Source organism: Maylandia zebra, linkage group LG23 (genome assembly GCF_041146795.1).
Source record: "Maylandia zebra isolate NMK-2024a linkage group LG23, Mzebra_GT3a, whole genome shotgun sequence".
NCBI lineage: Eukaryota > Metazoa > Chordata > Actinopteri > Cichliformes > Cichlidae > Maylandia > Maylandia zebra.
In genome coordinates, this window is record NC_135188.1 from 18041962 (window position 1) to 18186140 (window position 144179).

The window sequence follows — 144179 nt, forward strand, 5'->3', positions numbered from 1 at the left end:
CACGGCTCATCCCACTTGCCGTGACAAAATGTGTTTGTCAGACTTTTACTCCAATCAGTATGTCAGTGTACACATTGGTACACCTGGTGCAAGGCCAGGTGCACAGTAAAAACAGTAAAAACAATTAATCCTCCTGACAGCTTTCAGAATCAGAATCAGATTACTTTATTGATCCCTGGGGGAAATTATCTTTTGTTACAGTGCTCCATTATAAACCAACATTAAGACAAGACAGACAATACGCTAACTAAGAATAGTACAATATATACATATATATACATACTTACATAAGTCACTCATAAATAAATAGCTGGAAAAGAAACATGTGTAGTTGTAGCAGTAACCAGTGTGTTAAGTGGATGCGTTGTACGGGGAGATGGCCACAGGCAGGAATGATTTCCTGTGTCATTCAGTGGTGCTTTTCGGTAATCTCAGTCTCTCACTGAACGAGCTCCTGTGACTCACCAGCATGTCATGGAGTGGGTGGGAGGTGTTATCCAACATTGTCTTTATCTTGGACAGCATCCGCCTCTCCGACACCACCTTGAGGGAGTCCAGCTCCATCCCCACAACATTGCTGGCCTTACGGATTAGTTTATTGAGTCTGTTGGCATCTGCTACCCTCAGCCTGCTCCCCCAGCATGCAACAGCATAGAGGATCGCACTGGCCACAACAGATTCATAGAAAATCCTCAGCATTTTCTGGCATATGTTGAAGGACCTCAGTCGCATCAAAAAATAGAGACAACTATGGCCCTTCCTGTAAAGTGCTGTGGTGTTTTTAGTCCAGTCCAGTTTATTGTCAATGTGAACTCCAAGGTATTTATAGTCCTCCACAATGTCAACACTCACCCCCTGGATTGAAACAGGGGTCAAGTGTTTCCTGGTCTTCCTGAAGTCCACGATCAGTTCCTTGGTCTTTGCCACATTGAGCTGCAGATGATTCTGCTCACACCACGTGACAAAGGAGTCGACCACAGACCGGTACTCTGTCTCATCATCCCTGCTGATGCATCCAACCACCGCAGAGTCATCAGAAAACTTCTGAAGATGGCAGGTCTCCGTGCAGTGGCTGAAGTCTGTGGTGTAGAGGGTGAAGAGGAAGGGGGAGAGGACAGTCCCCTGTGGTGCCCCTGTGTTGCTGACCACCTTGTCAGACACACACTGGGAGACGTACATATTGTGGTCTTCCTGTCAGGTAATCAACAATCCAGGACACCAGAGAAGCATCCACCTGCATCGCTGCTAACTTATCACCCAGGAGGGTCGGCCTGATGGTATTGAAAGCACTAGAAAAGTCAAAAAACATGACCCTCACAGTGCTCGCCGGCTGGTCCAGATGGGTGTAGACATGATTGAGCAGGTAGATGATGGCGTCCTCTGTTCCGAGACGAGGCTGATAAGCGAACTGAAGGGGATCCAGATGTGGTCCCCTTCAGTCCCCTTCAGTCCCCTCTGTCATGTTTGCTGCCAAAAATAGGCTATAAAATTTGTTAATGAGGGTTTTTTGGAACATTTTGGATAGTAGGCTGTCAGAGAGAGAGAGTCACGGGTGCAACAACACCTTCACCCATTGACCGTAGGTACTCAGGTGATATGTCAACAATTCTCAGAACCACCTCAGCTAGCTTTATGGGTGGCTTTTTAAAAAATTGTTGGGATTGAGGGAATGCAGTTAAATCAGCCCTTAAAGAGTTCATGATACTAACAGCTCACCTCTCTGCAGCAGACACCTGCTGGGCTTTTTTTTTTTTTTTTTTTTTTGTGTCCCGTTTGGATCTTCAGCCATCAGAATTGTTGTCTTAAGGCCAAGAAAGATACCAAGCGGATTTATTTTACCAAGTGGATCATCATGGCCTTGCCATTTGGTCCATTTGATTGACCTTTATTATAATTATGAATTTATTTTATTTTCGGTTGCTACAAACGGGACAGACATGACTGGGGGATAGGACAGGGAGAAAGAATGAAAGAAAAAGAGGGAGAGAAAGAAAACCAAAGGGGAGAAGAGACGGTGAGAAAGGGGGGAAGAAAGAAAGAAAAACAAACAAAACACCTGGATCACCTGTATGGAGAAAAAAAAAACAGAAGAGAAAGCAAACAAAAAAAAGAGCAACATAATACAAAAACAGCACCATCACAATAAACTAGCTAGCAGTAGATAACAGTAGATACTAAATATTAAATGATATTGTGCAGCACGCAAGATAGACAGCGCACAATGTGCTTCGAGGCAGCAGCCAAGAAAGGTGTAGTCCGCGTCTGTGAACACCCGTGTGTACACCTGTGTGCATACCTGTGTGGATCAGCATGCTTGTATTCCAAAGGTTTCTCAGTGTAACGATCTGCTAGGGAGTGTGGGGAGCCATAGCCCCGTCCACCAGGGTATGAAGCAGGCATGGAGGAGATCCAGGCCCCAGATATCCAGAGGCCCCAGAGTACAAGGACCCGAGGAGGACCACCAAAAGGGGGGGAACCGTGCCAACCTCCTGGGAAGAGCTGAGTAGAGCCCCAAATGAGAGGTCACCCAGCAGCTACTGAGCAGAGGCGAGAGGGGGTTGCAGTGGCATGCCCGCGGGCTCTGCCGACAGCCAGCTGTGCCAGAGAGGACCGAGCTTCAGGCCCCGAGGCCAGAGGCCTGAGGGCATCCCACCCCCCGGAGGAGGCCTGACCGAGCCACAGGCGCTAGGCCCTGCCAATTGGCCACCAGGAGTGAGCCGGTACATACATGAGCACCCAGACGCCAAGGACCACCAACACACCAATGTCTGAGGGCATCAGCCACCGGCAGGGAGTGTGGTGAGGGGAGATAGGCCTCCGTACTTTGGAGGGCCTGAGATGTACCCAGAGAGGTTGAGTCTAAGACCCAACCTGACATATAGACACAGACGAACAGGCACACGCGGACACAAACGTGCATTCCCACCCCCTTATACACAACCAAATACTCGGCACTCACCCAATGTGTAGACAGACACAAATAGACACTGCACAGACAGTCGCACTCCCCAAACATACTCTATATCCCAGGTCCAGGTACCCCCGCCCTCAGAGGGGCAAGCCGCACCTAGAACCAGGAGATGTAACCCTTCTCTCTGGGGTGGAGGCAAGCGGACCACCTCCTTATCTGCAGTAGCAGGGAGGCCCCGCATCCCAGACCTCAATCTGACGGCCAGAACCTCCTCCCAGCCCCTCAGCCCTGACAGCTAACAGAACCGGGGTGAGTGAAGACCTCAAACCTCCCTACACCCGCTCATATGTAGTGTTGCTGTGTGCTGTTCTAAAGTGCATTTAAAACTCAGGAGAGCAGGGTACTTACTTCCTCTCAGAGAGCAGCACAGCTCCTCCCAAAAACCCTTAGTGTCTAAATGCATTTAAAATTGAGGGTAGGGCACCAGCGCCAGAGGTGGGTTGGAATACACCGATCATCCTCTGGATGCTGTAAAACGTGTCCACCCCCAAGGCCCTATATGTATGTGTTATGTGAGAGTGTGAGTAATGTGGATGTCTAGGTTGCAGAATAAAATTGAGGCACAGGCGGCCAGAAGGGGACAGAGGGGGGAGTGCCTCCCCTGCACCCTGGTGACATACCTGCACCTAGGGTTGCCAACTCCCTGAAAAATAAATAAGGGACACCTTGTGGCCAGGGCCGGGCAACCCAGTTGTCTTCACCCTTCCCAGTGTGGTAGCTCTTTTTTTTGTGTGTGTGAAATTATTTTTTAACCATTTGACTTGAATTTGATTTAAGCAGATGCATATTCTTTGTGATATGACCATATGGGAAACAAATGATCATTTAGCCATTTATTTTTAGCTCAAAATGACAACATTAACACAGTAAAACAGGTCTCTTTCTTAAACAGAAGCCTGTCATGCTTAACTTTTGAGAATACAAGTAAATCTTTCTTTAAAAGAACTCTGTCCTGCTTAACTTAAAATTATATAAATTAATAGAAAGCAATAGAACGAAAAATATTCTTGTAACTGTGCACATATAGTGCATTTAGTACAATTGGCTTCAGCTGAGGTATTATTTCAGCTTTTCTAATGCTAATCAGCTGCTCCTGTTTGTAAACCCGCTTGTTCCCATGATTACGCATCTTAACTCATCATCATTATTCATCTATATATTACTTTTATGTATTAGTGATCTATTTGTTGTAATCATCTATCCTTGCAGTTGTTTATTACACAAAATAAATTTCATTATCACACTTCTGGCCACATAGCGCTGATATTCACTGCACATGCCCATATTAACCTTAACCAGAGGGTTTAAAAAAAACAAACCAGTGTTTACATACCATAACTGCTTCTGCCGTGGCCTGGTGGACAAAAAATTGGTTAAGGGTTCCCCGAGCTTTCACGCCCCTCATGTTCTTCATGTGCCCACCACTAGAAGCATGCCTATGGAAAAAGTGCGCCGGCACACAGTGCAGTGCGCTTTATAGGTGTTATCATGCACTTTTCCAGCCAGGTGTTTTCCTTTTCCCATTCCTCCCTGTACTTTTGCAGCCTTTTTTTTCTTTCTCTGAACGAACAAACATTGCTGCTCTAATGTTGGGCTAATGCTGGGCAGACACTGTGCGATTTTTTCAGTCGCGCGATTCAGCTCCTGCTCAAACTGTACGATTGACTCGCAGAGGTTAGAAGTTCATAGGTCACGATGATCTCACACTATACGGCCCAATGCTCTGATGCGACCTCAGTGCTCACACTGTGCGTACATAAAATGAAGGTTATAACAGAAATTCTGTCGCTCGCTCTCCCTCTCTGTCTTTCACTCACACAGACCACCACCATCAACTTTGCTAAATTGCTAATGAAAAACATTGATCAGGCAGTTGTGATTGAGCATCAGTGTAGATCCAACTATTTTCAAGGTTGTTGTGGTCGTGATAATTTTGTGAGGCCACATCGAAAAGGCTCGGATGAGCTTTCCAAAGTTCTACAAGTTGTGCCTCCATCGCTTGTGTGCAGATCACACGCTGCACTGCCGTGCTGCGCCGTCTTTTTCGCTGACATTTGTGTTTGCGCGTGCGCAGTGTGACAAACTGCGGTGACACCCTCACGGCGGTCGCGAGGATTTCAAACAGGTTTGAAATCCTCACGACCAAGCGATTGATGATCGGGAGCTGGTCGTGAGGTGTTAATCACGTCTCGTTACCCCACGTATACTACACGATGCACGACGCACGATGAAGGCCAAAATCGGGCCGATCGCCAAAACGGTCGCACGACTCAAAAATCGGCTCAAAATGGGCCAAAAATCGCACAGTGTAATGCTGGGCTTACACTGTGCGATTTTACATAAACCTATAACAGCCGATGTTCTGACACAGTAAATAAATCACATCAACACAACACAGAACAAAGAAAACAAAAGTAGAATAACTGAAAGTAATGGTCAAATTAACAAAGTAGGACTGTTTTTTTAACAGAATGAGATTTTGGAGCACTGAAGCCCCGATTTTTGAGTCGTGCGACCGATTTGGTGATTGGCCCGATTTTGGCCTTCATCATGCATCGTGTAGTATACGTGGGGTAAGGAGAAGCGATTAACACCTCACGACCAGCTCCCGATCATCAATCGCTCGTGAGGGTGTCACCACAGGTGCTCACACTGCTCACGCGCAAACACGTAAACGTCGGTGAAAAAGATGGCGCAGCACGGCTGTGCAGCCTGTGATCTGGACACAAGCAATGGAGGCACAACTTGTAGAACTTTGGAAAGCTCATCCGAGCCTTTTCCATGTGGCCTCACAAAATTATCACGACCACAACAACCTTGAAAATAGTTGGATCTACACTGCTGCTCAATCACAGCTGCCTGATCAATGTTTTTCATTAGCAATTTAGCAAAGTTGATGGTGGTGGTGTGCGTGTCTGTGTGAGTGAAAGACAGAGAGGGAGAGCGACAGATTTTCTGTTATAACCTTCATTTTATGTACGCACAGTGTGAGCACTCAGGTCGCATCAGAGCATCGGGCCGTATAGTTTGAGACCCTGCACTCTAAAAAATATTCGTTGTGTTTGTCGGTAGAACTTAACAAAAAAGCATTTTTCTGTTAAAAAAAGTAAGTTGCCTACATGTACACGTTTCAGTGAGTTGAATAATCAATGTTAGAAGTCAGTGCAACACAAAAATTAAAAAACAGCTCCTTAACTTAAATGTTTGAGTATATTGAATAAAATACTTTTGTCATCAATCAACAACAGAAAATATTAAGTTTGTGTAACATGTAAAAATGAGTTTCAACATCCTTCCTGTTTGAATTGAGACCATTCAGACAGACGAGGGCAACCCCATAGCATATGTTCGTATCGTGCGCAACAGTTTCTGGATTCTTGTGGCTTCGTGGGAGAAGAGGTGTGTTTGCCCTCGACTGTGTTCGGTGAGTTAAGTAAGTACTGAATTCTAAATAGATGAATTACAAGTTATATTTGTACACTCTAAAATGTCATATTAAAAAAAACTGAAATTTGATGGTTTTAATCGTAATTTAGCAGAGTAGAGTTGTTGTTGTTTTTTTAAGTTTAGCTAGCCGTTTCTTTTAGCTAGCAAACGTTCCTCACAAATAAAAGAGTACAGATACAATTAAAACATGTCACTTGTCAGGGTACATTTGGTTAGCTGATAGACTATGCCGACAGCAGAGCATGTTCAATTTGAACCCGTATATGTTCAAATTAACCGGTCAGTAGCTGCCTGCATTTTTATCATGGTGTCAGAGTAAATTCGTGTTTCCACAAGATGGTCTCGGGTGAGGTAACTAATTACTGACAGAGTCAAATGTGGTGAATTTATCCCTGACTAAAAGTATTTCTATCAATTATGTTGATGTTCTAAGCTCGACTGGGAATTCTGCCTGAGATTAAAGTTGGTTGACCTAGCAAAAAAAAAACCCAAAAAACAATATTGTGTGTGTGTGTGTGTGTGTGTGTGTGTGTGTGTGTGTGTGTGTGTGTGTGTGTGTGTGTGTGTGCGCGCGTGCATACGACTTGCATTTGCTTTCTGTAATTGTAAGCATAATGTAAAGTGTGGGATTGTGGCATGTCCACAGTGGTATTTAAATAGTTTAAAAGAAATTTCTCTTGCACATTTGGATTTGACACCTTATTACAAGTTTAAACTGCAGTCTGTAGATGTCAATTTTAAAATTCAATTTTGTTCAGTCTTTATGATTAATCTTTTTCAGTGTTGCATTGTAGTGTTTTAGAGAAGGTTTTATACTTAAAATAGCTTGTTAACTCAAAAGCTTCAATAATTCTTTGCATTACAAAAGGTCGCAGTAAATTTCAAAATGCATTGGACTTGCAAAATTTGCAAGTTTGAAACATCAAGAAGGAATGAGCTCTTAAAGCATTACAGGCTTAAACATAGCCATGGTGGACTGTTTATACCTTGCCTGTACTGGGATTGTTACTGCTCATTTGAACATGTGCTTCTCATAGGAACCGAAAACACACTCCTCACTCATTGGATGACTTCAAGCCTGAGCTGATACAGAGGTGTGTCAGTCGTTTGAATGCAGGAGATGATCCTCTTGAGGAACATAATGAAAATCCATTGTGTGAAGATGTAGCAAATGAAGAGGATGAAGAAATTGGGGAATTGCCTAATTTAATTGAGAAACATTTAGCCCACCTACTACTAAAACTGGAAAGTATATATAATGTACCTCGCAGGTGTATTGATGAATTAGTTACAGTTACAGTTATAGTTCATGTCATTCTCTGATTCAGGTCCTATTGATCAAAAGCACAATTGTGCTGTTGATGAAATTTAGGTTACATTTACTTTTAGTCACTTTATCCTATTGCTAGCAAAGTGGGCATTTAAAGCAGGCCAGTGTGTAACAGTTTAAATTGAAGTTACAAAGATTAAATCTTTATTTCTTTTAAAAACATATTTAAAATCAATATTTGGCACAATGCAAGTCACATAAATGTAATAGTTTTGACTTTTCACCTAATAAACTGTAAGTTTAAGTTTTGTTTTGCTTTTTTTATTCTCCAGAGTTCGGTGGAAATGAAGAGAGAGGTCGCAATCCGTTGCCTGAAGGTGTATCTGAAAGAGAAGGAAGAGGATCTCTTCAGAGAACAGCTGGTAGGTGAATCTCGCATTCTTTTGTGTTTTATTTTTAAATGGCACATAAAATGCTGACATGTTTCCATTTAAACTACCTACTTGCCAGGATGGTGAACAACAGTTCCCAGAAGAAGTGGTAAAGATTGTAGACACCAGACGAGCAGCAGTGTCTCTCCCAGCTGTCGCTAAAATTGTGATTGAAGGAACAGCAGTCCTGGAAGACCTTGATGTGCCCAGAGTGTGTGCCTTAATGATGGGGCTTATATACACTCTCAATCTGAGCTACCCAAAACAAGTAAAGAACACTCTAGAGGTATTTCTGGAACTTGATGGGCTTAAACCAGTCCACGGGTAATGTCTGTTAAGTGCAAACTTCTGTCATGAAACGAATGTGAATTGGACTGTAGTATTCCGATGTGCCTGTTACGTTTTTGTATGCAGTCCTAGATGAGTGTAGTTTTGAGAAAAGTTTGTAATACATATAATCTTAGCTTTGGATTGTTCTGTTGTTGAACATTAAAATCTTTTGTCATTTCCTTGATTCTGCGACAAGTTGAACAAGTTGATACCAATTTAAGTTAATGTTAATGTACATGAAGTACTTTTTTTTTTTTAGTCATTTATAATTAAAGGGCTGCTGTAATGTCTCATTTATGTTGTATTGACACAGAAGTGTATTACTTTGAAAATGTTTTGTAATAAAATAATCAATTGGAATAAGTGAAATGGCTTTGTGTGATTTTTAGAAAAGCTACTATAGAAACCTAAACTAATTGGCATGGATAATTGTGAGTAGGATACATGTAAAAAAGTTCGTTGGTGTAACTCAACTAATGTAATTTCTCAACTTAATTTTACCAGAAATTTTAAATTAATATTAGGTTGCATAAACTGAATTGTCATACTCGAATTGTCATAAGTGTGCTGTCAGCTCATTGGTCACAAAGCAGGAGAGGGGCTGGGAATTATGTTTTCAAACAAAGCGTTAATTCCATAAACATTTATAGACTACTTTTGATTCTCACTGTATTACGGGACAAAGTGCGTCCCTTATTAGCTCAATACGGGACGTGTACTTGTGTTTCGAAATACGGGACAATTCCGTTTTTTAAGGGACGGTTGGCAACCCTACCTGCACCCCAAGCCCTGCGTGTGTGGGTGGGTGTGGTAGAGTGGGAATAGGGAGGCAGCTGAGGATGGAGAGGGAAGAAAGGGAGGGGCAAGCGGCCCCTCTCTGGAGCCAGCTCCCCCGCTGACCCCAGTAGGCACCCCACACTCTGGAACCCAATAGGGCAAGGGGGCCCAGGCCCATCCGGACCGAGGGCCCGCAGCAGCAGCAACGCCCAGCCCCACAGAGTCTGAGGCAGCCCACCTGACTCCACCCCAGAGAAGACTGCACCCACCCCATCATCCAATCATCTCCCAAACTACACAAGACAATAGACACCCAGGTTGAGTTCATTCTCCACCTCTCCTAAATCTCTCCCCCCACCTCCAGAGTAAGCTCTTGTAGTGAGGAGACCACCTGCAAAGACATAACAACCTCCCCACCAGTTAGAGAGCCCCCTAGTTGGGCCGATGAACCAGAGGTCCCCTGCACTGGGGCTGAGCCCCCCTGCACCCACCCACCCACTGCTCCGGCGACACAACAGCCAGGACCCAAGCCCCCAAGGCCCGGCCAGCACCCCAGACCGGGGGGCGGAGCACCTCCAGACCCCCAAGCCTCCACGCCCGTCCCGGATCCTCCCAGGCTACCAGGCCAGTAACCAATGTCCACCAGCACAGACCCTCCCCCATCTCCGCTGTATGCCTGCTGGGCTTTAAAATTACTGAGATCCTTTAAGACCGGTTACCCTTTAGGACTCACAGTAGGGTTCACTTTCAGGTTGGTTTCTGTCAAAAAAGGAGGAGCACAGTTTTAATTGAAATCAGTTAAAGGTCCATCTGAGTTGATTAATAAGTTGAAGATGATGATTAGGAAATAAACAGTTTTTTTAGTTTTAGTACATCACCACTGTAGATTAAAAACCACATAATCAATGTATGATTCAAGCACAGACTTTGTCTTTAATGGGAAGGGATTTATTAAAAAAGTTACCTTACCTTTCACTAATAGTCCTTGGATAAACTGAAATCATCTTATATGCAAAGAATATCTGTGGTGCTTTTCCATGTATCTGCTGACTTAATGAAGGCCCAGTTTAGATAACCACATATTTTAAGTGCTGTCTTATGCCAGTGGGTGGTGGGGGTCAAAGAGTAGCTACTGGTCTGTGTGTGTTGTTTTCTTTAACATTTGGTCTTCAATCCTCCAGAATGAGCACACCACAGTACAGGAATAATAACCTGTCGTCTTTGGTGTCCTCCCCTGCTGAGCTTGATGTTTCCATCCAGTGTGTTGATGTGTTTGGTTAAAGCCTCTGCTTCTTCAGTTTTGATTTTAAATCATCTACATGTCTAAACCAGTGGCTATATGCTGTGTCTTTGAAAGAGCCTACAGCTTTAATTTCCTCTCCCTCCTGCAGGTTGGCTGCAGTAGGGGACACCTCGTTACTTTTGCCTGTGGAAATGTTTGTTGTGTTTGTGGTGGTAAGGAAGAGGTCTAACAGGGTGCAAAGCTAAACAGGGGTGAAGCTGAGTCTTCCGTGTAAGGAGCTGTCTCTCTGTAGACACTTTCTGATGGTGGCTACTGCCTCAGTTGTGAAATGTGAGCTGATAGTTTAAAATGTGGACCTTGCTGATGAAGTCCGTGGAGAGTGATGAGTAGTGTTTCCCATAAGTAGAATTTGTGGTTTATAAGGTCAGATTATTTTATCATTATACTGAACTTATAACTGAAAAAAGTCTAAACATAAACTGTTATTACCTTATTATCATGTCATTGATGTTTTATTCCAAACAGATCAGTGTTGGATGTATGTGGCCGAGACACTAAACCTTAACATAAAGAAATGAATGTGATGTGATACATAACTGTGTTCACAGTTTCTTCTGGTAAAATCATCTTCTTCTTGTTTTATAGAAAGATCATGGGAGAACCTGTAGAACAACCACCAACCAAAGCATCAGCAGGTAGGAAATCTGTGGTTTGTCTGATGAGATGTATGGATGTACATGAGGTAGATTCCCTTTTTGTAACATTTTTTTTTTTAGAAAAAAAAGATATTCTGGCATTTGTTAGAAAAAAAATGTCAGAACATTTAGACTTCATTATATATATGCTTGCCTTTAAAACAAACAGTCTCTATCATTATAAGTACATCAAAATCAAATGTTTCGAAACATGTCTTAATCTTTTTTGGCACATTTTTATAACATGAGAACTGCCAATGTTGAATATGAGATGATGAAGTTTTAATTCAACAGATTTAGAGTATTTTTCACATGATTGAGATTGAGATGCATGTTTATGTGTCTTTATTCTTCCTGTAGAGGAGCTTGCCAGCGTGCGGTCAGCCTTTGTTTGTAGGGTGTCACCAGAAATCCTCACACAGCTCCTTGAAGCTGTTGTAAGTGACGGTGTTTTAAATGAATTGGAGAAAGAATCAATACTGGAAGGGAACCCAGTCAGAGCAGACAAGGCACGCTGCTCCATCGACTCAGTGAGGAAGAAAGGGGACCAAGCATGCAGGATAATGATCAGACATCTTCAGAGTATAGATCTCTCTCTTTTTTCTCAGCTGCGTTTATACTCTGATCCATCTGCTCAGCAAGATGAGGTCATGTATCTCTATAAGAATGGTCACCACCAGTTTGTTGCGATGTGAAAGTGTGAAACTTCAGAATTCATTGTAAGAAAAGGGGGAGGAAAAGAAAGAAAAGCCATAGTTGTTTGACTTGAATGCTTCAGGAAAAAAAATGAAAACAAAATGCCATATTTATATAGAATAATGTAAAGCATTTATTTTTGTGTCCAGAAATGGTTTACATTATCTGTCTCCTTTCTAATTTACAGCAGGAATTATATTTGAATACTGAATGTCTGTCAGGTGCTTCTTTTAAATGGTGAACATAGCAGTAGGGATACATTATAACACTTGAACATTGTACTATTTGGAAACAAAGTTATTTCTTTTGGTTTTTTTCTGTTATTTCTTTCTTTTCTTTTTTAAATTCAGATGTTCTTCAGGATTGTCAGCCTAAATTCAAGTCTAACCTGAATAGGAAGTTCCAGTGTGTGTTTGAGGGGATTGCTAAAGCAGGAAACCCAACCCTTCTGAATCAGATCTACACAGAGCTCTACATCATAGAGGGAGGGACTGCAGAGATCAATAATGAACATGAGGTCAGACAAATTGAAACAGTATCCAGGAAACCAGACAGGCCAGAAACAACAATAAGAAAAGAAGACATCTTTAACGACTCACCTGGAAGAGATAAACCAATCAGAACCGTGCTGACAAAGGGAGTGGCTGGCATTGGGAAAACACTCTTAACACAAAAGTTCAGTCTTGGCTGGGCTGAAGACAAAGCCAACCAGGACATCCAGTTCATATTTCCATTTACTTTCAGAGAGCTGAATGTGCTGAAGGAGGAAAAGTTCAGCTTGGTGGAACTTGTTCATCACTTCTTTACTGAAACCAAAGAAGCAGGAATTTGCAGCTTTGAAGACTTCCAGGTTGTGTTTATCTTTGATGGTCTGGATGAGTGTCGACTTCCTCTGGACTTCCACAAAACTACAATCCTAACTGACCCTTGCAAGTCCACCTCAGTGGAAGTACTGCTGATAAACCTCATCAGGGGGAAACTGCTTCCCTCTGCTCGCATCTGGATAACCACACGTCCTGCAGCAAGCAGCCAGTCAGATCCCTCCACACTGTGTTGGCATGGCGACAGAGATCAGAGGATTTACTGACCCACAGAAGGAGGAATACTTCAGGAAGAGATTCAAAGATGAGGAACAGGCCAACAGAATCATCTCCCACATCAAGACATCACGAAGCCTCCACATCATGTGCCACATCCCAGTCTTCTGCTGGATCACTGCTACAGTTCTGGAGGATGTGCTGAAAACCAGAAGGGGAGGACAGATGCCCAAGACCCTGACTGAGATGTACATCCACTTTCTGGTGCTTCAAGCCAAAGTGAAGAAGGTCAAGTATGATGAAGGAGCTGAGACAGATCCACACTGGACTCCAGAGAGCAGGAAGATGATTGATTCTCTGGGAAAACTGGCTTTTGATCAGCTGCAGAAAGGAAACTTGATCTTCTATGAATCAGACCTGACAGAGTGTGGCATCGATATCAGAGCAGCCTCAGTGTACTCAAGAGTGTTCACACAGATCTTTAAAGAAGAGAGAGGACTGTACCAGGACAAGGTGTTCTGCTTCATCCATCTGAGTGTTCAGGAGTTTCTGGCTGCTCTTCATGTCCATCTGACCTTCATCAACTGCAGTCAATCTGCTGGAAGAACAACCTACATCGTCCTGGTGGTCAAAATTTTTTAATGCACCAAAACTACAGCATGTCCACCAGAGTGCTGTGGACAAGGCCTTACAGAGTCCAAATGGACACCTGGACTTGTTCCTCCGCTTCCTCCTGGGTCTTTCACTTCAGACCAATCAGACTCTCCTAAGAGGTCTTCTAACACAGACAGGAAAGAGCTCACAGACCAATCAGGAAACATTCCAGTACATAAAAGAGAATCTCAGTGAGAATTTGTCTGCAGAGAAAAGCATCAATCTGTTCCACTGTCTGAATGAACTGAACGATCTTTCTGTAGTGGAGGAGATCCAACAGTACCTGACTTCAGGAAGTCTCTCCACTGGTAAACTGTCTCCTGCTCAGTGGTCAGCTCTGGTCTTCATCTTACTGTCATCAGAAAAAGATCTGGATGTGTTTGACCTGAATAAATACTCTGCTTCAGAGGAGGCGCTTCTGAGGCTGCTGCCAGTGGTCAAAGCCTCCAACAAAGCTCTGTAAGTACAATTGTACTCATCCATTTAACATCCAGTTGTGTCAGTAACTTATTTCTGACATATTTATTTGGCAAACAATAGCTTTTACTTGGGTGGCGTGTCGTGCATTAAACAAAGCATTTCCATTGTGACTTAGTTATAATCAAATTATTTGAATTACTCAGTGAATCATTGCAGCCATAGAATCATCCTTAGTTACACTTTATTAAACTTAGAATTCTGAGTGCTTCTTTGGATGTACTTAGAATTGCTTCTTCACTCACCTCTTTCCACTTTCTGTGTGTTCATGCACCACTGTTGAATGTAATTTACTAATAAAATCCCTACAAAATCTGTCTACTGCACTGTGCCTTGGTGTTCCACATTGTGATTTTTGTTTGTATTTTGTTTGTTTTTTTGGCCTGTGCTTTCCCCTCACTTCAAACTGGTTGAAGCAGATAGTCCAGCACCTCAGTTTATCCTCAATCTGAAACTAGCTGTTTTAGCAATTTAACCTTTAAACACACCTCCCCTTGTCATCCCTCCTATTGTTGCCATAAAATTTAATCTTGATTTTAAAAATAAACCACCAAATAAAACAACAACAACAACAACAACAAACAATCCAAGTCAGACTTCATGGCACCAAATTCTTAAGGTTTTGTCAGCCTTTGATGACAAACTGCACCACAATCTAAAACAGGCTTTCTCATCATTATTATTTTTTTCTTTTTTGAGCTTAATTAGGAGTTAAGCATTGATCTCAGTCTGTAGTTCAGCACCACTGAAAGAATAATAATTTCCTAACAGCTTATAAAACAAATGATCGGCATAGTTTTCCTCAGTGTGTTGCATACCTATTTTGTAGATTTATGCATCTATATTGTCTTCCTGTTCATCTTAGCCACACACAGAACAGCTCTTTTTGTTGCAATTGGATCTAGAACACAATTCAAATCAGGCAACATCTCCTAACCTGGATGATTTTTAAAGTGGATTCTAGGAAGTTAAAAATTGTCTTGAACTGCTTGTACGATGATAGCTGTCCTTTATGATAGCCTTGGTTGCCCCACATAGCCATGCAAGGTGGCTCTCTCCTTGGGCAAGAAGACCATCCAGTCTCACAGTTTTCTTTCCCCTTGTTGGCTGATGATGTTCATTTTGTTTGTTTTTTAGCTGACTTATAGTCATTCTCATCATTGTCTTCAAATTACAGACTCCTGACTGCTGCTATAGATTACCCAGCTTAACAGGTGACCCATTGTTTTGAAAGTTGAGTTGTGATTCCAGTGCCTGGGACTGAGTCTGCTCAAGACCATTTCCTCTGTGTCATTCTCCTCATTTCCCCCTCCCTCCCTTTCTTCTCTATCCTATACAGTGAAGACAAAAGTGAATACCTCAAGTTCTGAAAACTCTTCCCTTTCATCATCTTCCACATGATCTCTCTCATCTTTTTTTCTTTTTTGCCTGTCCCATTTGGTTCTTTAGCCATCAGAATTGTTGTCTGAAGACCAACAAGGATACCCAATGGATTTACTTTGCCAAATGGATCATCGTGGCATTGCCGTATTGGTCCATTTGATCGACCTTTGTTTTTATTATTTATTATATTTTATTTTCAGATGTTACAGACGGGACAGACATGAGTGAGGGATAGGAAAGGGAGAGAGAAAGAGGAAGGAAAAAAACAGAAGGGGAGAGGGACAGTGAGAAAGGGGGGGAGAAAAAAAATCTCCTGGATCACCTGTTGAGAGAAGAAGAATAGAAAACAAGCAAAAAAACAAAAAAAACAAAGCAACATACTAAACACAACACCATCGCATTAATCTAGCTAAGTGTAAACAGCAGTAAATACTAAATATTCAATGTTGTTGTGCAGCACGCAGGACAGACAGCGCACAATGTGTTTTGAAGTAGCAGCCAAGAAAGGTGTAATTTAAGTCTACGAGCAGTGAACATCCGTGTGCATACCTGTGTGGATCAGCACGCTAGTATTCAAATGGTTTCCACATGTAATGGTCTGCAAGAGGATGTAGCGAGCCATAGCCCCGTCCCCCAGGGCATGAAACAGGCATGGAGGAGATCCAGGCCCCAGACATCCAGACGCCTCAGAGTGCGAGAGCCCAAGGAGGACCACCGGAGGGGCATCCGTGCCACCCTCATGGGAAGGGCTGAGGATCCCCAGACGAGGCGTCACCCAGTAGCCACCGAGCAGAAGCTAGAGGCGGCTGCACCGGCGTGCCCGCCGGCTCTGCCGGTAGCCAGCTGTGCCAGAGTGAACTGAGCCGCAGGCCCAGAGGCCCCCCGCACCCCGGAGGAGGCCTGACCGACCAAAACAGGCGCCAGGCCCCGCCAGGTAGCCACCGGGAGTGAGCCGGTACATACCTGAGTGCCCAGCCCCGGACACCAAGAACCACCAATGCACCGACCCCTGAGGGCATCAGTCACCGGCAGGGAGTGTGGTGAGGGGAGACAGGCCTTGGAGGGCCTGGGAGTTCCCAGAGAGGTGGAGTCTAAGACCCGACCTGACATATAGACACAGACAAACAGGCACACACAGACACAAACATGCATTCCCACCCTCATGCACAAATATACAAACACTCAGCACTCACCCAACGTAAGGATTGACATAAATGGACATGTACACACAATCACACTCCCCAAACATACTCTATACCCCGGGTCCAGGTGCCCTCGCCCCCAGAGGGGGAAACAGAACCCAGACCCAAGAGATGTTACCCTTCCCCCCGGGGTGGAGGCAAGCAGACCGTCCCAGGGTCCGCAGCAGCAGGGAGGCCAATCGGACAGCTAACATCTCCTCCCAGCCCCCCCGCCCCAATGGCTAGCAGAGAACGGGGGTGTGCGAAGACCCCATACCTCCCTCCTCCCGCTCATGTATAGTGTTGCTGCGTGTTGTTCTAAAGTGCATTTAAAACAAGGGAGAGCATGGTGCTGCTGCCAGAGAGCAGTAGGTGTTAGCACGGCCCCTCCCGAGAACCCTCAATGTCTACATGGATTTAAAATTGAGAGGTGGGCACCAGCGCCAGAGGTAGGTTTGAGTACACAGACCGTCCACTGGACGCCGTTAACGTGCCCACCCTCAAGGCCCTATATATATGTGTGTGTTATGAGAGTGTAAGTAATGTGGATGTCTAAGTTGTGAGATAAAATTGAGGCACAGGTGGCCAGAAGGGGACAGGGGGGGGGGGGGGGGTGTCTCCCCTGCACCCTTGTGACACACCAGCACCCCAAGGCCCTACCTGTGTGGGTGAGTGTGGTGGAGCGGGAAGAGGGAGGTAGTCGGGGATGGGGAGGAAAAGGAGGGAGGGGAGGATGCCCCTCCCTAGGGCCAGCTCCCCCCGCTGACCCCAGTAGGCACTCCCGTCCTCTGGTACCCACCAAGGCAAGGGAGCCCAGGTCCATCCAGACCGGGGCCTGCGGTAGCACTGCCAAGCCCCACAGGACCAGGGGCAGCCCACCCTACCCCACCGTAGAGGAAACTGTACCCACCCCAACATTCAATCGTCTCCCAGACTACATGAGACAACAGACAACCAGGTTAAGTTTATTCTCCACCTCTCCTATGTCTCTCCCCCACCTGCAGAGTGGACTCCTGCAAGGATGGAACAACCTCCCCGCCAGTTGAAGAGCCCCCCAGTTAGGCCGATGCACAAGAGGCCCCCTGCGCCAGGGCTGAGCCCCCGTGCACCCACCCGCTCACAACCTCGGTGACACACCGATGAGGACCGAAGCCCCCAAGGCCCAGCCAGAGCCCCAGCACGGAGGCGAAGCACCCCCGAACCACAAACCCCCACGCCTGCCCCGGATCCACTCAGGGGCAGCCAGGCCACCAGGCCAGTAACCTACGTCCACCAGTACAGACCATCCTCCAGCCCCGCTGCACGCAGCCACGAGGAGAACAACCTCTAAGAGCGACCAGAGCCCCTAACCAAGTTATGAACACAGCCCCCGGGTTAAGCCCTCCAGGGATAACGTCTCTAGGGGTCCTCCAGGCGCCCTAAGCCCGTCCCAACTCCATATCAACCACAGTAGCTAAGGCGGCACCAAACCACGATCCCCTACCCCCGCTAGGTGATGGAGCCGATCAAAGGAGCCCAGAGGGATTGATCTAATGTGGTGGCAGAGGCTATATCGAGACTAATGTGATCTATTAGAAGGTTTCTATATTGGCTAGAATTAAGATTATTTTTTATTTTTCCAGTTCATGAGGACCGTTTTCTTGGCGATGCATAGGGCAGTAAAAACCATGTGGACTGTATTAGTTTCTGTAGTGACCTCATCCAGTTTTCCCAACAAGCATACTAAAGGGGAGGTTGGAATTTTACATTTCAGACACTTTGTTAAGTCTTCACATATCTCGTGCCAAAACTTCTGCACTGGTGAACAGAACCAAAGAGCATGAATGTAATTGTCTGGTGTATTGCCTTGACAGTGTGAGCAGTTGTTGGAAGATGTAAAGCCCATCTTGAACATCCGATGACCTGTATAGTGCACTCTATGTAGTATTTTGTATTGTATTAATTGCAGACTGGGATTTTTAATCAATTTAAAGGTTTTTAAGCATACCTGAGACCAGAAGTTTTGGTCTAAGCTGACTGATAAATCTACTTCCCACTTTGCAATAGGAAGGGATATTGATTCATCTAATTTAGAAAGTGTTCTGTATATTTTAGATAATAATTTGGGGGATTTAAGAGTAAGAAAATGTGCCGCACTTAGTGGTGTTTGTAATTCAACTTGACTGAGGTTAAATTTCTTTTTTACTATGGATTTAATTTGTTGATATTCTAAAAAATCTTTTCTTGTTGATCCCATATTGTGCAACTAGTCTGTCAAATGGAATAAATTCTGTTCCCTCTAATATATGTTCTAAGTATTTAATTCCTTTACAACTCCATTCTGGGAAATTAATCATATTGTTGTTTTGTAATATGTCAGGGTTATTCCAGATAGGTGTACGTTTGCATGGGATTAATGAGGACTCCGTTATTTTTAGAAACTCCCACCATGCTGTCAGAGAAAAGCTGATGTTGATACTTTTAAAACATTCATGTCTTTTGATGTTTGAGCTAATAAATGGTAGGTCTGAAATCTCTAGATCCTTGCATAGTGCCTGTTCAACATCTAGCCAGGGCTCATCTAAGAAGGTATGTTTTAACCATTCTGAGATGAACTGAAGCCTGTTGGCTAAGAAGTATTTGTGAAAATTAGGCAGATCTAATCCTCCTCTATCCTTGGTTCTTTGTAGCGTTTTTAAGCTGATACGTGGGGGTTTATCTTTCCAAAGGAATTTGGAAATATATGTATCCAGAGATCTGAACCAATCTTGTGATGGTTTGTTAGGGATCATCAAAAATAAGTAATTTATTTTTGGCAAGATCATCATTTTTATAGTGGCGACCCTTCCCATGAGTGATATGGGTAAAGATTTCCATCTAGTCAGATCGCCTTCTACTTTCTTTAGAAGTGGGATGTGGTTTAATTTAGTTAAGTCTGAAAGCTTAGGAGAAACATTAATACCTAAATATTTATTATTTCCAGATTGTAGTCATAAAACTGACACCGCTCCACGAATAGCGTGGAGTAGAAGGGCGTGTCAGTAATCACTCCTATTAGTCTCATACCAGAGAAGGCTCTGCAGTTCTGTCCTAATGACTCTGTGTTTCTTGCCTCCTAAGAGTTTTCTCCTCACAAAGGTGTTGTGGATAAATACAATGAAATAAAATTATATGACCAAGAAAAAAACTGTGGTAGTTTGTAAATATAAAAATAAACGCGAATTCACTGTGTAACTTTATTAGCAGTGTCCTCCTGAAATGTGACAACAACGTTCAGAGTAACATCCTCCTCTCTGCCCCTTAATGCTCTCTGGTCACTATGGTAATGCGTAAATATTTCTTTCAAAAAAAGACACACAACTACAACACGGGAAAAGACCCAAGGAAACCGACTTAATGATAAAAACCCTGAAAAACCTCAATTTCACACCTGGGCCTCAACTCTCGCAGCCCGATACCAAACGACTCATGGACCAGCACCAGTCCATGGCCCGGCGTTTGGAGACCGCTGGATGGACATGTAGGTGAAGGGAACAGAGGAGATGACAAGGTATTGAATAGGTACAGTGTTAAGGAGAGAAATGTAGAAGGACAGATGGTGGTGGGTTTTATGAAAAGGATGCAAAAAGCTGTGAGAAACATTGACTTTAAGAAGAGGAAGGAACACAGGGCCATGTATAAGAGTGGAGGACTGTGCACACAGGTGGACTACATTATCTGAAGGAGATAGGTGGCATGAATTAGCTGCGTGAAGCAGGTAGGATTGCACCCAAACGCAGACTCAAAGGCAGAACTTTAACTCAAAAAAGCTTTGCTTGTATCTAGTAATACAAAACAAACTGGAAAAACACACAAACTGTCACGGTCTGCAGAGGCAGACCGTGCGGAAATGTGTGTGGTGGACCCAGGAGCGAACACAAGCAAGGATGCAGGAGTGGAGTTAAACAAAAGCGAGCCTTTTATTCTGGCTGATGAAAGGAACAAAACAGAGTGAGGGCAGCATAAGAGTAATAGTTCAAACAGAAACCTAAACTGGACATAAACTAAGGAAAAGCTATGGCTGGAGATCCGGAACACAGGGGGTGGTAACACAGACGACGCGACACAGACTACATGAAACACAGAGACTAAATACACAAGAGGGATGATCAGGGGAAGTGGCCACACATGGGTACACAGCTGACACAGATAAACATAACAAGACATGGCAGGAGTAAACAACACTGACGGGAGACTGTCAAAGTAAAACAGGAAGTACACAGGTGCAAACAGGAGGAGAGAGAGAGCACGGGCATAGTGGGCTGGGGAAACATGGAATGAAACAAGGAGGGGAGATGAGGGCTCACAGATACATAGAGGGGCACACAGGGGATAAAAGTCACAAGGGGAAGTCAAATAAGGAACACCACAACAGGACAACTTAGGAAACATGGCCTAAATAAGGAACGAAATACAAAAATACAAGAAACTAAGAATACTGGGCCCACATGGCCCAGGACCATGACACAAACTAACAGGGCAAGCAGAACAAACAGCACGGAAATGAGCGAGATCATGATGCAGGACAGAGGGAGATGAAGACATAAATACACAAAAGGGCAAAAAAGGGAACGAACTGCAGGAGGGAACACAGCTGAACATGATATAACTAATAAACAGTACCTTTGCACATTGACTGAAACTAGATGGCTGAATGAACAATGGGCTCTGAGTCAGTTCCTTGATCATTAATATGCAAATTGTCATAACCATTTAACAACCACTGATCAACAAACACTAATCAATGACCCAAAGTGGGTTGGGGAATGGCTGCAATCTCAGCATTATAAGATAGTGAAAGAGGTACCCTTAAGCCCCCTCCTCGATTCAGAGATGGTCATTCCCTTTTCACGTAAATGGCCTCCTTGACTGCCCGCTCAAACCAGCGTTCCTCCCTGTCCATGTTGTGTATGTCCTCATCACTGAAAGAGTGTCTGTCACGGCTGAGGTAGCAGTCGTGTGGTGTGTGGGAGAAAAGAACCCAAAATGCAGGTACTGCCTGGGGTGTGAGTGAGCGTTTTTTAAAGTGATGGCAAAGTACACAAACAGGGGATAAGGAACAGGGAGCAAATAAAACCTAGACCGGGAAAACTAATAAACAAACCTGAAAACATAAGGACAGGCCAGGACTCCACAGTAAATAGGCTGTGGAGACAAGGAGTAAACAGCTGCTATGAAAACACATCAAACTTTATGATGATAGTTTTTCACGTTACTTTACGAGAAACATAACCTCGGCTTTAATTTTCAAAGCCACAGAGTCGGACACACTGTAAAGTGAATTGTACAGTTCACACCTGTACTCAGGTTTAACAAACTGTCAGTTTCTGTTGGGTTGGGTTATTGCCATTACCAGGCAAATACAGCGTGCACACACAAACACTCACATGTACATTTCTGTCATCTACAGGTTTTCTCAGGGCAAAATCAGTGTCCTATAGCTGCAGCTCTTAAGTCTGTGTTATATAGTTTCTTCTGTATAATAAAAATGTATCTCTGTTCATCATCTCTGTTATAGCTTGAAGTTTAGTTTTTCAGATTGGAACTCTGACTGATCCCAGGTAACAGCTCACATTTTTCTAATTACCAAGTGCAGCAAGTTTGGACTTGTAATGAATGTCTTCACTCATCACTGTCACTGTAAACATGGGACTTCATCATTTGAATCCAGAGTGATCAAAACAACAGAACAACATGGTAAAGATCAGCACATCACTATATTGAGCTAAGCATTCATAAACACACTTCAGACATTTCAATAACACACAAATGCCACCACTGCTCTCATTTCTAACATCACGGCCCTGTTTCAGAAAGCCGGTTTAGTGCAAACTCTGAGTAAGTATACGCTGAGTTAACGAAAACTCTGGGTTTTCTGTTTCACAAAGCGAGTTTAGATTAATTCTGAGTGAGTTACTATGACGACACACTCCGTGAAGCTAACCTGCCCCCTAGCAGGTTTACTTCAACTAACCCTGACATTCTCCGCCTCTTTGTCAGAAACCTGACTGTAGGAAGTGTCAGACATGACCTGCCCCTTCCTTGAAGAGCCAGTAGATGTTGAAGCCCAAATTCTCCGCAGAGCTCTCCGCCGGGAGAGAGTGATTAGAGCGCGTTTGGACATTTTATCATTTCCTGATGATTTTCTGTGTGAATGTTACCGTTTTTCAGCACAATCTATAATTTATTTGAATAACATCCTCAGGTCTAATATTGCTCATGTGACACATCGCGGACATCCTCTCAGTTCTGTACATATTATTTGTATTGCACTTCGGTTTTTTGCAAACGGGAGCTTTCTGTATAATATTGGTGACGCTGAGCACGTTTCCAAGGCTACCGTCTGTCGGGCAGTCAGGAATGTTACAGTTGCACTGAAACGTCTCCTGTACTCGTTTGTGGTGTTCCCCGGTCACAGACCCACAAGATTCATCAAAGAGGGATGCCACAAAATTGCAGGTAGCAGGATGAACAAAACTTAATTCATGATGTGGTGATACTTGAACTACTACTTAAATTTTACATTTATTTTCAGGGTTCCCAGGCGTGATTGGCTGTATAGATGGCACTCACATTCCAATCATTGCTCCTTCAGTAAATGAAGGAGACTATGTGAACAGGAAGTCTTTCCACAGCATTAATGTACAGGTACATAGTTCCCTGTAGCATTTCAAACTAACAAATTATTTCATTATAGTAATGGATGCTAATTTGTGTTCTCTGCACTGTGAAGATCATATGTGATGCTGCCAACATTATCACAAATGTGGAAGCCAACTGCTCAGCCTCTGTGAGTGGTGGTGGTGGAGGACCTACACCTGTTTTTCGGGCCTCCGCTTTTTTTCTAGTGGCCATAACGGGTCACATTTGAGCATACAGAGTAAGCAAATATGTACTTGTAATGTGCTCAGATAATTTCAATAAGTGCTTACAGAAAGAAAATTAATGTAGCCTCTAACTGCAATTGATTTACATCGGACAAACAGACCAAGCACTATGGCTCATAATACAATTACACCTTACCTGTTTGGACTATATTTTTATATTTCATTTTTACTTGCTGCCAGGAACGTTTGGGGCCTGTTGGGTTGCACCTGCGCTCACATCACATCACAAAATAAAATGTATGAAATAAAAAATAAAATAAAATAACGTGTTAAATGGGTGGAAATCCCTAGATCAATGTTTAAATTAACACTCACGCATTGACTCTGTCGGCTATGTTTTGCCATGCATGCTCCCTTTCTTTTGCAGCTGAGGCTGTGTTACTTTTTTTCCGCAAAATTTGCATGTTATCGGCATATACTGCAATCAGAATTTCGGCCTCAAGCGCTGTAAAATACATTGACCGCGCCTTCTTTCCCTCCGTCTCCATGGTGACTCGCTTAATCTGTGCTCCACTAATCAGGGCTTTATGTATCCTCGTGCGCGCGCTTAATTTGGGGTTAAAGCAACTCCGCGTTGATTGAACTAATTGTTATCAGCCTTTCTGAAACCGAATATTCCGAGATGGACAGTTCGGGGTTACTCAACCCTGAGTATCGTTTTTCACTCTGAGTTTTCTAAACCGGCTTCCTGAAATAGGGCCCAGGAGACCTTTATGATCTTTGTCATGGTGTCTGTTTAACAACAACAGTCACTACATGAGTGAGACACAAACTCCATCTGCTTTTTCATAAATACGGTATACATATTTACAGAAGTCAGAGCTCATCAAACACAGAGAAACAGAAACCTTTTCAGTATCAGCGAGATGAACAAACAGATCAGAGTTCAAAAAATATTTTATTATAGCAGACAGTTTGTGTTTACATGGACAGGTTTCTGTGTGTTTTCTTTTCATGAAATCACTCAGGACCCACTTTGGTCACTTTTCTTAACTATTTATTTAGAGTAACATTTATAGAATAATTATGAATTTAATCTAAAGAAGTTCAGAAATTAAAACCTGAAAACTGCATCAACAAGAATATTTTAATGTAACTTTTATAATGAGGTAATCTGTGAAATATTCTTCTCGTGTGCACTCAGGGAGACATTCAATCCAAACTACTGAACACACACTGCTGGAAATAGAGATTGACAGACCACGTGACTTTCGCGCATTGCATGCCAGGTACTAGTGGCAAAACAATCAAAGCAATGCATCAAACGCAAGCATTTGCAGCACCGCAAAATGTTCATTCTCCGGTTCCAATACCTTCTTGCTTTTTCTTTGCCCCTCAAAAAAGGTATGTACAAAATAAAGGAGAACAATGCCGGTCCGTACAAAGACAGACTTGATGAAAAGTCAAAGAAAAGATACGAGGAAAAAATCAAAGGAATGAAAGGGTTAGTCCCTTACGAGCACACAGAGTGGACAAAAGACGTTAGCGTGCTGCCCAACTTTCACCACGCTCATATTTATAATTATACGGTTCTTGGAGTGAGTGCATACACTCATGAAGTTTTTAGTAACTTCAGGTCACTGCAACAAGCCCAGGTACAGTTTACCGACGGATGGGTACTGGACCTTGAAATGCACCGTGTACGACAGACCATTGAACGAACAAAGGTAAGTTTACCAGTCTTACAAATCGTCTTCATAAATACACATTCGTTAACCGTTTATTAATAGGACCTTTGAGTCCACGGTAATTAATTAGTAGTGGAAATAATTTCTGGTAGGCATTACAGAAATGTAGCAGTGACAATAATATTGTATGCTGTAATCGTACTGGGCAATTAGTGATACAAAAAAACTGTTTTATCCTGTGGATAAAAGTATATGTTTTTGTCAATGTATCATGGTAATAACAGAAGCGAAACGCAATATTCTGTCAGGACAATTCACTATTTATGTACAATAAAAAAAGGAGCATAGCCCGACATTTCTGTTCAGTGCCAGACTTGCTTGTAACCTATATAGCCCTATATAAAGGGCGATCGTGGCTTAAGAGTTGGGAGTTGAGAGTAATCGGAAGGTTGCCGGTTCGAGCCCTGGCTTGGACAGTCTTGGTCGTTGTGTCCTTGGGCAAGACACTTCACCCGTTGTCTACTGGTGGTGGTCAGAGGGCCCGGTGGCGCCAGTGTCCGGCAGCCTCACCTCTGTCAGTGCGCCCCAGGGTGGCTGTGGTTACAATGTAGCTTGCCATCACCAGTGTGTGAATGTGTGTGTGAATGGGTGGATGACTGGTTGTGTAAAGTGCTTGGGGGTCCTTAGGGACTAGAAAAGTGCTATACAAATACAGGCCATTTACCATTTACCATATCACCAATTATGTTATGAAAAATGACGTATTAACTACCACAAAACACTTACCTTTGTGGAAATGCTTGGAGCAGACTAACATGTGAGCTGGAGTGTTCTGGGACGTTATATTTAGTCTTCGAATGGCTGCAATCCAGGCCATCCGTGGCTTTTTGTTACTTCGGAAACTTGGCTTGAACAATTTCCCTTCAACGACATAATCCGATAACAACTGATCTCTTTACCCGTCAGCTTCCCGTGGCTGTCATGCGACCAGCAATTACAGTTAATAATACAACAGTTTCTTGCCATTTTTTGTATTTCTTTTTATCGCTGTGTAACTGATTTCAATTGAAAGCCTGCATGCGCTAGTACTGCTTGCCACGCGTTCCCAGAATCCTTTGCGGTTTTACCCCTGAATGACATCGCATTTTTAATGTCTATAAGTGAGCATTTATTGAACTAGTGACAATTTATGAAATTAAGTAATTAAAAGTTAAGGAACTTCTTTCAGAAAGTTTGCATGATTAACAGATTTCTGCCCTTTATTGAGGCCAGTTTGTTAATTTAATTAAAAAATCATGATCAGTTAGTTATGGTGTAACAAAACTATTAATGATGCCATTGATTCAAATGTCATATTTGATTGATAGCACTTTAAAATCAAGCTCTGAAGGACATCTCATTTTGGTAAATGCTGCTGCTGAGCAGGTGAATCCAGCATGTGGAATCTGGGAAATGAAAAATATGGGATTGTAACTTTTTTAAATCTGGAGAGATTTGTTTTATTTTATTTCTCATCTCAGCTTTTGAGTCTCCTTTCTTGCTCACTAATCTGGGAGTAGAATAATAAATAGTATTTAAGATTGAACTTGAACAAAGGTTTTAACAGGCAGAAAAGATTTTAAGATATATTGACTCTTAACCCTTTAAGACCTACCATAGAACCAAGTCTGCCAGAGCTCATATTATATTTTTACATGCTGTAGTCCCATTTTTGGGAGCATTTCAAGTTGCTATACATCAATACAACCATTATAGCCCACATTTTAATAATATGTCTGCATTAAGTACATAGTAATTACATAAATTGCAAAAAAGTGCAACAAACTACAAAAAAATTGAAAATCATTTTTGTTTTTTTTAACATATATTTCTAGTTAGAGAAATTTAAGAGGCTTATCCCTCAAAACTGTAAATACAAAAAAGTTGCACAAAAATAGTTTCCCACCACAGGAAACTTATTTTGAGTGTCTTCATAGTTTTATTTTTGAAATACACCAATTTTTATACACTGCAGGAGAAAACAAAATAAATATTATAATGCAAATTTGCAAAAAACAGCATATGCATCAAAATAAACTATTTCCAGCAGTGCAATATGAGTTCTAAGCATCTCAGAAACAATACAGAAAGGGGAGGTAATGGTGGACATGCGATGGTTTGCGCTGACATCTATTCCACTGTAGGAAGTGTTACGAACAGCTGATCGGATCGGAAAAGCGTGTTTCTGGAATATTATGTTTTTGTTGCTGCAAGTGGTTTTTATGCAGTTTTTGCAAAGCTATATGTGGAAGGAAACCATGACCTGGGACAAGCTGATGGCATAAGATGTAAGTACAACTCCTCTGGCTTCATATGCAAAAAAAATTATTGCGCTAGCTTACGTGGTTGCAGTTCTACCGGGATTTAAAAATAGTTACGCAAAACGGAGCGTGCCAGCGCCGACCAGCTTTAAATTGTTAAAATATTATGTAAGATATCTCTGCTCTTGTGGTAATAATCTTCTCAATGCATTCTTATGGGTGGAGCAAGAAACACACCCAAAGAACGTTTAGAGCTAGAATAACACAAGTCAAGACAGGATCACATTTCGAAACCATCAGGTGGAGTCCCGCCTCCTCCCAGAAAGCAGCTCACCTGTCTGTCCATGTTTAGTGTCCAGGTCTGGAGTGGAGCTTGTTGTTGTTCGTGTGTGTTTGAAGAAACTGTAAGTTTGCTTTCCTCCTTCAACAGTTTGTCTTTAGGAACTTTACTGTTTGTTCAGCTCATGTTTCATTTCTGTGTGTGTTTTTACTTCTAGTGTTGTGCCAAAAAGTGATTTCGAATGTTTCTATTGTGTTTTTTTATGTTTACTTGGTAAATGCAATAGGAATATTCTTTTTGGCTCATGTTTCACATATATTTGAGGCCAGATTATATCCCAACAAGTCATTTACAACATTTTACATTTTTTGCATTTCCACAATCATTTTTTTCCCCAAACCCGTCGTCTCTTCATTAGAGTTGGTCTGTTATGTTTTCCTGGCTAACACTTGCAGCTATGTGTCTTGAGCTCAGATAGAGAAAGTGGAAAATTAGGATTTTTTTTTTTCGCATACTTGCAAATTCAAATATAGATTAAACATGTCTGACTCTGCCTAAGATCAGTGCATCACAAACTGTTGGCTCTGCTTCAACAGACTGTTGATGGTGGAACCGGTTTTACATTTCAAATGTCACTCAGGTGGGCTCAATTAGTTGTTCCTTAATCACTCGAACCATTCAAAGATAATTACACATCAGTAATCAGTTTTATTTTTCAATCGAACTCACAATACCCTTTTGCATTTTTTTTCTTGTTGACCATAGTATTTATAAATATTCTTAGTTAAAATGATATAGTGCTGATGGAAGTCATAACTGATGACTTAAGGACAAAAAAAAAATTCTGACAAGTCATTTAGAAATTTTATTTTTATAAATCTCTCGTGCTCTTATGTTTACTTATTACAGAACAGATCCTCTGTGTCTAATCTGAACTGCACATGTTAAAATATTGTTGAAGGCTCTGTTTTAATGTATGATTGGCTCAGAGATTTTTGGAACAAGTTGTGCTGAATGATCTGGATCTGCTGAGAGATAACGTTGACAGTATGGACAAAAATATATTTGAAAAAATTCTGGTGCTTTTCACTGTATGTAACAGTGCTGTTATGATTTAATATTATTTCCGCAAAACCGAATATTAAAGCTGAGAGCCTGTACTGAGCTCATTTTTACTGTAAAACTATAAAATAAATATATTTTTGCTAAACAGCTGAAGCATTAAAGACTTCTTTCCTGTCTAAAAATATTTGAACTGAATTTGCTGCATTAAAAATCTCTAAATGATTTCTGCACTCTCAAACCTGAACTTTAGAAAAACTCAGTTAATTTAAGTCAGTTAAATTGAAGAGTTGAAAATTATTTCCATGTGCTGCGTTGAGAAGAAACGGTTAAATCTCTGAATAGACAATTGTTCTCCAGAGTTTGTAGTTTACACTTGAAGTGAAAGCAGTTAAAAAGAGATTGTTATTATTTTTTATTAGAACCACATTCATGTTGCTTATTACAATGAAACAATAAACACTTTTAATGATAGATAACACTTTGCTGACTTACAAAAAAGTCATTTTATTTTAATAAAAGCCGAATCTGCTCTAGAAAAACATTGTGAAATGAGACGAGTTTAAATCCACTTTATATCTGGCAACACAAACTGTCACAATCAAATCTGAAAATCTGCGTCCTCCAGACTGTGTGAGAGAGCAAATGCTGTGTTTGTTCATCAACGCCCCATCAAACTGCTTCACAGTAACACTCACATGGAACATGAACACAGTGAAGCTGGACACAAACGCGACTCGGTGTTCGTCTCTGTGATGATCTACTCCACCTTGCCTTCCTTTTGGCCTGTTTGCATGTCTCATCTGCAGGCATTGGAGGGGTGGAGTTCCCATTCCCAATTAGTAACATATGAACAGTTTTACTGTATGAAAGCTTTCAGAGCTCAGCTCCTGGGTAGGGATGGTTATCGTTTAGGTTTTATCCGATACCGGTGCCAAACCGGTACTTTTGAAACGGTGCCGGTGCTTAAACGGTGCTCGAACCGGTGCTTAAAGAATGGAGAACACAAACTTTGTCCAAAAACCTCTCATGTTTAGCTGTTTTTTTGTAAAAAGATAACAATATTAGTCTTTTCTGCAGCTATAGGGCATATATGGTATCACTCTTGGCTGTAAGCAATTCAATGAAAAAAACACAAACTTTGTCCAAAACGTTGCTAGTTGACCTTACATGCATTAATGTGATAACGTGGTTAGCCTACTCAAAGTAAATTACACACAAACAACATTAAGCTACTCACGCAGAGAAGAACGGCGGCTGCTGCCATCATCATCCGTCATCATTTCTGCTACACTGGCAGGGCTAGGGGCCAGAACTCTACTCTTCGGGTTCTTGGGGAATGTTGCTAACTCCGGGTCCGTTAACAGGCACCACACCCGTAGTAGGTACGATGCATTTCTCGGCTTTAAAAAAAAACGCTATGCGTCGCCAGGTGTTTCATCAGATTCGAGGTGTTACCTCCTTTGCACAGTATCACCTTAAAGCACTTGTTGCAGGCTGCTGAGTTTGCATCTTTTGCTGTGGGACCCTGTTTACTAGAAGGTTTTAAAATTTCTGTACTTTTAGGTGACAGAAGGAGACATGTGGCCTGGTCAAAACACAGAGAGGTGCACTCTAAAAGATCTTTAAATATAGTAAACATATCTTGTGTGCCACAGACTGCTCCCAAAGGAGCACGAGGGGACAAATAATACCTCTAAAACACTTAAGTTGGCTTTATTAAAAGTTAGATCTTTAGCTGGGAAAACATTTTTAATTAATGATTTAACCCTTTACAGCCGATCGGAGCGGGCACGCTCTGTTTTGCGTAACTATTTTTAAATCCCGGTAGCTCTGCAACCACGTAAGCTAGCGCAATAATTTTTTTTGCATATGAAACTGGAGGAGTTGTACTTACATCTTATGCCATCAGCTTGTCCTAGGTCACAGTTTCCTTCCACATATAGCTTTGCAAAAACTGCATAAAAATCACTTGCAGCAACAAAAACATGATATTCCAGAAACACGCTTCGCCGATCCAATCAGCTGTTTGTAACACTTCCTACGTCCATCAGCGTGAACTATCACATGACCGCATGACCTGCCCGAAACCGGAAGTGACGTCATTTTGCGGAAATGTAGGGTTTTTTTTACCATCGTGGCCTCATGAGCTTATACTTGTGTTTTTAAAAGTTATGTTTGACTTCATGACTTTCTGTGTCGTTTCTGGGATGATTAGGACTCATATTGCACTGCTGGAAATAGTTTATTGTGATGCATATGCTGTTATTTTGCAAATTTGCACTATAATATTTATTTTCGTTTTTCCTGCAGTATATAAAAATTGGTGTATTTCAAAAATAAAACTATGAAGACACTTAAAATAAATTTCCTGTGATGGGAAACTAGTTTGTGCAACTTTTTTGTATTTACAGTTTTGAGGGATAAGCCTCTTAAATTTCTCTAACTAGAAATATATGTTAAAAAAACAAAAACGATTTTCAATTTTTTTGTAGTTTATTGCACTTTTTTGCAATTTATGTAATTACTATGCACCTAATGCAGACATATTATTAAAGTTTGGGCTATAATGGTTGTATTGATGTATAGCAACTTGAAATGCTCCCAAAAATGGCTCCACAGCATGTAAAAATATAATATAAGCTCTGGCGGACTTGGTTCTATGGTAGGTCTTAAAGGGTTAATCACTGAGCACAGCCTTGATTTTATGTTTTAACTGAAATTTGGTTGGACCAAAGTAACAGTGGAGCTGTTCTCATTGAGACGACCCCTCCTAACTACAGTTTTATCAGTGAGGCCAGGGTGAGCAGGAGAGGAGGAGGGGTTGCTGTCTTATTTAATGACTCATTTCAATGTAAGCAGCTATCTCCTGGAAGTTTTCAGTCTTTTGAATATGTGGCTTTACAGCTGAAGGCCCCATCCAAAGTTGTGTTTCTTAATGTTTACAGGCCTCCCAAATACTGCACAGACTTTTTTAATGAGCTCAGTGAACTGCTGTCTGTGATCTGTGTTTATTCTGACTGTGTAATTATTGTTGGGGATTTTAACATCCATGTGGTCAACCCTCAGGGCAAAGAGTAACACTCTGGGCAACTTTAGGCTGACTCAGCATGTAACAGAGGCCACACATAATAAAGGACACACTCTTGACCTACACTCTTGATCTTTAACCAGGTCTTCCCATTAACACCTGACCTGTCCAGGGGTTCAGTCAATGAGCTCGTCAATAGCTTCAATGCTAAAATGTTAAATGTAATGGACACTATTGCTCCCATTAAGGTGAAGGTTATCTCTGGAAGGAAAAAGTCTCCATGGAAAAACTCCACACTGGTGAAAAATGAAAAAAGAGAGTGTAGGAAAGCTGAGCGCAGATGGAGAAAAACAAACCTCCAGGTTCATTATGACATCTATAAAGAGAAACTTCACAATTATAATTTACAAATGAGGAGTGCAAGGAGGTCCTACTTCTCTGACATCATCACCAAAAACAGTCATAATGCTCGGGTCTTATTTTCTACAGTTGACAGGCTAACAAACCCTCCTGTGTCAGTGGCAGCTGAAATTCATTCGACCATGGCCTGCAATGACTTTGCCAAATTCTTCACAGAAAAAATCCAAAAGATTAGACAAACAATTGGTACATCAACAGCAGATTCAGGATATGTACTGTGTCCACCGAAAAACTGTTTAAACACTGTGGAGATCAGGGAAATTATTTTGCTGCTATTGTTAATAATCATCATCATTACCATTGCATTAATAATATAATCTACAGCATTGATAGTGCATTCAGATGTTTAAACAGTGTGTGTCTTTCAGAAAGACTAAGTTGCAGGCTGACAGGAAATTGCAGGTTTGCAGAGTGTGCCTTTTGCAGAAGTGAAACCAAAAGCAGATTCTAAGAGCAGGTTATTCTGAGGAGCTGTTTGGATGATGCTAATTGAATAACCAGGTTGTTCATTATTATCTTTTATATTCTTTTATCAAGCTTTTAGTAGAGGTTCTTGATTAAAACATTTATTCAATATACTACATATATAGGTTTAGTAAACTGCTGACACATTTGAGAGTGGCCTCTGACTGCGAGCGTTAGTAGGTGAGAGGTGACACAGAGTACCAAGTGAGGTCGTGACATATCATGTTTGCTTTTAACTGCGGGCGTGAAGAAGTGCTATCTCACTGCAGAAGAAGCGGCAGTCAAAAGGTTGACAGGAAACATCTGCCATGAAGATAGAGATAATGTTCTTTTAAACTGTGTTAAAAGTAGGGCTGCCACGATTTGTCGACTAGTCACGATTACGTCGACTATCAAAATCGTCGACGACTGATTTAATAGTCGACGTGTCGTTTGAAGCTTTGTAAGATCGCAAAAGACGCAGGAATAATAGCAGGATTTAAGAGTGTAATAACGGACTGAAACAGAAGATGGCAGCACAGCATGTACAAGGATGCCAGCTGCCGTTAAACCCCGAAGAAGAAGAAGCAGCTGTGTCCCAGAATTCATAGCGCGGCCCAGCTTAGTTTCCAACAATGGCGGTAACTAGTTAGTTTTAATATTACTCTTATTATTCTTTCTGGGTCACAAAATAAACGTTTAACATATTTTCAGGCGAGAATGTAGCTGTGTAAACCTCAAATATCGGCTCAGTTTATCAGGACACCACATCTTTTCAAAAGCGCTCCGACGTTTTCGGAGACGTCTGTTACCCACTAGCTCGATAGCTAGCCGGGGGCTAGGTCACTAGCGCCGTGAGAACACCGGACTCCCGGCAAATTGTTTTCAAACCCACCGCCGTCTTTCGCGACTCAGGTTAAATATATATGAGTCACTTAGATAAATTAAAAATGTTATTGTTTGGCTTTTTTTTTTTTTTTTTTGTATTTTATTTGTTCCTGAGTAAATCGGTTTGGCTGAGATTAAAGTTATAGTTTTTACACAGCTGAATAAACGTCAAGCAGACAGCTGATTATCAGAACTGTGAGATGCTGGAGAATATACTCCGGTGTCCTGTTATATTTTAGATAGCAAGGAGTTTATTAAACTTTACCGAAACAATCTGCAAATTTCATTAAAATTGAATAAACTATCATCTTGTCTTTATTTTTAGTTAGCACCTTAAAAGCTTAAAGCTGTAAGCTAATGATAGTTATATAAGAGCAGATGCTGCTGGTGCAATAAGCTGTAGTTTTATGTCCAGTGGATGATGATCTGATTAGTCGACTAATCGCATAAATAATCGGTGACTAGTCGACTATCAAAATAATCGTTTGTGGCAGCCCTAGTTAAAAGTCATTGTGGTCTGGGAACCTATGTATGAAATGTATCTGTGACGTTGAAGGGGCGTCATTAAATTCAAGCCCTGATCGTATTGTTACGTTCCCCTGAGGGGTCTAGGCAGGGAGGGGGGGAGTAACAAAAGTGACCGGGTCAGAAAAAGGAGTCAAGGAGGCAAAAGGGTTAAATTAAAGAGTTTTATTAAAGTTTCAATTTATACTAACTAAAAGAGACGGACAAGCCGCTATCACCATTTAAGAAAACAAACAAAACTCAGGCGTTGGTCAATAAAGTAAAACGTAAGTCAAAAAGAAAGAGCAGCTCACTAGCTGAAAATCACCAAAAACACACACAGCTCACTAGTTGCAAACACAACAACCACTCCGCTCACAAGCTGTAACTACACTACTGGCACTCTGGCCCAGAGCTCACCTTTCCCTGGGCTTAAATCTCCTTAATTATTGACGTCAGTCAGCTGTGTAAAAGGGAAAGGTGGCACCTCAGGCAGAAGAGGTAGTGTGACACGCCCACACAGGCACCTTCAGGAGGAGAGAGGCCCTGCTAGGGCCGTAACAGTATAAAATATCTGCTTATGCTTTGATTAGTCGGAGATCAGCGCTGTCTGAGTACTGCACTGGTCCCCCCACGCGTGTATTTCATTAAAATCAATTGTTTGACCAAGCTCTTCTGGACCATGGTTGTTTGTACTCTCCACCTCAATTTATGAACCTTAACAACACCATCAAACAGTTTCACCCTATTAACAGCAAAGACCTGGAGGACATCTTAGGTCAACTGAACTCCTCCTCTTGGTGTTTTGATGTCCTGCCAGCAAGTTTTTTCAAAATGGTCTCAAAGACTATGGAGTCAGACATGCTACAGATCGTCAACTTTTCTTTAATGTCAGGTGTGTTTCCAGAACCACTAAAAACTGCTGTAATTAAACCTATACTGAAAAATGACAATCTTGACAAGACACAAATGAACAACTACAGGCCGATCTCAAATCTCCCATTTTTAAGATCATTGAAAAAGCAGTTTCTCAACAGCTCAATTACTTCTTAAAACAGAATAACTGGTATGATGCCTTCCAGTCAGGTTTTAGACAGAACCACAGCACTGAAACCGCTCTGACCAAAGTGTTGAATGACATATGTCTGAATACAGACAGTGGAAAAATGTCAGTCTTAGTTTTACTGGATCTCAGTGCAGCATTTGATACAGTTGACCATAACATATTACTAAAACGACTGGAGAACTAGGCAGGTCTTTCAGGAGCTGTACTAAACTGGTTCAAAACATACTTAGAAAATAGGAAATACTTTGTATCAATAGGTAACTTCACATCTGAGCAGACAAGTATCACATGTGGAGTTCCCCAAGGTTCCATCTTGGGACCCCTTCTTTTTAACATTTACATGCTCTCACTGGCACAGATTATAAAGAACAACAAAATAAACTATCATAGCCATGCAGATGACACACAAATATATATCACAATGTCACCAGGAGACCGAGGCCCTGTACAGAGTCTTGGTAAATGCATTGAGGAAATTAATGACTGGTTGTGCCACAATTTTCTCCAGCTAAACAAAAACAAAACTGAAGTAATAGTCTTTGGAGCCAAAGAAAAACGATTACAGGTCACTAGAGAACTTCAATCTATATACCTCAAAACCACAAACCAGGCAAGAAATTTGGGTGTAGTGATGGAAGCAGACCTAAACTTAGAAAAACATATTAAGACAATAACAAAATCAGCTTACTCTCACCTCAAGAATATATCAAGAATAAAAGATCTGATGTCTCAACAGGACCTGGAAAAACTAGTCCATGCATTCATCTTTAGTAGGCTTGATTACTGTAACAGCATCTTTACAGGTCTACCTAAAAAATCAGTCAGACAACTACAGCTCATTCAGAACTCTGCTGCTCGAATCCTCACTAAGACCAAAAAAGGACGGAGAAGCTGCATTCAGCTTTTATGCTCCTTATATCTGGAACAAACTCCCAGAAAGCCTCAGATCAGCTGAAACACTCAGTTTATTTAAATCCAGGTTGAAGACTCATCTGTTCTCAGATGCATTTGAATAAAACACCAAATCCACACTTTTAAGCAAGTGTGGATTTATTCTGATTTTACCTACTGTTTTTTTTTTTGTTTTTTTTTTAAATCAATTTTAAATCATGCTTTGTATTTGTTTTTGTTTTTTAATGTCTCTGTAAAGCACTCTGAATCACCTTGTTGTTGAATTGTGCTATATAAATAAACTTAAATAAAACAAAAACAAATAAAAAGCATGATTTAAAATTGCCTTGCCTGTGAAGTACAGCCAGACTTTTGACCGCTTCGCCTTGGGCCTTTTTAGCGCTGCTCTAAAAGAACGTACGTACCTGGGCCCGCCTACTATCCTTGGAAACGTAAAATGATTGGCTAGAATCTGAAGTGTATCACTTCTCAGGAAAAAAAAAAAGCACCGAAATAAAGCCCCGAAAGCCCCGAAATAAAGCACCGAAATGCGTGCTGCGTTTCGGTCTGGTTACTACCGTTTATGTCAGAACCGGTGCCATAATGGCACCGGATACCGGTACCCATCCCTACTCCTGTGTGGTGCTTTCCCCTGAGATAACATTTGATTTGGATGTGGATTTTGGTGGCCTTTGGTTTAGTTTGGTTTTGCATTAAACAACATTGCATTCTTTCACCCATACACTCCTCTACACCACTAATTGTACTGACTCCATAAGCCATAGTTTGTGTAAGGTTTCTTTTTTTGTTTTCCATCCATCCATCCATCTTCATCCGCTTTGTCCGGGGCCGGGTCGCGGGGGCAGCAGCCTAAGCCAACTATCTTATTTTCTTGAAATAAGATAGTTGTTTGGATACAATTTGCATGCATCCCTGGGATTATGTCATGGCTGTGTGGCCCGGTTTGTGACAAGTCAGGGCTCATTCGTTTAAATTTGATTTGCTCGTGGCCATTTTGGGTTTGGTTGGTATAGATTTGTTGCCAGGATGGTGTGTATTTGTGAAGCGTACACTGTGGCTTGTTTGCTGGGTCATTCACATCTTTTTTGAAAAAAAAAAAAAATCTTACTCAGCTGCACATTTCTTTGAGTCTGAGTATCCCTCTTTTTAATAACTGTACAACTCTACTTTTATTTCTGATGTTGTAAGTTTACCATGTGCAGTCTCTTATTTCTTGTTTGTTACTTTTGTTTGAATCTGCATGCTCCACCTGCCTGTCACTTTGCTGCTGGAGCCTGCAAATTTCCCTCAATGAGGGACAATAAGGGAAATTTCTCTTCTCTTCTATTTTGTTTTATTTAGTCTCTGATCTGTTTCTCTGACTTTTTCACTTCCTGTCTCCTACATAGCATTTCTCTCGGTTTACAGTTTAATGAGTACATTTAAAATCAAATGTAAAATTAGGATGTAAGTGTAAATTCATGATCTTCATATGATTCACTTCTGTGTTTGTTGCTAGAAGCTCCTGAAAAATAAATCTACAACACTTCTGTTTGACTGACACGAGTTAATCTGAACCATCTGGAATCAGACTAAACACAGTAAATGTGTCCTGCGTCCACAGTAACTGCTGTCAGATTAACTGTTACTTAGTTAGCTTAGCTAGCAGAGCTGCTAGCAGTTAGAGTATGCACTCTCTGTGAGCAGTCAGCTTGGTCCTGGGCATTGTTATTGAAAAAAAAAACTGCTCTCTGTCATTTCTAAAGACATGTTTTATCTGTTGCTTTGTAGGACTACAGTAATGGAAGGAAATCGGCTCTGTGACACTTTTTGTACTGAACTGATGAAAGCTGTTTCAGATGGAGTGGATGTTAATCCAACAAATCAGACATGAACTCTGATGTGCACATCTCAGTTGATGTGCACATGAATGATTTGTGTTTCCTCTGCAGGTGAAGGTAGAAAGTGTGTGTGAGCTGGTGTGTGTCAGCAGCATGGATCAGTGTGAGGACAGAGAGGAGGGAGTCCCTCCCTCTAAAACCACTCCATGTGGGGAACATGAGAGCCAGACCAAAGATCAGAGGTGAGATGACCATCTCTAACTGTCTATGACATTTCAACATGTCACAGCTCAGCACTCACATCACTGCTCCATCATTATTCACAGGAACCAACCTGGACCTGAACCTGAAACTGAACCTAAATCAGAATTTGAATCTGATTCAGATTCAGGTTCCAGTGTGTCCTTTAAGAGTGCTGAGTCACATGATCGCTACATTGATTTTAAAGTCCAGCAACCGTCTGCTGCAGACAAGTGAGTTATTAGTAACATGAACTCTTTGAGAGCTGATTGAACTGCTTGATGTTGTTGGATATAAAGTGCAGTGCAAACATGTCATTCCCTCAATCCCATTTTAACTGTCTCTTGAAAACAAACCCTTGGTTTCTAAACAAGTGAAAATCAACACTACCAAACAGGAAGTGATCAGTCTCAACAAACATCAGTGAAGAAAACACTCTGCAGTTAAATAAAAAAAAAAAACTATTATTCCAAGAACAACATACTGAGAGTTTTCCCATTAATATATTATTATATTATAATTATCTTCAAAAAATGTATTCCAACACATACTAAAAAGTAATTAATAGAATGAAAATCTTATTATTTGGTCACCTCCAAAGGAGAATTCTGTACAATAGAAAATGGTTGAGATGCCCCTGGGGGATTTTTTTTTGCTATTGCTATACATATCAAAAAATATAAAAGAATCCTGGGAAAGAAGATAAAAAAAAGCATCTTAGAATTACTAATATGTAAATAAATGTGAGATTAACTATTAATTAAATTGCTAAATACATTTGCCCCTTCCTTACTCCCCACGCTGCTGCCATCCTTGTCCATAGTCTTATTACATCCCATATTGATTACTGTAAGACCAAGGAGCTCATCGTGGACTACAGGAGGAATGCTGACCCACATCCACCCATCCACATTAAGGGGACGGCTGTGGAGCGTGTGAGCAGCTTCAAGTTCCTGGGAGTCCACATTTCCGAGGATCTCACCTGGACGACCAACTGCTCCAAGCTGCCCATATGGAAAAGATATATATAAATCTTATAAAGTTTGTATCTGTCTTGTGTGAAACTTGTATGAAAAGCATATAAGAGTGAAAACACATATAAGATCCCTTGAAAAATTATATAATGAAACTTGTATGTTTTGGATACTTACTAAAACAATATATGAAAGTAATGAGAAAGTGGCCACTTTCATGAGTAAATCATGTAAGCCTTATATGATTTACTCATGAAAGTGGCCACTTTCATGAGTAATCACATATAAGTTTTTACTATTTCTTTTCCATATGGGTGGTCAAGAAGGCTCACCAGCGCCTCTTCTTCTTGAGGACTCTGAGGAAGAACCACCTGTCCTCAGACATCCTGGTGAACTTCTATCGCTGCACCATCGAGAGCATCCTGACCAACTGTGTAACAGTCTGGTACGGGAACTGCTCTGCCTCGGACCGGAAAGCATTGCAGAGGGTCGTGAAAACTGCCCAGCGCATCGCCGGAGCACCACTTCCTGCCATAAAAGACATCTACAGGAAGCGGTGTCTGAAAAGGGCTGGGAAAATCATCAGAGACCCCAGTCACCCATCACATGGACTCTTCACCCTCCTGCCCTCTGGGAGGCACTACAGGAGCCTCCGGACTAAGACCACCAGGTACCGGAACAGCTTCTTCCCCACAGCTGTCAGACTCCTGAACTCTGCCTCCTGACATCTGACCCACGTTAACTCATGGACTGAACATACACACACACACACAATGGACAACTGTACCCTCAAACACACAATAATAACATGGAGTGAACCACCACTCACAACCACTAGCACTTTATATAGCCTCTGTAGAAATTATCCACACCCTCACTTACCTTAACTGCACTACTGTATAGCCCTGTGTAAACAATCATTCTGTACATACGATAATTTTTAACCCTACAACTGTTTACAACTTGCATAGTTCCCATTTCTGTATAGCTGTATATCTCAGATTCCTGTAAAGTTATTTATTTCATATTCTGTATAGTTTTTCATATTTATATCCTGTCCATATCCTGTACATAGCTTGTACTCACTACAGCCTGTACATACTTATAGTTATAGAATATTCACAACATACTTCATACCGTGTACATTATAACATAATAGACCCATTTCTGTAATATACTTACATATCTATATTATTGCTAATATATATTGTAATATATCTATATCACTAAGCACTTCTGGATGGATGCAAACTGCATTTCGTTGCCCTGTACCTGTGCATGTGCAATGACAATAAAGTTGAATTCTATTCTATTCTAATTCCCTCCTATTTGGTCTCCCTAAAAGGTCCCTTCATAAACTCCAACTTCTTCAAAATTCTGCAGCTCAGATCATAACCCATACACTGTTAAGTGCTCATATTACCCCAGTTCTTCAGCAGCTTCACTGGTTGCCCATAGAAGCCAGGCTAAATTTTAAAATCTTACTTCTGACATACAAGTGTATCCATAAATCTGCTCCTTCATATTTGTGTGACCTGCTCCATGTCACCACTGTTTCCCGCCCTCTCAGATCATCATCTGCTATTCATCTTACTGTTCTGTCCTCACACCTTATTACTATGGGGAACAGAGCTTTCAGTCGCTCTGCTCCCCGGCTCTGGAACTCTCTTCCTCCTGCACTAAGAAATATTGACTCCCTCTCCGTATTTAAGACACAGCTCAAAACACATCTGTTTAAACTGGCTTATTCGCTTTAATAATAATTTTTTGACTACTGTTCCTTTTATTAATTGTGTTTTTTGTAAGGTGACCTTGGGTTTCTGAAAGGCGCCCTCAAATAAAATATATTATTATTATTATCTGTGTTCCATGTTAGGATTTATTATACACAGAGTTTTTATCTGCTGTGTGGAGATAACCAAACAGAAATCATATTGATTTATCAGAGTTTTTTTTTTAAGTTATTACAATCACAACGGACAATGGGATGGCAAAGGAGAAAGAAGGAAAGAGAAGTTGGGAAGAGAGTAAACATGATGAGAAGGAAAAAATAGAGGAAACAACAGATAGTGAGAAAAGAAATGGAAAATCTGATCATCTGCTGAAAAAAACTGCAAAAAGAAAACAACACAGTAGGGAAGCCACTAGTGATGGGATTTCCGGCTCTTTTTAGAGATCCGGCTCTTTCGGTTCGGCTCACTAAACAGAGCCGGCTCTTTCGGCTCCGAACCGGCTCTTCAGGTTGTTTTGTTGCTTTAATTAATTTATTATTAACAATATTATAAAATTATGCACAAAAGGAATTACTAACGTAAAAAAACGTGGTTTTATATATATATATGTTTATATATAAATATATGCGGTGGTCCCTAGAGACAAAACACGTACAAACTCCAAGACACATTTCTAGCATGAACTGAACTTCCAAAGCAGAGCTACTAGATCACTTAAATTACACAATTGAAAGCATATGTGTATTCTTTGTGTATTTATACACAGGCACTCATATATATTCAAATAATTTAAAAAAAAATGTTCATTTACCGGTTATTACCACACACCAGATTCGGTCGTTGGTACTTGCTGGCTTGTGTAGCCACTCGGTAACAAAAGTTCAACACTGCCCCTAGCATCCTGGAGCACTTCTGTTGTCTTTTGTACGTGTTTTGAGTTTTTATGTGCTTCTGAGTTTTTACGTGTTTTGGAGTTTGTACGTCTTTTTACGTGTTTTGGAGTTTTTACGTGTTTTTACGTGTTTTGGAGTTTGTACATGCTTCAGAGTTCGTACGTGATTTGAAGTTTGTATGTGCTTTGTCTCTAGGGGCCACTGTAAATATACTTTTATTTATTCACTCCATATAAAATATAATAAATAAATCATATAATACAAAAATCAACTATTCACATTTCAACTTTTAACTATTTAAATTTTCAGCTTTTTCCTTTTACAAATTTAAAGTGAAACAACACAAAACACTGCAAACCACAACACAATTAAATATAAATTAAAATATCCATCCATCCATCCATCCATCCATCGTCATCCGCTTTGTCCGGGGTCGGGTCGCGGGGGCAGCAGCCTAAGCAAAGAGGCCCAGACCTCCCTCTCCCCAGCCACCTCCTCCAGCTTGTCCGGGGGAATACCAAGGCGTTCCCAGGCCAGCCGAGAGATATAATCTCTCCAGCGTGTCCTGGGTCTGCCCCGGGGCCTCCTCCCGGTGGGACATGCCTGGAACACCTCACCCAGGAGGCGCCCAGGGGGCATCCTTGTCAGATGCCCGAACCACCTCAGCTGGCTCCTTTCGATGTGGAGCAGCAGCTGCTCTACTCTGAGCCCCTCCCGGATGGCCGAACTTCTCACCCTATCTCTAAGGGAGAGGCCAGCCACCCTTCGGAGGAAGCTCATTCCTGCCGCTTGTATCCGCGATCTCGTTCTTTCGGTCACTACCCACAGCTCGTGGCCATAGGTGAGGGTAGGGACGTAGATCGACCGGTAAATTGAGAGCTTCGCTTTTACACTCAGCTCCCTCTTCACCACGACGGACCGGTGCAACGTCCGCATTACTGCAGCTGCAGCCCCAATCCGTCTGTCGATCTCCGGCTCCCTTCTCCCATCACTCGCGAACAAGACCCCGAGATACTTGAACTCCTCCACTTGGGGCAGGAACTCATCCCCGACCCGGAGTGGGCACTCCACCCTTTTCCGGCTGAGAACCATGGCCTCGGATTTGGAGGTGCTGATCCTCATTCCCGCTGCTTCACACTCGGCTGCGAACCGTTCCAGTGCGAGCTGGAGGCCTTCACCCGATGAAGCCAACAGAACCACATCATCTGCAAAAATCAGAGATGAGATTCTGAGGCCACCAAAGCGAAAGCCCTCCGCCACTTGGCTGCGCCTAGAAATCCTGTCCATAAAAATTATGAACAGAACCGGAGACAAAGGGCAGCCCTGGCGAAGCCCATCACCCACCGGGAACGAGTCCGACTTATTGCCGGCAATGCGAACCAAGCTCTTGCAACGGTTGTATAGGGATCAAATGGCCCGTAGCAATGGGCCAGACACCCCATATTCCCGCAACACCTCCCACAGGACACCCCAAGGGACACGGTCGAATGCCTTCTCCAAGTCCACAAAACACATGTAGACTGGTTGGGCAAACTCCCATGCACCCTCAAGTATCCTGGAGAGGATAAAGAGCTGGTTCAGTGTTCCACGACCAGGACGAAAACCGCATTGTTCCTCCTGTATCCGAGGTTCGACTAACGGACGAACTCTCCTTTCCAGCACCCTGGCATAGACTTTCCCAGGGAGGCTGAGGAGTGTGATCCCCCTGTAGTTGGAACACACCCTCCGGTCCCCTTTCTTAAAGATGGGGACCACCACCCCGGTCTGCCAGTCCACAGGTACTGCCCCTGATCTCCACGCAACATTGCAGAGGCGTGTCAACCAGGACAGCCCTACAACATCCAGAGCCTTCAGGAACTCGGGGCGGACCTCATCAACACCAGGGGCTCTGCCACCAAGGAGTTGTTTAACTGCCTCAGTGACCTCGCCCCCGGAAATTGGCGGGTCATTCCCCTCATCCCCAGACTCTGCTTCCTCTTCGGAAGACGTGTCAGTGGGATTAAGGAGGTCCTCGAAGTATTCCTTCCACCGCCTGACAATTTTCTCAGTCGACGTCAGCAGCGCTCTGCCAGCACTATACACAGTGCAGGTAGAGCACCGCTTTCCCCTCCTGAGACGTCTGACGGTTTGCCAGAATCTCTTCGAGGCAGTCCGAAAGTCTTTTTCCATGGCCTCTCCGAACTCCTCCCACACCCGAGTTTTTGCTTCAGCCACTGCCCGAGCCGCATTCCGCTTGGCCTGTCGATACCTGTCGGCTGCCTCCGGAGTCCCACAGGCTAACCAAGCCCGGTAGGACTCCTTCTTCAGCCTGGGGGCTCCCTTCACCTCTGGTGTCCACCATTTGGTTCGGGGATTACCACCACGGCAGGCACCCACCACCTTGCGGCCGCAGCTCAATGCAGCAGCTTCGGCAATGGAGACGCTGAACATGGTCCATTCGGACTCAATGTCCCCGGTCTCCCTCGGAATGCTGTTGAAGCTCTGCCGGAGGTGTGCGTTGAAGATCTCGCGGACTGGGGCCTCTGCTAGACGTTCCCAGCACACCCTCACTACGCGTTTAGGTGCACCAGGTCTGTCCAGCGTCCTCCCCCGCCACCTGATCCAACTCACCACCAGGTGGTGATCAGTTGACAGCTCAGCCCCTCTCTTTACCCGAGTGTCCAGAACATATGGCCGCAGGTCTGCTGATACGATTACAAAATCGATCATCGACCTACGGCCTAGAGCGTCCTGGTGCCACGTGCACTTATGGACACTCTTATGTTCGAACAGGGTGTTCGTTATGGCCAAACTGTGGTTAGCACAGAAGTCCAATAACAGAGCACCGCTCGGGTTCAGATCAGGGAGGCCGTTCCTCCCAATCACGCCCCTCCAGGTCTCGCTGTCGTTACCCACGTGAGCATTGAAGTCTCCCAGCAGGACAACAGAGTCTCCAGGTGGAGCACCCTCCAGCACCCCCCCCCCCCCCCCCCAGGGACTCTAGGAGGGCTGGGTACTCTGAACTGCCACTCGGCGCATAAGCGCAGATGACAGTCAGGACCCATTCCCCGACCCTAAGGCGCAGGGAACAAACCCTCTTGTCCACCGGGAAAAACCCCAACGTACCGGCAGCAAGCCGAGGGGATATTAGGATACCCACCCCAGCCCGCCGCCTCTCACCAGGGGCAACTCCAGACTGAGACAGAGTCCAGCCCCTCTCCAGGAGACTGGTTCCAGAGCCCAAGCCATGTGTAGAGGTGAGCCCGACTATATCTAGCCGGTACCTCTCAACCTCGCGCACTAACTCAGGCTCCTTCCCCACCAGAGAGGTGACATTCCATGTCCCTATTGCCAGTCTTGGCAGCCGGGGGTCAGTCCGCCAGGGCCTCCGCTCCTGGCCGCCACCCGACACACAATGCACCCGACCCCTATGGCGCCTCCTGCGGGTGGTGGGCCTGCGGGAGGATGGGCCCATGTCTCCTCTTCGGGCTGTGCCCGGCCGGGCCCCATGGACTAAGGCCCGGCCACCAGACGCTCGCCCTCGGGCACCCTCCCCGGGCCTGGCTCCAGGGCGGGGCCCCGGTAACCCTATCCCGGGCAGGGTAAACTGTTCCCTCGGTGTCCTTTTCATAAGGGTCTTATGAATCGCTCTTTGTCTGGTCCCTCACCCAGGGCCAATTTGCCATGGGAGACCCTACCAGGGGGCAAAAGCCCCCAGACAACATAGCCCCTGGGATCCCAGGGACACACAAACCCCTCCACCACGATAAGGTAGCGATTCAAAATATGAAAACAAAAAGAAACATGCACATTATCTGTCATATGGGCCTGCATGAATAAACTTAATGAATCCTTTATCATCTGCAACCGAAAATAGTTGTGGATGATTACTATACCTTTCTAATGTGACGTTGTTGTCCTTGGCTCTCTTTCTCTCTCTCCCCCTCTGGCTCTGTTCCTGTGTTACTGAGTGTAATTACTGCCCCTCCCCCCTCTGCCAAGCGTAAAGCACAAGGCTCGCTTGCTGAGTGAAGCAGAAAAAAAGTGCGAGAGAGAGGCTGAGAGAAAGAAAAAAAAAACAACCCACGTGACGGCTCGCGATAAGGAGCCGGCTCGCGTCGTTCACGTCAAAGACCCGGCTCTAAGAGCCATTTCATTCGCGAACGACCCATCACTAGAAGCCACAGGAACAACCAACATAAGCATAAGCATAAGTAACAGTAAATAATACATATTGAATGTTGCTGAGCTGCATACAGTACTAGTACTGCATGATATGTTTAGAGGCAGCAGCAAACCAAAATAGTGTGTGTCTGTGACTACCTGTGTGTACACTTGTGTGCACACCTGTCTGTGTGTGTGAGCGTGCTTGTATTCTTCAGGTTTCTCCATGTAAGTGTCTACTTACATGGAGAAAACACTGTGAACATTTACATAATTACACACTTTACATTTTATCACAATATTTATGATGTGGGCTGTAAAAGAATGTCACTAAAACAAGTACAATTAATATTCTAGATCACTAAAATCCATCTAACGTCAACTCCATGTTCACACTGGACAAAAAGTTGGGAGATTTCCCAAACCATTTTTGGGTGGCTCAGGGACGACGGTGGCTCAGGGGGTTGGGAATCACATCTGTAATCGGAAGGTTGCCGGTTCGAGCCCCGGCTTGGACGGTCTCGGTCGTTGTGTCCTTGGGCAAGACACTTTACCCTACTTGCCTACTGGTGTTGGCCAGAGGGGCCAATGACGCGATATGGCAGCCTTGCTTCTGTCAGCATGCCCCAGGGCAGCTGTGGCTACAACTGTAGCTTGCCTCCACCAGTGTGTGAATGTGAGAGTGAATGAATAGTGGCATTGAAAAGCGCTTTGGGTGCCTTGAAAAGCGCTATATAAATCCAATCCATTATTATCATTACTTGTGCACGACTGCCCAGGGAGGCCAACTACAAAGGCTATCTCACCATTCACCTAGAGCTGAGGAGTGCCCTGAATGGGGGTCACCCAGCAACCATGGTGCAGTTGCCATGGTTTGCCGCAGCAACAAGCCTGCAGGCTCCACCGGCAGCCAGCTACGCCAGACCAGACTGAGCCCCGGGCCCAGAGAACCAAGATTCAAGAGACATCCATAAGGATTTAAAACAAACATAATAATATTTACACTAAATAATGTTTCCTGATATATCAGAGACAAAACTTTACACACTTAAGATGAAGTTCTCTTATAAACAGTGCAGAGCAGATAACGTCTTGACCGATATCTTGTGCTTGAACTAATTGTTCATGATTCCTCCACAGAGTGGACCAGGAGAGCTTAGAGGTTCCCAGTGGTCAGGTCTCCCAGCAGACTGAAACACACCTGGACTCCATATTTATGGTCTGTACATGTACAACTACTTTCACATCTATTCTGTTCAGCACCTCCATGCTGCTCTTTGTAGACCAGTGGATTGTCAGTGTGTCCAATATGGATCGGATGTTTGGCTCATGATTTCAGTCTGATTGGGTTATTCATAAAATATTCTGTTCCAGCTGCTGGAGAAAGACATCATCACTTTTGTGAAGAACGAGCTGAAGAAGATTCAAACGGTTCTGAGTTCAGATTACCCAGAAGGCTTAGAGAGTCAGGTGGAGGATGATGAGCAGATGAGCAAAAGCAGAGTGTCAGTTGTGAAGATCACACTGGACTTCCTGAGGAGGAAGAAGCAGGGGAAGCTGGCTGACTGTCTGCATAGAAGTAAGAGGATTTATCTAAAGAGTTAAACTGCTGGTGATAAATGGAGTATTTATTTATGGCTCAGCAGAGGGACAGACATATTTTCAAGGGTAACGCTTTAGAAAATAAAACTGTAATTTGCACTACTTAAAAAATGATTCATCTTTTATTTTATTTTATTTAGAAAATCTTGTTACAGTTTGTCCACGTAAACTTAAATCTAAGCTGAAGAAGAAGTTCCAGTGTGTGTTTGAGGGGATCGCTAAAGCAGGAAACCCAACCCTGCTGAATCAGATCGACACAGAGCTCTGTATCACAGAGGGAGGGACTGCAGAGGTCAATGATGAACATGAGGTCAGACAGATTGAAACCGCATCCAGGAAACCAGACAGACCAGAAAAAACAATCCGACGAGAAGACATCTTTAAAGCCTCACCTGGAAGAGATGAACCAATCAGAACAGTGCTGACAAAGGGAGTGGCTGGCATTGGGAAAACACTGTTGACACAGAAATTCACTCTGGACTGGGCTAAAGACAAAGCCAACCAGGACATCCAGTTTATATTTCCATTCACTTTCAGAGAGCTGAATGTGCTGAAAGAGGAAAAGTTCAGCTTGGTGGAACTTGTTCATCACTTCTTTACTGAAACCAAAAAAGCAGGAATCTGCAGCTTTGAAGACTTCCAGGTTGTGTTTATCTTTGATGGTCTGGATGAGTGTCGACTTCCTCTGGACTTCCACAAAAATGAAATCCTAACTGACCCTAGAAAGCCCACCTCAGTGGATGTGCTGCTGACAAACCTCATCAGGGGGAAACTGGTTCCCACTGCTCGCATCTGGATAACCACACGACCTGCAGCAGCCAATCAGATCCCTCCACAATATGTTGATATGGTGACAGAGATCCGAGGGTTCACTGATCCACAAATGGAGGAGTACTTCAGGGAGAGATTCAGAGATGAGGAGAAGGGCAGCAGAATCATCTCCCACATCAAGACATCACAAAGCCTCTACATCATGTGCCACATCCCAGTCTTCTGCTGGATCACTGCTACAGTTCTGGAGGATGTGCTGCAAACCAGAGAGGGAAGACAGCTACCCAAGACCCTGACTGAGATGTACATCAACTTCCTGGTGGTTCAGGCCAAAATTAGGAAGTTAAAGTATGATCCACACTTGAGTCCAGAGAGCACAAGGATGATTGAGTCTCTGGGAAAACTGGCTTTTGATCAGCTGCAGAAAGGAAACCTGATCTTCTATGAATCAGACCTGACAGAGTGTGGCATTGATATCATAGCAGCCTCAATTTACTCAGGAGTACTCACACAGATCTTTAGAGAGGAGAGAGTACTGTACCAGGAGAAGGTGTTCTGCTTCACCCATCTGAGTGTTCAGGAGTTTCTGGCTGCTCTTTATGTCCATCTGACCTTCATCAACTCTGGGGTCAATGTGCTAGAACAACAACAAACAACCTCCCAGAAGTTCAAAAGAAGTCAATCCCTCGACATGCTAATTTTTTTCCAGAGTGCTGTGGATAAGGCCATAACGAGCCCAAATGGACACCTGGACTTGTTCCTCTGCTTCTTCCTGGGTCTTTCACTGCAGACCAATCAGACTCTCCTGAGAGGTCTTCTAACACAGACAGGAAGTAGCTCAAAGACCAATCAGGAAACAGTCCAGTACATAAAGGAGAAGCTCAGTGAGAATTTGTCTGCAGAGAAAAGCATCAATCTGTTCCACTGTCTGAATGAACTGAAGGATCGTTCTCTAGTGGAGGAGATCCAGCAGTCTCTGAGATCAGGAAGTTTCTCCACAGATGAGCTGTCTCCTGCTCAGTGGTCAGCTCTGGTCTTCATCTTACTGTCATCAGAAAAAGATCTGGATGTGTTTGACTTGAAGAAATTCTCTGCTTCAGATGAGTCTCTTCTGAGGCTGCTGCCAGTGGTCAAAGCCTCCAACAAAGCATTGTAAGTAAATATGTGGCCATGCATTCTTTAAACAATAAATGTTGATCCTATTTAACAAAAAGTATCTCAGTAACTCAGTCAAGTATAAGACTGTTTTAATATTTGACTAAATATATTATTATATTATTAATATGTATATTAGTAATATATATATACATATATATATGTGTGTGTGTGTGTGTGTGTGTGTGTGTGTGTGTGTGATATATATATATATATATATATATCACAAATTTAACTGCATTGTTTTTTCTAAACTTTAACTGTATTTATTTTTAGTTAATCATTAATTGTAGTGTACACTGACACATTCGATTTTCTTGCACTCTGTATATTTTCAGGTCAGATCAACATATAAAAACATATTAAATCAAATCCATTACATATGTGTGTGTGTGTGTGTGTGTGTGTGTGTGTGTGTGTTTCAGACTTAGCACCTGTAACCTCTCACAGAGAAGCTGTGAAGCTCTGTCCTCAGCTCTCAGCTCCCAGTCCTGTAGACTGAGAGAGTTGGACCTCAGTAACAACAACCTACAAGATTCAGGAGTGAAGCTTCTATCTGCTGGAGTGGAGAGTGCACATTGTACACTGGAAACTCTGAGGTCAGATCAAATAATATTTATTTTTCATCAAATAACATATTTAATCAATTAAAACATTTTGCCACTAAAGGGAGGTATTATTTATTTGTTCTTGCATCTTAGTATTTTTCATCATTTTCAAATCACAGTAAATTGACACATTTCTGGTGTTTAATATAAGGAAATAGCAATCCCACCTTGTCCTGGAGCATAAGAGACATTACCAGATCAAGTAACTCATCACTGTACAATCAATATACTGTAATTTCAGCTTGTGTGTGTGTGTGCGTGTGTGTGTGTGTGTGTGTGTGTGTGTGTGTGTGTGTGTGTGTGTGTGTGTGTGTGTGTTCTTGATTTCTAGACTATATGGGTGTTTCCTCTCTGAGAGAAGCTGTGAATCTCTGTCCTCAGTTCTCAGCTCCCAATCCTCTAGCCTTAGGGATCTGGGCCTGAGTAACAACAACCTACAAGATTCAGGAGTGAAGCTTCTGTCTGCTGGAGTGAAAAGTCCACATTGTAAACTGGCAGCTCTGAGGTCAGATCAAGGATTCTTATTTATGTCAAATGAGATAATTAACCAATTAAACTTTTAGCTAATAAAGGTCAGTTACATGCATTTGTTATTGTAGTGTATCATTTCTCATGATTTGTAAATGACAGTCAATTTCTGATGTGTTTAAAATCAGACAATAGCAATTCCAACCAGTCCTTGAGGAACATTAAATATTGCCAGATATAGTCACTTATAACTACACCATCAATGCATTTTAATTTCAGTGTTGTTGTTTTGTGTTTTTATTAATTTATTATTTTTGTCTTTGTGTTGATTATTTTTCAGACTTAGCACCTGTAACCTCTCACAGAGAAGCTGTGAAGCTCTGTCCTCAGCTCTCAGCTCCCAGTCCAGTAGACTGAGAGAGTTGGACCTCAGTAACAACAACCTACAAGATTCAGGAGTGAAGCTTCTATCTGCTGGAGTGGAGAGCGCACATTGTACACTGGAAACTCTGAGGTCAGATCAAATAATATTTTTTTTACATCAAATAACATATTTAATCAATTAAAACCTTTTGCCACTAAAGGGAGGTATTATTTATTTGTTCTTGCATCTTAGTATTTTTCATCATTTTCAAATCACAGTAAATTTGATATAGTTGACCACAACATATTACTCAAACGACTGGAGAACTGGGCAGGTCTTTCAGGAACTGTACTAAACTGGTTCAAAACATACTTAGAAAACAGGAAATACTTTGTATCAATAGGTAACTAGCCGATTGGAGCAGGCACGCTCTGTTTTGCGTAACTATTTTTAAATCCCGGTAGCACTGCAACCACGTAAGCTAGCGCAATAATTTTTTTTGCCTATGAAACCGGAGGACTTGTACTTACATCTTATGCCATCAGCTTGTCCTAGGTCACGGTTTCCTTCCACATAAAGCTTTGCAAAAACTGCATAAAAAGCGCTTGCAGGAACAAAAACATAATATTCCAGAAACACGCTTTGCCGATCCGATCAGCTGTTCATAACACTTCCTACGTTGGAATAGACGTCAGCGCGAACTTTTGCATTTCCACCATTACCTGCCCGAAACCGGAAGTGACGTCATTTTCGCGGAAATGTAGTCTTTTTTACCATCAGGGCCTTATGAGCCTATACTGGTGTTTTTAAAAGTTATCTTTGACTTTATGACTTTCTGTGTCGTTTCTGGGATGCTTAGGACTCATATTGCACTGCTGGAAATAGTTTATTTTGATGCATATGCTGCCTTTTTGCAAATTTGCAGTATAATATTTATTTTCGTTTTTCCTGCAGTGTATAAAAATTGGTGTATTTCAAAAATAAAACTATGAAGACACTCAAAATAAATTTCCTGTGGTGGGAAACTATTTTGTGCAACTTTTTTGTATTTACAGTTTTGAGGGATAAGCCTCTTAAATTTCTCTAACTACAAATATATGTTAAAAAAGCAAAAACGATTTTCAATTTTTTTGTAGTTTATTGCACTTTTTTGCAATTTATGTAATTACTATGCACTTAATGAATACATATTATTAAAATCTGGGCTATAATGGTTGTATTGATGTATAGCAACTTGAAATGCTCCCAAAAATGGCTCCACAGCATGTAAAAATATAATATAAGCTCTGGCGGCCTTGGCTCTATGGTAGGTCTTAAAGGGTTAAGACAATAACAAAGTCAGCTTACTATCACCTCAAGAATATTTCAAGGATAAAAGATCTGATGTCTCAACAGGACCTGGAAAAACTAGTCCATGCATTCATCTTTAGTAGGCTTGATTACTGTAACAGCATCTTTACAGGTCTACCTAAAAAATCAGTCAGACAACTACAGCTCATTCAGAACTCTGCTGCTCGAGTCCTCACTAAGACCAAAAAAGTGGACCACATCAGTCCAGCTCTGAGGTCTTTACACTGGCTGCCTGTCTGTCAGAGGATAGACTTTAAAGTTCTGATGCTGGCCTATAAAGCTCTGAATGGTTTAGGACCAAAATACATCAGTGACCTCCTGACCCAGCATGAACCTTCCAGATCCCTCAGGTCATCTGGATCTGGTCTTTTATCAGTTCCCAGAGTCAGAACCAGACACGGAGAAGCTGCATTCAGCTTTTATGCTCCTTATATCTGGAACAAACTCCCAGAAAGCCTCAGATCAGCTGAAACACTCAGTTTATTTAAATCCAGGTTGAAGACTCACCTATTCTCAGCTGCATTTGAATAAAGCACCAAATCCACACTTTTAAGATTAAATTTCAAAACTTACATTTAACTACTGATTTTATCCATTGTTCTGATTGTATCTGTTTTGATTTTATATACTGTTTTGTTTGTTTGTTAATTAGTTTGTTTGTTTGCTTGTTTTAATCAATTTTAAATCATACTTTTTATTTGTTTTTGTTTCTAATGTCTCTGTAAAGCACTTTGAATCACCTTGTTGTTGAATTGTGCTATACAAATAAACTTGCCTTGCCTTGCCTAAATTGACACATTTCTGGTGTTTAATATAAGGAAATAGCAAACCCACCTTGTCCTGGAGCATAAGAGACATTACCAGATCAAGTAACTCATCACTGTACAATCAATATACTGTAATTTCAGCTTGTGTGTGTGTGTGTGTGTGTTCTTGCTTTCTAGACTATATGGGTGTTTCCTCTCTGAGAGAAGCTGTGAATCTCTGTCCTCAGTTCTCAGCTCCCAATCCTCTAGCCTTAGGGATCTGGGCCTGAGTAACAACAACCTACAAGATTCAGGAGTGAAGCTTCTGTCTGCTGGAGTGAAAAGTCCACATTGTAAACTGGCAGCTCTGAGGTCAGATCAAGGATTCTTATTTATGTCAAATGAGATAATTAACCAATTAAACTTTTAGCTAATAAAGGTCAGTTACATGCATTTGTTATTGTAGTGTATCATTTCTCATGATTTGTAAATGACAGTCAATTCCTGATGTGTTTAAAATCAGACAATAGTAATTCCAACCAGTCCTTGAGGAACATTAAATATTGCCAGATATAGTCACTTATAACTACACCATCAATGCATTTTAATTTCAGTGTTGTTGTTTTGTGTTTTTATTAATTTATTATTTTTGTCTTTGTGTTGATTATTTTTCAGACTGAGTGTCTGTAACCTCTCACAGAGAAGCTGTGAAGCTCTGTCCTCAGCTCTCAGCTCCCAGTCCAGTAGACTGAGAGAGCTGGACCTGAGTGAAAACGACATAGAGGATGCAGGAGTTAAGCTTCTGTCTGTTGCACTGAACAGTACATATTGTATACTGGAAACTCTGAGGTCAGGATTCAATCTTTGTCACTGAGCATTATTTAGAATCTGTATTGCATTACTGAATATATGTCTGAAGGTTATAGTATTAACATGAGCCTTTTATATACCTTTGGTTGGATTATTTTAAATTACTCTTTAGAGTTTTTTTTTTTATAATCCTGCAATAAATCCCAAAGTCCTTTTTGTTCATGTTATGTTCTCTAATACGGACATTAAAGATACAATTAAAAATACTGTTTCAACTCAAACACCAGGAATCCAGAAAGGAGGAACTAACACTGAAACTAGAAACACAGGAAGAGACTTATACAGATAAGTGGGTACGATGCAACAAAGGGCAATGGAAGATACAGGGCTTAAATATACAATGAGGGTAATGAGGGAATGGGAACATGAAATAACACAAACATCAAACCAGGAACACAAGAAACAAGGAACACTAGGGAGGCACAGAGACAAAACCTAAAAGCTGGAAAATCACAGTGATCTAAAGATAAATTAAGGAACATGAAATACGAAAGACAAAACTATGAAAACCCAACAAAATCCCAGAACACTGAATAAACAAAACTTAAACGCAGAGTCATCTGATCCTGGACCATGACAAGTAGTAACAAGGACTGTAAAGAGAGACTATATCCATTCAGAGAATATATTTCTCCCATATTATCATTATAGTTTTAATTCCTGTTGAATATCACCGAGGGAACATTTTACCCTGCGCGGGATATGTTTACCAGGGCCCCGCCCTGGAGTCAGGCCCAGGGAGGGTGCCCAAGGGTGAGCGTCTGGTGGTCGGGCCTCAGTCCATGGGGCTCAACAGGCACAGCCGAAAAGGGGACATGGGCCCACCCTCCTGTAAGCCCACAACCCGTAGGGGACGCCATAGGGGTCGGGTGCATGGTGTGCCTGGCGGCAGCCAGGGGCAGGGGCTCTGGATGTTGTAGGGCTGTCCTGGCTGACATGCCTCTACAATGTTGCGTGGAGATCAGGAGCGCTACCCCTGGACTGGCAGACCGGGGTGGTCGTCCCAATTTTTAACAAGGGGTACCGGAGGGTGTGTTCCAACTACAGGGGGATCACAGTCCTCAGCATCCCTGGGAAAATCTATGCCAGGGTGCTGGAAAGGAGAATTTGTCCATTAGTCGAACTTTGGATACAGGAGGAACAATGCGGTTTTCGTCCTGGTCGTGGAACACTGGACAAGCTCTTTATCCTCTCAAGGATACTTTAGGGTGCATGGGAGTTTCTCCAACCAGTCTACATGTGTTTTGTGGATGTGGTGAAGGCATTCAACTGTGTCCCTCGGGGTGTTCTGTGGGAGGTGCTGCAGGAGTATGGGGTATCTGTCCCATTGCTACAGGCCATTCGATCTCTATACAACCATTGCAAAAGCTTGGTTTGCATAGTCGGCAATAAGTCGGACCTTTTCCCTGTAGGTGGTGGGCTTCGCCAGGACTGCCGTTTGTCACCGATTCTCTTCATAACTTTTATGGACAGGATTTCTAGGCGCAGCCAAGTGGCGGAGGGCTATCACTTAGGTGACCTCAGAATCTCATCTCTGCTTTTCGCAGATGATGTGGTTCTGTTGGCTTCATTGGGTGATGGCCTCCCGCTTAAGATGCAGATAGCCACTGTGATATTCCCCAAATGATAAGTGTTTTCCACTGTTAGATTACCACAGATACATGACTTGAAGAAGTAACTGGAAGAAACAACATTGCATTGTGTTTTTTCAAAGGTTTACCCGCAAAGCCTCATGATTTAAAACTCCTGCAATACACACCGATGTGGCAGAATCTGCAGCTTTCACAATCCTCTTCTTCACACTGAAGCCGTTTCAGATGTTCTTTGCTGTAGTCTACTGCTAAACTAGAAGAGGTCACAGTATTGTTTTTGTTTTGTGTTTTTATTCTTTTTTTTTTCAGTTGCTGTTTTACAATCCTAACTTGAATTGAATGGATGGAATGAATGAGGGTCCAGCAAAGAGAGATCTTCAGTGAAAAGCTTTTTAGATTAATTTTTATTTTGTGTCTGTACAGTCTGTCAGGCTGTCTGATCACAGAAGAAGGCTGTAGTTCTCTGGCTTCAGCTCTGAGCTCCAACCCCTTCCATCTGAGAGAGCTGGACCTGAGCTACAATCATCCAGGGGACTCAGGAATTAATGTGCTGTCGGATGGACTGAAGGATCCACACTGGAGACTGGACACTCTCAGGTATGGAGAGAATGTCTGATAAAGGAGGAAGAGCTGGAAACATATTATGTCCTTTAATCCCTGTTTATTTCATTTAGAGTTTGCAAGGAACACTGGGGGGTGGGGTGGGGGGATGTACTTTTGCAAGATTTATTTTATTTATTTTTATTTATTTATAAGGAACCCCTTTAGCTTCCACAATAGTGGTTGCTAGTCTTCCTGGGGCCCAAGCCATCAAATACAATCTAATAAAACATTACACAATAACGTCGATGCAAAAATATCCACATAATTTGGCTCTTACAGCCACAGTGAGGTTTTACAATTGTTAAAATATATGCATATAAATATCAAAAACATTGAGGCACAGTACACAAAAATCCAAAACAAATCACAACATTGCCTTCTTACAATATTTACAATAATTAAAAACATTTAAAAGTGTAAACAGGCTTTTGATTGATTGATTGATTGACATACCTTTATTAGTCCCACAAGGGGAAATTTCATGAGGCTGCCGACCTATTGCACGCAATGGCGGCGCCATCTTACCCTCCGACCATACATACATTACACAAAACATCACATGGGGAAGACAGGTCAGAGAGGTATAACAATGAAAAATGCACCACATGAGGAAAGACAAGGAGAAAAAATGACTCGCCCCAGACTGAGCTCCAACAGGGAGATCAGTTTGAGAACAGAAAAAAACACCTCTGCACATAGCACAGGAAAAAACTCTTAATAAACCAAAGAAACACATGACAAGCAACAGGGGTGGGTAAAGGGTGCAGCATCGGAAGGGAATAAGCATCGAAGGCATTTTCAACATTATGCACTCCACACTGTATATAAATGCCACTTGTTTTGCACATATTCAACTCTGTATATTTTATATATTTTATTATTATTATTATTATTTATTTATTTATTTTTACTATTTAATTTGTAAAAATGTGTATACACACACACACACACACACACACACACACACACACGTAGGAAAATATTTAGTATACACATCCAGAAATGCATACACTATTATATATTGTACATATATTTATTAGTTTCAGGTTGACCATTCTTGTATTTTGCTCGTTTGTGTTGTTGTGTTTGCACATCTCTGTTGCTTGTGGGGCTCGCACACAAGAATTTCACTCGCATGTGCTGTGCCAGTGTGCCTGCACATGTGATGTGACAATAAAAGTGATTTGATTTGATTTGATTTGAAAGGGAGGGGGGATGAGTGTGTGCATATCAGTGTATATGTATGTGTGTGTGTGTCCAGAGTTCAGCTGAGACAGTGTCCTTCGCCCTGCTAGGCTAAGTAAACAGTCATCCAGGCAACCCAGCTGGCCTTGCATGGAATGGGAAGGAACAGACTAAACACAGTCGTTATCAGGGTGTTGTTGTTCAGCTGGCGCCAAAGGGGTATCCGCATGAAGTGATGGTGGTTTTTACTTTAGTGCGAACAGCTCATATGAATTTCAAAGCAGTTCTACAGTCCAACACTGGTCTCTCAATCTCCCGTTGGAGAGTCGCGAGCTTCACCATACTTGCGTTCTGTGATGTTGTCATTTCTTGTGCTCAAGGAGCCGATTCTGAGAACTCCGAGCTTTGTGTAGCATGATTATGTATTTCACCTGGATACTGCAGCTGAGCAGAAATAAAATGTGTTTAATGGTATTGCTTTCTTAATAAATAAAAGTAAGCCATAGTATAATTTAGCCAAATTACAGGAAGCCAAAAATGTTTATTATGCATTCGATTGATACTGGTATAGTATCAACATCTCAACAATAATCTGGCCGCCTTATTCAGGACTAACTGAAGTTTGTTAAGCTCTGTCTTATTAGCTGCTTGAACAATACTCCAAATGAGACAATACTAGTGCATTAATGATATCTTTCATGTCTTGATGCATCTCAACCATCCAGGAAATCATTAGCTTGTCCTAGGTCACGGTTTCCTTCCACATATAGCTTTGCAAATATTGCATAAAAAGCGCTTGCAGGAACAAAAACATAATATTCCAGAAATATTTGCCGATCCGATCAGCTGTTTGTAACACTTCCCACATTGAAACAGAAATCAGCGCGAACTATCGCATGTCCGCCATTACCTGCCCGAAACCGGAAGTGACGGCATTTTTGCGGAAAATTTAGTTTTTTTACTTATAGGCCTTAAAAGCCTATACTGGTGTTTTTATGAGTCATGTTTGACTTTATGCTTTTCTGAATAGTTGCTGGGATGCTTAAAACTCAAATTGCACTGCTTAACCCTCTGGGGTCCAGGGTATAATTGGCTGTTTTTGACTACTTTTGATTTTACCTCTATATTTTACCTTTAAAATGTGTTTTTCTTGCCTTGTTTGGTATCATTATTTTCAGCACAACCTCAAATATCTGAAATTTGAGTTATTTATTCATTTTGGTATACTATATTAGCACAGTTGATCTAAATGCAGACAGCAAATTCAAAATCAGAGTAGAAAAAGGTTATATTTTTTACTGTAAAACCCACAAATATGTTTAACGAATCATTTTCATAACTTGAAATGCAAATAGAAATTGTACATTTCTAAAAATTGTGCACAAGTTTTGCAAACAACAAAGTTATATGGTACTATTTACCTAAAAATGCAGCCAAGGCCTCAGGCGTTTTTTATATAACCATTTATATCTATTTACAGAACAATCAGGTGTTCTGCATCAAATAAGAAGGCACACAAATTATTTGTGCCAGTCCAAAAAATGTAGTTTGTGTTCAGTATAAGACAGCGGAGAACACCACAGGCCTAAACCCTGCAGGTCTGACAGCAGGTGGTGTATCAGTCCAGTTTTCCATGCGGGAACAGTGTTTACACTGGAATCTGCCTTTGACGGCTTTTTTTGGAGAAAATATGAAATTCAGCAGTATAACTGACACGCAATACAAAACAATAACTACACAACACACTAACTATAGCCTCCAAACACGCTAAACGTCACTAATGTCTCACATATGAAAACTCGCTCTCTCTCTGTCTTTTGCTCGCCCGCTTTCCGTTGCCGGTGTCACTCCTAAAAACTTCCCCTTCTCCCTAAACAACCAAATGTCACATGTTTGCCATATCATTTTTTTGATTGACTGACATGGTAAAATCTAACACCAATATGGAAGGGTTGTTCTTTCTTTTTCTTTTTTCACTCGCAAGCGGAGAGTGTTTGCTAGCGCTGTCTGTAGAAAACGCAGTTTTTACCGTTCTTCCTGCCGTAAACACCACTGTTTTGTTCAGAAAAAAACATCGCCGCGTCACTGCAACTCCCCCTGGCTTCTGCTCCGCGGCTGCTGAGTGAGCCCTCATCTGGGACTCTCCTCAGCTCTTTCTGGGACAGTGGCGCGGCTGCCCCTCTGTTGGTTTTCCTTGGTCTCTTGTGTTCTGGGGGCCTCTGGATGTCTGGAGTTTTGATCTCCTCCATACCTGCTTCATGCCCTGGAGGACGGGGCTGTGGCCCCCCCACACCCTCTAGCAGATCATTACATGAAGGAACCTTTTAAAAAACAAAAAACAAGCGCGTCCATGCTCACAGGTGTACACACGGGTGATCGCACCCACAAACTACACCCTTTTTGGCTCCTACCTCAAAGCACACTGTGTTCTGTTGATCTTATGTGCTGCACAATAATGTTTAATATTTAGTATTTACTGTCATATTCCCATATATCATTGTGATGTTGTTTATTCTATTACTCTTGTTCTCTTCTGCTTGTTTTCTTTTTTCTTTCTCTGCAGGTGACCCAGGTGATTGATATATGCATTTTTTTTCTTTTTTTTTTTTTTTTGGCCTGTCCCGTTTGGCTCTTTTGCCATCAGAATTGTTGTCTAAAGGCAAAGAAAGATGCCCAACGGATTTACTTTACCAAACTGACCATCCCAGCCTTGCCGTAATGGTCCATTTGATTCACCTTTTATTGTTTATTTTATTTTCACTTACTGAATACGGGACAGACTTGACTGGGGGAAAGAAGGGGAGAAAGAAAGAGGGAAAGAGAAACAGCTGAGAAGAGGGACGGGGGAGAAGGGCAAAAGACAAAAACCAACAGAACGGGCAGAGAAAAAAAATGCATATATCAATCACCTGGGTCACCTGCTGAGAAAGAAAAAAAGAAAGCAAGCAGAAGAGAACAAGAGTAATAGAATAAACAACATCACAATGATATATGGGAATATGACAGTAAATACCAAATATTAAACATCATTGTGCAGCACATAAGATCAACAGAACACAGTGTGCTTTGAGGTAGGAGCCAAAAAGGGTGTAGTTTGTGGGTGTGACCACCCGTGTGTACACCTGTGAGCATGGACGCGCTTGTTTTTTGTTTTTTAAAAGGTTCCTTCATGTAATAATCTGCTAGAGGGTGTGGGGGGGCCACAGCCCCGTCCTCCAGGGTATGAAGCAGGTATGGAGGAGATCAAAACTCCAGACATCCAGAGGCCCCCAGAACACAAGAGACCAAGGAAGACCAACAGAGGGGCAGCTGCGCCACTGTCCCGGAAAGAGCTGAGGAGAGTCCCAGATGAGGGCTCACTCAGCAGCCGCGGAGCAGAAGCCAGGGGGAGTTGCAGTGACGCGCCCGTGAGCTCCGCCGGCAGCCAGCCGCGCCTGAGTGACCGAGCCCCAGGCCGAGAGGCCGGGGGCACCCCACCTCCGAAGTGGCCCGGGCGAGCCCCAGGCTCCAGGCCCCGATAAGCGGCCGCCAAGGAGTGAGCCGGTGTGTACCTGGACGCGCATCCCCGGACACAAAGAACCACCAACGCACCGATGTCTGAGGGGGTCCGCCACTGGCAGGGGAAGTGGTGGTAGGGGGAGATAGGCCTCCAAACCTTGGAGGGCCTGAGATGTCCCCAGAGAGGTGGCGCCTGACACCCAACCTGACATATAGACACAGACATACAGGCACACACAGATACAAACATCCATTCCCACCCTCATGCTCTCAAATGCACTTACTCCACACTCAACCAACGTGGAGACAGACATAAAGAGACGTTGTACACACGATCACACTCCCCAAGCGTACTCTACAAACCGGGTCTAGGTGCCCCCGCCCCTGGAGGGGGGAGCTGCACCCAGACCCAGGTGGTGTTTCCCTTTTCCCTGCGGTGGGGGGAGGCAGACCGCCCCGACTCCGCAGCAGCAGGAAGGCTCCACACTCCAGACCGCAGTCGGACGGCCAACTCCTCCTCCTAGTCCTAGCCCCCCTGCTCCAGCAGGTCGCAGAGAACGGGGGTGAGAGAAGACTCCGAACCTCCCTCCACCCGCTCATTGTAATGTTGATGCATGTGTGTTCTAAGGTGCATTTAAAACCCAGGAGGGCTTGGACCTACCTGCCAGAGAGCAGCAGGTAAGCGCATGGTCCCTCCTGCTAGCCCTCAATGTCTACGTGTATTTAAAATTGAGAGGTGGGCAACAATGCCAGGGGTGGGGTGTACACCCTGATGGTACTTTGGACTCCGTGTATCGTGCCCACCCCCAAGATCCTATATGTATGTGTAATGAGAGTGTGAGTAATGTGAATGTCTAAGTTGTGGGATAAAATTGAGGCAGAGGCAGCCAGAAGGGGACAGAGGGGGGGGGGGGGTAGCCTCCTCTGCACCCTGGTGACATACCCCTACTCCAAGGCCCTGCATGTGTGGGTGGTTGTGGTGGAGCGGGAAGAGGGAGGCAGCTGGAGATGGGGAGGGAAGGAAGGGAGGGGCAGGTGACCCCTCCCTGGGGCCAGCTCCCCCGCTGACCCCAGTAGGCACCCCCATACTCCGCGACCCGCCAGGGAAAGGGGGCCCAGGCCCATCCAGACCGGGCCCAGTGCAGCAGCGCCGCCCGGCCCCACAGAGCCCGGGACAGTCCACCCAACCCCACCACAGAGAAAACTGCACCCACCCCACCATCCACATCCATGTAAATGTAATGTTATTCTAGAAAAACAGTACACAACTGTAAGATACACAGTAAAATAATTTGACATAACTATTTTTTGGAACAGTGTAGCATAACATAAACACAGTGAAGCTGGAGGATGAACCCTAACTTTTTTTCACTCGATAAAAGTTAACGTGAGAGTTCCCAATGGTTTGGGACAAATGCAAACTTCAGTCAGGAGAACAACTGAGATAATCCATCCACAATACAAGGTGTAGTCATTAATATATTGCAACAGCATGGGAATAGAGCAGCTGTGAGGGAATTTGACATTAATGAATCAATTGTACAGAAGTGGAGGAAGCAAGAAGAATGAGTCAAGTAAAGTTTGACTTATCTGACTGTTTTCAATTTCACTTCAATATTATTTATATAGTGCCAAATCACAACAACAGTCGCCTCAAGGCGCTTTATATTGTAAAGTAGACCCTACAATAATACATATAGAGGAAAAAAAACAACAATCATATGACCCCGTATGAGCAAGCACTTTGGCGACAGTGGGAAGGAAAAACTGCCTTTTAACAGGAAGAAACCTCCGGCAGAACCAGGCTCAGGGAGGGGCGGCCATCTGCTGCGACTGGTTGGGTTGAGAGAAGGAAGACAGGATGAAAAACATGCTGTGGAGGAGAGCCGGAGATTAATAACACGTGTGATTGAGCAGAAAGGTCTATTAATACATGCTGAGTGAGACAAGTGACTGAAAAGGAAATACTCAATGCATCATGGGAATACCCCAGCAGTTTACACCTATTGCAGCATAACTAAGGGAGGATTCAGGGTCACTTGATCCAACCCTAACTATACCATCCATCCATCCATCCATCTTCATCCGCTTTATCCGAGGCTGGGTCGCGGGGGCAGCGAGGCCCAGACCTCCCTCTCCCCAGCCACCTCCTCCAGCTTATCTGGGGAAACACCAAGGCATTCCCAGGCCAGCCGAGAGATATAATCTCTCCAGCGTGTCCTGGGTCTGCCCCGGAGCCTCCTCCCGGTGGGACATGCCTGGAACACCTCACCCAGGAGGCGCCCAGGGGGCATCTTTGTCAGATGCCCGAACCACCTCAGCTGGCTCCTTTCGATGTGGAGCAGCAGCTGCTCTACTCTGAGCCCCTCCCAGATGGCCAAACTTCTCACCCTATCTCTAAGGGAGAGGCCAGCCACCCTTCGGAGGAAGCTCATTTCTGCCGCTTGTATCTGCGATCTCGTTCTTTCGGTCTAACTATACGCTTTTTTAAAAAAAGGAAAGTTTTAAGCCTAATCTAGAGATAGTAGAGATCGTGTCTGTCTCCCGAATCCAAACTGGAAGCTGTTTCCACAGAAGAGGGGCCTGAAATCTGAAGGCTCTCCCTCCCATTCTACTCTTAAATACTCTAGGAACAACAAGTAAGCCTGCAGTGCGAGAGCGAATCACAGATACTGGAACATTTTCAGGAGCAGAAAAACTAGTCCAGCTGGATAATAAATATATTAATAAATATATTATTATAAGACAGATATTAGTGTAAGGGGTCTTCAAGGAGGCCTTTTGCCAGATCATTAATGATAACAGTTTTTTGCTTACCATATATTCACCATTTGGATAGATCTCTGTATGCTTGCAGTTGTATGTCTGGCGCAGTCATTTTCAGAAAAATCCTCCCTTTTGACCTCATTCAGGTCAGATAATTATCTATACAGAGACAGGGCTAGAACATATTTATCCTATTGTCCCACAAACACTGGAAGACGTGAAAACTGTTGATCAAAAAATGAATTAATTCAAATTAATTAATTAATTAAAATACTTAAAGTTAATAAAAAATAAAAATTAATTGTGAGAGGACCTGACAATCACAGAGACATAGCCTGTTAAGAATTTTATTAAAAGTAGAATCTAAAAAATACTTTTAAATCTGAGACCATAAAATCAAGTTGTAGTTGTGCTAACACACCCTGTTGCCTTGACTCCTCTCTCCTTGTATCCCTTCCTTGCATCCTCTGCTCATATCTCTGGTGGTAGGGGCTAAGATGTGGAGCAAAGGAGGACAGACTGTAAATTTAGCATGTTTGAATTAACTATGTGAGATAAAGAGTGGTGGTGGAGATGGACTACATTCACTGGAGCCTGACCGTAAAATGCTCTGAAAGGGTGATGATTTCAAAATGAATCCTAATGGCAGGTGAAAGATGCAGAGACAGGTGAGGAAGTGACAAAAATGAGCATTTAGTGGCCAAAACTCCAAAATCATAAAACTGTCAATAAAACAGAAATCCAATGCAGGCACAGGAAAAATGAAAAACAATAAGAGCTGCATGAATTCTCCAAATGCTAAGGAAAGGTGCTTCAATGCTTCTTTTATTGCCTCCTTTAGCAGGGGAGACACTGGAGCATCCTTTATGAAAGGAGCTAAATACTGTCCTTTAATTGATAGCTACATGGCATTTGTAGGCTCTTAACCTGTAATGATTTATTGAGCAAGCTGGGAGGAGGAGGACAGAGATGAAGCACAAAGATAGTGAGAAATGAGCTGATTGGCTGGTGTGTATATTTGAGGATTGGTGGCTTTTTGAATTGTTACTGGAGGTTATAGGCTGGAAGTTTACTTCAACTATGGGATGAAATCACTATCCCATTACTTGGAAAACAGAACTGAAACTGATAAACAAAGAGTGTGGAGAAATGGCTCAGTGGAGTATATTTAAGTCTAAAGTTAAGCAAGAGTTAGATGATGTTAGGATTTGGAATTGGCTCGTACCTGTGGATTAATTATTGCATTGCAGGGGCGATTCTAGGATTAGAGCTTTGAGGGTGCTGAGCACCCAGAGAGCTGCCCAGCCAGGCAAAATAAACTTTACACGTCACTATGAGACTTCTTCCCTGTCTCTGTCAGTCCCTGCATCCTTAAATGTCTCCAGCTGTCCTGAGTTCCCTCTGACTGTCTCCTTGGTGCATTTAAACCCCTGCATCCTCCCTGTCTTCGTCGTCTGTTGTCTTCGTCTCCATTATCAGTCATCATAATTTTACCATCTCTGTGCAAGTCTGCAAATTTCTTAATTAAATCACAAGATTCTTAAATTCATCAAGTCTCTCTGTGCCTGGGTCCTCGTCTCAAAACATGACATCGCTGTTTTGTACATTTTAAGACAATTTAATCCCACATTTGTGAAAGAAAAGCAAAACACTTTTTTGAAGTAAATCTTTACTGCAGATACTAATTTTACTAATTTAATAATACTAATTTTGTGTTGTAAGATTTATAAGTTTCATGCTTTCATAGTGGTACTTTTTATCAGGTGGTACACACTGTAAAAAGTTTGAGAAACACTGATTAGTGTATGTGTGATTAAGATTAAGGAACTGACCTCCCAGCCCATTGTTCCTTCAGTGGGCTGGTTTCAGTCATTATGCAAATGTACTGTTTATAAGATTGGGGAAACCTGCAGTCAGCTGAGACCGAAGAAGTCACTTGGATGAGTGATGAAACGTTTCTCCCACAAAATGCTACGTCCAGATGAACAGAATCAACTTTTGGAGAAGTGTATGTGTGCTTCTGGAAAACATTTAAAGCTGCAGTACAGAATCTTTGAAACTAGCTAGCTTACAACATTTTTAGAATATAAACAGAGCACTTTGCTTCTCTTTACAGCTCCTCACTCCACCAGGGCTGTTTGGCACTTTCTGATAGAGTGCAAATGTGATGTATGTACTGCGGCAGTCATACAGACAACTGGACGGTCCAAAAGTTGGCCTACCTATTACTGGCTGAGGTTTTAGTAGAGTTGTGGCTGAACCACATAAAAATATATCATTAATTTTAATCTCCCCAATCAATTATAATGTTATGTTGGAAAATGTTATGTTGTGGTTAAAGGGTCAAAAATGTTTCAACACAGTTTGTTTTGCAGATTCTGTATAGCAGCTTTAATATAGGGAGAACACAACTTCCAGATTGTATGAGTAAAATCAGATGTTTTTCTCTTTGTCAGTTTAACAGTTTCTGTTTTGCCTGTCACTGTTCCCTGTCTGTTTTCTTACCTGTTTCTTCCTGACCTTGTACTTTCTCCTCACGTTCCCCTCTTTCCTCTCTCCCTCTTTGGACTGACAATCATACACAAATAAATTGTATTCAATTAGATGAAAAAATTACATTAATATGAAAAAAATACTATTAAGATCACTAACAAAAAGTCCTCTCTCAGTGTGCTTTCAACCAAAAGGCAAATAACCAAACCACATGAACATCTAATAAAAATATAAATATTGAAACACTGATCCAACATTATTCTTGATTAACGGATCGTTTGATTTTACACTTTTACCTGAATGTGGCTCCTCTTTTTCAAAAAACTTCCTCATATCCATTATGAACCTGGCTGTCTCTCTGTACACACACACACACACAACAGGAGTTATAAGGTTAATGGGCATTCAGTCAGTTAGCTAGTTAGTATCCATTTCAAACAGGACAGTGGTAACAACAGTAGGCTACGGACAATTATAAGTTTTAGATTTTAAATAGGCTGTATACATTTCAATGGGGGTCACAGGGTGGTCAAATGTCGCTGATTTTACTACAGAGCAGGATGGATTGTAGGTTAGCAAACATCGTCGGAAAACACCTTTTCAACACTGCAGGTTACCTGGGTGTAATGTTTTTCAGCTAAAAAGAAACATGGTCTGACTCCTACCTAACTATATAAAGAGTAACCTAGGGTTAAATGTAGTTAATATGTCCTGTTTTAAGCCAGGCACAGTCTCAGCCACCATCGCTCTGGCAGAAAGGGCGCTAGAGCCAGAGTAGGGGAAAGATGAGCTGGAACAAACCATTTTGGGAGAGGGGGGTTATCTATACTTTTGTTGTTAAAATGTTACGTCTCAATCAAGTTCTGTATGCTTTTTATATTTTTAGTAGTGTGTCACACAAACAGCAAATATTGTCCAAAAAAAAGTAAGAAATCTTTGAGGGTGCTTCGATTCATTTTAGATTTAGACCAAAATTTTTTTGGTCTAAATTTTTTAATCTTGCATAACAATTTTTTTTAGCCCAAAATAATGGGTTATTTTGGGCTAAAAAAAATTTTGGACTCACCTGTACTGGAAAGGTCACCTGTACTGTTCCAGAGGTTTTCAACCATCCGGCACGAGCAGAGGCGGCTCACCAGCAGAAGAAACACAGTGCTACAAAGGGAGGAGTAATGTGCTCACTGGCTGTGATTGCACATCTTCCTTTTTTTTTCTCTGTTTAATAAGGTGAGCAAGCTTTCAGTTTGTGTCGTGCATCACTCTGTGGACTATCAGACTGCACTGTGTTGCAGCTATTATTTGTATGCTAACTATCAATGCATTGTGGCGCTAATCGGCTCTTCCAAAAAATGCATGGTTCATTAAAATCATTTGGTAATGTGTCATAGTTCTGTAATATATCAAAATATTACAATATTTATATTAGTTAAATAAGTGGTTGGTTGCGGTGGAGGGCACTGTGACATTGACAAGTGAGGTTCGTAATTTGCCTAGCAGCCTCGGTTTTGTTTACTTAGGGTAGATGTGCGTCATGTTTGGGAGACGGGTTGGGTGGGTTTTTTGGTTTTTGTTTATTGTTTTTTGTTTTGTGGCTCATATGCGTGTATTCTATTTTTCTATGTTATGCAAGATTAAACTGCTGAATTTGATCACTTATATTTATAATGACTGATGTCCAGGGTGGTGTGAAGGCAGAGGGGGGAAATCTGCTGTTGATCTCATGGAACGTGAAGGGGCTGGGTAGTTCTATAAAAAGGGAAAAAGTTTTCAAGCATTTGAAATCCTTATCTGCAGATATTATCTTTCTGCAAGAGACTCATATTAAAAAAGATACACAACATAGATTAAAGTGCAACTGGGTATCTCAGATATATCTGTCACCATTCACCTCACACGCACGTGCTGTCGCAATACTATTTGGGAAGAATGTCCCATTTCAGATTACTTCTGTGGTTACCGATCCCCTAGGTAGATATATAATGGTCTCTGGTACCACAAATTTTCACCCATTAACACTCCTAAATATATATGGCCCAAACACATATGAAATGAGTTTGTTTAACCATTTAAGACCTGCCATAGAACCAAGCCCGCCAGAGCTTATATTATATTTTTACATGCTGTAGTGCCATTTTTGGGAGCATTTCAAGTTGATTTACATCAATACAACCATTATAGCCCACATTTTAATAATATGTAAGTATTAAGTGCATAGTAATTACATAAATTGCAAAAAAAGTGCAATAAACTACAAAAAAATTGAAAATCGTTTTTGTTTTGTTTTTTACATATATTTCTAGTTAGAGAAATTTAAGAGGCTTATCCCTCAAAACTGTAAATACAAAAAAGTTGCACAAAATAGTTTCCCACCACAGGAAATTTATTTTAAGTGTCTTCATAATTTTATTTTTGAAATACACCAATTTTCATATACTATAGGAAAAACGAAAATAAATATTATAATGCAAATTTGCAAATAAACAGCATGTGCATCAAAGTAAACTATTTCCAGCAGTGCAATATGAGTCCTAAGCATCCCAGAAACGACACAGAAAGTCATAAAGTCAAAGATAACTTTTAAAAACACCAGTATAGGCTCATAAGGCCACGATGGTAAAAAACTACATTTCCGCAAAATGACATCACTTCCAGTTTCAGGCAGGTCATGGCGGACATGCGATAGTTCACGCTGATGGATGTAGGAAGTGTTACAAACAGCTGATCGGATCAGCAAAGCGTGTTTCTGGAATATTATGTTTTTGTTGCTGCAAGTGCTTTTTATGCAATTTTTGCAAAACTATATGTGGAAGGAAACTGTGACTTAGGACAAGGTGATGGCATAAGATGTAAGTACAACTCCTCCGGTTTCATATGCAAAAAAAATTATTGCGCTAGCTTAAGTGGTTGCAGTGCTACCGGGATTTAAAAATAGTTATGCAAAACGGAGCATGCCCGCTCCGACCGGCTTTAAGGGGTTAAGAGAATTTTTTATCTGCTCCCAGATAACGATTCTAATATAATAGTGGCTTTAGATCTTAACTGTTATCTCGACCCCTTCCTACATATATCCTCTACACAACTAGTGTCAGAAACACCATCCTCAAAACTATTTGGTGCTCTGCAAGCCAGGCTAATAATTTGAGTTCGCTATGTGAGCTAATGCTTGTGGAGGATTTTAAAAACTCTGTTCCTGAGTGTATTGCTCTTTATTTAGGTGAACAGAGGGTTTCCACTTTACAGCAAACTGCCACCTTGGCAGATAAGTTTAAGCTGACTCATAAAGCCAATGCTGTATGACATGATATCCCTCTGTGCCGTAGTACATCTTGGAGAGCTAGGAGTGGGCCAGTTAACAAGGCTAATGTAACTGTGGTTTTAAGATCTAGGGCCAAACTGTGTTTCTTCTGCCACAAGCCTGGCCATGTGGTTGCTAATTGTGTGAAACTGGCACTTAAGCGGAAAACGCATCCGAAGGGAAGAAGTCCTGATTTGAAAACAGTCAGTCGTGGTTCCCAAACTGACAAGGTTGTCAGGCCCAGCAAAAGACCACACTTGGGGCATAGTTGCTTAAGGGGCTCATGTGGTCAGTGTAAGAGGTGAACTAACCCTGAGCTGCCACTGGTTGACCATTTCTCAGGACCTCAAAATAACCTGCAGTGTGACAGATTGTGTATAACACCACCACTCAGACCTGCACACCTGGCTAACAAACATGCCTGTACCCCTGACCTGAGGAATCATCTGAAAACTGTTCCAGTAAGGTCTTCTAGTTGCCTGCTGGGTTCTCCACATGTGATGGCTAAAAAAATTCCTGGCTACCAGATGGGAGACTGTTTTGACGGTCTGGGGCCACCCTCAGTCAGTGTTTTAAACCCACTGAGATGGGGTTGGCAGCTTCCGCAGGCAATGCCTAACTGTTGCTGTGGGGTTTGGCAGGTGAAAAGCCTACAAATTTGGTGGTGCAACGGTTATGGACTTGATTAATTGTTTTGGTTATCGTAACGGGTAGAACCATTTGACAAACCATGGGTTTGTATTTATGGGAGGGGGTGTTACGGCCCTAGCAGGGCCTCTTCCTGAAGTAGCCTGTGTGGGCGTGTCCTACCAGCTCTAATGCCTTAGGTGTCACCTTTTTCTTTTGTACAGCTGACTCACATCAGCAATTAAAGGTATTTAAGCCCAGAGAAAGGTGAGCTCTGGGCCAGAGTGCCATGTTAGTGGTTGCAGCTAGTGAGCTGTGTGTTTGCAGCTAGTGAGCTGTGTGTTTGCAGCTAGTGAGCTGTGTGTTTGCAGCTAGTGAGCTGTGTGTTTGCAGCTAGTGAGCTGTGTGTTTGCAGCTAGTGAGCTGCGTTCGGTGGCTGTTTACTCCTGCCAGTGTTTGGTGACTAAACTCTTTTTTTGACTTACTTTTCAGTTTATTGACCAACGCTTGAGTTTTGTTTGTTTCCTTAAATGGTGATAGCGGCTTGTCCGTTTCTTTCACTTGAGTTATTAATAGAAACTTTAATAAAACTCTTTAATTTAACCCTTTTGCCTCCTTGTCTCCTTTTTCCGACATTTTTTGTTACTTTCTCTCATCGCCTTGACTCTTTTAGGGGAACGTAACACTGACCCTGCTAACTTTAGGCTGATAGCACTTCAAAATTTTGACCGTAAGATAGTTACAAAAATCCTGGCTGCTAGATTGAACAAACATTTGGCAAACATTATTCATCCTGACCAGATGGGGTTTATCCCTGGTAGACTTTCCTTTTTCAATGTTAGGCTCAATGTTAGACTCAATATCATCTATTCCGACTATAAAAATTCTAAGGGAGCCTCTGCTCTAGCCATGAATGCACATAAAACATTTGACCAGGTCGAGTGGCCTTACATGTTTGAGTCACTGCGCAGATTTGGATTTGGTGAATCTTTCATTTCTTGGGTGAAACTGATTTACACAGAACCAATGTGCTCTATTTTGACAAATAACAACCGGTCTGCCCCATTCCTTCTGCAGCGCTCGGTGCAGCAGGGCTGTCCACTATCCCCAGCACTCTTTGCCATCGTTTAGGAGCCTCTCGCTGTGGCTATAAGAGAGCATCCAGATATCAAGGGGCTCCAGGTTGGAGGTGTTGAATCATTAGTTTGTATGCTGATGATGTAATACTGTACTTGCAGGATGCTGAACAATCAGTTCCTCTGCTCCTCAGCCTGATTACAGCTTTTGGTAAATTATCACGATATACCATCAACTGGTCGAAGAGTGAGTTTATGCCTCTTTCCAACAACAGCTCGCCAGAATTCCTGCAGCAAGTTCCATTCAAAGTAGTTAGGTATCATCTAAGCTACCTTGGCCTGATCATACCTAGAGATCCCAAATTAATATTTAAATTGAATTTCACTGAGTACCTGTGGTCTAAAGCAAAGCATTGAATACTGGAAAAAACTACCTCTGTCAATGATTGGATGCATTAATTCAATTAAGATGATTTCTCTTCCCAAATCTTTATATCTATATCAAAATCTCCCCATTTATCTTACAGCGGCCTTTTTCAAACATTTGGACTCAGTCATTCAGTCCAATATTTGGAATAGTAAAAGGGCTAGAATCTCTAAAGTGCATTTGCAGAAAACCAAGAGAGAAGGAGAGCTGGGCCTGCCAGTTTTAAACATTACTACTAGGCTGCTAATATCAGAGTGTTAGTGTTCTGGCAGCAGGACTCCCCTGATGACCAGGCATCAACACCCCCATTGTGGGTTAGACTGGAAGCTGAATAAGTGAACAATTCCTCCCTGTCGGCTATGTTATTTACCAAGTTTGAAAAATTGGACTCTTATAAATGTCTGGGTTTTGTATTAAAACAATCCATTAGAATCTTGAATTAGATTAGACGTTTTTTGGAACTGCCAGACACATCTGTACAGATGCCAATATGTTTCAATCATGACTTTATGCCTCCTTGGCAAGATAAGACTTATCATGACTGGAGAGAAAAGGGTTTACTGTCTATTAAGGATATGTATATTGATAATAAATCTTTTTTATTTGGTCAACTAAAAGGGAAATATAATCTGCCACATTCAAACTTTTATAGATATCTGCAGGTCAAGTATTACATCCCATTCAAGTTTAAAGACTTTGCAACTCTACCATCGGAGCACGGGATCTATGAAATCCTCAAGAGCCGACCTGATTCCAGACATCTTATCACAAAAACTATACAATTATTTGGTGACTCTATTGTAGTGCATACCGTTGGGACTAGGCAGGCTTGGGAGAAAGAATCGGGGATGAAGGTGCCTGAAGTGTCTGTCCAAAATCCACTCCTGCTCTATAAACAGCAGACACCAATTAATTCAATTTAAAATCCTCCACCGGTTACACTATTCTAAGGTCAGACTGCACAAAATTTTTCCTTCTGTCTCCCCAATATGTGACAGGTGTAGACAGACAGAAGGTACGTTGTTCCATGCCTTTTGGTCTTGTCCCTCATTAACAGGCTTTTGGTTTAAAATATTTGACTGGTACTCCAAGGCATATATGAATCCTCTACAGCCCGAACCTGAACTTGTAATTTTTGGGTGTTCTCTGACGTCAGAGCTACTCCCAACTGCAGGAGCCACTGGAGCTAGGTTTGATTGTCGCCAAGAAATTAATATTGAGGGAATGGAAGTCCCCCACCCCTCCTTCCTTTCAGTTGTGGGTAACAGACATGATGTCCATAATACAAATGGAAAGGTTCAGCAAAGACTCAAAAGATTCTCTTCTGAAAGTTTGGAACCCCTTTTAGGAATACTTTGCAAAATCCAGCTTGGGCTGAACTAGACTCAGATTTGTAAACTTTTATCAACTTCAGCTTTTTGTATTTTATTCTGTATTGTGAAGTGCAATTTTGTTTGAATTAATTGTTTTTTTTCCTGTAATGCATCTGAGCCAGTTTGTGTCTGTCTTTGTTTTTGTTTTATTTTTTGAAAATTTCAAACAAAATTATCAAGATGATGTTAGGATGGAGGAGGACGGAGATGATATCCATAAAAAGCTGACTGATCTTAGAATAAATGCAGTTGAAGAAGCTGTCCAAGTGAGTAGAGGAACAGTACAGAAGACAATGGTACCGAATGCAGCAGTAAAGGACAGAAAGAGCATTCAGGCAGCTTAAAAGAAACACAATATAAAGAAGGCTCAGCAGTAATGAGGAAAGAGGAAAATTAAAAGAACATACTGGCAGGAATACTGCAGTAATTTAGGAAGAAGCACACCTATTGAGAATGTGTGGAGTCAGGAAACAACTGCAGAATCCAGTATTAGTAGGTCAAGGAACAATAGGAAGTATGAATTCAAAAAAGCAGAGATCCTGGCTAAAAAAGTTAATCAAATCCTTTGTGGAAATAATTGAACTGATGAAGATTGGTGTGAGAGAGAACAAAAACAAATCATGTTGAAATGTAAAATCAGGAAAATCCTGGAGAAGATGATAGATCTAATGTTAATTTTGTAAAGTGTGAATTCAAAGCAGCTCATAAATGCATAAAACGTACTTCCCCTAGAAGGATCAAGTGTGTTAAATCATGATGAAGCAGTTAGGGGATGAAAGACTGAATGTTCTGCTGCTCTTAGATTAGATTAGATGAAACTTTATTAATCCCTCGGGTGGGTTCCTTAAGAAAATTCAGTTTCCAGTAGCATAGCACCGACAGAAATTACATGTTACAGATACAATAAAGGGGGATGAGAGTAAGGATATAAGCAAAAATATACCATATATACAAATATGCACATATATAAATATAGAATATATAATATGGATTAATATAAAATGGAAATAAAATAAATACATGCTATGCTGCATGGGGATGCTGCACCCACTCAGAGGTCAGAGGTCATGCACAGTAATCACACTGACACCAAGAGAAGAAAAACAGCTGGCAGCAAAGGCAGGGAGGTGTCCTTTCCAGGAGAAGAGGAATATAAAGATGGGGGCGATCGTGGCTCAAGAGTTGGGAGTTCGCCTTGTAATCGGAAGGTTGCCGGTTCGAGCCCCAGCTTGGATACTTCAACCTGTTGCCTACTGGTGGTGGTCAGAGGGCCCGGTGGCGCCAGTGTCCCGCAGCCTCGCCTCTGTCAGTGCGCCCCAGGGTGGCTGTGGCTACAATATAGCTTGACCATCACAAGTGTGTGAATGTGTGTGTGAATGGGTGGATGACTGGATGTGTAAAGCACTTTGGGGTCCTTAGGGACTAGTAAAGCGCTATACAAATACAGGCCATTTACCAATGAATCAGTCATATTTCATACTGATACTTATAGATCCAGATCATCAGCAGTTTGATCCACATATGGATTTAAGTGTAGTTGTAAAAATGTTGGACTGTTCCTTTATCAGTATCTAACAGTATGTATATGAGAGCGATGCAATGTCCATGTGTGCATGCTGAAAGAGACTGTGCTGGTCTGACCCCCCTCCTCCTTTCAGGGTGGAGCCTGCTGGAGTCCAATGGTTGACACCAGGGCTGAAGAAGTGTAAGTGTGTATTTAATGTGATTCATGAAAACAAAGCAGTACACATTCAACCATCTTCAAACTGTCACATCACTCATTCACATCTGTGATGTCAGGAGTCATCATTAAAGTGTCAATCAATGAACAAATGATGGATCAATAACTGCAGCTGGATTGTGTTTGTTCTCTCCATCAGATTCCTGTCAACTCACAATCGACACAAACACAGTACACAGAGAACTTAAACTGTCTGACAACAACAGGAAGGTGACACGTGTGATAGAGGAGCAGTCATATCCTGATCATCCAGACAGATTTGATGTTCATCCTCAGCTGCTGTGTAGAAATGGTCTGACTGGTCGCTGTTATTGGGAGGTCGAGTGCAGAGGAGACATTTATATATCAGTGAGTTACAGTGGAATCAGAAGGAAAGGAGGGAGTAATGACTGTGTGTTTGGATGGAATGATCAATCATGGAATCTGCTCTGCTCTGGTGATGGTCCTCGTTCTGTCTGGCACAATAACAAAGAAACATCCATCTCCTCCTCCTTCTCGTCCTCTGTCCCTAACAGAGTAGCAGTGTATGTGGACTTTCCTGCTGGCACGCTGTCCTTTTACAGAGTCTCCTCTGACATTCTGATCCACCTCCACACCTTCAACACCACATTCACTGAACCTCTTTATCCTGGTTTTTATGTCTGGTCTGGTTCCTCAATGTGTCTGTGCTGAGTTGAGCTTGACCTTCCTTGATAATTCAGGATGGAAGGATATCATGCACAGAATTTGAGTTTCTCAATTGTTCAATTATTCCCTTAAGAGTGGGGAGTGATAACAGCTCAAAGTGAGAAAAGGTGGACATGCATCCTAAAACCGGAACAGGGTTCAGCACAAGACAGTGAGAGTGTGAAGCCTTCAGTAATAAAACTTTTCCACTAAAATGATTAAGAAATTGCTCACAGAGAGCCTGAGAGGCCGAGCTCAAAGAGTCCGGACAGAGATTTATCACTGAATTAAATTTTGAATAACATTTGGGGGTTGTGGCTATTAGTCTCAATAATATCTTAAGCTGCTTTAGCTGCCTTTACGGAGTTCTGGTATAGAAAGCGGCTCCTACAAAGAATGTCATAGGTCGTGTCTGCTGTAAATCCTTTCAGATTTACAGCAGACACGACGTAAGGCTCGTATAGTGTCATTTAGGCTTGGTTGATAAGAAGTTCTGGGACGTTTCATCTTTATAGGGGCCACAGTATCTAAGATGGAACAACAGGTGGATAGCATAGCGTTGGCAAAATCATCAACCAAGGGAGGTGTGTAACAGTTAATATCAGTGAAATCTGGATCAAAAAAGGCAAAGTTTAGAAATGCCGTAATGAAGTTAGCCACAGTCTCAGAGTTAATGATACGTACAGGGCGATGACAGCCTTTAGAATTTAAATCAATTGCACACAGCTCAACATCAAACATGACCAAAAAATGGTCAGAAATACCAGCATTATCAATGTCCATAGTACAAATATCCAAAGCATATGAGAGGAACCAATCCAAAGTATGGCCTTTACGATGAGTTGGTTCCCAGACCCACTGTGTAAGGTTAAAAGAGTCAATTAAGGCAAGAAAATCCTTGGCTAGGGGGTCATCAGCACAACAAATATGTATGTTAAAATCTCCAGTAATAAGAGCTTGGTCATAACCTAGTAAAAATGAACCCACGAAGTCAGCAAATTCACAAATAAAAGACCTATTATATTTAGGTGGTCGATAAATCATAGCACATAGAATCGTTGGGGGTCCAGCAAGCTCCAATAATTGAACCTCAAAACTAGAATAGGTAGGAGAGGGCAGTTGCCGAACTTTAAGTTTGTTTTTAACAACAACAACAACAACAACAACAAACTTTATTTATAGAGCACATTTAAAAACAGCGGTATACCAAAGTGCTTAACATAAGAGACGGAGAAGTAACACGAGTATTATAACGCTTTAGCAAAGTATCAAATATACTCACAGGTCAATGCCACTAATAAACAGGGGTAATATAAAATGCATATCAAAATAAAAACATAATAAAAGCACAAGTCATAAAAAAATATGTATAAGAAAAAATAGAGTAAGTCTAAAAGTCAGGTGCGAGCATTAACAAGCAGGAAAGGCGAGATTAAACAAATAGGTTTTTAACCGTGATTTAAAAGATTGGATGGAATCAGACGCCCGGATCACAATTGGAAGGTTATTCCACAACTCTGGTGCAGCCAGGGCAAACGCTCGGTCACCTCTAGACTTCAGCCGAGATCTAGGCTGCACCAAGAGTAACTGAGTAGATGATCTTAATGCTCTGGCAGGAACATACGATTTAAGGAGTTCCTTAAGGTAGCTCGGTGCTGTGTTGTTGGTAATTTTAAACGTGAGCAGCAGTATTTTAAATTGGATGCGGTAAAAACAGAGGCCATGCCTCCACCTCTTCCCGAGGGTCTCAGTGAACTGAAGAACACACAGTCCAGAGATAGTAGCTCTGAAAAGGAAGAGGACTCACCAGGACGAATCCAAGTTTCAGTCAATAACAGAGCATCAAGCCGAGAGGTGAGGAAGAGGTCATTTAAGATGAAGGTTTTTATTCACCAGCGATCTTTCTCACCTGTCTTTCTGTCTCCTTTCACTTTTTAAAGGTTGCCATGTTAGAAAAAATATTTTGCCCTGCCATGCTGTTTATTGATGTGGTAAATAAATAGTTTATGAAAATATCACTAAATCTGTCATTTATTATTTTTAATATTCAGTAATGGTCATGTCTCACCTCTAGTCTTCTCTGTCTTAATTTCAGGTTTCCACCATATGTTGTAGATAGTTCAGGAGGTTAACTCAACCAAGCAGTCTTTGGGTTTCGGCTAAGTACTGTTTAGAATACCAGAATAGGGAGGATGGTGTAGGTTTAAGTTTATTAGATGGATACATATGTACCAACAAGTCAGTGTACATCACTGTCACAACGACGTTTGTTTTCATTCAAAGGCTTTATGGTTTTTCCTATAGTACCTGGTGGGCCGGTCTCTAGTCAAAATGCCCGGGCTGATTTTTTGTACCAGTCCAGCCCTGGTGCCAGAAAGATAACAAAAAATAAACAAATATCAAGGAAAAGAGATCGACAACAGAGATGAGGACGGCCTGCCGTACACACTGGCGTCATCTTTGAACTAGAGATGGACCGATCAGATATTAAGCTTATCAGAGGGCAGTAAAGACCGCCAAAAACTCCTATTTTTCACAACTTATTGCTGTTAATTCACATAACCCTCGTGTTCTGTATAATACCATTAATTCTGTACTGAATGCAGAGGATCATGTTCTTTTGCAATCTTCTGAGGTTATGTGTAATAGGTTTCTTAATTTGTTTGTGGATAAGGTTGCCAGTTTGAGACCCTCCACTTTATCTTCTGTTGGAAGCAGCCGGCCCTCTCCCCTTTCGACGGGTTGTGTGTGAGACTTTAAATCATCAAACTGTAAATTATAAATTTTAAATTGTTATTGATCCTTGTCACCGGGGACTCCTTCAGGACCATCGCGTTCAGTTTCAGAGTCGGTGTGTCCACGGTGAGCCAGATCACCCCCCAGGCAGCGACGTCCATCTGGGACTGTCTAGTGGACGACTTCATGGCTGTGCCTTCACCTGGAGACTGGCGCTCCATCACAGAGGGATTCCAGGAGCGCTGGAACTTTCCTCTGTGCTGTGCAGCTCTGGATGGGAAGCACGTCCAGACAAAGGCACCCCATATATCATATAGGAGACACACACATTGATATACACTAAATATTCATTTCATTTCTTTTTTGTGGTGCCCAAATTGATGCACCTGCTTGATTTTGTTTAAACAATTATTGCACACTTTCTGTAAATCCAGTAAACTTCTTTTCACTTCTCAAATATCACTGTGTGTGTCTCCTGTATGATATTTAACTGACATTTTTTATTGTAACAACCAACGATTTATACAGGAAAATAATGTCTATTAACAAGGTTGCCCAAACTTCTGCATCCCACTGTATCAGTATATTTTGTCATTAGTATAATATGAAATAAATTCTACATGTGTCAAGTTGTGTGCCAACATTTGCTGTGTAGTAGAACTGAGACATTAGTCATTATAAACATTTATTTGAAATAATATTAAAATTCTCAAACAGAAAAACATTAAACATAAATATATAAGTATTTACAGAGAGACAGGAATAAAAAGGACCAGCTGCTCTCCAGAGCAGGAACAAGGCTGAGGAGGAAATGCTCCATTGGAGACTGGTGTGGCCTCTTCAGGGACTCCAGGATGGCCAGCTCCACCGCTGATGGACCGTCCTGGGACCCGTCCCTCATCTGCCTCGGAGCCGTCCTCCTCTGTGGGCCTGTAAAACAGCACAAAACACAAAGAAATGAGAAGGCTGCTACTAGATTTTAATTTCAACATTGAAAAAAAAAAAACAATAACAGGATATAATCAGATTGGTTGTAGATATTTAGTAAAGGTGATCACAAGGGAATCCCACCGACTAAAAAGGTATCAGTGCTTGCTGTACATACCTGTGGGTGCAGCAGCAGGAGCTCAGGGACTGGGGATGCTCTGCTGCAGAATCAGTTGGTTCTATCAATACAGTATTAAATGTTAACAGGTTGAATATAATAATCATAGAGTAGACAGTGGTCCCTCATTTATTGCAGGGGTTCTCAGAATAACTAGCCCCTGGTCACAGTTCTCACAATTGGTTCTCAAAGTGCAAACCTTTGTAGATTGCAAAACGTAAAAGTATTAATATGCCGCGGTTTGTCTTCATCTGCCCGCCACTTTCGTGCGCCTTTTTCCCTCACGGTGCAGGTGTCTATTTCCGAATGAGGCTCATAGTTATGGGTGTTTTTGTGCTGTTTTTTCTATTGGACGTGATGGTTATCAAAACCAAACGTGATAAATTTGGCAAGCGCAGGAGATTTGTCAATCAGGCTGCAGAATGCAATGCTGTACTGTGCAATAAAAAATCAGCGAAAAAGCAAAGCAGTGACGGATGAACAGCGGGACCACTGTGTGCTGTTTATTAATAAACAATAAAATATATTCCTAAATGACAACATGCATAAAAGCAGAACGGTATTTGTACGTCAGTGGGAAAATAGCGGTGGCTTGCTAGCTTTTGTGCGACTTCCCCGGGTCAGTGAAAACTTTCAAAAGAGAAATGAATGAACTTACCAGGTTGCCCGATCTCTTCACATATCTTCCTCCAAGCTCGGTCCTTTTTATTCCTGTCTCGGTACTGAAAGCAGCTGGTGTTGTACAGCTCCGAGTTGTTTGCTACCGCATTGATTAGCCTTCCCCTCCATTGAAGTATGAAAGGCTTTGGCTGGATCTGCCCCTTTGACCTAGGTAACAGCCACGTCACCAGGCTCCTGATTGGTTGTCGCGGCGCGATTTGACGCTGGAGTTCATATTTTTCCAACTCGAGCGGTAGACGCGAAACGCGCGTATGCACAAAATGCAACACAAAAACTCACGCGCGTGGTTTTATTCGCGAGTCAGACGCGCTACACTGACGCGCGTTTCACGCGTTTTCGCGTTTTCGCGACGCAAATCTGCTTCCGAATTTTCGCGGGACCCGCAATCGCGCGTCATCGCGCCTTTCCATTGACTTTACATGTAAACCTGACGCTCTATTCGCGTCCATCGCGTTCGGTGTGAACACACCGTTAGTGATGCTGCAGTGTTGTTTGACCTGAAGAATACGGAGTTTAGGACCCAGATTACTCCCAGATTTAAGAGCATCTTAGTCCGACAAATACGACAATAACAACGGCCGCTTGCATGTTCTGCAAAAAAATGTGCTTTGTTGTGTATCTGACGGACAAACACCAAACCAGTTCCACATCACGGAAGTTGCACCATTTTTACAAACCAATTCTGGTTCATCTGTTTCACTCAACAATCGGCCATGTGCGTATGAAAACAAAGGCACTGCGCATGCGCGTTTTACTCCCATTCTATCGCGATATTTCATTTTCCTATCGTTGCCTAACATTATACCGGTATTACCGTGAACGGTATAATATGGCCCAGCCCTAGTTGCACCCCTAATATATATATATCAAATCAAATCAAATCACTTTTATTGTCACATCACATGTGCAGGTACATTGGTACAGCACATGTGAGTGAAATTCTTGTGTGCGAGCTTCACAAGCAACAGAGTTGTGCAAAATACAATAATGTAAACAAGCAAAATACAAGAATGGCTACATCTGAAACTAATAAATATATGTACAATATATAATAGTATATGCATTTCTGGATGTGTATACTAAATATTTTTCTACGTGTGTGTGTGTGTGTGTGTGTGTGTGTGTGTGTGTGTGTGTGTGTGTACACATATTTTACAAATTAAATAGAGTAAACAATAAATAAAATATATAAAATAAATAAAATAAAATATACAGAGTGAGACATGATATATATATATATATATATATATATATATATATATATATATATTAGGGGTGCAACGATACACAAAATTCACGGTTCGGTTCGGTTCGATACTTTGGTGTCACGGTTCGATATTTTTTCGATACAAAAAAAATGTTCATGCCTTTTTAATTTGTCATTTATTAAAATTATAAATATATATTTTAACTCAAAAGTACAGTTTTTAAATTTAACCCTAACCCTTGTGCGTGTTTTTTATTTTGACAGCGAATGCGCACCTGCGGACCACTTATGTGCAGCCCTGGTTATTTAGCTCGTCATATTGCAGCCACAGAAATTATTTTGTCCATGAAACCATAAAGCTGCACTTTCTTTTTGCCTTATAGTCTGATTTGTCATAACTTCTCCGTTTTGTGGTAAGCTTTTCTTTGGCTGTCACTTCTTCACCCTGACCTGTCTTATTTGGCTCAGCAGAACTGAAATGCTTTTGCACGCTCACTCACATAAGCTCAGCGATTCTCTGCGCGATCAACCTCTCACATGTTTAAGCTTGCTGCGGGAGATTTCACTTGTCATGTTTGCATAGTAAGCTAACGATTAATAAGACGATGTCAGAGGAATTGGTGCGCAAATTATCATCACTCACAGATCAGTGCTGTCGCTCTCTATACACAGTTCGCACGATTGCAAAGTGAAAGCAAAAAAACAAGCGCAAATTCAAACGCGATTTCAATATGTCACATATTGACAGTGGCTCACCGATGCCAATGACATAATTACCCAGCTACATTTCTGAAAGAATGCAAAAGCATTGACATATATTTTTCCTTCCTACAATAGCCCGACGGGCAGGGCAGAGAGATTTTTGTAGCCCGACTGAAAAAATCGCTAGCCCCAGGACGTCAGGCTAGCAATATTGCAAGCCCTATATCTGATTGAGGAATCACTCATCTTTGGAAAAGAGAGTTTATTACAGAGAAATGTCTCTTTCCAAAATAAAAGCTATACTATCCGCTTCTTCTGGGCTATGTTCTCAGCAGCATAAGGAGAATCATGTGCTAACAGCTGTCTAAATGACTCGGCTAAAGTTAGTAGCATGCTTGTTGTTTTTGTCTTTGCACTAGGATGATGTCGGCGTAAATGTGCAGTCATATTCGTTGTGTTCCCACTAGTGCTTTCAGGTTAATCTCGTTGAAATGACCTTAACACCACAACACGGCAAATCTCCGTTAACGAGCTACCGCCGATCGCCCCGTGCATGGGGCTAGACGGCTAACACGTTAACGAGCTAACTGCGCTAACACACTAGTTCCCACCCATGTAATTGAGCATTGCATGGCACATCCAACATACTGTTTTACTTTAGTCCATGACTCGCTTACCTTCAGGGTCATACGTCACATGAAAACCAAAATAATTCCAAACGCCAGATCTGAATGAGGGTGGGGGAGGTGCCCTGCACTCTTCCTTCTGACTATGCTGTCTGTGTGGAGCACTCAGTGGATCTGCGCTCGACAGTGCAGCCTAGGCGGAGTAGTCGAACGCAGATTCACTGAGCGCTCCACACAGACAGCATCGTCAGAAGGAAAGTTGATAAAATAAATTACAAATGTTGTATTGTTCGATACATATGCGTACCGAACCGAAAGCACTGTATCGAACGGTTCAATATCGATACGAATATCGTTGCACCCCTAATATATATATATATATATATATATATATATATATATATATATATATATATATATTAGTGCTGTCAATAGATTTAAAAAAAATAACTAACTAATCTCACAATTTTCTGTTATTAATTGCGATTAATCGCAATTACTTTATTAATAGCCTGGCTCCAATTACATTTTTTTTATTCTTTATATTTTAAGATTGTAACAGACATTTATGCAACACAATGAAGTAAATGCAGAGTAAACACAAAGAATGTATGCTGAAATTCAAAGAGAATTTTAATAGTTTTCATCAATCTTTAACACAGTGAAAACTTACAAAAAACCTTTAAGGCCATCAACAGTGACCGAACCCAGGCCTACAGGTTAAAGTGAATATCATAACAATAAAGGGTGCACAAAACTCAGTATTTAAAACACAAAAAGACACGGCTGAAAACCCAGAATGTTGAACATTTTTCACTTCAAAGGAGCAATCTGGCTTAGTCCTTCTTTGCACTCAGCCAGTTACTGAGGCAAACTATTCTGTTTACATTGTCTCATGACAAAGAAGCACGCTTCTTTTGAATGATGTGACCTGAGAGTGAGAATAATCTCTCACAAGGCACTGTGGTTGCAGGGGTTGACAGGTACTTGCGTGCAATAGGTGCCAGCCTGGCATGTGCTCCTCTCTCTTTAACCACCACTGTAGTGGACACTCTCCTATGTCAATTTTGGGCTCTGCTTTGTACAGATTCAAACAGCAGTCTATAGCATCTTCCTCTGTATCTGAATCAGGAGAACCCAGCAAGCAGATGGACATCTTGCTCTTCTTTGGTGAGGGTTCCTCTGTTGTCTGAGCAGATGGTTGGTGTGCATCCGTCTCTGACATCAGAAGGTCATGTACTGATGCCCACACCTCTCTTCTTTCATCTTTGGAAAGGCATTTAAGGTCTTTAAACCTGGGATCAAGGGCAGTAGCGATCTTCAGCCATGTGAGATTGCTGCTGTCCCTCCGCTGAGCTAGGTCTGTGGTAAAAATCTTCTTAAACCTCAAAACGTAGACTGGGTCATCATCTGAGGGCTCCATAATCCTGAACAAATGACACAAGGCTGGCAACACCATGGAACAGGAGACATACCGCTCTCCCCCCAGCAGTTCGGTAACATATCTGCAATAGAAAGATCAAGTCTGTATTTTTCTATTAATCACACAGAGACAAACATAAATACCACATATGAAAATACACAGAGAGGTGGAGGTGGAGAACATACTTGAAAACAAAGCTAGAATGCAAAGATAGACACACAATCATGAGAAACAAAATTATTTACCTGCAAGGTTCCAGTAGTTCCTCCAGCTTTTGCAGTATGTCAAGCTCCTGGTCAGTCAACATGGTCACCTTGCTGTTTTGTTGAGTCAGGATGGTGGTCAGCCCAGATTTATTTCTCTGGATCCGCTTGATCATCTCTAGGGTGGAGTTCCATCTTGTTGGAACGTCCTGAACAAGCGGTTCTGTTTGATGTCCATGTGCAGCTTGCTGTGCCTTTAATTCCTGAGCGTTTGCTGGACCATGCTTAAAATGTCCAACAATCTTGCGACATTTGGCCAGAACCCTTTCAAATGCACTGTCATTAAGAGAAACTGTGACCGTTCTTTGCAGAATGTGGGCCATGCAGGGCATGTGTTCAAATGGAAGTAGTCTGGCGGCTGCAACCATGTTACGAGCACTGTCGGTGCCAAGCGTGGTTACCTTGTCCTTGATTTTCCATTCGTAATTATCGTTGTTCACCAAAGTCCAGTGGTCTCCGGTGAGAGCGACATTCCTTACTTGCACAAGCTTGCTGGACTGCTGAGCCCTCTGGTCCCCATACAAAGTGTCTCGACACAATGGTTCCTCTCAAGGGCAGATTGTAACACTCATCTCCTGATGCAGCGCGAATGACTTCTCTCAGTCCATCATCTTCTACTATGCTAACTGGTCGGCAGTTTTTAGCTATCCAAACAACCAAGGAATTGGTTAATTTTTCTCTCACATTTTTTGTTATTCGTCCACAAGCACCATACTCCTGAAGCGTAGACTGGCGAGGTCCCGTAGAGGTGGATTCAGTTGGGTGTTTTGCTCTCAGGTGATACACCAGTGATGAACTGCTTCTGTGGTACTTGAATTATGCTTTGCAAATTGTGCATCTTACTCTCGTTTTGTCCAACAAGCCATCAGGCAACTTCTTAAAGAGAAACTTTCCACCCAAAAGTCCGCCCTCGTCCATGCTTGCGTGTGTTAGCTAGATAGTAGCATGGTGTCACTTCTTCTTCTTCTTCTAATCATTTCTGTCAGGCCAAACGCCAGCATAGCACACTGTTGCCCCCTCCTCCAGAGGTGCTCATGAATTTAAAGGTCTTAGATTACAGGAAATTAATAAAAAAAAAAAATCAGCGTTAAATTTTTTTAATGCGTTAAACATTTCGCGTTGATCTTAACAATTAACGCGATAATTTTGACAGCACTAATATATATATATATATATATATATATATATATATATATATATAAAAAACACCCAGCACGCCCCTGCGGGCGGTTTATCCTTCAAGCTCGGGTCCTCTACCAGAGGCCTGGGAGCTTGAGGGTCCTGCGCAGTATCTTAGCTGTTCCCAGGACTGCGCTCTTCTGGACAGAGATCTCCGATGTTTTTCCCGGGATCTGCTGGAGCCACTCGCCTAGCTTGGGAGTCACCGCACCTAGTGCTCCGATTACCACGGGGACCACCGTTACCTTCACCCTCCACATCCTCTCGAGCTCTTCTCTGAGCCCTTGGTATTTCTCCAGCTTCTCGTGTTCCTTCTTCCTGATATTGCTGTCATTGGGAACCGCTACATCGATCACTACGGCCGTCTTCTTCTGTTTGTCTACCACCACTATGTCCGGTTGGTTAGCCACCACCATTTTGTCCGTCTGTATCTGGAAGTCCCACAGGATCTTAGCTCGGTCATTCTCCACCACCCTTGGGGGCATCTCCCATTTTGACCTCGGGACTTCTAGATTATACTCGGCACAGATGTTCCTGTACACTATGCCGGCCACTTGGTTATGGCGTTCCATGTATGCCTTGCCTGCTAGCATCTTATATATATATATATATATATATATATATATATATATATATATATATATATATACACACAATAACACAATAACAGCAGCTGTACAAGTATTAACTGGAAATGAAGAATATAATGTCCAGTGTTGTGCAATCCACATTATTTAGTGTCTTGTGCAGTGCAAATATGCTTAAAGTGATTTAAGTGATGAAGTGAAAACAATGTCCAGAATGTCCAGTGTGTATAAGAGCTATATGTGTGGGTCAGTACTGTGTGGTGGTGTGACTGAGAGACCGTATCGCCTGCGGGAAGAAGCTCCTCCTCAGTCTCTCTGTGTTGGTCTTCAGGGAGCGGAATCGCTTTCCTGACCTCAACAAAGAGAACAGTCCGTTGTTGGGATGGCTGAGGTCCTTCACGAACTTCCTGGCCTTGGTCCAGCACCGCCTGCTGTAGATTGAGTGCAGATCAGGGAGCTCGGAGCGGATGGTGCGCTCAGCTGATCGCACAACCCTCTGTAGAGCTCGTCTGTCCTGCATGTTGCTGTTCCCGAACCAGGTTAAGATGTGTGTGCTGTGGAAGCTTCTGAGCTGTGCTGTGGCCAGACGATTTTACCCTTTGATGATAGGACACTGGACCAGCTCTTTATCCTCTCCAGGATACTTGAGGGTGCATGGGAGTTTGCCCAACCAGTCTACATGTGTTTTGTGGACTTGGAGAAGGCATTCGACCGTGTCCCTCGGGGTGTCCTGTGGGGGGTGTTGCGGGAATATGGGGTGTCTGGCCCATTGCTACGGGCTATTTGATCCCTATACAACCGTTGCAAGAGCTTGGTTCGCATTGCCGGCAATAAGTCGGACTCGTTCCCGGTGGGTGATGGGCTCCGCCAGGGCTGCCCTTTGTCTCCGGTTCTGTTCATAATTTTTATGGACAGGATTTCTAGGCGCAGCCAAGTGGCGGAGGGCTTTCGCTTTGGTGGCCTCAGAATCTCATCTCTGATTTTTGCAGATGATGTGGTTCTGTTGGCTTCATCGGGTGAGGGCCTCTAGCTCGCACTGGAGCGGTTCGCAGCCGAGTGTGAAGCAGCGGGAATGAGGATCAGCACCTCCAAATCTGAGGCCATGGTTCTCAGCCGGAAAAGGGTGGAGTGCCCACTCCGGCCTGTTGCCTTTTGTTCTCGCACGCTCACAGACGCAGAGAAAAGATATTCGCAGATCGAAAAAGAGTGTTTAGCATCTGTCTGGGCCTGCGAACGTTTTACCCGCTACATCCAAGGCATGGGTCATGTACGTCTACAAACTGACCATAAGCCCTTGGTGCCTTTGATCAACTCATACGACCTTGATAAAACGCCACTGAGATGTCAGAGATTGCTGATGCGACTGATGCGATTCAATGTCACTGCTGAGCATGTTCCCGGTAAACAGTTAGTGGTGGCGGACGCACTCTCCAGACATCCACTGCACGGATGCTACCTGTCCGAGACAGACAGCCATGTCAAGGCATATGTGAGCAACGTAGTGACAAGCAAACCTATCAAGTCACATAAGTTGGAGGAAATTCGTAGAGCTACACAGAGGGACCCAGAGCTTCAAAAAGCAATCATCTTCATCAGACAAGGGTGGCCTCGGAGAATGGCAAAGAGCTCACCACTCCAAGGCTTTTATGCAGCCAGAAGCCACCTTTCAGAATCAGATGGTCTAGTGCTCTACCACGATCGCATCGTAATTCCCACAGCACTTAGACCCAGTATCCTTGACCAATTACATGAAGGCCACCAAGGACTAACTAAATGTAGAGAGCGCGCAAGATCAACAGTGTGGTGGCCCAACATTGGACTTCAAATAACACATAAGGTGAGGTCATGCAACTTTTGCAGAGAGCACAAGCCTACACAGCGACGGGAACCTCTCGTGACTACTCCTCTGCCCAATGGCCCCTGGCAAAAGATTGCAGCTGATCTTTGCGAGCTTGAGGGTAAGAACTTTCTTGTCGTTGTTGACTATTTTTCAAGAGACATTGAGATTGCTTCCCTCACTACAACAACCAGCAGACAGGTCATTAACAAGCTTAAACACATGTTCGTTAGATGGGGCATCCCGTTAGAACTGGTCAGTGACAATGGGACGCAGTTCACATCATCAGAGTTCCAAGACTTCAAACTGAGTTATGGCTTCACCCACACTACGTCGAGCCCTCATTACCCCCAGTCAAATGGAGCTGCTGAAAGAGCTGTCCAAACGGCCAAGTACATTCTCAAACAGCCTGACCCCTGCTTAGCCTTAATGAGTTACCGCTCTACACCAATTGCAGCAAGCCCAGCTCAACTTATGACAGGACGTCAAATCCGCACCACCGTCCCAGTACTCGAAAAGACATTGCTGCCCAGTCCAGTCAATAGGGACACAGTGTGCCAAAGAGATGCTGCAGCTAAGGACTCTTACAGATTCCTCTACAACCGCAGACATTCAGCTCGTCCACTTCCTGAGCTTCTCCCAGGCCAGGATGTTGTAGTGAAGCTTGACGGGGAAAAGGGGTGGACGACTCCAGCCAAGGTCATCAGTAAGTCTAAGGAGCCGAGATCCTACTTGGTGGAGATGGCGAATGGGAACGTGACTCGCCGCAACAGACGACACCTTCAGCCTGTCCCAGGCACCGCTGATCCTGAGGAGCAGCAGCAGAGCACTGTTCCAGCTACATCGACTACTCCAACTAAAGGGGCGGCCGCTTCCCAAGAACCACCAGTAAGGCAGACATTGCCAATCCCTGTCCCGGGGTCTCCTCTCCACCCTACCACACCTGTGAGAGTGACTTCCAGGGGGCGGGAGATTAAAGTACCTCTCAGATTCAGAGACTGAGGACTATCTCCTTTCTATGTTCTAAGGGCAGAATAATCCCTTATCAGGACTGAGGGTAGTCTACCCCTGTGATGTCCTGCGTTCTGACAACACTGTTTTATGTTTAAAGTACTTTTGTTAAAGGGGGAGATGTTGTGAAATCTGTTTATGTTGTCCTAGTAAGGCTACCATGAGGGCAGCCACTAGAGGTCGCTAGGAGACCGGTGTGTATATGTGTTTTCCAGAAATTGATGTAGCCACGTACACTGCTGCTACAATTGAATAAAAAAGTGGTTCGTGCTTGAGAACCCTGCGTCTTATTGCCTCCGAACATGACAGGGAGGGATAACCATTGAAACAGCTCACATTCAGCTATCACACCTTTTCTCCTCATAGGGGTAAAAAAGTTTTTACTGTCCCCCTTTCCTGAGGAAAAGAAGCCAAATGCCAGCACACATCTGAGAGCGCATGTGGAGTGTGTAATCTGAAGGGTTAAAGAAATAAGCTGTTTTACTTTATCAATTGCCGGACGCATTAATGAATCTTTTACAGTGACTTGCCTAATTTCGAGTTAGGGCTGATACAAGTGCAGGTTGGTTTCCCTTATATACATAACTTGTTATTTTACTGGAAAGAAATATTTATGTAAATTTCAAAATATTCTTCTAACTTTTTTTCTACATTCAGAATGTTATTGGGTTTTTTTTTTCATGAATGCTGTTAAAAATTGACTTGACCCAACACAAATAATAACTGGTTGATTACTTTACATAATTTCAGTTGAGGTGTGGAAATGTGCTAGCATGTTCTTTTAACATTTCATGAAACATGTACTTATGCTTATAGAAGGATAGGCTCACACATTTTTTGTGCATGTCTCTTTGAGAGGTATTTTGATATGTAAGTGTTAAAATAGAAGTGATCACACTTTTGTTTAATCATTTTTTTGAACTTCCATGTCTGAGTCCAGGCTCTGCACAAGTCATACCACTGAAGACCAGTAACATGAAGCTGGCCTTGTACCTGCCAGTAGTAAGCATGACTTAATTAAAAAATCCAATTTGACATCTGCAAATACTTTCAGTTGATACAACCTTTTACATTTTGACATTATGCTTGGAGGTTATGCTTGATTTCCACAGCATGTGCTAGTTCTAGACATGGCTCATGGTAACGAATCAATTTGTGGGCCATATAACTGCAAACTTTACAAATGCAAATGTCCCTCTTCAGTGAATACCCACACACATTGCGTTGGTGACAGATGACGGGTATTAAGAGGAAGACACGGAAAAGGTGAAGCATTCTTATGTAACTCTAGGCATCAGATTAGGGGTTCAGGCTGCTGTAGGACAATACGTTTCCTGTCTGCACTAGTCCAAATTTAGATCCGACAAGTGGTTTCTCCATACTCATGCCCATTGTTTTCACTGGTGGCATATGCAGCGGGTCAAAGTCACTGTATGCCTCTGCTACCTGAAGCACTGACAGGTCAGGAAGAGGGCTAATCATTCTTCTGAAGAAATTTCAATTCAATTCAATCTTATTTATATAGCACCAAATCACAACAAAAGTTGCCTCAAGGTGCTTCATAGATACAGAGAAAAACCCAACAATCATATGACCCCCTATGAGCAAGCACTTTGGCGACAGTGGGAAGGAAAAACTCCCTTTTAACAGGAAGAAACCTCCGGCAGAACCAGGCTGCGACCGGTTGGGGTGAGAGAAGGAAGACAGGATAAAAGACATGCTGTGGAAGAGAGACAGAGGTTAATAACAGATATGATTCAATGCAGAGAGGTCTATTAACACATAGTGAGTGAGAAAGGTGACTGGAAAGGAAAACTCAATGCATCATGGGAATCCCCAGCAGCCTACGTTTATCGCAGCATAACTAAGGGAGGATTCAGGGTCACCTGGTCCAGCCCTAACTATATGCTTTAGCAAAAAAGAAAGTTTTAAGCCTAATCTTGAAAGTAGAGATAGTGTCTGGTTTATTCTAGTTCTGGTTTCACAGAAGAGGGGCCTGAAAACTGAAGGCTCTCCCTCCCATTCTACTTTTAAATACTCTAGGAACAACAAGTAGGCCTGCAGTGCAAGAGCAAGTGCTCTAATAGGGTGATATGGTACTACAAGGTCATTAAGATAAGATGGGGCCTGATTATTTAAGACCTTGTATGTGAGGAGCAGGATTTTGAATTCAATTCTGGATTTAACAGGAAGCCAATGAAGGGAAGCCAAAACAGGAGAAATATGCGCTCTCTTTCTAGTCCCTGTCAGTACTCTTGCTGCAGCATTTTGGATTAGCTGAAGGCTCTACAGGGAGTTTTTAGGACATCCTGATAATAATGAATTACAGTAGTCCAGCCTGGAAGTAATAAATGCATGAACTAGTTTTTCAGCGTCACTCTGAGACAGGATATTTCTAACTTTAGAGATGTTGCGCAAATGGAAGAAAGCAGTCTTACATATTTGTTTAATATGTGCGTTGAAGGACATGTCCTGGTCAAAAATGACTCCCAGGTTCCTCACAGCGTTACTGGAGGCCAAGGTAATGCCATCCAGAGTAAGAATCTGGTTAGATCTGATATTTCTAAGATTGTCAGGGCCGAGTACAATAACCTCAGTTTTATCTGAATTAAGAAGCAGAAAGTTAGCGGCCATCCAGGTGTTTATGTCTTTATGACATTCCTGCAGTTTAACTAATTGGTGTGTGTTATCTGGCTTCATAGATAGATAGAGCTGGGTGTCATCTGCATAGCAGTGAAAATGTATGCTATGTCTTCTAATGATGCTGCCTAGGGGAAGCATGTATAGTGTAAACAGAATTGGTCCTAGCACTGAACCCTGTGGAACTCCATAATTAACCTCTGTGTGTGAAGAGGACTCTCCATTTATATGTACCAATTGGAGTCTATTAGATAGATATGATACAAACCACTGCAGCACAGTACCTGTAATACCTACAGCATGTCCTAATCGCTCTAATAGGATATTATGGTCAACAGTATCGAACGCTGCACTAAGGTCTAGCAGGACAAGCACAGAGAGAAAGAAAGTGTTCCTTTGAATAAAACATATCACACAAGCGTATTATATTGACACCACAATGTGTGAGGCAGAAAAACAGCAAAAAGTTTCTGTGTTGACAATATTTACTCTAATCCTTCTCTACAGACTTGGCCCTGTACAAGCTTAACTACCAGCATCTTTGCATGTGGACCTGGTTTTATACCCAGTGAAGTTGAGAACTACAGATCCAGAGTAAAGGTTAGGTGCAATGTAATTTTTATTTTTACAAATACATTATAGTCATACTTGAGGACTGTCAATATAATAAACGTAGCTCAGAGCTAGCTATTACTGTTTGACAGGCATTTAAATTAACTATCCAGTAAGAAACATACACATGTGCACCACTTTAAAAGTTACATCTGTCCGAGGTTTGTGCCATTGCTGTTCTGATTAAGTACAGGTGTAAACCGGAGGAACCACTGGCACACTGAGCTGGGAGAAGTGGGCTGTCTGGAACAGCAAACCAACTGCATGGCTGCCATGTGCAAGCCACACAGGAGCACCTGCACATCATCATAATTACAGGAACTGCATTGTGGAGGACTACCTGGGGATGGGTGATTTTCAGTCACTGGTGCAGGGTGGTGGCTTGAGGGGCAGTGCCAGGGAGGCTGGCAGGGCAGCTGAAAGCAATTCAATAATTATGCTCTCCCTCTTACCGTGACGCCGGGAGGAAGGAGGAACAGGTCGAGACAGCTGGAAAGCTGTCAGGATAAGAAACTAAATAAATAAAATACAAAATTGTAAATAAAACCAATCACAAACAGTGTCTTGGGGTCTTACTGTGATCAAGCCATATTTTGCACAAACTGAACAGCTTGAACTGTAAACTTTCAGAACACTTCAAGTCGATCTCAGTCAGATTACCAGTGCTGCCCTATTTTACACTATGAGGCTTGTCGTGCTACTTCATGGATCTGAAGCAAAAAGCTGGTACAGTAATCTCTCCAGTCACCCTGCCTGTTTGACACTAACAACAACAAACACAGATTAAAGCAATAAGTACAAATAGAAATTTAAACCTGTATGATCAAATCTTACTCTTGAAATTATATCATTTTCCACTTTACTTCTATAACTTCTTTTACATCTGTATACTATTAACACAGAACACAATACCTGCTTCCTGTATTTACATCATCCAATCAGCGTGCTGAACATTCTCACGTGGTTTGCAGTGACGCGTTTAGGTTCGCTTGGAGTTCATTTAGATTTTTCTCCGTGTGAAAACCGCAGGATAAAGCTATAAGTTGACAAACTCGTCGGGTGAATCGGACCAGAGTAAACGAACTACATGTGTGAAAATTCCACGAAAGAGTGCCTCCGTACACAGAATGCATCATCATCATCAGGAGGGGCGGGTTCCTTGGCAGCTGAGATGACGCTAACAGCAATCTCTCTAGGTGTTTCCTTCCTGCTCAAAGTTTCTTCTTCCTGAGGTTACTGTCTGATGATCGTGTCCGTGTGAAGGTAATGTTAGCAGTCTGTAATGTTTTCCTGGCTAACATTAGCTGTGTGCAGAAAGTTATTCAGGCTTATGATATTTCAACCAGCAGTTCGTAGCTGCTGACTGTAGTATAGAGACTTCTGGTAGACCTTAAATACCATTACTTAGCTTGGCTCTTAGCTTTCCTGTCAGCTTGGCACAGTTTAGAAAAGCAGTGAGACCTCATAACACGAAGCCAACATGACTTTATCAGTCCTGTATCAGTGAACTAATTAGCTTCCTCTGCTCTCACAGGGGCATGAGTCTATGCACCGCTGATACCTACAGTACAGTATCCATTAGACTGCCTTCAGACAGCGAAGCCTGTAACAAAACAGGTTATTGAGTATATTGAGACCATTTAAAGAAGATCGCATATGACTCACAGTTTACAGCTCAATGGAAGAATTCAGATGTTGAGATGCAACATATTTAAAATAGAATTTTTACCTTTTCCTTGCTTAGCTTAGTATTTTGAAAATATTACAGCTTGTTTTCTCTTCTTTTAACAGTCTTAAAATATTCAGTTGCCCCTTTTAAACAATAGAATAGCTACACTCTTGTTTTCACCACAAATGTTTAACATTTTATTATTACCTGGTTTGTTTTGATATGGCTGCATATCTTAAGGGCAGTTGCACTGAGTTATGCTGAACTCTTTGAATTTACTGTGTGAGAATGCTGGGCAGTATGCACAAAAAATAATCTGTTTTTATTTCTATTTCATATATAAGGATAACAATACATTTCATTATTTCTATTTTATATCTAATATCTCTGCTTTTCTTTATCTATATGGGTAACACCCCCTCCAATCCATTATCAGAATAGTTGTCCAAGAGCCAAGGAGCACTTGTGGAGAGTTATACAGGGAATGCAGAATTATTAGGCAAGTTGTATTTTTGAGGAATAATTTTTTTATTGAACAACAACCATGTTCTCAATGAACCCAAAAAACTCATTAATATCAAAGCTGAATGTTTTTGGAAGTAGTTTTTAGTTTTAGCTATTTTAGGGGGATATCTGTGTTTGCAGGTGACTATTACTGTGCTGGCAAATTAACAAAAAACAAATATATACCCATTTCAATTATTTATTTTTACCAGTGAAACCAATATAACATCTCCACATTCACAAATATGCATTTCTGACATTCAAAAACAAATCAGCGACCAATATAGCCACCTTTCTTTGCAAGGACACTCAAAAGCCTGCCATCCATGGATTCTGTCAGTGTTTTGATCTGTTCACCATCAACATTGCGTGCAGCAGCAACCACAGCCTCCCAGACACTGTTCAGAGAGGTGTACTGTTTTCCCTCCTTGTAAATCTCACATTTGATGATGGACCACAGGTTCTCAATGGGGTTCAGATCAGGTGAACAAGGTGGCCATGTCATTAGTTTTTCTTCTTTTATACCCTTTCTTGTCAGCCACGCTGTGAAGTACTTGGATGCGTGTGATGGAGCATTGTCCTGCATGAAAATCACGTTTTTCTTGAAGGATGCAGACTTCTTCCTGTACCATTGCTTGAAGAAGGTGTCTTCCAGAAACTGGCAGTAGGACTGGGAGTTGAGCTTGACTCCATCCTCAACCCGAAAAGGCCCCACAAGCTCATCTTTGATGATACCAGCCCAAACCAGTACTCCACCTCCACCTTGCTGGCGTCTGAGTCGGACTGGAGCTCTCTGCCCTTTACCAATCCAGCCACAGGCCCATCCATCTGGCCCATCAAGACTCACTCTCATTTCATCAGTCCATAAAACCTTAGAAAAATCAGTCTTGAGATATTTCTTGGCCCAGTCTTGACGTTTCAGCTTGTGTGTCTTGTTCAGTGGTGGTCGTCTTTCAGCCTTTCTTACCTTGGCCATGTCTCTGAGTATTGCACACCTTGTGCTTTTGGGCACTCCAGTGATGTTGCAGCTCTGAAATATGGCCAAACTGGTGGCAAGTGGCATCTTGGCAGCTGCACGCTTGACTTTTCTCAGTTCATGGGCAGTTATTTTGCGCCTTGGTTTTTCCACACGCTTCTTGCGACCCTGTTGACTATTTTGAATGAAACGCTTGATTGTTCGATGATCACGCTTCAGAAGCTTTGCAATTTTGAGACTGCTGCATCCCTCTGCAAGATATCTCACTATTTTTGGCTTTTCTGAGCCTGTCAAGTCCTTCTTTTGACCCATTTTGCCAAAGGAAAGGACGTTGCCTAATAATTATGCACACCTGATATAGGGTGTTGATGTCATTAGACCACACCCCTTCTCATTACAGAGATGCACATCACCTAATATGCTTAATTGGTAGTAGGCTTTCGAGCCTATACACCTTGGAGTAAGACAACATGCATGAAGAGGATGATGTGGACACAATACTCATTTGCCTAATAATTCTGCACTCCCTGTAGAAAGGAATCAGCATGTATCAGTGTTTCAATGCACTTAACCACCATCGACTGTATGAATGCTCACCACACATGATTCCATAGCGGAAGAAACGGCATGTTGAAGTGTGTTTTTGAAGTTTACTGATCAACATTTAGACAAGCCTGTGAAATGCTAGAAGAATAAAGTCTGATCATGTGAGACCAAAACTGAACTCTTTGGATGCCACACCATGTTTTGAGATCAAAAGGCACTCCATATCACCCAGTGAAGTCTGGAGGTGGGAACATCAAGCTGTGGGGCTGTTTTTCAGCATATGACACTGGCAAGCCTTATACAATTGAATGGAAAATGTATTGAGACATTCTTGATTTAAAAAAAAAAATCTGCTGCCGCCTACCAGGATGATGAAGATGAAACCAGTGTGAACATTTCACCACGACAATGATCCCAAAAAGAGATTCAATGAAACTGTCAGTTGGTTTTGGAGACAGAAAATTAAGATGCTAGAATAAACCAGCCAATCACCTGACCTTAATCCAACTGAAAATCTATGGAAAGAACTAAAGCTCAGAGTTCATGGAAAGGCTCCACTAAACCTTCAGGATTTGAAGACCTTGTTTAAGAAAAATTAAACAAACTTTTCACATTGCGAGTCTAGCTTTTTCTTGTTGCGTTTGTATGCTTAACAAACTGATCCAAACACTTTCATCCTTGAAAGATTCTCCCTGTTAGTGTATAGTGTGGCGTTTGTACTACACATTTTTTTTTTTTTTTTATTGCAAGAATGATACCCATCATTAATTTCAAAACTTATAGTGGTTAGATAGTAAAGTCTGTCATACAGTTGTTCTTGTGGATGCACCCGTTCATTGCACCCCTCACAGAGAGTGACTGAAGCTGCAATGGCTATCGCTGCTTTGACCAAGAAGATGTGGATATGAAAACAATGATTGTACAGCACTTGTCTCAGAGTTCCTGATGACTTCAATTCACCCCCTTCAATGCAATGCCAGTCCTTCTTGCTCTGCCAGTAAACTCCAGAAAATACTGTTATGGTTTAAAGGTCTCATTAAAGTCTATAAACTTCTCAATGTCTGTTATTATGTGTGACATTGCCCTAACATCAACCACAAGTCCTTTGTTTCAATCCGCAAACTTAGAATTCACCTATCTTGAATGCTAATGTGTTGTCTTCAGTGCCAGTTGTTTGTTTTGCATTGGCTTTCTTTCTTCATCTCCAGTTTGAATCTTTATGAGTGGAAGGGAAAAAAAAAAGTGCAGCACCATTTCTGTCCTCTGGACTTGCCAGGTTATTTATTTTTTTTTGGCCACAATTATATCAGGTTAACATTACTTTACATTACCTCCTTCTATTTGTCTGTCCTTCTTACTGGGACACTTTGCCATAGTCTTCTTCATTTTTGTCATCTTTTTCATTGTCTTAATCCTCATTGGCCTCTCTCTTCCTTTAGAGGCACGGGTGGGGAACTCCAAGCCTCAAGGGCCGGTGTCCTGCGGGTTTTAGATCTGTCCTTGATCCAACGCAGCTGATTTAAATGACTAAATTACTCCCTCAACATGTCTTGAAGTTCTCCAGAGGCCTGTAATGAGCTAATCATTTGTTTGACCCAGGATGAAATCTAAAACCTGCAGGAAACCAGCCCTTGAGGTCTTGAGTTCCCCAGCCCTGCTCTAGAGGTGCCCCAGGAACTTTGCCTCACATAACACATAGTTTTTGTCATCTCTGTAGATGTATAATCTGTGTTAACTGCTCCCTTCTGGACTCATAACCTGTTGGCACAGCCATCATAATTAGATTTTTTTTTAATTTAATTTATTACACATGCACACTCATACATGTCATAGGTCAAGGTGTAAGTGTAAGAGCACATCCCCAACAATTTGTGGAACACTTAACAAAAGCTGAGTGTCTCACCTTCAAGTCTTTGTTTATAATTAAACTATGACTTGAATATGGTTTTGGTGAACACCTCAAATAAAAACAGCTTCTATGTCTGATCATAAATCCACTGAAGTTGATCAATAAATCCTCTAAATGTTTCATTGAGGCTGCAAAAAGTTTTAATGTTTAAAGTATCACCACACTTTAGAAATACTCAATTAAAGTGTGACTGCATTTAGAGTATGACTTCCGTTATATGCGTACATACTCATATAAGTTCTCAGCTGTGCTCTAATATTAATGTCACTGTAGTTTTCCGCGTGAGTCCATGGAGTTAACAACAGTTCAAAATCAGGACTTAATCTCTGATCATAAATAGTTATACAGAAGAAGTTCTCAGAGCTGCTATCAGTTTTCTGAATCCTCCTTTTTTCTGATCCTAAACACCACATTTAAAAGTTTGATTCTGTTCATCTGGACGTGGTGTTTTCATTGGGAGAAACGTTTCGTCACTTAACCAAGTGACTTCTTACGTCTCGGGTGACTGCAGGTTTCCCCAACCTTAAACAGTACATTTGCATAAACAATGAAACCAGCCCACTGAATGAATAATGGGCTGTGAGGTCAGTTTCTTGATCATTAATATGCAAACAGTCATGATCATTGATCAAAGACCATTGATAAATAGCCATGAGTACCATTCACAGAGAGTTGGGGAATGGCTGCAATCACAACATTGTAAGATGGCAAAAGATGTACCCTTAGGCCCCCTCCTTGACATGGTCTTTCCCTTTTCATGTAAATGGCCGCCTTGTCTTGAGAAGGCCAGCTGTGGCAGAAAAGAAGCAGCTGATATGTGGACAGCACACACGATGAAAAGTAGGATTTCAATTGATGTGCACATGAATGATTTGTGTTTTCTCTGCAGGCAAAGGTAAAAAATGTGTGTGAGCTGATGTGGATGTGAATTCAGCAGCATGGATCAGTGTGAGGACATAGAGGAGGGAGTCCCTCCCTCTAAAAGAGACAGAGAGAGCCAGGACAAAGGTCAGAGGTGAGATGACCATCTCTAAATGTCCATGACTCTTCTCCATGTCACAGATCAGCACTCACATCACTGCACCATCATTATTCACAGGAACCAACCTGGACCTGAACCCAGCTGTTTTTCCTTCAAGAGTGACCAGTCGATTCCTTTTTATATTGGGTTTAAAGAAGGCTGCTGTTCTCCTGCAGAGAGGTAATGTGTGTCTTAATGCTTTTGGTGAGTTGGTGTCTGTGAATAAATCCTCCATCATGTTTAATGTCAGCTCAGCTCTTTCTTACACACATTTTTACACACATTGTCCTGCTGACAAGTTTGTTTTTATGGAGGTTTGTGGATTCTTGCAGGGATAAAATCAAGAGCAATTCAATTTATTTATATAGCACTCTTCACAGGATAAAAACCACAAAGTGCTTCACAGTCATATAAAACAGATATACATAAAATACACCAAAAATCAAACATACAGCAAAAAATCTAATTAAAAGCCAGTCTAAATAAATGAGTCTTAAACTGCTTTTTAAAAGAATAAATATAAGCAAGAGCATTAACGGTGAGCACTGAACATTTAATCTAAAACCAGAAGAAAAAAGTTTAGACTTTGTTTTGTCTAGAAACTGGTGTACTATAGTACAGCAAGTCCCTCAGTTCCAGCCTTCGTGTACATCCCCTCAGTGGCTTTAAATTGAAGCTAAGTTGATACTCATGTGTTTGTCTGCTTTAACAGAAAGAAATGGCTAATTAGAATAGTTACCTGTAAATATATCCAAAGATGAGTTACACAGGTTACCCGAGTTATTGGATAATTATATTTCTGTGAATGTGTTTCTGTGGTTGTCACTCACTCTTATTCAGTTTCCTGTTAATGAGCTAACAGAGAACAGCTTTTCTGCTGTTACTAAAGAAAATATTTCCCATCAATTTGTCAAAATGATAACTTAACTTTATGGTGACCTTTGAAGTTGCCCTATGGCATAGGCCCAATCCAGATCAGTCAAACGTGGCATGGTTTTAGCCAACCCCAACTGACCACTGTAGCAGGGTCCATGCTCACAGGCACCAGTCAGCTTCTGATTGTCAGTATCTGGGATACCAAAACCTCAAAACGGTAGTCAATAGCAGAATAATCTGTTTGAAATTAGCAGAGAAGACTTGGTAAGTTTTTCACTCATATACTCAACTATGCTGCTCAACCTATACCATGTTTGGCAGCACAGCATGACATGAACTTTGTGTTAGTGTTTTGAAAAACATGAGTCGTAAAGAATGCAAAAAGCCACTGACCTTCACTTAACTGTCTTTGCGTCAGATACTACAAGGCACTTTTAGAGCCCCAAGCATTCGCAGGAGACAGCTGTGTTGCTTTTATTTATTTATGTTTTCTTAAGGCACTGAGAACCATAAGCATCCTGGATAGCCAGCTCTATGTTTTCTCATTCATTCTTTACAATTCCTCCACAGGGTGGACCAGCAGAGCTCAGAGGTTCCCAGTGATCAGTCTGCCCAGCAGCATCAAACACAGCTGGACTCCATATTTATGGTCTGTACATGTACAACTGCTACAATACTACAATTCTTTTCTGTTCACTCATCTCCATGCTGGGTGTGTGGATTGTGTTGTAGTTTAGGAGATAGAGCCAGTTGCCTAGTTGTCTGCAGTAGTGGAGATGAGGTGAAGAAAATTGTATGAACAACCAGGCATGACCTATAGAGCAACACACACACACACACACACATGCAGCACACACCTCATTGAATGGTTTTACTTCATTTTTACTACTTTCTACATTGCAGATATATACTGAAGACATCAAATACAGTGTCTTGAAAAGTATTCGACCCCCTTGAACTTTTCCACATTTTGTCACATTACAGCCACAAACATGAATCACTTTTATTGGAATTCCACGTGAAAGACCAATACAAAGTGGTGTACACGTGAGAAGTGGAACGAAAATCATACATGATTCCAAACATTTTTTTTACAAATAAATAACTGAAAAGTGGGGTGTGTGTAATTATTCAGCCCCCTGAGTCAATACTTTGTAGAACAAGCTTTTGTTGCAATTACAGCTGCCAGTCTTCTAGGGTATGTCTCCAGCTTTGCACATCTAGAGACTGAAATCCTTGCCCATTCTTCTTTGCAAAACAGCTCCAACTCATTCAGATTAGATGGACAGCGTTTGTGAACAGCAGTTTTCAGATCTTGCCACAGATTCTCGATTGGATTTAGATCTGGACTTTGACTGGGCCATTCTAACACATGGATGTGTTTTGTTTTAAACCATTCCATTGTTGCCCTGGCTTTATGTTTAGGGTTGTTGTCCTGCTGGAAGGTGAACCTCCGCCCCAGCCTCAAGTCTTTTGCAGACTCCAAGAGGTTTTCTTCTAAGATTGCCCTGTATTTGGCTCCATCCATCTTCCCATCAACTCTGACCAGCTTCCCTGTCCCTGCTGAAGAGAAGCACCCCCAGTTGTTAACAATGGCTTTCTTCTTGCCACTCTTCCATAAAGGCCAACTTTGTGCAGTGCACGACTAATAGTTGTCCTATGGACAGATTCCCCCACCTGAGCTGTAGATCTCTGCAGCCCGTCCAGAGTCACCATGGGCCTCTTGGCTGCATTTCAGATCAGCGCTCTCCTTGTTCGGCCTGTGAGTTTAGGTGGACGGCCTTCTCTTGGTAGGTTTACAGTCGTGCCATACTCCTTCCATTTCCGAATAGTCGCTTGAACAGTGCTCTGTGGGATGTTCAAGGCTTGGGAAATCTTTTTGTAGCCTAAGCCTGCTTTAAATTTCTCGATAACTTAATCCCTGACCTGTCTGGTGTATTCTTTGGACTTCATGGTGTTGTTGCTCCCAATATTCTCTTGGACAACCTCTGAGGCCGTCACAGAGCAGCTGTATTTGTACTGACATTAGATTACACACAGTAATCACTCTATTTAGTCATTAGCACTCATCAGGCAATGTCTATGGGCAACTGACTGCACTCAGACCAAAGGGGGCTGAATAATTACGCACACCCCACTTTGCAGTTATTTATTTGTAAAAAATATTTGGAATCATGTATGATTTTCGTTCCACTTCTCACGTGTACACCACTTTGTGTTGGTCTTTCACGTGGAATTCCAATAAAATTGATTCATTTTTGTGGCTGTAATGTGACAAAATGTGGGAAAGTTCAAGGGGGCCGAATATTTTTGCAAGCCACTGTATATGAAGAAAGATGTCAAAGTATCCACCCTTTGGCACTATAAACCCTTGGTCTTTTCTCAATGAGCTTCAGTCACCTGTGTAAGGTTTTCACTTACACTTGTTTCTTGTCATGGTTCATTTGTGGAATTTCTTGCCTTCTTAATGGGGTTGAGACCATCAGTTGTGCTATGTAGAAGCTTAGGCTGTCAGGTATTGTTCCAACCTATTTGAAAACTGTTAGCTGATTAGTTCTTGCCATAATATGAATTCTAAGTATAGAGAACAACAGTCCATCATTACTTTAAGAACTGACACTTTGAATGTGTCCCCAAGTGCAGTTGCAAAAATTATCAAGCGCTACAACAAGACTGGCTCACATGAGGACCGTCCCAGGAAAGGAAGACCGAGTCACCTCTGCTGCTGAGGATAAATTCATCAGTCACCAGCCTCAGAAACTTTCAGAACTTTTTTCCATAATAAATGAAATCATCTGTATAGATTTACTTTGGTTATTAGAAGTTTCGTAGTTCCCAGGCTTGTCAGGTCTTTGGTATATCTTTTCCACTCACCTTTTGCTTCTGAAGTGGTTGGTCAGGACAAGAGATGGCACCTTTATACCTGTATGCAAAAAAAAAACACTGCACCCAAAATATGTCATAGTTGAGCAATACTGATCAATCTAATAAACTTAAATCTACACCATCCTCCGTGTTCTGGTATTCTAAACAGTGATTTGCAGAAATACTAAACAACCTAAATAATAGGGTTGCCAACTCCCAGCAAAAAAAATAGGGAACCACCTCCCCACCCGCCGCCTGATGATGCTTAATCAATGTAATCGACTTTTTTTTTAATGCACGTGTTTAAAAAAAAAAAAAAAAAAAAATGCACAGATGCACGATGTATATGGCTCAATTACTGTAACGGTCTACTATACACAAACACAGGTGAGGTCATAAATGGCAAGAAGTAAACATCCTCACTACATAAGAACAGAAACCGAACCTTCACATAGGATGTGCCTGTAGTTAAACACTATAGCTAATTACCCATTCAACAGGCTAGGGAGGAGGATAGAAACAGAAGAATGTCTTTGATCATACAGTTTAAGGCAAGGCTTACAAATGTAAGTAACACAGTGGCAACATTTAACTATTTCAACCTAACACCGGTAACTGCCAAATTTATTTGCCATTAAAACAGAAGGATGGTATCTCCATGAAACCTCTCTTGACATGTCTAGATGATATTAAAGTTTGGTTGGCTTTAAACCTTTTAAATAACCTTTTTATAAAAAGAAAACAGAGGTGTTGGTGTTTGGACCCAGTGGTCCCTGTGAGCCTTCCTCTGTTGATTTGGGACCCTTGGAAGTTTATTTTAAACCTGTTGTTTCTGACCTAGGTTTTAAGTTGGACAATGGTGTTTTTTTTTTTTTTTTTTTTTTTTTTTTTTTTTTTTTTTTTTAAATTGGCCAGCCAAATTAGAGCAGTGAAGTCCAGCTTTTATCATTTAAAGCGACTGGCAAGAGTGAAATCTTTCTAGGCAGCACCTCGAAACAGTGATCCATGCATTTATTTCATTTATTTCTTTAATCAGTTTTCCATTTGACGTTTATTCAGCAGTGTGAAAACTTTAGAACTTTTAATCTCAGCCAAACTGGTTTACTCACAAATAAATAAAACACTGAAAAAAGCCAAACAATAACATTTTTAAGTTATATAAATGACCTATATTTATCATGTTTAACCTGAGTAGCGAAAAATGGGGTTTTAAAACGATGTGCCGGTAGCTCGCTGTTTTCGCTGGCTTTAGTGAGCTGGCTAGCTATGGAGCTAGTGGGTAACAGACGTCTCCAAGACATTGGGAGCACTTTTGCAAGTATGTGATGTCTTGATAAACCGAGCAGATATTTGAAGTTTACACAGCTACATTCTCGCCTGAAAATATGTTAAAAATGTAATTTGTGATCCAGAAAGAATAAGAGTAATATTAAAACTAAGTAGCTGCCGCCATTGTTGGAAACTGCAATTGGCTGGGCCGCGCTATGAATTCTGAGATATGGTGGGTCATGAAGGATACACCCTACCCATCTTTCAAATCTGGGGAAAAGGAGGAAGCATTTGTCAACCGCATTTGGAGGAGTCTACAAATTTGGCCAGCCGCGTCGCTGTGACGTAATCGGCCTACAAATGCGGCCTCAGGAGGATGCAGCCCATGAATTTGGAACCCCCCCATCACTCTCTTAGGTCAGCTGACCAGCTGCTCCTGGAAGTACCGAAATCCAGAAGGAAGCTTGGAGGGGACAGGGCCTTTTCTATCGTGGCTCCTAAATTATGGAATAACTTGCCCTTGCACAATAGAGAGACCCCTTCACGCTCCACTTTTAAAACACATCTTAAAACAAATTTTTATTCTTTAGCTTTTGACCTCATTGAGACTCGTAATTAAATTAGTTATTTTATTAATTATTTTGCTTTTTCTCTTATTTGGCTTTGATTTAGATAAACCATATCCTAGTCATGAGAGATTAGGGATGGGTATCGTTTAGGTTTTATCCAAACCGGTACTTTTGAAATGGTGCCAGTGCTTAAACGGTGCTCGAACCCTTTAAAGCCGGTCGGAGTGGGCACGCTCTGTTTTGCGTAACTATTTTTAAATCCCGGTAGCACTGCAACCACGTAAGCTAGTGCAATAATTTTTTTTGAATATGAAACCAGAGGAGTTGTACTTACATCTTATGCCATCAGCTTGTCCTAGGTCACAGTTTCCTTCCACACATAGCTTTGCGAAAACTGCATAAAAAGTACTTGCAGCAACAAAAACATAATATTCCAGAAACACGCTTTGCTGATCCGATTAGTTCTTCTTAACACTTCCTACGTCCATCAGCGCGAACTATCGCATGTCCGCCATGACCTGCCCAAAACCGGAAGTGATGTCATTTTGCGGAAATGTAGTTTTTTACCATCAGGGCCTTATGAGCCTATACTGGTCTTTTTAAAAGTTATGTTTGACTTTATGACTTTCTGTGTCGTTTCTGGGATGCTTAAGACTCATATTGCACTGCTGGAAATAGTTCATTTTGATGCATATGCTGTTTTTTTGCAAATTTGCATTATAATATTTATTTTCGTTTGTCCTGCAGTATATAAAAAAACATGTATTTCAAAAATAAAACTATGAAGACACTTGAAATAAATTTCCTGTGATGGGAAACTATTTTGTGCAACTTTTTTGTATTTACAGTTTTGAGGGTTAAGCCTCTTAAATTTCTCTAACTAGAAATATATGTTAAAAAAACAAAAATGATTTTCAAATTTTTTTTGTAGTTTATTGCAATTTTTTTTGCAATGTATGTAATTACTATGCACTTAATGCATACATATTATTAAAATTTGGACTATAATGGTTGTATTGATGTATATCAACTTGAAATGCTCCCAAAAATGGCTCCACAACATGTAAAAATATAATATAAGCTCTGGCGGCCTTGGTTCTATGGTAGGTCTTAAAGGGTTAAAGAATGAAGAACACAAACTTTGTCCAAAAACCTATTATGTTTTTACTTTTAGCAGTCTCCTTTTTTTCCGCAAAATGATAACTAAGTTAGCCTTTTCTATTGATACAACATACCTCCTTTGTTTGGAACCGGTGCTTAAAAAATGGAAAACACAAACTTTGTCCTAAAACCTCTCATGTTTAATTGTTTTTTTTTGTTTGTTTTTTTTTTGTAAAAATATAACAATGTTAGCCTTTTCTGCAGCTATAGGGCATATATGGTATCACTCTTGGCTGGAAGCAGTGCTTAAACAAAAACACAAACTTTGTCCAAAAACCTCTCATGTTTACCTTTTTCCTCTTTTTCTTTGGTCATTTTAGCCTTTTTGGCCAGGGTGAAGGGAGTATCTGCCATCAAACAAGAAGACAGCCGCATGTAACTACGACTGTGTTTGCTAGTTCACCTTACATGCATTAATTTAATAACATGGTGTGGTGAGAATAAGGCACGGCGGGTCCAGGGATCAGTGTTTAAAGCCATTTTATTTCCATCACCTCACACCACAACCACCCAACCCCTGAGTCCTCGTGTTTTTAACTTGGCGGACGTGATTAAGGATGCCGTGCAGGTGCGTCCGCCCTCCCTACACGGCACTGCCGGCCACGCCCCACCACATACCCCCATCGCCCGACTGAGGCCGGGGAGCCATCCGGCCGAACCTACTCACCCCCCACCGCAAGCGGGAGAGGGGATCAGCCCGGACCGTCGGCACCCCCGGACCCTGGCCTAGCGAGAGGGAGGTGTCTGTTCTGGTGGCCGCCCACTCATCCAGCGGCGCCGGTCATGAGGTGGGTCCGGGGGTCGCCCACGTATCCAATGGCAGCCCCGGAGCTGGACCGGAGGCGCAGCCGGCGTGACGTTGAGCCGGGGCTCATGGGCAGCTGAGCAGGCGTCCAGCACGCCGGACCACACCACACGCCGGCCTCTGGTGGAGGCGAGGCCGCTCTGCTCCGCCCGCCGACCTCGGGCTTCGGTGACGCGGACTCCCCTAGCACGGGCACCTCCGACATATCCCGCGGCTCCTCGGGCACCGCCTCTGCGGCTGCGGCTGTTGCTGCCGCCTCTCCTTCCAGCCGGCGCAGACCCTCGCCCGCCTCGTCCTCCGCCTCCGATTGGAGCGGCTCCTCCGCCGCTCCCGGCAGGAGCAGCCCTTCACCCGGCTGTTCCTCCTCCTCCGGCAGGCTCGGACCCCCGCGTGACTCGTCCACCACCTCCAGCTGCCGAGGTGCCCCACACAGCTCCTCCACCGCTTTCCCACAGTCAGTATACCCCGGTGGGGGTGGCGGCGTCGAGGTCGCCCAGGCCTGGAGCATCGCGGCCAGCTCTGCCATCTTCCCCAGGTGGCGTTCGCTCTCCTTCCGCAGCTCTTCCTGTTGGCGACGCACCTCCGCCGCCTGCTCCCGCTGGGTGGCCGCCATTTCGGCCACCATCTCGGCCAGCTCTTCCCTTCCCTGGCTCTGGTAAGTACCCGCCATGCCGCCTCCTGGGTTTCGGCACCAGTGTGGTGAGAATAAGACACGGCGGGTCCATGGATCAGTGTTTAAAGCCATTTTATTTCCATCACCTCACACCACAACCACCCAACCTCGTGTTTTTAACTTGGCGGACGTGATTAAGGATGCCGTGCAGGTGCGTCCGCCCTCCCTGCATGGCACCGCCGGCCACGCCCCACCACACATGGTTAGCCTACTCAACATAAATTACAAACAAACAACATTAAGCTACTCACCCAGAGAAGAATGGCTGCTGCTGCCATCATCATCCGTCATCATTTCTGCTACACTGGCAGGTAGCAGAAGGTTCTTGGGGGATATCAGTACCCATCCCTATGAGAGATGGCATCCAACTTCACACTGTGAAGCTGGCATATAGAAATATACTATTTTTTATTTTTCTGTTAGGCCTCTGTATTTTTTTTCTTTGGTTAGTTGTGAGTATTGCATGTTGTTTCTAGTTCTTGCACTGCACTGCAGTGATCGAAAGATGTTTTGCCGAATGTTTGCACTGGACATTAATGGGAAAAATGCAGCAGAGGTGAACCAACACACAACAATGACAACCTATGGATATCATAAACTATCCCTTAATTGTGTTGCTATAAGCTCAGGCTGAAAGGGGATTTCCTGTGATGCACTGAGCTTTTGTTCTTCACTGCCTTCTTTTTAATCCACAGGTGTTTCTCTACCTATGCCATCTCATTTAACTTAATTTAATCCTGCATTCTGTTCTAGCTTCTGGAGGAAAACATCATCACCTTTGTGAAGAATGAGCTGGGCAAGATCCAGAAGGTTCTGAGTCCGGATTATACGGAAGCCTTAGAGAGTCAGAGGGAAGATGAAGGTGATGAGCAGAAGTCGAGCAGAAAGGCATTTGTTGAGATCACAATGTACTTCCTGAGGAAAATGAAATATAAGAAGCTGGCTGATCATCTACAGAGCCGTAAGAAGATTCCTTTATTTAAGTGTGTGTGTGTGTGTGTGTGTGTGTGTGTGTGTGTGTGTGTGTGTGTGTGTATTTTTTTTCTTTTTAATCTATTGTTTCTTTCAGGAACTTGCACTAGGGATTACAAGTGGAGCCAGCATGAAATTAAATCTAATCTGCAGAAGAAGTTCCAGTGTGTGTTTGAGGGGATCGCTAAAGCAGGAAACCCAACCCTTCTGAATGAGATCTACACAGAGCTCTACATCACAGAGGGAGGGACTGCAGAGGTCAATGATGAGCATGAGGTCAGACAGATTGAAACAGCATCCAGGAAACCAGACAGACCAGAAACAACAGTCAGACAAGAGGACATCTTTAAACCTTCATCTGGAAGAGTTACACCAATCAGAACAGTGCTGACAAAGGGTGTGGCTGGCATTGGGAAAACAGTCTTAACACAGAAATACGCCCTCGACTGGGCTGAAGGCAAAGCCAACCAGGACATCCAGTTTATATTTCCATTCACTTTCAGAGAGCTGAATGTGCTGAAAGAGGAAAAGTTTAGCTTGGTGGAACTTGTTCATTACTACTTTACTGAAACCAAAGAAGCAGGAATTTGGAGGTTTGAAGACTTCCAGGTTGTGTTCATCTTTGATGGTTTGGATGAGTGTCGACTTCCTTTGGACTTCAACAACACAGCAACCCTGACTGATATTACAGAGTACACTTCAGTAAATGTTCTGCTTGTAAATCTCATCAGGGGGAACCTTTTTTCCTCTGCTCGCATCTGGATAACCACACGACCTGCAGCAGCCCATCTCATCCCTCCACAATGTGTTGATATGGTGACAGATGTCATGGGGTTCACTGATCAACAGAAGGAGGAGTACTTTAAGAAGAGATTTAGAGATAGGAAGCAGAGAAAAAGGATCATCTCCCACATCAAGACATCACGAAGTCTCCACATCATGTGCCACATCCCAGTCTTCTGCTGGATCACTGCTACAGTTCTGGAGGATGTGCTGAAAACCGGAGAGGGAGAACGGTTGCCCAAGACCCTGACTGAGATGTACATCCACTTCCTGGTGGTTCAGACCAAAGTGACGAAGGTCAAGTATGATGGAGGAGCTGAGACAGATCCACACTGGACTCCAGAGAACAGGAAGATGATTGATTCTCTGGGAAAACTGGCTTTTGATCAGCTGCAGAAAGGAAAGCTGATCTTCTATGAATCAGACCTGACGGAGTGTGGCATCGATATCAAAGCAGCCTCAGTGTACTCGGGAGTGTTCACACAAGTATTTAAAGAGGAAAGAGGGCTGTATCAAGACAAGGTGTTTTGCTTCATTCATTTAAGTGTTCAGGAGTTTCTGGCTGCTCTTCATGTCCATCTGACCTTTATCAATTCTGGAATAAATCTACTGGAAAAACAACAAACAACCTCCCAGACGTCTGAAACAAGCGAGCCTACATTCTTCTACCAGAGTGCTGTGGGCAAGGCCTTACAGAGTCCAAATGGACACCTGGACTTGTTCCTGCGCTTCCTCGTGGGTTTTTCACTCCAGACCAACCAAAGTCTCCTGCGAGGCCTGCTGATACAGACAGAAAACAGCTCACAGACCAATCAGGAAACAGTTCAGTACATCAAGAAGATGATCAATGAGAATCTGTCTGCAGAGAAAAGCATCAATCTGTTCCACTGTCTGAATGAACTGAATGATAGTTCTCTAGTGGAGGAGATCCAACAGTGCCTGAGTTCAGGACTTCTCTCCACAGATGAGCTGTCTCCTGCTCAGTGGTCAGCTCTGGTCTTCATCTTACTGTCATCCGAAAAAGATCTGGATGAATTTGACTTAAAGAAATTCTCAGCCTCTGAGGAGGCTCTTCTAAGGCTGCTGCCAGTGGTCAAAGCCTCCAACAAAGCTGTGTAAGTAAATATCCTCTTTTTATTTCTAAAATGTTAAAGCTACTTAAGAAGAAAGTCATGCAAATCAAAATCTAATCCTGTTAAAAATGTCAAATTTTTGAATATAATGATGTAATCACAGTCAAGTAAGTTTTAGTTCTAGTGTTTCATAACAGTAGAAAGTGCAAGTACTCCATATGACCCACCCAGGCTGATGAACAAAATCATATTTGTTTTTCTATTTAAAGGTTCCTGTTGCTGGATATAAGAAAAAATGTACTGATTCATGAAAAAAAAAACTATTTATCCAGCTACTCATTATACAATACATTCATTTTGTCCCTGTCATCAAGAAATGTTATCAATAGTGCTCCTGGAGAAATATTTTTTTTATCTTTTTCCAGACCACTTTGGTACACTTCCTTCAGATTAGTTCAGTTGTCAAGACCAAGCACCTCCATAAGCCATTTTACCAAAATAAGAACAGGTCTGAACACTCAGCCCCCTGTGCCTCAGGTTTTAAATTCACACACTTGACTTTAAGACATTCATGTAGTTTAACTTTATTGGTTTGTATCTTCTGTCTTCATGAGTAGACACAGCTGGATATCATCTGCATAACAATAAAAATGTATCTTATGTTTTTTTTTTTTTAATAATACTGCCGAAGGAAGGCATGGATAATGTAAATAGAACTGATCCCATCACAGAACATGTGGAACTCAATGTGAAGAAGACTCCCAATTCACATTAACAAATCTGAGTTTATTAGATAGATGTGATTCAAACCCCTTCAGCGCAGGACCGTCCAATACCTATGGCATATTCGAATTTCTATAGTGAAATATTACAGCGCTGGGGTTGAACGCGACAAGAATAAAGGTGAGTCTACAGTCAGAGTTCATAAAAAGACCATTTGTAACCTTTAGACAAACCATTCTTATAAAGATGATCAGTTTAACTGCTCTTTTAAATATAAACGAAAGGTTCGAGATTGTCCCAGAATTAGCCTAGACAGGTGGGACGAGTAAAAGGTTTTTCAGCAATGGTTCAGTTGTGGAAATCTTAAAGGCCTCTGGTACATTATCCATCGATGCAGGTTAATTGATCATTTTTAAGATTTGGTTAAATTTTGTCGAGTCTTCTAGGAATGGTGTCTATGTACATCTTGATGGCAGTTGGTATGTGATTATATTATACCAAGAAAATTCAGTCATACAATAACAATATTTGCCTACGTTTCACGCAACTCAACAGCTGAATTGTAACGCAAAGTCCACCCTGAAACTGTTGCAAGGATACAGACTAAACATAATATCACAGACTTCAACCATGTTTCCCTCTCGTTCCACCTGATTGGATACACATCATTTGTTGACTGTCCTACACGAGAAAATAAAACCCTTAATCTGCAGTATGCCAATGTCAGTAAAGCTGACAATGTTACTACCTTGCCGCCACTTTGTAGAACAGAGTACATCAACTTCTGTGGAGACACAATTGTACCAACAAAGAGTGTATGCTGTTTCCACAACAACAAACCGTGGAACACAAGTAACATATAGACAAATCCTCAACCAGAAAAGGTCACTTTTAGAGATGGTGACAAAGATTGGTTCAAACAGGTGCAACATCAGCTGGTGAAGAGATTAAAAATAGCAAAAGTGGAATACAAAAAAACATTGAATGGAATCTACAATACAGCAGCATCCGTGAGGTGTGGAGAGGATTCTATATCACCTCTGACTCCGTGGCCACACCCACTTCCACTGCTTCTCCTCAGCCGGCTTCTTCTAATTGTCCTCCACAAGTGTGCTTCTCCACCACAGCTTCCCCTACTCGCATCTTGCGAGTAGAAAAGTATTTCTTTGTGCCCCCCTTTTCCCTGTTAATGCCCTACCTGGCCCCCTGGCAAAACTTTGCTAGACCCGCCCCTGCACAGTTACCAGCTGTCAGCTACTTAGAAAAGGATCCTGGTGTTATTTGTCTCTCAGAAACAGTTCATAACTTGCCTTCAACTCATTCATGTCACCTAAAAGGTAAACCTGTTTCATCTTCATGTTTCACTCACACCACATATCCAAACCTATATCATGGCCATCAGCTTACAGCTGTGGCTCCAGCAAACATCAGCTGATACTAGAAAGTAATATTAAATAAATTCTAACAACAGCTGATCAAGCTTAAACATGCTGCTGTTGTTTAATGCAACCTCTGCTGGTTTCCTGTTTCTGGCGCAAAGTGGGCGACAAACAAACAAGTACCCTCAGCTTTGGGGAAGTAGCAACAGGAGAGGGAGGGGGAGAGAATGAGAGAAGAAGAAACAGCTGCAGCGTAAAGATGCAGAATAACTCCAGCTTTGTCTTTTTCCATTTTAGCTGAAGTACAGGACAAAGTGCGTTCCTTTTCACCTCAATACGAAACGTGGAATATTTTCTCTGAATACGAGACGATTCCGTTTTTTACCGGATGGTAACTCTAATAACTAAACCTTATGAATGAAATAAAGTTCACTATCAGTAACATCATAGCACCCACCCAGCCGTTGGCTGTATAAAAACTCCGTCATGCTATCTAGTACGCAGTACGTGTTGTTGTAACTGACGTTAAAAATTCAGCACAACGAAAGTAAACTACACCTAAACTTAGTTTATATCTGACCCAGATAGACTGCAGGTCATAACTTCTTACTTGAAGTTCAGCTCATCTGACAGCAACCGCCTCGGGTCTCTCCTCCTCCTGCCTCCCCTTTCCCTCATCCACCTGCAAGCTTCTGTGAAAGCTCCGCCACAGCCACCACCAAGAGTTATTTTTACACATCAGCCAGCATCTGGCCAATCCCCACCACCTTTAATTGTTTATAGTATTAAATTCTGTTCTTTTGGATTCTTTAGGGCCAAGAAAGACACAACTCAAAAGTGTTCTTTTTACTTTAAAAAAATTATCTTTATTTTACATACCCGGGATATGGAGACCTGAACACAAAACACACAACCTCAGGTTTGAAGTACAAACGGAAGCCTAGGTATTTATATACTTGCTCTGGAGTCTGGGCCTCTCTTATATAAACCAATATAATCAGCATATAAGCATTTCATTTCAATTCAAATCAATTTTCTTTATATAGCGCCAAATCACAACAAAAGTCGCCTCAAGGCGCTTCATAGATACAGAGAAAAACCCAACAATCATATGACCCCCTATGAGCAAGCACTTTGGCAACAGTGGGAAGGAAAAACTCCCTTTTAACAGGAAGAAACCTCCAGCAGAACCAGGCTCAGGGAGGGGCGGCCATCTGCTGCGACCGGTTGGGGTGAGAGAAGGAAGACAGGATAAAAGACATGCTGTGGAAGAGAGACAGAGGTTAATAACAGATATGATTCAATGCAGAGAGGTCTGTTAATACATAGTGAGTGAGAAAGGTGACTGGAAAAGGAAAAACTCAATGCATCATGGGAATCCCCCGGCAGCCTATGTCTATTGCAGCATAACTAAGGGAGGATTCAGGGTCACCTGGTCCAGCCCTAACTATATGCTTTAGCAAAAAGGAAAGTTTTAAGCCTAATCTTGAAAGTAGAGATAGTGTCTGTCTCCTGAATCCAAACTGGAAGCTGGTTCCATAGAAGAGGGGCCTAAAAACTGAAGGCTCTCCCTCCCATTCTACTTTTAAATACTCTAGGAACAACAAGTAGGCCTGCAGAGCGAGAGTGAAGTGCTCTAATAGGGTGATATGGTACTACAAGGTCATTAAGATAAGATGGGGCCTGATTATTTAAGACCTTGTATGTGAGGAGCAGGATTTTGAATTCAATTCTGGATTTAACAGGAAGCCAAGGAAGGGAAGCCAAAACCGGAGAAATATGCTCTCTCTTTCTAGTCCCTGTCAGTACTCTTGCTGCAGCATTTTGGATTAGCTGAAGGCTTTTCAGTGAGTATTTTGGACATCCTGATAATAATGAATTACAGTAGTCCAGCCTGGAAGTAATAAATGCATGAACTAGTTTTTCAGCGTCACTCTGAGACAGGATATTTCTAACTTTAGAGATGTTGCGCAAATGGAAGAATGCAGTCTTACATATTTGTTTAATATGTGCATTGAAGGACATGTCCTGGTCAAAAATGACTCCAAGGTTCCTCACAGCGTTACTGGAGGCCAAGGTAATGCCATCCAGAGTAAGAATCTGGTTAGATACCATATTTCTAAGCTTTTCAGGGCCGAGTACAATAACCTCAGTTTTATCTGAATTAAGAAGCAGAAAGTTAGCGGCCATCCAGGTCTTTATGTCTTTAAGACATTCCTGCAGTTTAACTAATTGGTGTGTGTTATCTGGCTTCATGGACAGATAGAGCTGGGTGTCATCTGCATAGCAGTGAAAATGTTTGCTATGTCTTCTAATGATACTGCCTAGGGGAAGCATGTATAATGTAAACAGAATTGGTCCTAGCACTGAACCCTGTGGAACTCCATAATTAACCTCAGTGTGTGAAGAGGACTCTCCATTTACATGAACAAATTGGAGTCTATTAGATAGATATGATACAAACCACTGCAGTGCAGTACCTGTAATACATGTTCTAATCGCTCTAATAGGATATTATGGTCGACAGTATCGAATGCTGCACTAAGGTCTAGCAGGACAAGCACAGAGATGAGTCCACTGTCAGAGGCCATAAGAAGATCATTTGTAACCTTGACTAAAGCTGTTTCTGTGCTGTGATGAGCTCTGAAACCTGACTGAAACTCTTCAAATAAACCATTCCTCTGCAGATGATCTGTTAGCTGTTTGACAACTACTCTTTCAAAGATTTTTGATATGAAAGGAAGGTTGGAGATTGGCCTATAATTAGCTAAGACTGCTGGGTATGGAGATGGCTTTTTGAGTAAAGGTTTAACTACAGCTAGCTTGAAGGCCTGTGGTACATAGCCGATCGTTAGAGATAGGTTGATCATATTTAAGATCGAAGAATTAATTAATGGCAGGACTTCTTTGAGCAGTTTTGTAGGAATAGGGTCTAAAAGACACGTTGATGGTTTGGAGGAAGTAATTATTGAAGTTAACTCAGAAAGATCAATTGGAGAAAAAGAGTCTAACTTAACATCAATGGTACTAAGAGTAGCTGTAGATAATATTACATCTGTGGGATGATTACTGGTAATTTTTTCTCTAATGATAAAAATTTTATTTGTGAAGAAGTTCATGAAGTCATTACTAGTTAACGTTAAAGGGATTGTTGGCTCAAAAGAGCTCTGACTTTTTGTCAGCCTGGCTACAGTGCTGAAGAGAAACCTGGGGTTGTTCTTATTTTCTTCAATCAGTGATGAATAGTAAGATGTTCTGGCTTTGCGGAGGGCTTTCTTATAAAGCAGCAAACTATTTCTCCAGGCTAAATGATGATCCTCTAAATTTGTGACACGCCATTTCCTCTCCAGATTACGAGTCATCTGCTTTAGGGTACGTGTTTGAGAATTATACCACGGAGTCAGGTACTTCTGATTAGAGACCTTAGTTTTCACAGGAGCTACAGTATCCAGAGTCGTACGTAGTGAGGAGGTGAAATTATTAACAAGATAATCGACTTCTGTTGGGGTAGCGTTCAGATAGCTGCTCTGCTCTATGTTGGTACAGGGCATTGAAGATGATAACAGTGGGTGGATTATAGTCTTAAACTTAGTTACAGCGCTTTCAGAAAGACATCTACTTTGATAAAGTCTACTCTCCACCGCTGTGTAATTAATTATTGTAAATGTAAATGTTATCAGGAAATGATCAGACAGGAGAGGGTTTTCAGGAAACACTGTTAAATGTTCAGTTTCTATGCCATATGTTAAAACAAGATCTAGAGTGTGATTAAAGTGGTGGGTGGGTTCTTTTACATTTTGAGAGAAACCAATTGAGTCTAATAACAGATTAAATTCCATGTTGAGGCTGTCATTTTTAGCATCTACATGGATGTTAAAATCACCCACAATAATTATTTTATCTGAGCTCAGAACTAAATTAGATATAAAGTCTGAGAAATCAGACAGAAACTCTGTGTAAGGCCCAGGTGGACGATAGATGATAACAAGTAAGACTGGTTTCTGAGTTTCACAGCTGGGGTGGACAATGTTAAGCATCAGGCTTTCAAATGAATTAAAAGTCTGTCTTGGTCTTTCATTAATTATTAGGCTGGTGTGAAAAATTGCTGCCACACCGCCCCCTCGGCCTGTGCTTCGAGATTTCTGGTAGTTAGAATGACTCGGGGGTGTTGATTCATTTAAACTAACATAATCATCCTGCTGCAACCAGGTTTCTGTAAGGCAGAGTAAATCAATTTGTTGATCAATTATTAAGTCATGTACTAACAGAGACTTGGAGGAGAGAGACCTAATATTTAATAATCCACATTTCACTGTTTTACTCTTTGGTTCAGATGTGGATACTTTATTGTTCTTTCTTTGTAATAGTTTATGTTTAAGTTGTTTGTTGCTGGTTTTTAGTTTGTTTTTTGTCTGTTTGGGAGCTGACACAGTCTCTATGGAGATGGGTTTTTTGGGGGGGGGGGGGGGGGGTAGCAGGAGGAGAGAAGCTGCAGAGAGGCGTGTAGGACTGCAACTCTGCTTCCTGGTCCCAACTCTGGATAGTCATATTTTGGGGGGTTTAATAAATTTGTCCATATTTCTAGAAATGAGAGCTGCTCCATCCAAATTGGGATGGATGCCGTCTCTCCTAACAAGTCCAGGTTTCCTCCAGAAGGTTTGCCAATTATCTATGAAGCCCACATCGTTTCTGGGACACCACTCAGACAGCCAGCAATTTAAGGAGAACATGCGGCTAAACATGTCACTCCTGGTCTGATTGGGGAGGGGACCAGAGAAAACTACAGAGTCTGACATTGTTTTGAAGTCAGTCACAACATTTAAGATTATATATTTATTACCTAACAATATCACCATCACTGGTATGCCTGATGGCCAATCCAGCTATGGGCGTGCCATCAGTTAACCCTTCTCGTGCCAGCTGTGGCACGCGTGCCCAGGGTTGCCGACCCCTGTTCTACACTGACTGAGACTGATGTCAAAGACAAACTTGATCTCAGAGAGTGTGTGTACAAACAACACAATGAAGTGAATGATGCTCTTCCCTTACATCCTTCACCTCTACATGCACACATCCACACCCTTTCTCCATTCCTTTCGACATTTTATGCAGCAGACTTGAAATACAGTGGCATTTTCATTTGAGTCGTGCCACATGCAGAAATACTCAGATGACAGTGGCATTGTGGCATGTATGAGGAATGGACAGGAAACTGAATATAGGAATATTGTATAAATCTTTATCGATCGGAGTCAGTTGGGGGACCTTGGTCTTTGTCTGTGTTGGTTTTCCTAGTGGTGCAGGAGTTGGTGACCGTTGTGTTGCTCTGTCCTGTTTTGTCCACAGCTCTGAAATTGCTCTGTTATACATGTACTCATGTGAATAATAAGAATAATAATGAATAAAATAAATAAATAAACATGTGCCTTTAATACATTTAGATGTCTTTAACAGTGCATTAAAAGTATGATTCTGAGTCGAAAAGCTGATTTTTTTTTTTTTTTTTTTTTTATTTATTTGTTTTTTAAGAAAAAGAAAGGAAACGGGGGGGGGGGGGGGGGGCAACTTTGTTTTATTGAGCTTTTTATTGAGCTTGTTTAACTTTGCTCAAGGCTAGAATTTAAAGGTTTTTGTTTTGGTTAACCATGAATTTTAGAGCACAACGACACACACACACACACATGAAAGACAGAGAACAATTCTTGACATATTTTAATGATAAGTGTTTTTTCTTTTTTCAGACTGAGTGGCTGTAACCTCTTGGAAAGAAGCTGTGAAGTTATGTCCTCAGTTGTCAACTTCCACTCCTCTACTCTGAAAGAGCTGGACCTGAGTAACAATGACCTACAGGATTCAGGAATGAAGCTTCTGTCTGCAGGACTGGATAGTTCTCAATGTACACTAGAAACCCTCAGGTCAGAATTCAGAATTTTTCACAGATTGTTTATAATGTTACTTGGATTTTTTTCACAACTAACCCTTATAGAATTGTTTAGTGACCTATTGGCAGTTAAAGTTACATTTGGTGTTTTTGTCATTCTTTTCACTGCTTTTTGTTAACAGAGCAAGGAATTTTCAATATGGCATTTCTAAATATACTAGTGTTGTTTAAAAAGCACAGATTATTTATATTTGCACGTACTATTATTTCAGAAAAAAAATATTATGATCAACATTATTTCCCCCAAAAGAAATCAGTGTAGACTTGAGGAAAAATAATTGATATTCACAAATCAGGAGATGTATATACAAAGTTATCACAGCATTTCAAAGTCTCAAGAACCGAGACCACATGCTAGACCATAACAGATTTTGCTCTGTGTTAGCGTAAGGAGGGTGAAGAATTCTTCTGTGACTTTTAATCACCATCTAAACAGCCTCAGCTTTGGAGTGTTTGTCTAATTCAGCTCCAGGTGAACACACCTGGTTAAATTCTTTCCATTTCTCATTCACCTTTTGTTTATGAAGGCACCTTTCAAAACTGAACTAAACACTATATCTAATATAATATGGCCAGTAAGAGAAGAAATTGTAGAATGATAATCCAGATTTCATTATGCATATAAAAATTTTAAAAATAAATAAATAATTCTCTTCTCGCCCCTGCGGGCATTCTATCCTTCAAGCTTGGGTCCTCTTCCAGAGGCCTGCAGCTTGAGGGTCCTGTGCAATATCTTTGCTAATTCTAGGACTACACTCTTCTGGACAAAGATCTTGGATGTTGATACTTAGATCTGCTTGAGCCACTTGCCTAGCTTCGGGCGTCACTGCACTAGGTGCTCGAATTACCACTGGGACCACTATTGCCTTCACCCTCCACATCTTCATGAGCTCTTCTCTGAGCCCTTAGTACATTTCAAGCTTCTTCAGGAACTCATCAGGAACTCAGTGGGGATGTGGCATACAACACTAGAGGCCAACTTCAAGCCCATAGCACAAGTGACCATCAAGTGCAGGATCTCCCAAGGAGATGCTCTCTCCCCACTGTTGTTCTGCATAGGCCTGAACCCCTTTAGTGAGCTCATTATCAAGACTGGCTACGGATACAGACTATGGAATGGAGCAGTTGTCAGCTACCTCCTGTACATGGATGACATCAAGCTGTATACCGAGAGTGAATGAGACATCAGGTAATCAGAACTCAGGGGATCCAACTACCAGAAGGCAACATCGCAGGCAATGTGGAGAGCTACATGTACCTGTGAGTCCCATAGGCAAATGGGAACTACAAAGAGGCTGCTAGGAAAGCTGCAGTGACCAAGTACCTGCAGAGGGTCAGGCAAGTCTTGAGGAGCCAGCTGAACGGTAAGAACAAGATTCAGGCTATCGTGATCAGGTATCCTGCTAGGATAATAAGCTGGCCAAAGGAGGAGATAGAAGCCACTGACATCAAGACAAGGAAGCTCCATCAACCATGCATGGAGGGTTTCACCCCAAGTCCAGCACCCTGAGGGGTGTATGCTAAGCAGAACCCGGGAGGCCGGGGACTAGTGAGTGTCAGCACCACAGTCTAGGATGAGACAGTGAACATCCATGAATACATCAGGAAGATGGCCCCAACCAACTGCATGCTCAGTGAATACCTCAGGCAGCAAAAACCCAAGAAGGAAGAGGAGCAAGAGGAGGAGCACTCATTGAAGGACAGGCACTGTATGTATCACCGGCAGATGAGGAATAGGCTGACATCCAGAAATTCTATTAGTGGCTGGATTGAAAGACAGCACGGAAGTACTAATCATGGCAGCACAAAACAAGCTCTCAGAACAATCCATAGAGGCTGGGGTCTATCCGCACCAGACAAGACCCCCAGTGCAGGCTGTTTAAAAAAGTCCCTAAGACTATCCACCGCATAACAGCTGGGTGCAAGATGCTAGCAGGCAAGGCAGACATGGAACGCTATAACCAAGTTGCCGGCATAGTATACAGAAACATCTGTGCTGAGTATGGCTTGGAAGTCGTGAGATCAAAACGGGACTTCCAGATACAGACGGAAAAAATGGTAATGTCTAACCAACCAGACATAGTAGTGGTAGACAAGCAGAGGATAGAGGATAGCTTGTGATAGACATAGCAATACTGACAGCAACATCAGGAAGAAGGAACATAAGATGTTAGTGAAATACTAAGGGCTCGGAGAAGAGCTCGAGAAGATGTGTAGGGTGAAGGTAACAGGGGTCCCAGTTGTATTCAATGCAATTGATGAAGTGACTCGCAAGCTAGGCGGCTGGCTTCAGCAGATCCCAGGAACAACATCCGAGATCTCTGTCCAGAAAAGCACAGTTCTAGGAACAGCAAAGATGCTGTGCAGGACACTCAAGCTATCAGACTTCTGGTAGGGTACCTTAGATTGAAAGATAAAGACCCCTGCAACTCAGTATAGTACAGTATAATACTACTCCATTCAACAAGCAACCTCTAACCCTGTAAGATTGTTTTAAATAGTCTGGTCAGAAAGTTCACTGCTCTGTCTCCTAGATATCGCCATACTGATACGAGTATGTCATCTGGACTGCCTTTAATCCTCTTTCTAGCTGCCATCACTTCTACCTTACTAATCCTCTGCACTACCTGATTCTAAACTAGATCAAGATACAAATCTTTTTTTCATCCTTCCTCACACATACACGTCTTTTCCTTTGCTTTTGCTATTTTTCTTTTGCTATACACCTTCCTATACCTTTGTCTTTCTTAATTTCTATAACTAGCCCCCTTTTCCTTTGTTAACCTCTTTCTTTCAATATTTGTGTGTATATTGTAATTCCATTATAAAGTAGAGATGGCACGATACCAATTTTTTATGTCCGATACAAGACCGATATCATAAATTTGTCTATCTGCCGATACCGATATGAATCCGATATAGTCTATTTTACAATCAATAAAACTGTTTTTTTTTTTTTTTTATATCTTGCTGCATTTTGTATAGGTTCATACCCAAATTTAAAAAGACAAAACACTAAAGCTATTCTATTACACTCGTATGCAAAAAATACACTGCACCCAAAATATTTCGCAGTTCAGCAATACTTTTTTTTGAAGGACGGGGATAAAGGGCAAAAAACAAACAAAATAAGCAGACAAAAAATACATATATTGATCACCTTGATCGCCTGTTAATTAAGAAAAAAAGAGAAAACGAGCAGAAGGAAAAAAAAAAAGAGCAACATAATAAACAACATCACGATGATCTATGGGAATATCACAGCATATACTAAATATTAAACATTATTGTGCAGCACATAAGATCGACAGCGCACAGTGTGCTTTGAGGTAGGAGCCAAAAAGGGTGTAGTTTGTGTGTGTGAGCACCCGTGTGTACACCTGTGAACATGAGCGTGCTTGTATTTAAAAGGTTCCTTCATGTAATGATCTGCTAGAGGGTGTGGGGAGCCACAGACCCGTCCTCCAGGGCATGAAGCAGGTATGGAGGAGATCAAAACTCCAGACATCCAAAGGCCCTCAGAACACAAGAGACCAAGGAAGACCAACAGAGGGGCAGCCGTGTCACTATCCCAGAAAGAGCTGAGGAGAGCCCCAGATGAGGGGTCACTCAGCAGCCGCGGAGCAGAAGCCAGGGGGGGTTGCAGTGACGTGCCCGTGAGCTCCGCCGGCAGCCAGCTGGGCCAGAGTGACCGAGCCCCAGGCTGAGGGCACCCCACCCCGGAAGGCCCCGACAAGCAGCCACCAAGGAGTGAGCTGGTGTGTACCTGGACGCCCACCCCGGACACAAAGAACCACCAACGCACCAATGTCTGAGGGCGTCTGCCTACTGGCAGGGGAAGTGGTGGCGAAGATAGGCCTCCATACCTTGGAGGGCCTGAGATGTCCCTAGAGAGGTGGCGTCTGATACCCAACCTGACATACTGTTTAGACACAGACATACAGGCACACACAGATACAGACATCCATTCCCACCCTCATTCTCTCATATGCAATTACTCAACACTCACCCAACGTGGAGACAGACATAAAGAGACACTGTACACACAATCACACTCCCCAAGCGTACTCTATACCCCAGGTCTAGGTACCCTTGCCCCTGGAGGGGGGAAACTGCACCCAGACCCAGATAGTGTTACCCTTTTCCCTGGGGTGAAGAGAAGCAGACTGCCCCGACTCAGGAGCAGCAGGGAAGCCCCACATTCCAGACCCTAATCGGATGGCCAACTCCTCCTAGCCTCCCCGCTCCAACAGGCAGCAGAGAATAGGGGTGTGTGAAGACTCCAAACCTCCCTCCGCCCGCTCATATGTAGTGTTGATGCATGTGTGTTCTAAGGTGCATTTATACTGTTCAGTTCAGCAATACTGATCTTTTTATTTAATCCTTTAGCAGAACTTTAAATCTTAAGTATTTAAAGTAATATTCAAAACGTATTTTAAAATGCATGTTTTATGCAGATTTCTAAAACTCTTCTGAAAGAAAGAGTTCTGAAAAAAGAAGTGCAATATCAGCACAAAATAATGTTTATAATTCACAACTTAAAAAAAAAACCCAAGTTGTAGAATGGACCCTTTTATACTTAAAGTTTAACATAAATAGACATCCAGAGTGTAAAGCAGTACAAATCAATGCAAACACAGCTTCATGACATCTTTTATCAAGATGAATGTCAGTGTAAGCTGCTTCTATCACATTTAACCTTAAGTTGAATTTTATATAATTTCGATACAAAACTTAACACAAGTATGGGGGGGGAAAAAGTGTTTTTCATAGTTTTTTTTTTTTTTTTCTCAAACCAAGAATCTGTTTAACCTGCAACTCTGTTCTTTTCAAAGTAAAACTTGACTCTAACCATTGTATAGTCAGACTTAACAATCACAACGCACAGATGTCTCTGCTCCACATATCAGTTGTTAAGCTTAACGTGGGAATGCTTCACAAACATTCAGAGATGAACTTACACACTTGCTTTACTTCTCTGGGATAGCTTTCTGAAATGCCGGTTTGAAAGCATGTAGCGAGGTTGCAAATGCTTTCATTGTGAAGTAACGCCACACCGCCAACAGGTCTCGCACGCAACAGCTGCTCTATCATGTGACAAATACTGCTCCGACGTGCTAAGGTCACTGCCTGGGCTATGCCATGTGGCAAGTTTTGTGAGGTGCTTTTGTGATATTTAATGGATTGGGTTACATTTTTTATTTCTCACCCATATCCGATCCAATAATTTAGGAAAATATTTTGTTTTTGTTTTTTTATAAAGATTTATTTATTGCCTTTTCATCAACAAAAAACAAAAAAAAGCAAAAAAAAAAAAAAAGCAAAAAAACTTGAGTGTACAACAGCAATGCATGTACATCGCAAATAAACAAAGTCCGGAGGACACATAGATATAGTTATATATATAGTCTCCCATGAAAATCATTCAGATATTATTACAAAAAAAAATGTATGCAAGCCAAAATACCCCCCCCCCCCCCCCCCCCCCCCCCAAAGAAAAAAAAAAAACCCAAAAAAAACAAAGGTTGACAGATAGTGCTCCAGGGAAAAAAAACCAACGAGTTATAGCATAGTGAGCCATTAGGTTTAAGTGCATTGTTCCAGGGCTTCGGGCTGAAGTTTAGTCCATGGGTGTCAAGTTAGTTAGAGAGGCATCCAAATTAGTGGTTGCGATGATAAGCTACGTCCTCTTCAGTTCCAGTCCATTTAATTTCACAACCCTTCTCCTGTCCTTCTATTTAGCAGTCCAGCACTCGCAGGGTCCCCAGGTTCTCTTTAACAGCTGCAGCACTACTTCTCCCATACGGGTTAACTGGATAGAATCATTTCTGTTCATTATCGATCATTTCCTCACTTTCCAAAAATAACAAATTTCCCCACATTTTTTTAAAGGAAGCATGTTTACTCTTTATCATGGACGTGAGTTTCTCCAAAGCAAGGGATTTTGACAATGTCGATAACCAAGTTCTCAAGTGTGGTCTACTAGTGGATCTCCATGATTTGGCTATGCTGTATTTCGCCTGTAGCAGGCAGAAGATTGTGGTTTTTTGGTTAACTTTTCTCAGCTGGATTTCGGCGGGGAAAATTCCTAGGATGCATAGTTTAGGGCATAGATTCAATTTGACACTTGTGATATGTGCAATTACTTCTAAAACTTCTTTCCAAAACTTTTGGATTTCTGAGCATTCCCACAGGCAGTGCATCAGTGTGCCTTTTTCCCCACATTTAACACATATGTCCGGAGTTTGGGGGTCAAATTTGTTTAATAATGTTGGGGTAATATATGTTCTCATTAACCATTTGTACTGGATTAGTTTAAATTGAGTGTTTATAGATTGTGTTTGGGCTTTCAAGCAAACTTTTTGCCATTCCTCTGTAGTTATTCTGCACTCTAAGTCTTGACACCATGCAAGTCTTTCTTTTTCTGAGGATGTTTGAGAGCCCTCTCTGAGGTTACTGTAGAAGCGAGATATTAAACCCTTCTTCAGCTGATGGTTTATTGCTATATCCTCTAATGAGTTTAGAGTGGGCAATGTTGGGGATTTTTGGGTTTTTGAAATGAAGCTTCTAATTTGGAGAAATTTAAAGAAATGTTTGGTTGGGATGTCAAATTTCTGTGTCAAGCCATTGAAACATAGTAAGGTATCCTTGTCAAATAGGTCTGCAACTTTACACAGGCCTCTGTCGGCCCACATTTTAAAGCCCAAATCTTTCCAACCGGGTTTAAAGGCCCTATTGCCCCAGATAGGTGAGAATTGGGATAGTGCTGGCATTTCATTTTTAAACTTGAGTGCGTCGAACCACACACGAATGGTATTTTTAACGAAGAGGTTTGATGTATCTTTCATCAGATCTTTATACTTTGCAGAGTACAAGTACGTGCTGAGTGGTAAGGGGGTAGTACTTGTCCTTTATAAATTTACCCAGGGTAGGGTTGTTGTTGAAAACCAGCATGAGGCCGCGGAGAGCTGTGCAGCCCAGTAGTACCGTTTGAGGTTTGGAACACAAAGACCTCCCCTATCATACGGAAGATATAGTAGCGAAAGACGCAGTCTGGCTCGTCTGTTATTCCAAATGAATTTAATGAATATTGTTTTTGCCTTTGTGAAGAAGTCATCTGGAGGGCTGAGAGGAATGACTTGGAAGAGATATAGAAATTTTGGAAGGACGTTCATTTTGAGAATATTTACTCGTCCAATCAACGAGATTGGCAACATAGACCATCTATTGATTAAGTCAACAACAGAGTTGATAGTAGGAGAGTAATTTGCATGTACCAAATCATTAATTTTTGGAGTGATTTTTATACCTAGATAGGTAAAACTGTCTCTGGCAATTTGGAACGTTGTTTGAATAGGTGGTTTAGTTCTTTCAGAATGATTAAAGAAGAGGATGGCCGATTTGGATTCATTAATTTTATAACCGGAGATCTTGCCAAAGGAGTTAATTGTTTTAAGTAGCTGGGGAATTGAGCTCTTTAACTTAGATAGCATTAAAATAATATCATCCGCGAATAATCCAATTTTTAACTCAATATTATTTGTTCTAATACCAGAGATATTTTGATTGTTCCTTATCGCAATAGCCAATGGTTCTATTGCTAGGACGAAGAGAAGAGGCGAAAGGGGACAGCCTTGACGTGTACCTCTACCTAGATAGAATGGTCTAGATATGATGTTGTTAGTTCTAACTGAGGCTATAGGTTTATTATATAATATTTTGACCCAGGTCATGAAGTAACTGCCAAAGCCGAATTGAGACAGTACCTTATAGAGATAGTTATGTTCGATCCTATCAAAAGCTTTTTCTGCGTCTAAGGAAAGCAAAGCCATGTCTAGATGTTCTGAGTTTGAGTAAAGTACATTCAGTACTCTGCGAATACCATGCTGCGTTTGTCGGCCTTTTACAAAATCATTCTGGTCAGTATCAACGAGAAGATGAAGGTACCGTTCAAGTCTGTTTGCCAGTACTTTGCTTATTATCTTGGCGTCAGAGTTTATTAATGAGATTGGTCTATAAGATTCACATTTTGTAGGCGGTTTCCCAGGCTTAGGGAATACCGTTATGAGTGCATTACGCAAGGAAGGGGGAAGCTCTTTTAGATCATAACTTTCCACCAGCATGTCGTACAAAGGGGATATTAATTTGTCTTTAAATATTTTGAAAAGGTCTAGTGGAATTCCATCTGGGCCGGGAGTTTTTCCCATTTTTAATTTATCAATTGCGATCGACAGTTCATTCATAGATAACTGAGAGTCTAATTCACATCGAGCTTCTTCAAGGAGTGAAGGGGTACTTATTGAGTCAAAGAAGGATTCTAATGATTCTCGAGTCGTATCTCCTGTTGAGGTATATAGTTGTGAGTAATAGAGTTCAAAGAGTTCATTTATTCTATAAGGATCTGTGGTGTTTTCGTCTGCAGTTCTAATTTCATTTATTGTTTGTTCGTTCAGTAGCGTTTTTATGCGCCATGCTAAAAGTTTTCCTGCCTTTTCCCCTTGGTCATAGTAGGTCTGTCTCAGTCTAATGAGTCCTCCTGAGGCTTTCTCAGTAGTTAATTTATCATATTTTGCTTTTAATCTTAAAAGTTTTTGTTGGTTTTCTTTAGAGTCATTCAGGTTTATCTCAAGTTCCATTTCTTTTATTTGACCTTCGAGGTCCAACATCTCAGTATAATTTTTATTTGCTTTGCTTTTGGTGTAGCTTATCATCTGCCCACGAATAAAAACCTTAAAGGCTTCCCATCTTACTGAGGCTGTGGTTTCGGATTTATTAAAGTAAAAATAGTCATCAATATTTTTACCTACATATTCCAAAAATTTTTGATTTTGCAGCCAGTGTGGTTTTAAACGCCAAATAGGGTTACGTCTAAAAGCTGTTGTAACTGAAAAGTTAAGCGTAGTTAATGAGTGGTCAGATATAAGCACACTTTTATATGAACAGCTGTTAATTCTGGAAATAAGAAAGTTTGAAATCAGAAAATAATCTATGCGACTGCGGCTATTATGACTGGCTGAGTAGCAAGAGTATTCTCTCCCTGTTGGATTTCTTAATCTCCATATACAGTGGGGCAAAAAAGTATTTAGTCAGCCACCGATTGTGCAAGTTCCCCCACTTAAAATGATGACAGAGGTCAGTAATTTGCACCAGAGGTACACTTCAACTGTGAGAGACAGAATTTGAAAAAAAAATCCATGAATTCACATGGCAGGATTTGTAAAGAATTTATTCGTAAATTAGGGTGGAAAATAAGTATTTGGTCACCTCAAACAAGGAAAATCTCTGGCTCTCACAGACCTGTAACATCTTCTGTAAGAAGCTTTTCTGTCCCCCACTCGTTACCTGTATGAATGGCACCTGTTTGAACTCATCATCTGTATAAAAGACACCTGTCCACAGCCTCAAACAGTCAGACTCCAAACTCCGCCATGGCCAAGACCAAAGAGCTTTCGAAGGACACCAGGAAAAGTATTGTAGACCTGCACCAGACTGGGAAGAGTGAATCTACAATAGGCAAGCAGCTTGGTGTGAAAAAATCAACTGTGGGAGCAATCATCAGAAAATGGAAGACATACAAGACCACTGATAATCTCCCTGGATCTGGGGCTCCATGCTAGATCTCATCCTGTGGGGTCAAAATGATCATGAGAACGGTGAGCAAAGATCCCAGAACCACACGGGGGGACCTGGTGAATGACCTGCAGAGAGCTGGGACCAAAGTAACAAAGGTCACCATCAGTAACACACTACAACGGCAGGGAATCAAATCCCGCAGTGCCAGACGTGTTCCGCTGCTGAAGCCAGTGCATGTCCAGGCCCGTCTGAAGTTTGCCAGAGAGCACATGGATGATACAGCAGAGGATTGGGAGAATGTCATGTGGTCAGATGAAACCAAAGTAGAACTTTTTGGTATAAACTCAACTCGTCGTGTTTGGAGGAAGAAGAATACTGAGTTGCATCCCAAGAACACCATACCTACTGTGAAGCATGGGGGTGGAAACATCATGCTATGGGGCTGTTTTTCTGCCAAGGGGACAGGACGACTGATCCGTGTTAAGGACAGAATGAATGGGGCCATGTATCGTGAGATTTTGAGCCAAAACCTCCTTCCATCAGTGAGAACTTTGAAGATGAAACGAGGCTGGGTCTTCCAACATGACAATGATCCAAAACACACCGCCCGGGCAACAAAGGAGTGGCTCCGTAAGAAGCATTTGAAAGTCCTGGAGTGGCCTAGCCAGTCTCCAGACCTCAACCCCATAGAAAATCTGTGGCGGGAGTTGAAAGTCCGTGTTGCTCGGCGACAGCCCCAAAACATCACTGCTCTCGAGAAGATCTGCATGGAGGAATGGGCCAAAATACCAGCTACTGTGTGTGCAAACCTGGTAAAGACCTATAGTAAACGTTTGACCTCTGTTATTGCCAACAAAGGTTATGTTACAAAGTATTGAGTTGTATTTTTGTTATTGACCAAATACTTATTTTCCACCCTGATTTACGAATAAATTCTTTACAAATCCTATCATGTGGATTCATGGATTTTTTTTTCACATTCTGTCTCTCACAGTTGAAGTGTACCTCTGGTGCAAATTACTGACCTCTGTGCAAGTTCCCCCACCTAAAATGATGACAATCGGTGGCTGACTAAATACTGTTTTGCCCCACTGTATCTTTAAGATTCAATTCCGACATAGTGTTGTATGGCTTGTCTAGATTTTGGGTGGGAGGAGTCTAAACCTGATGATCTATCAAGCCTAGGCTCCAGGGTACAATTAAAGTCCCCCCCAATAATAATCTCACCGTGGAGGGCTGCAATAGAGAGGAATAGATTATTATAAAAGCTGGGGTCGTCAATATTGGGGCCATATACATTAACTAATATTAAATCTTGGTTCAGTACGGAGCATTGTAGAATAATGAATCTCCCTGCAGGGTCCAAGATGGTTTTTTTCATACACATGGGCACTGATTTATGAATGAGTGTTGCCACTCCTCTAGCATATGTTGAGAAGTGGCTAAAGAAAACCTGACCTGGCCATCTCCTCCTTATCCGGTCAGTTTCACTCGCGAGTAAGTGTGTTTCTTGAATAAAAACTATCTTTGGGTGATATTGTTTTATTCTATCCATTACTCTTTTCAGTTTAATATATTTCCTAAGGCCTCTTACATTCCAGGAAATTAGTTCAATATTTGAATAACTACTCATACAGTTTGTGCCCTTAGTGACCTGGGTTTGACTACATCTCGTCTCTCCTGTCGAAGCTCACAAATTCTTATTTCAAGAGCACTATACTTTAAAAACAATCTCTTATAAACAAAAAAAAAAACAAAAAACAACAACCCAGAGACCTCCCATGGGTGTAGGTCTCAAAACCTTCCCCCCCAAAGTCATTGCGGCTTGGGTATGCATCAGATCCATGTAAAGGAGCTGATGAAGCGTCCTCATGATTGAAGCTTCAAACTTAGGTCCGACCATATTAACTAAAGAAGTGGCCACACAATGTAAATGAATGAAAAGATTTAAACATAATATATCTAAGGCCATCTATATCATACCTGTACACCAGCAGCCATTGTATGTCCAATTTGGAATTGTTCATCAGAGTTACACGTATTTGATATGGTAGCGTTTCTGAGTGGGCGTGAAGTTTATCCCTCGTTTTGTTGCCGGACTTTTCGTATGAAATCTTCCACCTCCGCTGGTGTGTGGAAAAGGAGCCTGTTGTCATGTTGGAAAATCCTCATTTTTGCTGGAAAGATCAGTCCGAAGTTTATGTGCATTTCACGGAGTTGTTGTTTTACCTGGTTGTATTGTTTTCGCTGTTTCTGGACCTCCGTTGACAGATCAGGGAAAAACATAACGTGATATCTGTTGTGCGTTATTTTTCCCTTCAGACGTGCCGCTCTCATCACCCTCATCTTGTCTTGATAATTCAAGAATTTCATGATGATCACACGAGGTGGGCCAGTTGGAGTGTTTCGGCCTTGTAGCCTGTGTGCTCGTTCAATGATAGGTGGGGATGGGAGCGCGTCCCGTCCCAAAACATCCATTAACCATGTTTGCAAGAATATTGTAATTTCTCCTTGTTCAGTATTCTCGGGTAATCCAAAGAGTCTCAGATTGGATCTTCGGCTTCTATTTTCGAGGTCATCCACCTTTAGCTGGAGTTCCTGAAGTTTCTTATGAAGGGAAGCCTCTTTACTTGTGAGAGAAGAGACATCGTCTTCAACTTTACTGATGCGAGTTTCTGCTGAGGTGAGCCTCTCTGAAAACACTCCAATTACGTCTTTTATTTCTTGGTTTGATGTTAAAACTTCTTGCAGTTGAGCAGTGAAGTGAATTTTCAGCGACTGAATTGCGGCCAAAACACTCGCCTCGGTCTGTTGGGAGCTAGCACTAGCTCCTTCCATTTTCTCGGTTTCAGGTTCGTTGCTAGGATCGTCGTCTGATCCATCCTTTCCGGCTGTTTTAGGCTTGGACCTATATTTAGTCGGCATCCTGGCTGTTTAGATCAAAGCAGAAGCTTAGGTCGGTGAGGCAGCCGCTAAGAGGTTGGCTTTTAACCGCTGTTTAGGCGTACTTAAAGGACGTTGAGGTCGGAGCTCGAAGTCTCACTACCGTTCAGGTGGACGCCATGACCCCCGATCCAATAATTTAGGTCAGTATCGGACCGATACTGATACTGTATATCAGATCGGTCCATCCCAATTATAAAGCCTTCTTGTCTTATTTCTTCTGTCCAGAGGATACGCCAGCCACCTTCTTCTGAGTTTCCTTCACAGCATCAGCTGTGCTTTTATAGTTATCTTGTAACTCTTTCCTACCACCCATAGCCTTACTCATTTCCTCCCCTGAATCCTTTCCAACATTCTTTCTTCACCATTTAATCCTTGCCTTAGCATTCCCTTGCTTTTTGTCCTTAATGGCTAACAACACAGCCTACGTGTTATTGTATTAAAAAAACAGTAATTAAAGTATAATTGTTGTTATTATAATAATAATAATAATAATTGTTATTATTCAGTGAAGTGTTTACAGACGTTTTGCTGCTTTGTGTGTCTGTAGTGTGTCAGGCTGTCTGATCACAGAGGAAGGCTGTACTTCACTAGCTTCAGCTCTCAGCTCCAACCCCTCCCATCTGAGAGAGCTCGACCTGAGCTACAACCATCCAGGAGACTCAGGAATGAAGCTGCTGTCGAGTGGGCTGAAGGATCCACGCTGGAGACTGGACACTCTCAGGTATGGAGAGAATGTCTGATAGAGGAGGAAGATCTGGAAACATTTTTTGTAGATGTGACATGAACAATCACAGACACACAGCTTTGATACAGACTTTACAAATGAAAAAATGAATGCAAGAGTCAAACAGCTGGAGGAGTCCGAAAGAAAATGAGTGAGTTTTCACTGAACCTGTTTCTGGAACAGGACCCAATTCATACACATTAATGTAAAGCCTAAATCTTTTAAAGGCATCATGCAGTTTGTCTTCTCACCACTAGTAGGGAAGAAAATCACCCCCAAATGACCCAAACTACTTCACAGTTATGTCCATGACATGTTGATTATCTTGGAAGTCTGCTGACCGTCATCATTTATCTGTTTTTAAGCATTGCCGGTGTTTTTCTAGTTAGAGCAATGACATTATATACAGGGTGGGCCATTTATATGGATACACCGTAATAAAATGGGAATGGTTGGTGATATTAAAGTCCTGTTTGTGGCACATTAGTATATGTGAGGGGGCAAACTCCTCAAGATGGGTGGTGACCATGGTGGCCATTTAGAAGTCGGCCATCTTGGATACAACTTTTGTTTTTTCAATAGGAAGAGGGCCATGTGACAATATGTCACAAGAAATACAATGGTGTGCTTGGTTTCAACGTAACTTTATTATTTCATGAGTTATTTACAAGTTTCTGACCACTTATAAAATGTGTTCAGTGTGCTGCCCATTGTGTTGGATTGTCAATGCAACCCTCTTCTCCCACTCTTTACACACTGATAGCAACACCGCAGGAGAAATGCCAGCACAGGCATCCAGTATCCGTAGTTTCAGGTGCTGCACATCTCGTATCTTCACACCATAGACAATTGCCTTCAGATGACCCCAAAGATAAAATTCTAAGGGGGTCAGATCGGGAGACCTTGGGGGCCATTCAACTAGCCCACAACGACCAATCCACTTTCCAGAAAACTGTTCATCTAGGAATGCTCTGACTTGGCACCCATAATGTGGTGGTGCACCATCTTGCTGGAAAAACTCAAGAAACATGCCAGCTTCAGTGAGAGGGTAACACGTCATCATGTAGCAATTTCAAATATCCAGTGGCCTTGAGGTTTCCATTGATGAAGAATGGACCCACTATCGTTGTACCCCATATATTACACCAAACCATCACTTTTGTTGTTCCAACAGTCTTGGAGGGATCCATCCAATGTGGGTTAGTGTCGGACCAATAGCGGTGGTTTTGTTTGTTAACTTCACCATTCACATAAAAGTTTGCCTCATCACTGAACAAAATCTTCTGCGTGAACTGAGGGTCCTGTTCCAATTTTTGTTTTGCCCATTCTGCAAATTCTGTGCGCCGATCTGGGTCATCTTCGTTGAGATGCTGCAGTAGCTGGAGTTGGTAAGGGTGCCATTTGTGATTAGCTAATATCCGCCAAAGGGATGTTCGACTAATGCTACTCTCCAGTGACATGCGGCGAGTGCTACGCTGTGGGTTCTTGCTAAATGAAGCTAGGACAGCCACTGATGTTTCTTCATTAGTGACAGTTTTCTTGCGTCCACATTTTGGCAAATCCAACACTGAACCAGTTTCATGAAACTTAGCAAGCAGTTTGCTAACTGTAGCATGGGAGATGGGTGGTCTCGTAGGGTGTCTTGCATTGAAATCTGCTGCAATGACCCGGTTACTGCGTTCACCAGATATCAACACAATTTCGATCCGGTCCTCACGTGTTAACCTCTTCGACATGTCAATGGCTGTGAACAAAGAGAAAGTTGTAAATAACTCATGAAAGAATAAAGTTATGTTGAAACCAATCACACCATTGCTTTTCTTGTGACATTACCAATAAGTTTGATGTGTCACATAGCCCTCTTCCTAAAAAAAAAAAAAAAGTTGTATCCAAGATGGCCGACTTCTAAATAGTCACCACCCATCTTGAGGAGTTTGCCCCCTCATATATACTAATGTGCCACAAACAGGACTTTAATATCACCAACCATTCCCATTTTATTACGGTGTATCCATATAAATGGCCCACCCTGTAGAGCAATGACTGGTCCTTTAATCAGCTGTCATTCTTCACTTTCATAGATGAGTTGAAATGTTCCTACCTGCTTCCTTGAACAAATTCAAGCATTTGTATTTGTCTTTTGTTAATTCCAGAGCCTTTTAGAAGTAAGAGAAAAATAGGGGTTCAGAATGCGCCATCGCCACATGATATATGCAGATTTCAAATAGGTCATGACGTGCTTCATGAGCAGTTTGAAAGGGTGATAGATCTGTGTAAATTAATTTATTTACACAGATCTATCTACAATAGTTTTCATACTACACAGATCTTAACGTAGTTACATTTGTATAGTTTTCCTTCTTTTAATATAGTTAATGATTAGTATTAATAGCAGCTTTACCTGCATTCTTGGCACATTTTAAGCTTAGCTTAGTATGTAAGCTTAGTATTAGCACAGTCAGAACTTTTGGTGCTGCTAAGGATTTTTTTAAATTATTATGTACAGTTATCCCACTTTTTGTTCTCATCAAAACATGATGATTGAGAAGGTTTATGTTTGCTTTATTTACTGTCTCACTGTGGTTCCTCCTCTGGTTCCATTGTGGGGAAACAGTTTAATTTTAATTTAAAAATATTTTTAATGTTATTTTAATCCATGGAGTGAAATTAAAGAATTTTCACTGGGAGCAGAAAGATAAAGACCAGCAGTTCACTGCAGTCAAACCACCTTCCATGTAATTTTGTTTTCTGTACATACTAGGCATTATGTAAACTCAGAGCTCAAACAAAAATAAGCCTCTTCTGGTGGATATGATTTCCACATTAGCAAGTCATTTAATCTGTAATCAGTGAGTTAATAATCATGATGTAAATACTAATATACACCTACACAAACAACTGAACACGTTCAAAGTTCAAAATTAAATAAATATTAAAATATGGAACTGCTCTGGCTAAATGAATGGTACAACACAGAAGAGCTACCTCATCAGGCTAGGACTTCATGTCTATTTACAGGCCAGTAAATATGGACGAAATGTAATAAGAGAAATTACAGAGGGTAAGAAAAAGTATGAAACGCATGAAGAAAGGAAGGTGCAAAAAGACATGCAAATTTACGACACCAGCTGAAATCTAAATTTATCAATAATAACAAAGCAGTCCTACCACTTTATGCAAATTAATATCATCTGGTTCAGTCCCAACTAATGGCCTATAAAATGGCATCTCATTACTAAGGTGTCACAAAAGAAACATTTCATGATGGGTAAAACCTCTCTCAAGACCTTTACAATCTTATTGTTGGAAAGTATACTGATGGCATTGGTTACAGAAGAATTTCTAAAATGCTGGAGCACTGTTGGGGCCATAAATCCAGAAGTGGAAAGAACATCATTTCACTAGAAACTGACTATGAACAGGTGGCTCCCCACAAAATTTCAGACAGAGTGGGGGGAAAAAATTTACGGCTACCGTAGTCAGGAAAAACTCCATCTGCTTCAGGTCCCAAAGTGAAACAAACACTGCAGCATCACTGAGAGTCAAAAACTGTCTAAATTCTTTCATCTTTAATAAAATAATCAGCGTTGCTGCTTTACCAGGTGTAACGATTAAGTTTTACATCCAGGCATACATGAAAACAGAATTTATTACATTTGACAGAGTTAGAAGTTAGCAGAAAGTTAGCTCGCTAGCTTCCACCTAAACATGATATTGCATGTTCTGACTGAGAGATTTCTGAAAAATTCAAACGTACAGCTCTGCTATCACTTTCAACATAAATGAAGACAGAAAACTAAACAGTAGTGACGTTTGTAGGGTTACTGAAGTTGGGCTAGCTGGTATATAATGATGCTACGTGATCGCTAGCTACACAGCTATGTTAGCATTACATTAGCACAGTGAAGCTGGAGGATGAGCTCTAACTTTTTTCCACTCGATGAAAGTTAAAGTGAGAGTTTCTGGTGGTTAGGGGCAATCACATAGCAGGATGCTGTAAACGGACCAAACTTCAGTCGGGAGAACAGCTGAGATAATCCAGCCACAATACGAGGTTAGTCATTAATATACTGCACCAACACGGGAATAGAGCAGCTGTGAGAGAATTCAGCATTAATGAATCAATGGTAGGAAAGTGGACGAAGCTTAGGTTTCGGCTTTCCTCATTTTCCAAAAGTGCTTCGTCTCTTTGCGATTACTGTCGCCCGGCATAATTTGCAGATGATGTTGTTTGTAGCCGCTACATTGCTTTCGAGCAAAACAGGCGCAGCTTGATGACGCCATCAACATGCTCTATCGCGGTAGAGCGGTATAGTCAAAATCTCTACCGTTGCCCAAATTTATATTGTTTCAACCGTATACCGTTTACACCGCCCACCCCTATTCAAAGGCCTCGTTTCCAGAACTGACCCTTTCGACTTTGTAAGCGGGCACTAAACATGGGACATTAAAAGGTGGAAAAAAGTTTTATTCTCTGATGAGAAAAAAATTTATCTTGACCTGATGGTTTCCAACGTAACTGGCATGATTAACAGATCCCACCTGAGATGTTTTCTACATGCCATAGTGGAGGGAGCGCCAATGGTCTGAGGTGCTTTTTTTTTTTTTTTCTTGAGTGAAACAATGGAGCTTCAGGAGGTGCAGGGGCATCAAACAGCCGCTGGCTATGTCCAGATGTTGCAGAGAGCATTCCTCATGACTGACGGCCCTCATCTGTGTGTTAACGACTGGGTTTTTCAACAGGACAACGCTACAGTACACAATGCCTGCAGGAGAAGGTTCTTCTTCTAGAAGAATAGCATCACTCTTTTGGACTACCCTGTGTATTCCCCTGATCTAAATCCAACTGAAAACCTTTCGAGATGGATGGCAAGGGAAGTTTATTTAAAAAAAAAAAAAAAAAAAAAAAGGACAACAGTTCCAGGCAGTAGATGCCCTTTTTCCCATTTTTCAAGTGGTCTTAACGTTTTGATTGGAATGTATTTTCCAGACACATTGTAGTGACCGTTGTTACTCAACTGTAAAAGGCCTGTTAAACACTATAAATTAAATCAGATTAAAGTTTATGAATCAGAGCAGGGAGGTGTCCTTTCCAGCTAAACAGAAGGGGAATATAAAGATAATGAAGGTCACAGTCTGAATCAGTCATATTTCATTCAATACAGTGGTGCACTGAAAGATTCAGGATCAGTCCAAATCATCAGGAATTTGATCCAGGTATGGATTGAAGTGTATTTGTGAAAATATTGGACTGTTCCTCTATCAGTGTCTAACAGTACGTGGATGAGAGTGATGTAATGTCCATGTGTCCATGCTGAAAGAGACTGTGCTGGACTGACCTCCCTCCTCCTTTCAGGGTGGAGCCTGCTGGAGTCCAATGGTTGACACCAGGTCTGAGGAAGTGTAAGTGTCTTTTTAATGTGATTCATGAAAACAAAGCAGTACACATTCAACCTCTTCAAACTGTCACATCACTCATTCACATCTCTGATGTCAGAAGTCATCATGAAAGTGTCAATCAATAAACAGATGATGGATCAATAACTGCAGCTGGATTGTGTTTGTTCTCTCCATCAGATTCCTGTCAACTCATAATCGACACAAACACCGTAAACAGAAAACTCCAACTGTCTGAAAACAACAGGAAGGTGACAGGTGTGGACAAAGTTCATTCATATCCGGATCATCCAGACAGATTTGATATCCGCCCAGAGTTGCTGTGTAAAAATGGTTTGACTGGTCGCTATTACTGGGAGGTTGACTGGAGAGGAAACGTTCATATATCAGTGAGTTACAGAGGAATTGGAAGGAAAGGAGACAGTACAGATTGTTTGTTTGGATTTAATGAGCAGTCCTGGAGTCTGAGGTGCTCTGATGATGGTCCTCGTCATATCTGGCATAATAACAAATCAAAGTCCATCTCCTCCTCCCCTTCCGTCTCTAACAGAGTAGCAGTGTATGTGGACTGGCCTGCTGGCACTCTGTCCTACTACATAGTCTCCTCTCACACTCTGATCCACCTCCACACCTTCAACACCACATTCACTGAACCTCTTTATCCTGGTTTTTATGTTTGGCCTGGTGCTTCAGTGTCTTTTTGCCAAGTTGAGTATAAAGAGTGTCCCCCTGTTAGAGAAACACTCTGACTGTTGAACAGATAGTTCAGTCTGTACATGTCTGTCTCTTTTACTCAGAAACATGTTTTCAGATTCACGGATTCAATCAGTTGATGTTTTAAACTGTTCTAAATGATTCCTTGTAAACTTTTTCCTCTTCAGTCCTTTAAAGATGGAAGCTACGATTATGTTGTTTTTCTGTCTTTATCAACTCAAAGCTTTACAGTGAATATTAGTACAATGTTTGTTCCTGAAGCTTAGTTTACAACCAGCTCCTCTGCATTTTCAACAAGTCTGAGCTCGTGAAAATGTTTGATTTCTCTTTCTTAGTGTGATTTTTCCACACTGTCCACGTGCTCTTACTGTTTCAATCATTTTTGAAAATGTTTCAGACATAAGGGGAAAGTATTGGCTAAGTAATTTTTAATGGGGTTTTGACCATAATATGTTTGTATTAAGTGGCATGCATTATAATAACATATCTAATACATTGCAAAGACTGCATTAACTTATTGAAACTAGTCTTCCCTTTTTCTCAAAGACATATCAAGGTAGAATTTGGTACACTATGTAGGTAACGGCTTTATTATAATATTTATATAAATATATAAATATGCCTGTATAGAATTGGATATGTTGTGTATCTGTTTAGTTTGTGATAGTTTTCAAGTTTGATACAAAGTTCAAAGTTCTGGTGGTGAATCTGGTGTAATTTGGTGATAGACATTAGGTTTTTTGGGGGTGGGGGGGTTGTAATAAAACATTGCATCAAAAATGAAGAGGAATTGATGACAGACGTTTTTTTTCCCATAAAGGAAAGTTTCCTCTCTAAAGAGCCTTTTAAGCTACCTTCTGCCTGTACAGATCACTGAGTTTACCAAGTGATATTTGATGTAATTCCTGTTTTTGATGATTTCATTAATCTCTATCATATGTTGCTGTTTGATTTTGAATCCAAGCTTTTTGAAAATACCAGTTTATAGCGGTCTCTATTGCAGCAACAGCAGAACAGAGTGGTTTGAAGGGTACAGTCCCAGATCTGACTAAACATTCCTGTAGTGGGTCTTACTTACTTTTGTGTTGACGATTCATTTTACACTATGTATGAATTCAAAGATCTATATTTGAATTGAATTTATTCAGCTTTTTTGACAGACGGCCATACTGAGACCTGGGACGCCATCTAGTTTTCACTGAAAGATGAAAAGGTTCAAACAGCTTACAGTTTAATCACATGAGTTTAGTTCGATTGCTTTGACTTAAACCCTGACACATTTGATTCATCAGAATGAAATACTGAGACCGAATCATTTTGACGCTAATAGCCCCTTGTCAATTACCTAGTTGGATTGACTCTGCACAGTCGCCACAATTTTCACAGTTTTCCATTAGGTTCTTGTACCTTGTGAAAGATCCACAACAGACCCGTCCACATACTCCTGCTTTTGAGCATACTTTCAGTAACTGCAGTCGCTGTTACACAAAACTCGGCTATAGCTCTGCATCTCACGGCCGGGCACATACCAACAACCACCCCAGGACCTAATTCAGACTTTTTATGGTGGTGAGGCATTATTGTGGACGTCCGTCCAAGTGCGTCTGCCTCCCTCACAGGTGTGCCTCAGACCATGCCCCTCCACATACCTGGTGCGAGGTACTTAATGCTCATAGCACACTCTGGGGAGAAGAAAGTGTGTTTCAGCAAATACTTTTTCCTCCCTCTGATTGCATACATGCGGCTGTTTCAGCTGCTCAGTAATTTAGTAATTCAGACTCATGTCTAAAATCTATGTCTGTGAAGGTTCTCAGTCATCCAGGTCATCGTAGTCAAAGGAGCTTGCAAAGAAAAGCGTCTGAACTTCTTTAAGTTACTTGAAGACGTTTCACCTCTCACCCGAGAAGCTTCTTCAGTTCTAAGGTCAAATGGTGGAGAGTCCCAGATATAAACCTAGTGGGAGTACCCCCCCACAGAGGGACAAAAGGACCCCCTGATGATCCTCTAATCGCCTGAGCCAAGGTGTAAAACTGGGTGTGGGTCCCAATCAGCCAGAGTTTCGGGTGAGTTCATTGTGAAACCTGGCCGCACCTTATCATGCGAATTCCTGAGGTCAGATGGCCCAGGATGTGGGTGGGCATTAAGGCGTCTGGGGAGGGAACTCAAAACTGGATTATAGATGGCAGAGAGTTGGTGTCGTAAACCACCGCCTCTGTTCAAAGATGGTCGCTCACAGTGGACATAGATGGCTCCTTTCACTCCTCTTTCAAAGTCTAAAATCTAGTCAGAAAACACTGCTGTGGTTGTTGTGATCAGCACACAAGGTTTCAGCTGTTTTGGGGCTTCTCACCAGCTTTGGAAAAAAAAACCCTCAGACATTGGAAGTGTTTGGTTCACTTGCAGCTTTCTGGGAGTAGGTGTCATCAGGTTTGTTCTACACACTGTCAAACAAAGCTGCCGTGACTTTAACATTGATGGTCTTCACAGGCCACAGCTACAATAATAATGATGGGGTATTATTTTCTTTTATACATATGTGTTTCTGCTTGGGATAAATAGAATTGCTAGGATCAAAAACATTCATTCAGTAATTTCAAGGCTCAGCCCAGATGACTCTAGTTGATACATCTGGGTATCCTGGTTGCTCCCTGCCTAGAAGCAGCAGGTAAGCCACCTGTCCAAACTGGATGTGTGTTTAAAGTCAGCTGTCTATCTCATCGGTGAGCTGATGCAGCAAAGTATAGATGTATAATATTCATTACAAAGACAATTTGACTGTCTGAAAGAAACTGAGGACAATTATAGATCCTAAGGCCCATTCAGAGTCTCCTTAACATCAAATCCAACTTCGTGTTTATCTTTCATCAAAGCAGGAAGCTTAGTTCAGGAAATCCATTTATTATTGTCCTGCTTGAAGTCCCAATGAGGAAAGCAACACTTATTATGATGTTGATGGGCGAACGTGGCTCAAGAGTTGGGAGTTCGCCTTGTAATCGGAAGGTTGCCGGTTTGAGCCCCAGCTTGGACAGTCTCGGTCGTTGTGTCCTTGGGCAAGACACTTCACCCGTTGCCTACTGGTGGTGGTCAGAGGGCCCGGTGGTGCCAGTGTCCGGCAGCCTCGCCTCTGTCAGTGCGCCCCAGGGTGGCTGTGGCTACAATGTAGCTTGCCATCACCAGTGTGTGAATGGGTGGATGACTGGATATGTAAAGCGCTTTGGGGTCCTTAGGGACTAGTAAAGCGCTATATAAATACAGGCCATTGATTATTATTAGCAGAAAGGAAGAGCCTATCATTCCTGAGTCATGTTTATCATCACATTATCATTAAAGGCCCAAACCATAAAAACATATTTATCAGTATTCTAAACATTTGTTTCACAGCAAAATTAAAGAGCTTTTTACACATTTCACTTTTCATCTGCTCTTTCAAATCAAAAAGTTCACAGAGTCAAATTTAGTTTAAAAGTCAAAAAAATCCCAAATTTCAATCTTAATGAATGAAACAACTTTAATAAAGTAAATCAGCTGTTTTTTGCTTTATACTCTTACTTGTTGTGTTAAAGGCTGTAGCTTCATCTCTTATGGATGACTCTGTTTCCATGGAGAATGATGAGATGAGGCTCCGCCCAGCGATGGTTTGGACGGCGTCCTCGAAACCTGACGTGGAGACGTTTCCACAGACTTCATTCAATTTTATCATTTTAAAAGATTTTGGAAAAAAAAGTGAAGAACAAAGTGTTACAGATTTATAACAGTGTTACAAGTACAGATAATGAACTTTACTAAACGAACAAATGCACGATTGTGTCCAAATAGAAAGCATACAATTAAAGAAGGAAAGGAAAAAGGAAGTAAAATGAGGAGATGAGACAGAGAGAGGGAGGAAGGAAAGGAGAGAATAGGAAGAAAGGGAGCACAGAGCTCTGCTGCTATTCTACAGTAGAATATGACAGGAAGCTGGAAAGACTCACAGGAAGTCTTCCTGTACAACTCCTCCATCTAATGCACAGTACACACAGCAGTAGTTGCACCCTCTTTGTGGGATTCTGGATATTTACCACTGAGCTATTTATATAAATTAGAACTATTGCTTATATTTTATAACTTTACTATATTGTATTATTTCATTTAGTTCAGTCTGTTACTGTTCTTATTGTCTTGGAGGAACTGTAACCACATAATTTCTGTGTTCTAATTCCAAAAATTTGACAAAAAAGAAATTTTCCTGCAAACATCCATGCTACAAGCTATAACACAGCCAAAATGATAGCTAAATCAAAAAAAAAAAAACAAAAAAAACTAAAAGATGTACAAAAGGTAAGGGTTAATTGGATCCAGTTTATCTTGTTAAATTTCTCAATAGTGAAGCAAGATGAGATGATAAGGAAGATGAGGGGTTTTTGGTGCGTATTAGGGGTGGGGTGAGCATGATCACTGCTTGCCTTTCTGTAGAAGTCGCCACACACCACTGCTGTGATCTTGGTCTGTGGACGCCTCTCTGTGTTTTCCGCCCTGCTCAAGGTTTACTCTCACCTTCCTGAACTTCCTGTTTGTTGTGACTGATGCTGATCAACTCTGTGTGAAACTCCATGTGAAGGTAATGGAAGCAGCTTGTAATGTTTTCCTGGCTAACATCAGCTTTGTGCAGCTTAGTTCCAGCACAAATCTGCCACTCCATAGTTCACAGTAATGGACTTAGAGCTCGACCAATGACCAGTGTTGGACCAACCGTTAAACACTTTTCCTCTTGTTAGTGTTTATGAGTATGTGTGTGTTAAAATTAAATCTGTCTAAGCAGGTGTAAGTGATTATTTTCTCTGTAGACTATCTTTAACCTGTATATAAGAGATGATTGAAGACAGTGTTCATGTTTTTACTTCTATTTAGAATTTTCAAGTTGAGTGTTTTGTCTACTTCTTCTGGAAGTTTCAGCTGCTGTTTACAGGCAGGTTTATAGAATTCAAAGGAAAAAAGGCTCCGTGATGAGTCAGTTTGAATGTTTTCAGCGATCAGCTGTAGAAAAATAACAGTGATGACTTCTTCAGTTCTCAGTAGAGGGTGGAGTTTGTAGTTCAGCATGTAGGTCAGTTTGCAGATGAAGGCAGCAGCTTTGTAGGCCAGCAGTTTTATTTTTTGACTGATTTCATATTTATTTTTTTAAACCTGTCTTGTCCAGTAGTTGTAGCAAGCAGACATATGGTCTTATCTAGCCTTAATAACAATATCCCAAAGGGATCAAGGCCCAGTGTGCCCTAGACCCACACCTGACCAAGCGCACACACTCAAACAAAAACCCCTAGAATTTCTACCCCACCCTCTGAAGTGTGTATGGACAGGTGCCCTCCAATAACAAGCCATGACCAGTGATGCAGTTAACCCAGGCACCAGTTGAAAAAATTGTAATGCAATGTAGAAATTCTTGATGATGATTTCTATAGTCTAGAAGCCATCATCAAGAAATTCTTGATGCTACTTACAGATAAGCAGATGTGTTTTCAGTGGCTGAAAACATATGTTTATCCATGAGCAGCTAAACTAAATAAAGGCTGAAATTCTGTTGTTGTTGTTTTTTTTTAAATTATTATTATGAAATGTACAACATACAGAATAGAGCAGGATAGATTAGGAAACTTGCAGACAAGACAGTTGGTAAAAAAAAAAAATACAAGTATGATTGTGACTGTGTGTAGTGAGGGTGTTAATTTCTATTCAGTCCAAAGCAACATTAATTCAGTATTATCACCATCATCACCAATGATCATAATAATGACAATAATGATAGCAATAACTGTGTCCAGTGACCAACTATGAACAGTAATAGTAATCACAATTATAACAATAAAACCATTATAAGAAGAGTAAAGAGAATAACTCATGCGTCACCAGAGGGTAGCTGGGGAAGGTCATCAGTAATAATGTTCTATGGTTAGTTTTTTTTTTTCCTTCCTCTCTTCCCTTTTCCTTTTTCCCTTTTCCTCATTGGCCCTTCTTTGTTTTCTCCCTCCCCTAGCCAATAAACTGTTGGCAAAATGTTTCTTGTTTTCAGAGCTAAATAGAGGTGAGAGGATGAGATAATAAGGATTAAATATAATGCTGAATAACTAAATGCTGCTAGTATGTGATGTAACTCCCAGCAGTATCACATCATTTCTTTACTTTGACCTTCAACACTAGTTTGCTTAGCTAGCAGAACAGCCAGCAGTTAGAATATGAACTCTGTAAGCAGTCAGCTTGGCCCTGGGCATTGTTACTAAAATAAAGCTGCTCTTCTACAGCCATGTTTGACCTGCTTACTTGTAGGACTACAGTAATGGAGGGATTTGGAGGCTGAAGTCGGCTCTGTGAACTGTAATGGTGAACTGATGAAAGCTGTGTCTCAGATGGAGTGCAGGTTAGTCCAACACATCAGACATGACCTGTGCAGTTCTCAGTTGTTGTGCACATGAATGATTTGTGTTTCGTCTGCAGGTGATGGTAGAAGTGTGTGTGAGCTGATGTGGATGTGAATTCAGCAGCATGGATCAGTGTGAGGACAGAGAAGAGGGAGTCCCTCCCTCTAAAACCACTCTGTGTGGGGAACATGAGAGCCAGACCAAAGATCAGAGGTGAGATGACCATCTCTAACTGTCCATGACTCTTCTTCATGTCACAGCTCAGCACTCACATCACTGCTCAATCATTATTCACAGGAACCAACCTGGACCTCCACCCAGCTGCGTGTCCTTAAAGAGTGACAAAGTGAAGGATATCATCAAGAAATTTGAACCAACACGACCATTTCAGAAAAAGTAAGTTAATGTCAGTATTAACATGTCTTGTATTTACATCACATCTAAACTGTGTCTATACCTTGGCTATATATTTTTTTGTTATTTTGTATTTTTCTTTTTATATTTATTTATTTTTTTATATATTTTTTAGGATCCATCAGAAACTCAAACCTGAACCCAGCTGTGTGTCCTTACAGAGTGCCCAAGTGAAAAAGCTAATTAATACATTGGAACAAAGAGAGCCAAGTGGGAAAAGGTTTGCTAATGTCGATAATATCAGTAATATGTGATTAACCTTTTATTGAAGATCTGAACTTTTTTAGCAACCATCAGAGACTCAAACATGAACCTGAACTCACCTGTGTGTCTCTCAAGAGTGACGCGTCAAAGGGTGATAGTTGTTCTCCTGCAGACAAGTGTGTGTAAATGTTGTTGGTCAGTCAGTGTTTGAAAGATCTTTGGTCTTGGCCATGGCGGAGTTTGGAGTCTGACTGTTTGAGGCTGTGGACAGGTGTCTTTTATACAGATGATGAGTTCAAACAGGTGCCATTCATACAGGTAACGAGTGGGGGACAGAAAAGCTTCTTACAGAAGACGTTACAGGTCTGTGAGAGCCAGAGA

The 144179-nt window shown here is 41.9% G+C and overlaps 3 protein-coding genes and 2 long non-coding RNA genes across 7 annotated transcripts in view; 4 read left to right on the forward strand and 1 right to left on the reverse strand.

Moving 5' to 3' along the window:
• Positions 1-6314: 6314 nt before the first annotated feature.
• Positions 6315-8337, forward strand: LOC112430468 (uncharacterized). 2 transcript variants are annotated; one of them, XR_003022070.2, is made up of 4 exons: positions 6315-6404; positions 7456-7512; positions 8021-8110; positions 8199-8337. It is a non-coding gene; the product is annotated as an uncharacterized LOC112430468 (long non-coding RNA). The 2 variants fall into 2 exon arrangements; XR_003022069.2 differs by having other exon boundaries at positions 6316-6395.
• Positions 8338-27740: 19403 nt separating this feature from the next.
• Positions 27741-77126, forward strand: LOC101484690 (uncharacterized). Its single transcript, XM_076879863.1, has 14 exons — positions 27741-27829; positions 37964-38094; positions 38179-38325; positions 46976-47054; positions 47210-47414; positions 47578-49360; positions 49789-49962; positions 50303-50476; positions 50780-50953; positions 53098-53271; positions 53575-53748; positions 55785-55958; positions 74363-74409; positions 74585-77126. Exons 1-14 carry the CDS (start codon positions 27770-27772, stop codon positions 75115-75117), a joined length of 4029 nt encoding a protein of 1342 aa, XP_076735978.1. The 5' UTR covers positions 27741-27769; the 3' UTR covers positions 75118-77126.
• Positions 77127-82771: 5645 nt separating this feature from the next.
• Positions 82772-84263, reverse strand: LOC143414911 (E3 SUMO-protein ligase ZBED1-like). The gene is made up of 2 exons (XM_076879882.1): positions 83837-84263; positions 82772-83673 (listed from the first exon to the last, which is right to left on the reverse strand). The coding sequence occupies exons 1-2, from the start codon at positions 84220-84222 to the stop codon at positions 83052-83054; spliced, it is 1008 nt and encodes a 335-aa protein (XP_076735997.1). The 5' UTR covers positions 84223-84263; the 3' UTR covers positions 82772-83051.
• An 8447-nt stretch (positions 84264-92710) lies between these two features.
• On the forward strand, positions 92711-137572 carry LOC101484409 (NLR family CARD domain-containing protein 3). Of its 2 annotated transcripts, XM_076879874.1 has the most exons (10): positions 92711-92983; positions 98214-98339; positions 98424-98525; positions 99792-99870; positions 107317-107524; positions 107633-109433; positions 117235-117408; positions 130501-130674; positions 136034-136080; positions 136255-137572. In XM_076879874.1, exons 2-10 carry the CDS (start codon positions 98263-98265, stop codon positions 136821-136823), a joined length of 3231 nt encoding a protein of 1076 aa, XP_076735989.1. In that variant the 5' UTR covers positions 92711-92983; positions 98214-98262; the 3' UTR covers positions 136824-137572. The 2 variants fall into 2 exon arrangements, with proteins under 2 accessions (XP_076735989.1, XP_076735990.1); XM_076879875.1 differs by lacking the exon at positions 92711-92983 and having other exon boundaries at positions 98226-98332.
• Positions 137573-143463: 5891 nt separating this feature from the next.
• The window catches only part of LOC143414913 (uncharacterized), a 2013-nt gene continuing 1297 nt past the window's right edge, over positions 143464-144179 (forward strand). The window contains exons 1-2 of the long non-coding RNA XR_013095516.1: positions 143464-143576; positions 143710-144179. The exon at positions 143710-144179 is cut by the window's right edge and continues 1297 nt beyond it. This is a non-coding gene — a long non-coding RNA (uncharacterized LOC143414913). The remainder of the gene's footprint in view (positions 143577-143709) is intronic.

What these genes read in the sequence shown, in the direction of transcription:
- LOC101484690 (XM_076879863.1), top strand. Translation starts at nt 27,770, where the DNA reads ATGTTTAGTGTCCAGGTCTGGAGTGGAGCTTGTTGTTGTTCGTGTGTG. An exon ending in TGTAAACTGGCAGCTCTGAG is followed by an intron (nt 50,477 to 50,779) that starts GTCAGATCAAGG and finishes ATTATTTTTCAG; the next exon opens with ACTTAGCACCTGTAACCTCT. An exon ending in GACACCAGGGCTGAAGAAGT is followed by an intron (nt 74,410 to 74,584) that starts GTAAGTGTGTAT and finishes TCTCTCCATCAG; the next exon opens with ATTCCTGTCAACTCACAATC.
- LOC143414911 (XM_076879882.1), bottom strand. Translation starts at nt 84,222, where the DNA reads ATGGTTGCAGCCGCCAGACTACTTCCATTTGAACACATGCCCTGCATG. An exon ending in GAACTACTGGAACCTTGCAG is followed by an intron (nt 83,674 to 83,836) that starts GTAAATAATTTT and finishes TTTCTATTGCAG; the next exon opens with ATATGTTACCGAACTGCTGG.
- LOC101484409 (XM_076879874.1), top strand. Translation starts at nt 98,263, where the DNA reads ATGGATCAGTGTGAGGACATAGAGGAGGGAGTCCCTCCCTCTAAAAGA. An exon ending in GGCTGATCATCTACAGAGCC is followed by an intron (nt 107,525 to 107,632) that starts GTAAGAAGATTC and finishes TGTTTCTTTCAG; the next exon opens with GAACTTGCACTAGGGATTAC. An exon ending in TGGAGACTGGACACTCTCAG is followed by an intron (nt 130,675 to 136,033) that starts GTATGGAGAGAA and finishes TCCTCCTTTCAG; the next exon opens with GGTGGAGCCTGCTGGAGTCC.